General features: G+C 43.1%; 2 protein-coding genes across 3 annotated transcripts in view; both read right to left on the bottom strand.

Annotated features, from left to right (window-relative positions):
* Nucleotides 1–47,842, bottom strand: part of LOC142139650 (uncharacterized) — a 58,900-nt gene extending 11,058 nt beyond the window's left edge. The window contains exons 1-4 of the mRNA XM_075197447.1: nucleotides 47,655–47,842; nucleotides 8,147–8,482; nucleotides 6,075–6,201; nucleotides 4,707–4,761 (exon numbers count right to left, since the gene is read on the bottom strand). Coding sequence (XP_075053548.1) covers nucleotides 4,707–4,761; nucleotides 6,075–6,201; nucleotides 8,147–8,482; nucleotides 47,655–47,709 — 573 coding nt within the window. The 5' untranslated portion in view covers nucleotides 47,710–47,842. The remainder of the gene's footprint in view (nucleotides 1–4,706; nucleotides 4,762–6,074; nucleotides 6,202–8,146; nucleotides 8,483–47,654) is intronic.
* Nucleotides 47,843–76,812: 28,970 nt separating this feature from the next.
* Nucleotides 76,813–134,694, bottom strand: BOC (BOC cell adhesion associated, oncogene regulated). Of its 2 annotated transcripts, none has more exons than XM_075197433.1 (19): nucleotides 134,476–134,694; nucleotides 110,276–110,414; nucleotides 105,522–105,791; nucleotides 91,871–92,017; nucleotides 87,068–87,211; nucleotides 86,500–86,793; nucleotides 85,815–86,087; nucleotides 85,396–85,679; nucleotides 84,994–85,156; nucleotides 84,789–84,899; nucleotides 84,401–84,607; nucleotides 83,358–83,539; nucleotides 83,018–83,123; nucleotides 82,023–82,145; nucleotides 81,565–81,777; nucleotides 81,003–81,205; nucleotides 80,327–80,400; nucleotides 78,703–78,878; nucleotides 76,813–77,848 (listed from the first exon to the last, which is right to left on the bottom strand). In XM_075197433.1, the coding sequence occupies exons 2-19, from the start codon at nucleotides 110,379–110,381 to the stop codon at nucleotides 77,697–77,699; spliced, it is 3,228 nt and encodes a 1,075-aa protein (XP_075053534.1). In that variant the 5' UTR covers nucleotides 110,382–110,414; nucleotides 134,476–134,694; the 3' UTR covers nucleotides 76,813–77,696. The 2 variants fall into 2 exon arrangements, with proteins under 2 accessions (XP_075053534.1, XP_075053536.1); XM_075197435.1 differs by having other exon boundaries at nucleotides 84,994–85,153.
* Nucleotides 134,695–144,179: the final 9,485 nt, after the last annotated feature.

The raw sequence follows: 144,179 nt of genomic DNA, 5'->3' as shown, positions 1-144,179 counted from the left end.
TGAGTACTGTCAGTGCAGTCCTCCGTCCCGGCGCGCTGTAGTCTGCTTACTGAGGATATCGCGCGAGAGTTCATGAACTCTCGCGAGATCTCCTCAGTAAGGAGCTTACAGCGCGCCGGGACGGAGGACTGCACTGACAGGTAAGTGCTTGGGGGGGTCCTCGCGGGGGGTGGGGGGCGGCGGACGGCTCACATTGGGGGCCTCGCGGGGAATGGAGGGCCCCTTAGCCCAGGGGCCTCCATTCCCTTAATCCGGCCCTGCTCAAGGGCAGCATAACATAGGACTAGTGCCATTCCCTCTAAACATATCCGAAGTACTCGAATTTAGGGGTGGGAGGCCCATAGAAGGGAGGTACAATAACACTAGGTCCCCTAGTCTGACGCTTTGACAATACTCCATAGGCAGATCTTTGCTGTGCCTAAACATATTTCACGCAAAGCGCCTGGAGAATTGGGAGGCTGACCTATCAGATCAGACAATGGCTCGCCACACTCATTTTAGAGAGAGACTCACAAGGTCACTACTAGGCAGGAATATTGATGGAAGTCACAAGTTAGGGCGTATAACCAAACATAAGAAGGTATCCATTGGAAAAGTCTCTACAGATAAATGTGAAAATGTCATTAATGCCGACACATGTCTAGAGCAGATGGAGACACTAGGCATGGGTAGTTTTATCAAAACTCTGTGTGACATAATTCATGGGCATACCGTCCCTTATGTTCTCCCTGAGGATGTGTACTTTGTTTGTGGAAGAAAAGCTTATTCCTGGGTGACTCCGAGTTCCAAGGGCTTGTGTTTCTTAGCTAAACTGGTTCCTGAAATCATGACTATTATTCATGAAGAAATGGTTGATATTCACAAGACTACATCACCACCATACATACACACACAGTATGAACACCGTGGCAAGAGAAATATGATTCCTGGTGAGGAACCCATAGCTACAAAATTGATTAGTGAAACTGCTGGTTTCCAAGTTATGGTTGCTCTAGATCTCACCAGGACCACTCGGGGAACATTAAACTTTAAATATATCCAAGACCTAGCTAAATTAATAGATAATATCACCGAGATGTATGATGACACTTTCAGGTATACTGGAAGGGAGCTACAAGCGTACAAAAAGGAGTTGGTGCAACATAGACTGGTACTAAATTATCTCACCTCTATTACTGGTGGGTACTGTGTGACACTGGCCACCCAGTTCGGTGTCAAATGTTGCACGTACATTACTAATAATACTGATGACCCTAAAGAGGTTATAGACCGGAAGATGGATGAAATTTTGCAGCTGAAATGGGAATTTCGAAAGAGCCATAATTCTTCGTTATATGAGGTCGGGGAAAAGGTGGCGGGTTGGTTCTCATGGTTGAACCCAGCAAAATGGTTCTCCGGTCTGGGTGAGTGGGTACAGGAAATGATTGCGAGTGTAGGTAAGCTCCTTCTCCTTATACTGGGTGTCATCTTAGCAATTGGTTTAGTTGTCAAATGTGTTCCTACTGTGTGGAAGTGTGGAAAATGGTCTCATGGGAGTAACACTGAGAAAGAGACTGAAAGGGTGGTACCAGATACTGAGATCATGGTCTGTGAAGAAGTATTGTATAATCCTGAACTTGAAACGGTGATTGGGTGATAGTTTATTACACTATCAAAGGGTGGAACTGTCGAAGTCAGCAAATCGGATAAAGTCATTTCAATTAAAGTCTAGCAAACTTGGTTGTCTTTGTCTGAAAAGATGCGTACGGTACGCTATGACGTACAAGAGCACGCTACGGCGTGAAAGGGCGTGCGCATCCACTGCACGTGGCAGCAACAGTAATTGGTCTTTTACCATACATTCGCACAAACACGCATACTTATAAAATAGTACACATTAATGGTAGTTGCAACACATAGTCAGTTATGTCGAAATATAGTAGTATTTATATGTTATATCAGAGTTACATGCATATTAGTGAAATACATGGAACGGGTTAAAGGAATAACCTCATGAGTGGTATCATAATGAACCTTGTTACATATCCTACTGTTTGGTTCACTCTGCGAGGGAATCGCAGAGTGCATACGCAAGTTATGAATGATAGGGAATTATGAACTACTTAAGACTAAGGAATCCTGGCGGGAAGAGCAGAGCATACCCCCTGCAGAGATGACCCCCTCCTTTGGATTCCTTAGGATGAACCAGCCAATGATTGACGACCCCTTGGACATTCCTGAGACCCGGACCAATAGATGCAAGCTATACCATCTTCATTGTATTACTGTATTTGATTGTGTATATAAGCAGCAGCTTGTGATCCAGAGTGCAGACATCTTGTCCCCAGACTTCAGGATTGAATGACTGCACTGGATCCAGAGCGCCTGCGATAAGTAACGGCTGTATTTACTATTACTTCGCTTGAGCATATTATTCCACTTATTGCGAATAAATCTTTGTGCTTTGGAAACACAAATCGAGGTTCGACAATCGTTATTGGTTAGCGACAATACGCACATAACAATACGCAGACTGGATATAGAGAACAACTCAATTTAAATGTTTCAAACTTTTACAAATGAATATGCCTCTCTGCTATCATCATCACCAGTTATTTATATAGCGCCACTGATTCCGCAGCGCTGTACAGAGAACTCACATCAGTCCCTGCCCCATAGGAGCTTACAGTCTAAATTCCCTAACATAGACACATACACAAACTGAGTGAGACTAAGGTCAATTTAATAGCGGCCAATTAAACTACCAGTATGTTTCTGGAGTGTGGGAGGAAACCAGAGCACCCGGAGGAAACCCACGCAGACACGGGGAGAACATACAAACTGCACACAGATAAGGCCATGGTTGGGAATTAAACTTGTGACCCTGGGGCTGTGAGGCTGAGGTGCTAACAACTGAGCCACCGTGCCACCCGCTGACTTTATAAAATAGAGAGCAGGAGCACACTGTACACACTACAGAGAGAGAAAACACAATAAGACACATTTGTGACTCTGTAATATAATTTTTTAGTAAATATCTGCAGTAAAACAAGGTTCTCAGTGGCCCTTGTGAAACAACTGAGGCTGTGCATCTACAGTGATAAGGTGACACATATAGAAAGATACCTACAAGAATATTTCCTGGAAATTGAATTGTTAATGTTGGTGAACATCTATATGCGGCGTGGTAGATGCGCAGTATAATACACACTGAGAACCTCCTGCCTAGAATGAGTCACGTTGTGGTTAGTATCATTATTGTGTATCTGTGCTTCCCCATTCTATTCCCATATATAGGGTGTAATAATCTTTAAAAAGCTAAAACCATTATATAAAGTTATTTAGAGTTGGTAAAAAACATTTTAAATTATATTTCTTTTATTGTTAAAATAAAGTTGCATTATTATTTAAATCTGTTATATTGCAGCTATATTATATAACTTCAACATAATGAACTAAATTAATAACCAGAGGTATACAGTGTGGTTACAGCGTTATATAACAATGGCGCAGTACACAACGCATGCTCAGTAATGTATTAATACACAAGGGGGAGAAATGTGTTTAAAAAGTGTTAGTTGTGAATGGTGAAGTCCCAGACGCTGCTAATGTATCATTACCTTATCTGTACATAATATAATGCCAGGGACAGTTATATACATGAGAATAGTGTATTTACTGTGAGCTGTCTGTATTGTGAAATGCGTCATACCTTCCACTTTATATTGGGTGTATTTCACACTAACCGCATATGTGCGTTATACGGTTAGGCGTAGGTATGACTGGCGTATGCTTGGCACAAATGCTACTGTTTTGCGTTGGATGCATCTTGAGACGACTGAACATATACATGTAAATATGATTTTTTTTCTCCACAGAGAAGACATTCGGCGCATGTGCTTTACTGTCTATTCAAATGGACTCTCTAGTGATGTGAACATTCCCCCTTAAGATGTCACATTGAATGAAACGCGTAGGGTCGGAGATACACGCTGCATTCACTGCTTCTGATACAAGGCCCAGCAGCCTGCTTCCAGGGATCCTACAGGTCTGTGTATCCAGCGGTAACTTCAGCTTTATTTATTCTGCTTCATTTTCACAGCCCTCGTCTACATAAGCTGCTTCGTTATTTTATTTATGTACTTTTATATATGTCGTATGAAAATTAAAATGCGCTTGCAGTGTTGCACTTCGTTGTTCTCTGTTTACATTTGAATGTTGCTGAGGTTTATCCTGTAATGGGGTCCAGGTACCTGGGACACAATGACCAAGGGAAGGAGATTGTAGGATTCTCAGATAAGCCTTAAGCTTTTTGATACTCGGTGCGCGGCCAATAACTGAGTATGTGTCGTGCACCTCGTCACACGCCGCCGTCTGCTGTACTTGGTTATACAGGTACAACACCTGAGACACAACAGGTGGTTATAGGAGGCAGCCGCCCTGATGAGAGGGGATTGGAATCATTTCCACCTTACTGTCTGTTTTACCTCTAACATAGTATTATACTATTAATTATTACTTATTAATAGTATATAACATATAACCCTTGTTATTATACTGTATGTTTATTGTTCTGGTCATATGCTTTACTTATAGTGTTTTTATGTGTATACAACATAGTATAAAATAATGACGATGATCTATTGTTACGTGCAAACCAATGTCCCTCGTTCATTCCCTATGTAGATAAATAATCTCTTGCAGGTTATAATATAATTACGTCTCACCTCTTCCGGCTGATTAGTTTCCGGTCTGGTTTGATGAATGTGAGTCGGGATTTTGCTGTAAAAACACAATAAATATACAAAGGTAAAAATCTGGCAGGTAGAAGAGAATCCTGTGTCCATCCATTTATCTCATCATTCCTGCAATGTAAAGCAGCACAGGACATTGTCTTGGTTTAGTAGAGTGCTATCGGGCCAGTCGTAATCACACTATGACTTGTGCCATTTACTTGATTTGGAATAAATGGAAATAGTGAGATCCAGGTATTGGGATTAACACTGAGAGGTAATAAGTTCACCTGAACTGGATAAGAAACTTTAGAGGACTCATGTTTGCTGAAGGTTAATCAGTTCCATAGACAACAGAGGGCTACGGGCTCCCAGTCCCTATATTGGGGGTACGTCATTGCACTTTTGATTACACTTTTTGTCAGTGGAGTATATTTATCTGATTCAGAGGAAACAGTGATTGTAGTAACACGTCTCATAGCCTAGTACGTCCCTGGGGCAATTGTCAGGGATTTATTTTATTCAGGAACAAGAACAAGGTAACAACTTGAGCTTAGTCAATCATGCAATTAAGGACAGAATTTGAGATGTGTGACATTGTGTCTCACGCTCCAGCCTTTTAAGTGGTCCTTCAACTGATTTCAACTTGTTGTTTATAAGGCGCCGTATTTATCAGTCTGTGGCCTTAAGGATGATTTTTACCGGCGCAGTACTTAAAAAAATAGGCGTCTCCAAGCCAAGGCTCTTCCCGTCAGTAGGTGTTATAGTCAGTGATAGCAGTGTTATTGTGGCAGTAACCTCTTCATGTATAGGGCGAGGAGAGACACAGCCCTATTGCTGGAGAAAACACCTGTGTTTGTCTGTAACAAGGCTTATTACCCTCTAATAAACAGCCCCTGTGTATCATAATCTTTCCATTTCTTCAGCGATTGCTTATTCTAGACTGAGGTCTCTCCTCCCATATGATTTATTTCTGGCTAGTTAAAAAAAGTTAAAATTCTGCCAAACACTGTGATTATCCAGAGGCCTGTTGTACCTCTATTAGTAATGACACCCCTGTGTGTTCCCCTGCGCCAGTCACTAAGGGGAGGGCTGGCAAATATTAGCCTGGGGAGGGGCATACTAGGTTCAGCAGCCTATGAGGAACATTTTATAGGGAAAAAACGCAGGTGACCCAGTGATCCAGCCTGAGGTAGCCCACTATGGGACCAGCCCAACCAGCCCCTGAAGACCCCTAAGTATTAGACACTGATTATTCCATAATATGTCAGTTCCACATACAGCATTATATCTAATAAATATCTGTACAAATTCCTATTACCGGGTTCTATGCTGAGAAAATTTACATGAGAAGTTACTTACTTGGACTTGGACCGTGTGTTGTAATAAATAATCCAAACTACAATTAGTACAAAAGCTGCACCAGCCAACGAACTGGAAATAGCAATCACTGTAGAACGAGGTACCGAACTAACACTCATCCCATTCTCTGAAAAGAAAGATAAATTCAATGTAAGAGCAGAGTAATGTTATCCAGCTACTGCTCCTATCCCAGGACACCAAGACATGGATGGAAGAGAACCAGCTTGGTGTGCCTCCTGCCATGAAGTGCCTCCTGCCTCAATTTTGTCACAGATTTCTAGTGAATTTATGGTCTGCGTTCTCATAAATACAGGTTGAACCCATGAACTAACTTCTTCTGCTTTGTGTACAACTGGTACACGTACAACTATGATTATACCCATGAGATAGGACTGACGTACAAATCAGGAAAATGGACACTCTGATTCCTGAGAGAGATTAGTAAAAATGATCCCTTAAACTCCACTGAACAATGATTGTGCCTTATTACAGTCATTATTCTGAGTATTACAGCTTACTGCATTTACTGCTGATGCTTGAGATGGAACTTCTGCCTGAAATTGGCTGTTATAAAGGTGGAAACACACTTTTGCTACCATTTGTTTTGTGGAATCTTTATTTTTACTTTTTTTAATGTGTGTGTTTTATTTACATTGTTTTTATATTACTATGGTGGAGGAGGGTTCTTATTGAACCTGTTTCTGTTATACTGGGACCACTACAGGAGTAAAGTTTTCACCCCAGGGTATTTATACAGTTAATCCAGACACTGCGTCCCAGGGAAAGCCCCAGCGCTGGTCTGGGCTAATACTCTAGTCTTAGGGAGCAGGGTGCCCGTTTTGTTGTGTTCCTCCTCCCACATAGATCTGCAGAGCCCCCTGCACTGACCCGTCTGGTGCCCATGATGACAGGCTGATCCCACACTGCAGGATTCACTTCAGAACGATGACCCAATGGTCAATGTGTTAGTGGGGCCCATCCCAGGCTGTCCAGCTCTGTGCAGGTTATGGACTATAGTGGGGAAAACACAGGGTTTTTTTTTAAAACAATTTTTTTCACCATAAAACATTTAGGACTCGTCATTACCAACTTCTTCCCGGATCACTCAAACGTCATTATTGGTCCGAACACATCGTTAAGTTAGACATACGGTGATAATGATGACTGGTGTATATTTGCTTTGTGCCCATCTAGATATAACCTGATATATGAAGGTCCAATGAGCTGCTTATGAATTCTATTGCTGCTATTTGACACATAGCAATACGCACACAGCAACACACACAGAGCAACACACATAGCAACACACTTACAACAACACACACAGAGCAACACACACACACAGCAACACACACAGAGCAACACACACACAGTAACACACACATAGCAACACACAGAGCAACACACACACAGCAACACACACAGTAACACACAGAGCAACACACACACAGCAACACACACAGTAAGACACACACAGCAACACACACAGCAACACACTTACAACAACACACACAGAGCAACACACACACACAGCAACACACACAGAGCAACACACACACAGTAACACACACAGTAACACACACACAGCAACACACAGAGCAACACACACAGTAACACACAGAGCAACACACACACAGCAACACACACACAGTAAGACACACACAGCAACACACACACAGCAACACACAGAGCAACACACAGAGCAACACACACAGCAGCACACACACAGCAACACACACAGAGCAACACACACACAGCAACACACACACAGTAACACACACACAGCAACACACACACAGCAACACACACACAGAGCAACACACACAGCAACACACACACAGCAACACACACAGAGCAACACACACACAGAGGAACACACACACAGCAACACACACAGCAACACACACACAGTAACACACAAACAGTAACACTCAGAACAACACACACACAGCAACACACGCACCTCTTCACTTTACTATTATAAACAATGTTATACTAGACTATGACTGGGTCCCTACACAGATCTCTACATCTGCATCTAGATCATGTAATAAAGTGAAGGTGAATTATACCTGATACATGAAGCGTCCACGAGTTGGTAAAGAATACATCTGTTGTTGTTATGTCACAAGTGTATTTCCCAGAGTCACTCGGCTGAGTGTCTGCTATCCGGAGTGTGAGTGGCTGCTCTGGGCTCAGGAAGGAGATTCTGGTGTCTGTGAAGTTTGATAATGTTATATTCTTCCATAAACCAAATACCAGATTGTGTGAATTATTTCGTTTTCTCCATGTAATTTGTGTTGTGTTTTCTCTATGTATTGTTGTGTTGATTCCCTCCAGGCAGCGCAGAGTCACCGTGTCCCCGGCAGAATGTGACGCATCACGGACAGGTGACGTCGGGACCAGATCTGAAATCAAATATAAAATCATCATCATTTCTATCTCCAGTAAATAAGGTGTTTTCGGATGTATTGGTGACGTAATAATAAAGTAATAATAAAGTAAGTTCCTTCCAATACTGATGTTCCAGAAATGAATGTAACTTCCTCTACCCCCAACTAGCAGCGGGTCTGTAATATACAAAGGTGGGCAACCCTAATATAAGGTGATTAAGTTGTTACCCCTGGGGGGATATTTCAGCACTGTCATGTAACTCCCGCCCTGCGCTGACATATTTGCAGGTTCTCTATCCTGGACAGACAAAAATAACTATATGTGCTGTGTATAATCAGTCATCATTAATGTATACAGGGAGTGAGGATTACATCCAGCAAATAGGACAAGAGAAGTGGTGCTGTGTACTGATCTATACGTACAGAACATACTGTATACTGCACACATAACGAGAAGTGGTACTGTGCAGTTGTGTATATATATATATATATATATATATATATATATATATATATATATATATATATTCTGCATATATACACATACATACAGAAAACATACTTAGAATCACTTCCAGCATCAATAAGAACAGAAGTGATACTGCGCAGTTGTCCAGAGTTGACAAGACACTTCCACACACTGTACAGGAGAAGTGGCACTGTGCATCGGTCCTACTGCCAGCAATAACGGCGCCAGCAGTAAGTTTTGCATGACGTAGTCTATCTCACAAGTACCGTGGTGATACCTGTTCTGTTGTCCACAGCACAGGATGGTGATAACAGACCAAAAACATAAAAAAAATACTTTAATTTTAGGATAAAGCATTTATTTATTTTATGTTTTAAAATATTTATATTAATGTTTAAAATAAGTTAAATATATTTTAAACATATTTATTTCTTTTAGATTTGGGAACTGAAATCCCAAGTTCTGTTCCACTTCGCCCAAACGAGCCAGCATGTATTACGGCGACAAAGACAGTGAAGCAGTAAGATAAGTGCTAGTGCTCCAGACCAGTATCGGCGAGGGGGGGGGGGGGGGGGGGGGGAATCAGACTTGCACACAGTACAAGGGATGTGACACTGTTAGGAACAGCAGGAAACTGCGATTTTCATTCCGTCTGTGAGACCATCTCCCAGCCGCAGGATCGTGGTGCCCGTTATCCGCTCCATCTGACTCACCTGTGTCAGCTGTTTCTCCTTTCAATTTCCAGCTCGATCTTCCTCTGACACCTTCCCTTTCACTGTGATGCTCTCCAGCTCCATCTCCACACAGGCCACTACTGGTACTACACCCATCCTCAACTCAACACTGCCAAGCTGTCATACAGTTGGCGATTGGTACTACAGTCATGGCCAAAAGTTTTGAGGATGACACAAATATTATTTTTCACAAAGTCTGCTGCCTCCGTTTTTATTATGGCAATTTGTATATACTGCAGAATGTCATGAAGAGTGATCAGATGAATTGCAATTAATTTCAAAGTCTCTCTTTGCCATGACAATGAACTTTATCCCCAAAACAACATTTTCACTGCATTTCAGCCCTACCTCGAAAGGACCAGCTGACATCAGGTCCGTGATTCTCTCATTAACACAGGTGAGAGTGTTGATGGGGACAAGGCTGGAGATCACTCTGTCACGCTGATTGAGTTAGAATAACAGACTGGAAGCTTTAAAAGGAGGGTGGTGCTTGAAATCATTGTTCTTCCTCTGTTAACCATGGTTACATGCAAGGAAACACATGCAGTCATCATTGCTTTGCACAAAACAGGCAAGGATATTGCTGCTAGTAAGATTGCACCTAAATCAACTATTTATCGGATCCTCAAGAACTTCAAGAAGAGAGGTTCAATAGTTGTGAAGAAGGCTTTAGGACACCCAAGAAGGTCCAGCAAGCGCCAGGACCGTCTCCTAAAGTTGATTAAGCTGCGGAATTGGGAAGCCACCAGTGAAGAGCTTGCTCAGGAATGGCATCAGGCAGGTGTGAGTACATCTGCACGCATTGTGAGGCGAAGACTTTTGGAGGATTGCCTGGTGTCAAGGAGGCCATCAAAGAAGCCACTTCTCTCCAGGAAAAACATCAGGGACAAACTGATATTCTGCAGAAGGTACAGGGATTGGGCTGCTGAGGACTGGGGTAAAATCATTTTCTCTGATGAATCCCCTTTCAGATTGTTTGGGGCATCTGGAAAAAACTCTTGTCTGGAGAAGGAAAGGTGAGCGCTACCATCATTCCTGTGTCATGCCAACAGTAAAGCACCCTGAGACCGTTCATGTGTGGGGTGCTTCTCAGCCAAGGGAGTGGGCTCACTCACAATTTTGCCCAAGAACACAGCTATGAATAAAGAATGGTACCAAAATATCCTGCAAGAGCAACTTCTCCCAACCATCCAAGACCAATTTGCTGATGAACAATGTCTTTTCCAGCATGATGGAGCACCTTGTCATTAAGCAAAAGTGATAACTGAGAGGTGGTGAACTGCAGAGAATTGATGCACTGAGATCGGGACCGGTGATGAGGCATGAGGTTCTTGCAATAATACCATAGGTCTTGATCGTGGAACAGGTAACACAGGATACCGATGTCAGGGGCAAACACAGGATTTTTAGGGGGGGTTCCCCCCCCCCAAAAAAAAACGCTTCTGTTACAGCGCCGTGGCTGCTGTACAATACAGGGCAATATTTAATGCCCATTCATGAGGGGAGGGGTTTCTGGAGAACCAGAGACCCCTCTGCGTACGCCCCTGGATATGCAGACAGTAGCCAGAGAGAACAGCGTCCTAACAGGTAAGGAGACCTGAAGATCTGGAAACTTGGTAGAGAAGCAGGTGCTTTAAATAGACAAAGCTGACAGGCAATTAGCCAATCAAGAGAATGCAGAAAGTATTGATTAGGGATGTGCACCGGCCACTTTTCGCGTTTTGGGTTTTGGGTTCTGATTACCTTCAGGTTTTGGGTTCGAATGGGTTTTGCCAAAACACCCCCCTCAACGTTTTGGGTTTTGGGTTCTGATTTTTTTTTTTAAAAAAAAGCATAAAAACTGCTAAAATCCCGATTTTTGGTTTTTTTTCACTCCTACGCTATTATTAACCTCAATAAGATTAATTTCCACTCATTTCCAGTCTATTCTGAACACCTCACACCTCACAATATTTTTTTTAGGCCAAAAGGTTGCACCGAGGTAGCTGGATGACTAAGCCAAGCGACACAAGTGGGCGGCACAAACACGTGGCCCATTTAGGAGTGGCACTGCAGTGGCAGACAGGATGGCAGTTTGAAAAACTAGGCCCCAAAGAGCACATAATGGCAAAAAAAGAGGTGCAAGATGGAATTGTCCTTGGGCCCTCCCACCCACCCTTATGTTGGGGAAATAGGACATGCGCACTTTAACAAACCAATCATTTCAGCGACAGGGCCTACAAAACTGTGGCTGAAATGATTGGTTCGTTTGGACCCCCACAAAACGAGCTGGCAAAGAAAAAAAAGAGGTGCAAGATGGAATTGTCCTTGGGGCCTCCCACCCACCCTTATGTTGCGGAAAAAGGACATGCACACTTTAACAAACCAATCATTTCAGCGACAGGGCCTACCAAACTACTGTGGCTGAAATGATTGGTTTGTTTGGGCCCCCACACAAAAAAACCTATTCATCTCTCCCTGTACAAAGTAAACTGGCTCTACTGAGGCAAGATGTCGTCCTCATCCTCATCCTCTGATTCCTCGCCCCCTTCAGTGTGTACTTCCTCATCCTCACACATTATCAATTCGTCCCCACTGGACTCCACAATCACAGGTCCCTCTGTACTCTCTGGAGGCCATTGCTGGTCTTCATTGAAGAATTGATAATTCATTTTGATGAACATCATCTTCTCAACATTTTGCGGAAGCAACCTCCTTCGCCGCTCACTGACCAGGTTCCCCGCTGCACTAAAAACTCTTTCGGAGTACACACTGGAGGGGGGACAACTCAGGTAAAATAGAGCCAGTTTGTACAGGGGCTTCCAAACTGCCTTTTTTTCCCTGCCAGTACAAGTAAGGACTGTCTGACATTTGTACTTGGATGCTGTCACCAAAGTAATCCTCCACCATTTTTTCAATGGTGACAGCAGCCAATGCAGTGACAGTAGACATGTCAGCAATGGTTGGCAGGTCCTTCAGTCCGGACCAGATGTTCTCTGCATCCCCACCAGCGGGTCATTCAGGAAATCTCAGCTGTTTCCTCGCAGCCACAGGTGTGGAAGAAAATGAGGGTGGAGCTGTTGCCATGTCACGGTCCTCTTCAGATGACAATCTCCTGATCAGCAGGTCTTTGCACCGCCCGTAGACTTGTGTCCACCGGAAACAGAGACACAACATACGCTTTAAACCGAGGATCCAGCACGGTGGCCAGAATGTATTCCTCTGACTTTAAAAGACTGACCGCCCTCGGATCCTGGCAAAGCGTACGAAGGGCTTCATCCACAAGAGCTACATGCTTTGTGGAATCGCAATGGCTTACCAGCTCCTCCCTCACTTTCTCCAGCTGCTTCTGCAACAGCCTGATCAGGGGAATCACCTGACTCAAGCTGGCAGTGTTGGAACTGACTTCTCGTGTGGCAAGTTCAAACGGCTGGAGAACCTTGCACAGCACGGAAATCAGTCTCCACTGCGCCTGACTCAGGCGCATCCCCACTCCTTTGCCTATGTCGTAGGTGGCTGTGTAGGCTTGAATGGCCTTTTGCTGCTCCTCCATCCTTTGCAGCATATAGAGGGTGGAGTTCCAGCGCGTCACAATCTCTTGTTTAAGGTGATGGCAGGGCAGGTTCAGGAGTTTTTGATGGTGCTCCAGTCTTCGGTAGGCAGTGGCAGAATGGCGAAAGTGTCCCGCAATTTTGCGGGCCACCGCAAGCATCTCCTGCACACCCCTGTCACTTTTAAGATAATGCTGCACCACCAAATTTATTGTGTGGGCAAAACATGGCACGTGCTGGAAATTGCCCATATGTAATGCCCGCACAATGTTACTGGCGTTGTCCGACACCACAAATCCCCAGGAGAGTCTAAGTGGGGTAAGCCACTGCGAGATGATTTCCCTCAGTTTCTCTAAGAGGTTGTCGGTGTTGTGCCTCTTACTGAAACCGGTGATACACAACGTTCCCTGCCTTGGAACGAGCAGGCGTTTCGGAGATGCTGCTACTGATGCTGCTGCTGCTGTTGCGGCGGAAGGCGATGCATCTACCCAGTGGGCTGTCACAGTCATATAGTCCTTAGTTTGCCCTGAACCACTTGTCCACATGTCCGTGGTTAAGTGGACAGTGGGTACAACCGCATTTTTCAGAGCACTGAGGACACTTTTTCGTACTTCTCTGTACATCCCGGGTATCGCCTGCCTAGTGAAGTGGAATCTAGACAGGATTTGGTACCAGGGACACAATACCTCCATCAACCGTCTAAATCCCACTCCACTAATGGCGGACACCGGACGCACGTCTAACACCAACATAGCTGTCAAGGCCGCAGTTATAAGCTTTGCAATAGGATGACTGCTGTCGTACTTCGTGCTCATGGCAAACGACTGTTGTACGGTCAATTGCTTAGTGAAAGACGTAGCGGTCTTACGACTTCCCCTCTGGGAAGATGACCGACTCCGAGCAGCAACAGCAGCAGCGGCAGTAGTAGGCGTAGTGCTACAGGATCCTCCGGAAGAATCCCGGATTGAAGAGGACTCAGTCATGCCGGTGACATGGCCTGCAGGACTATCTCCGATCCAGATCGAGCAGGAAATTGACGAGGAGGGTGTTGCTGATGTGGATACAACGGCACCAAGGGATTTAGGTGTCCCTGGACTGCTGACGGTCCTAGCCACAGTTCCTGAACTAAACACAGAATTATGAAGGGTCTTCAGTTGACGTATAAGGGAGGATGTCCCTAGGTGGCCAAGATCCTTACCCCCTGCTTATTGCAGCTTTACATAAGCTACATATGGCAATACAATTGTTGTCCGGATTGGGATAGAAATAATTCCAGACCGAAGAAGTGGATTTTTTGGTCTTCTGCCCAGGCATGACGATGGGATTTTTCATCCCATGGACAACAACTGTTTCCCCCCCTGGTGCCTCATTTAAGAAAACCACATCAGCATCCTCCTCGTCAAGTTCCTCCTCAGCGCCAGCTACATCAATATCCTCCTCCTGGTGTACAACATTGACACCTTCATTATCCAAATCTGTAACTGCACTGTGGGTGATCCTTCCAGCATATGCAGAGGGTGTGCTGCAAATGGTGGAAGGAGCCACCTCCTCCCGTACAGTGATGGGAAGGTCAGGCTTCGCAACCACCAACACCCTTGGACTCATCTTGGGGATTTGTGCTGCCATGTCTTTAGAAGGCAGAGTTGTTTGCTGTGTTGTTGATGACAGCTTTACTCTCTTAAATTTTTTAGAGGGGGGGGAGGGCTTAGATCGTTGTGTGAAGCTGAACCACTAGTCATGAACACGGGCCAGGGCCTAAGCCGTTCCTTGCCACTCCGTGTCGTAAATGGCATATTGGCAAGTTTACGTTTTTCCTCAGATGATTATTTTTTATTTTTTTTTGATCATTTTATTGACCTTTGGCTTTTTGGATTTCACATGCCCTCTACTATGACATTGGGCATCGGCCTTGGCAGACGACGTTGATGGCATTTCATCGTCTATGTCATGACTAGTGTCAGCAGCTTCAGCATTAGGAGGAAGTGGTTCTTGATCTTTCCCTACTTTATCCTCCAAATTTTTGTTCTCCATTATATGCAGCACAAGAGAGTGTACCCCTAAACCACACAAACTCGGCAAAGGCTTTAAAAATTATATGCAGCACAGGAGAGTACCACTGGACTGGAGTTATACAGCAGTACCACTGGACTTATACGGCAGGATCAGTGGAGTTATACAGCAGTACCACTGGACTTATACGGCAGGATCAGTGGAGTTATACAGCACTACCACTGGACTTATACGGCAGGATCAGTGGAGTTATACAGCAGTACCACTGGACTTATACGGCAGGATCAGTGGAGTTATACAGCAGTACCACTGGACTTATAAGGCAGGATCAGTGGAGTTATACAGCAGTACCACTGGACTTATACGGCAGGATCAGTGGAGTTATACAGCAGTACCACTGGACTTATACTCCAGGATCAGTGGAGTTATACAGCAGTACCACTGGACTAATATGGCAGGATCAGTGGAGTTATACAGCAGTACCACTGGACTAATATGGCAGGATCAGTGGAGTTATACAGCAGTACCACTGGACTAATACGGCAGGATCAGTGGAGTTATACAGCAGTACCACTGGACTAATATGGCAGGATCAGTGGAGTTATACAGCAGTACCACTGGACTAATACGGCAGGATCAGTGGAGTTATACAGCAGTACCACTGGACTAATACGGCAGGATCAGTGGAGTTATACAGCAGTACCACTGGACTTATACGGCAGGATCAGTGGAGTTATACAGCAGTACCACTGGACTTATACGGCAGGATCAGTGGAGTTATACAGCAGTACCACTGGACTTATACGGCAGGATCAGTGGAGTTATACAGCAGTACCACTGGACTTATACGGCAGGATCAGTGGAGTTATACAGCAGTACCACTGGACTTATACGGCAGGATCAGTGGAGTTATACAGCAGTACCACTGGACTTATACGGCAGGATCAGTGGAGTTATACAGCAGTACCACTGGACTTATACGGCAGGATCAGTGGAGTTATACAGCACTACCACTGGACTTATACGGCAGGATCAGTGGAGTTATACAGCAGTACCACTGGACTTATACGGCAGGATCAGTGGAGTTATACAGCAGTACCACTGGACTTATACGGCAGGATCAGTGGAGTTATACAGCAGTACCACTGGACTTATACGGCAGGATCAGTGGAGTTATACAGCAGTACTACTGGACTAATATGGCAGGATCAGTGGAGTTATACAGCAGTACCACTGGACTTATACGGCAGGATCAGTGGAGTTATACAGCAGTACCACTGGACTTATATGGCAGGATCAGTGGAGTTATACAGCAGTACCACTGGACTTATACGGCAGGATCAGTGGAGTTATACAGCAGTACCACTGGACTTATACGGCAGGATCAGTGGAGTTATACAGCAGTACTACTGGACTTATACGGCAGGATCAGTGGAGTTATACAGCAGTACCACTGGACTTATACGGCAGGATCAGTGGAGTTATACAGCAGTACCACTGGACTTATACGGCAGGATCAGTGGAGTTATACAGCAGTACTACTGGACTAATATGGCAGGATCAGTGGAGTTATACAGCAGTACCACTGGACTTATACGGCAGGATCAGTGGAGTTATACAGCAGTACTACTGGACTAATATGGCAGGATCAGTGGAGTTATACAGCAGTACCACTGGACTTATATGGCAGGATCAGTGGAGTTATACAGCAGTACCACTGGACTAATATGGCAGGATCAGTGGAGTTATACAGCAGTACCACTGGACTTATACGGCAGGATCAGTGGAGTTATACAGCAGTACCACTGGACTTATACGGCAGGATCAGTGGAGTTATACAGCAGTACCACTGGACTTATACGGCAGGATCAGTGGAGTTATACAGCAGTACCACTGGACTTATACGGCAGGATCAGTGGAGTTATACAGCAGCACAGCACAGGACAGCACCACTGGATTTAAATGGCTGTACCACTGAACTGGACACAGGACAGCACCACTGGAATTATGGCAGCACCACCACTGGACTGAGCAGGACAGGGCACAGGACAGCACCACTGGACTGAGCAGGACACCACCACTGGACTCAGCAGGACAGAGCACAGGACAGCACCACTGGAATGAGCAGGACAGAGGACACCACTAACACACCCTCCCTCTTCCCTGATCAATGCCAGAGTGAAGATGGCGGCGGCAAGCGGGGACTAATATGAATCTGGATCTCGTGAGATCTGACGGCGGGATGATGACATTTTGCCTCGTTTTGAGTTTTGCGTCGGACGGGAATACCCGAACAGTGCTCGGATCAGGCTCGGATGGGCACTGTTCGGGGGTGTTCGGATTTCGAGAATCCGAGCCCGCTCATCCCTAGTATTGATAAGACCAGGTGCTAATTTAACTATAAGGTTCTCTAATTGGTGAAGTAAGGGCTTTACATGTGATAGTATAGATTTGAATTGGGAGGTTTAGAGTAAAGTATATAATAATATTTTCTATGGTTGACCTTCTTGCACTGTGTATTGTCACTTTGAATAGGGACTGCATCTTGACCGAATTATTTATAGTTTAATTTTGTGTTCCCTTTTCTTGTCTGTATTTGTTACCTGCTCCCTCTCCCTAACAGATTATATGCGAGAAAGTAGTATACAGTGGTACCCACTCATGTGTGTTTAGGTAATTTTTCTTGATCTTTCTGGTGAGGTGGTCTCTGATGTGGTGTCTTTGCTTCTTCACTATGGCTGAGTATTGTTTTTGCTTTTTTTTCTCACTAATTACTGACTGTACTTGCCAAACACAAAACAGAAGAATAATTGTGCATTAATTGTGTCACGGTCGTCTGAATTTCTTGATCCGATTCGGGACCCTTGGGACTAGCTGGAGCAGGAGTGAAACAGAACTTAGCAGCCTGGATGAACTTCTTGCTCATATTTCTTGCTGATTGTAGAATATAGCAGGGGAATTAGCAGTCTGGAAATGTAGACAGGAACAGTGCACTAGTAATGGAGACAGGAACACTGCACTTGTAATGCAGTCAGGATTACTGCACTTGTAATGCAGTCAGGAACACTGCACTTAGGAATGCAGACAGGAACACTGGAGCCAAGAACTATCCTCTGGAGAGAAGTGTGTTGTTCTGGCAATGAACAGATCACAGCAGCAGGTTTAAATAGGGTGTCCCAAACAACTATTGGCTGATCAGTTCATGTGATCACAGCTGCAGAATCTGGTTGGTCTGGAATGATCACCTGACTGCATCCAAGATGGCCGCGCCCATGCAGCAGAACAAACAGTATGTGTTTGTTTACAAATGGAGGTGTGGAGGATGGGAATGCTGCAGACGGCCAGAAGGGACCCAGGTAGCCGTGATATGACAGCGGCGGATGAGGTAAGTGCGGCTAAGATCCCGATTTGTGACAGTACCCCCTCCCTTACGAGTGGCCACTGGACACTTAGATTGGGGTTTAGTTGGAAACTTGCGGTGAAATTTTCTGATGAGAGATGGAGCATGGACATCAGAAGCTTTGATCCAGGCTCTCTCTTCTGGACCATAGCCCTTCCAGTCGACTAGATATTGTAAGGTCTTATGTCGAAACCGAGAGTCCAAGATCTCTTTAATTTCATATTCATCACCATGTTCAGTCTGCACTTCAGGAGAAACCAGTTTGGGTGTATAAAACCGATTTAGCACCAATGGTTTTAAGAGAGAAATATGGAAGGAGTTGGGTACCTTGAGGTAAGATGGTAAATGTAATTTGTAGGACACTGGATTGATGACCCAGGAGATGTTAAACGGTCCAATAAAGCGGGGAGCGAATTTCATAGATGGAACTCTGAGGCGTAGATTGCGAGTTGACAGCCATACTCTGTCTCCCGGTTTCAAGCTTGGAATGGCTCGTCGCTTTTTGTCAGCCTGAATTTTGTAGCGTTGGGACGCTTTAAGTAGAGATTCCCGTACTTGGCGCCAGTGGCCTGCAAAATTCTTTAGGAAAACTTCAGAGGCAGGTACTGAGGCTGTAGGAAGTGGAGTAAACAAGGGTACCCTGGGGTGTAGGCCATAGACCGTATGAAATGGAGTGGAAGCAGAAGATTCGTGATAATGATTATTATGAGCAAATTCTGCCCAAGGAAGCAGATCTACCCAGTCGTCTTGTGAAGAAGATATGTACAAACGGAGAAATGTTTCTAGGTCCTGATTGACTCTTTCCGTTTGCCCGTTGGACTGTGGATGATAGGCCGAAGAGAAGTTTAGTTTGATCTGTAGCGCTTGGCATAAGGATCTCCAGAATTTCGCCACAAACTGAACTCCTCTATCTGAGACGATTTTTTCAGGACACCCATGCAAACGGAAGATCTCCTTTATAAATTGCTGAGCCAGTATAGGTGCTGATGGGAGGCCACGGAGAGGAACAAAATGCGCCATTTTAGAGAATCGGTCAACGATGACCCAGATGGTATTGAAATTATTAGAATTTGGCAAATCAGAAACAAAGTCCATAGAAATATGGGTCCAGGGTTTGGTGGGAATAGGCAGAGGCAAAAGTTGACCAGCTGAAGATTGTCTTGAACTTTTATGTTGGGCACAGCTGCCACATGCGGAAACAAATTGCTGAACATCCTGATGAAGAGTAGGCCACCAGTAGCTTCTCGATATGAAAGATTGAGTTTTGCAGATGCCCGCATGACCGGCAAATCTAGAACAATGTGCCCATTGGAGCAATTTTTTACGCAGATTCTCAGAAACAAAAGTTTTTCCCTGGGGAGGTGTATTGTCGGGTCTACTGACTGCGATGCTGAGTGGGCTGATAATAGGCCGTGGATCCACAGTGATGGAATCATCCTCTTTCACCATAGAACGTGACAGAGCATCGGCCTTGCGATTTTTGGAACCGGGACGGAAGGTGACATGGATATCAAATCGAGAAAAGAATAGTGCCCATCGGGCCTGTCGTGGATTCATGCACTGTGCAGTTTTAAGGTAGAGCAGGTTCTTGTGATCCGTGTATATTGTGACAGGATAACGAGCTCCCTCAAGTAAATGCCTCCACTCTTCAAGCGCCAATTTGATGGCAAGCAGTTCTTTGTCCCCTATGGCATAATTTCGTTCAGCTGGTAAAAATTTCCTGGAGAAGAACCCGCAGGGATGCCATTGCTCATCAGCTGGTTTTTGGGAAAGAACTGCCCCTACTCCGACAGATGAGGCATCAACTTCCAAGTAGAATGGACAGGTTAAATCTGGTTGCCTGAGTATGGGAGCAGAAATAAATGCTTGTTTCAGAAGTTGAAAAGCTGTTTGGGCTTCTTCAGACCACTTGGCAGGATTAGCTCCTTTTCTGGTGAGAGCGGTGAGTGGTGCTACTACAGTAGAGTAGCCACGAATAAATTTTCGATAATAGTTCGCGAATCCCAGAAATCGCTGTATTGCCTTTAGTGTAGATGGTTGAGGCCAGTTAAGAATAGCTTGCACCTTCTCTGGGTCCATACGGAGATCAGTACCTGAGATGATATACCCCAAGAATGGGATGGATTCAACTTCGAAGGTGCATTTTTCAAGCTTGCAATACAGTTTATTCCTTCTGAGACGGCTGAGGACCTCTTTAACATGTCTGCGATGGGACTGGAGATCAGAGGAGAAAACGAGGATATCGTCCAAATATACCACAATAGTATTGTACAGTAAGTCCCGAAAGATTTCATTTATGAAATTCTGAAAAACTGCTGGGGCATTGCTCAGACCGAATGGCATGACTAGATATTCGTAGTGCCCATCCCTGGTGTTAAAGGCGGTTTTCCATTCGTCGCCACGCCTAATGCGAATCAAATTGTAGGCCCCGCGGAGATCCAACTTTGTGAATATTTGGGCACCTTTCACTCTGTCAAATAACTCTGTGATTAGGGGCAGAGGATACCGGTTCTTGATGGTAATGTAATTGAGACCTCTGTAATCGATGCAGGGACGTAATCCACCATCCTTTTTCTTTACAAAAAAGAACCCGGCTCCTGCTGGCGAAGAGGATGGTCGAATGAAACCCCTTTTCAAGTTCTCTTTTATATATTCAGACATAGAGTTTGTCTCAGGGATAGAAAGAGGGTAGACTCTGCCACATGGTGCGGTTTTACCTGGAACTAGATCAATGGGACAGTCCCAATCCCGATGAGGTGGTAGAGTTTCAGCAGCCTGCTTACTGAAAACGTCTGTGAACTCTTGGTAGGCAGAAGGAACTGTCAAAACTTCTTTATCAGAGGTGGAGCAATGTGGAAGAACATGTTGTAAACAGGACTCGAAACAAGTTGGAGCCCACGCCAAGATTTGTGGAGTCGACCAGTCGATATGGGGGTTATGCAATTGAAGCCATGGAAACCCGAGAACCACAGGACTAGTGGCTTCTGGGATGACCAAAAAGGTAAGGGATTCAGAATGCAGAACTCCTATTTGGAGAGTCACTGGAGAAGTCTGATGCGTAATGGTACCCCCTGGAATACGGCTACCATCAACCGCAGAGAGAAAGATGGTCACTGGAATTTTCACTAGTGGAATGGCTAGTTCAGCAGCTAATTTGGCAGACATGAAATTCCCAGCTGCTCCTGAATCCACCAGGGCTGAAATGTATTGGGAGTCTTGAGCGTGTTTCAGGGTGACTGGGATAATACAGTCCTTGCCTTGTGGGGAGCGAAGGGCCACTCCTAGGCTCACCTCCTCATAGTCAGCTAGGAGGGTATGTTTACCCGGTTTGCGAGGACAATAATGTAGCAGATGTCCGGAACTGGCACAGTATAAGCAAAGTTTCTCTCTAACTCGCCGTTGTCGCTCGGTGGGTGAAAGACGTGCTTTGCCTAGTTGCATGGGTCCTTCAGGGAAAGGAGACAATGCGCAGAACTGTTGAATGGGGAGGAACTTGGGGTGTTTCAGCCTCCTCTTTTCTAGAGCTCTCTCTCTGAACCGAATATCAACCCGATTGCAGATGGTAATCAATTGGTCTAGCGTTGTAGGTAAATCCCGAGATGCTAATACATCTTTAATGTGGTCAGACAGGCCCTGCCAGAAGACCGCAACAAGAGCATCGTTATTCCACGACAGCTCAGAGGAAAGTGTTTGAAATTGAACGCCATACTGGCCCACAGTCTGCTGTCCTTGCCGAAGCCGCAGAATATCTAAAGCGGCTGACGCTGTTCTTCCAGGCTCGTCGAATATTCTGCGGAAGGTAGACAGGAAGCTATCAATATCAGATAAAATTGGGTCAGATTTTTCCCAGAGCGGTGATGCCCATGCCAGAGCTTGCCCTGATAGTAGCGAAACAATATAAGCAGTTTTGGTACGTGCAGTAGGGAAATTCCCGGGTTGTAATTCAAAGTGTATACTACACTGGTTGAGAAACCCGCGGCAATTCTTCGGATCGCCATTGTATTTAGCTGGTGTGGGAAGATGGAGTCCGGATGAAGTGGGTAGTGAAGCAGGTATTACTGGCTCAGGCGGAGTATGGGATGGTTGACTGCGGAATAACTGCAAGGTATCCATACGTGTAGAAACATCCTGCAGCAATCTCAAAATTTGCCCCTGGTTAGTTTCTTGTCTCTCAATGCGTCCAGCTAATATTTGGACAGAGTCCTCCCTCGGGGTATGTTCCCCTGGCGGATCCATTGGGCCAGAACAAACTGTCACGGTCGTCTGAATTTCTTGATCCGATTCGGGACCCTTGGGACTAGCTGGAGCAGGAGTGAAACAGAACTTAGCAGCCTGGATGAACTTCTTGCTCATATTTCTTGCTGATTGTAGAATATAGCAGGGGAATTAGCAGTCTGGAAATGTAGACAGGAACAGTGCACTAGTAATGGAGACAGGAACACTGCACTTGTAATGCAGTCAGGATTACTGCACTTGTAATGCAGTCAGGAACACTGCACTTAGGAATGCAGACAGGAACACTGGAGCCAAGACCTATCCTCTGGAGAGAAGTGTGTTGTTCTGGCAATGAACAGATCACAGCAGCAGGTTTAAATAGGGTGTCCCAAACAACTATTGGCTGATCAGTTCATGTGATCACAGCTGCAGAATCTGGTTGGTCTGGAATGATCACCTGACTGCATCCAAGATGGCCGTGCCCATGCAGCAGAACAAACAGTATGTGTTTGTTTACAAATGGAGGTGTGGAGGATGGGAATGCTGCAGACGGCCAGAAGGGACCCAGGTAGCCGTGATATGACAGCGGCGGATGAGGTAAGTGCGGCTAAGATCCCGATTTGTGACAAATTGTAAGTATAAGTTTCAAGTTTGGAGTCTACAGTGAAAATGGAAAGCTCTAAAGGCGTCTTTTGTTGGTTTGTAAACTCAGGCTTTTGTCACACATACAGGCGATCCTGGAGTTGGAGGAATTGAAAGGGCCTTTGGCCTCCTAAAGCACGATTTAGATGTCTGGACCAGTGTGGTGGAGCACTGATGTATGGGCCCAGTAAAGTATGTGACATCATAGCTCTGTGTGTGGTGTTTCACAATATTGCCATCCGGAGTGGGGCTCCAGGAGTGGTGGACGAGGTTGCTGGGATGGATGAGGTGGGGGAGCCTGAAGCCAAACCACTGGAATCAGACCAGGGAGCCAACTTCAGGCAGTATGTCCTTGATAATTATTGATGTAAATCACATTTATTATCACATCCTCCCATTCTCGGCTACAGGATTTGTTCCGGGCTGCACCCACTTTGTGGAATTCCCTCCCACGCACAGTAAGACTTTCCTCTAGTCTTCAAACCTTCAAGCATTCGCTGAAAACCCACCTCTTCAGACAAGGTTATGATATTCCTCAACCACGATCTTAATTTCGGTAGATTACCCTATTACCATCCTCTACACTGCTAACGCAAGACAACAACCTTCTGACCAACATTGCAACACACATAGCGCACTCAGTACTTTTACCTTTGCAGTCTGGCTGGTCCATTGTGCAATATGATGTAGCACATGCCCTTGTGTTTCTAACTCCCATTGTCCTATAGATTGTAAGCTTGCGAGCAGGGTTCTCTTACCTCTATGTCTGTATGTATTACCCAGTATTGTCTTATCAGTGTTTGTTCCCAATTGTAAAGCGCTACGGAATTTGCTGGCGCTATATAAATAAATGTTGATGATGATGATGATGATTTATTAGTACTGTTTTTCTTTAAAGGTCAAATACACCAATGCTATATGATTGAATAATGATCCAACGCAAAATTTCAGTAAACTTACATTAGAATCAAAGAAATGACTTGTCAAACATACATGTTTTGTTGTCCTAATAAAATTAGTTCCATGAGCCATGCTTCTAAAATCTATGGTAACCTCTAAGTGTACCTGAAACTGCTTTATCAATTTGCCTTCAATTCGTTTAATTCTTTGGCCGATCATTTGTCCTGAAACCCCCAAAATGTTTTGCTGTCACAAACTACAAGATAATGTGCAAACATCAACCTCCTGAAGTATTGAATTTCTGACTTAGCTTTCAACTGTCCTAACATGACCCATACGCTGTTTGAATAATATCATTGATGAAAAGGCCTAATGGTTTGGTAAGGCAATGGCAATTACCTTTCAAATGTTACTGCCTAACATTGTTAGTAAAAACTGAGGTTAACAGTGTTCATCAAGGAATCTAAAGTATATCATCTAATTTGTTGCCATTATACTGAAGAAAATGCCACATTTGTACAACAATTCATCATCATCATCATCATCATGTCGGAGGTGCCTATTGTGTCATAGCCAGTTGAATAATGTAAGTATCTATAGTGTTTTGATAAATACAATTTTATATTATTCTAAAGTGTATGTGCTGCATACAATATTGCTGAAATAAACCTATTTAATTGTAATGGAGATCTGTGTGTCTGCCTAGGCCACTAGGCAATCCACATGTTTATTAGCTGTTGCTTGTTTGGGTACTTTCCAGACCAAACCACCACAAACCAATTCCAAGATACAGCTTAAACCCACAAGCCACTATTACTGCAGAGAAGACTGTGTTGAGCCTTACAAGACACTTTGCATGTTAGGTTACAGTGGTCACCCTAATGTGCACCAAGGCAGAAACTAAGTACACGCAGTAAAGTTAGATGTGAGCTAATATTGGAGTAATCATTTTTTCATTAACCTTCAAGAGGCAAAGCTGACCTGTATTTAATAGTTCAGAACTGCGTGGCTTCTTACACGTTAAAGTATTTATCCAATGCTACAAGCCGGCCTATATGTTTCTTCAAATGGCCCTGATTGTTTACTGAACATCCGAGGTCCTTTCTCACCAAGACCGCTGTCTTACTTACTATGTATTGTGCTGCAAATATGTAATAATGTCTGTTAATAATAAATCTGACTCTCATTAGTGTCAGCAATCTGTGACCACAAAGTATCTGCTGCTTACTACACTGCTACTCTTCCTCTTGTCATACACAGCAATCACTCTATAGTCCTTTGTGACCAGTTTAGGTACATAATACATATATACATGTACCATCAGTTGTAACGATCCTTGGTTATTTTGACATTAGCCACATACAGTCCTTCCCCTTAAATGACAGTCTCTATTTAGTGCTTCTGATGTGTATAAGATTAGATATATTGTGTGTGCTCTCTTTTCATGGTCCACGTGTTAGGATTTTGTATTACTGTAGTTCAATCTGTTATGTGACCTTAATTCTATTTTTTAATTTAGTAACCGCTGTAAATGTTGTCAAAGTAGGGTCCATAAATGTTAGAATCGTTGCCAACAACACTTCCTACATGGTAAAACCACAAAGCCAAAAATACAATCCGGACAGTGTCACGGATACGCTCCCAGCTGCCGTGACTTTGGGGTGTTCGCTGTATGAGGTCACACACGATTTCAGCCCGCAGTCTCTCTCACCTATCACACAGGTTATAGACCTACGGAATCGCCCCAAACACAGCGCTCTCACACCCCCAGACACTTCAGGTTTTGCCACTACCTATTGAAAATGGGCAATAGGACCCCAATATACTGTCCCACACTGGCACGCAGGCTTCTAGTTATTCACAGACTTAGCTGGACCCACACCAGCACACAAAGGGTTACCTTTTCACACCTCCAGACTGTTACACAAATGTAAATGCAAACCCACACAGCTTGTTAATCAAATGTATCAACAAATCACACACTGGCATTCCAAGGGTTAAGTTGGTCGAGCTCTCTTCTAACAGGCTAATGGATTCGTTAGAGTATCAAGGACGCAACTTATTAAATTATAGATTTAATATACAAAAATACAGATAAAAAAAATAATGAATAACAATTAATAGATTTGACATAACACGCAAAACAGTTTAAAATAAAAAGGATTACATTCAGAATAGCACTTACGTGAGTTGCATAATCTGTACCATGGGGAATTGGCTAGGAAGATGGACAGCTTATCAATGTAACTTGATTTCCCCATAAAGTCTGACCGTTTGTCCTTTCAACACACAGGTTTTTAAGCAAAATGAAATGGGATGGTCTTCACAGGGGCAGCGTTTAATGCTAATTTGGGGTAGGGATGTCCCCTGGGTGTCCCTATACTTTGCTCACAAATAATTCCAAAGTCTTGACCTGTTGGTAATTCTTCACAGATATTTCCCAGAGAAATAACTCCCCCTTCAATAAACCAGTCATAATCTCCGGCACATTTAAATACCAAACATGATGAAATTATGACAATGTGACATACCTTTTCCAAAGCTGTTCACGGATACCACCCGAACTTGTCATTCACAACCCTGGTGTGATTTCTGCTCCTCAGTATGGAATACCTCCCAGATTTCCAAAATTATGACCTATGACGACATTTTACTTTGAAGGTCATATTTCTATATACCTGTATAGGCTTTCACATGCTGCCTACCAGGATCTCCAGCTGTGATTGGCCCCACACAGTCTATTCAAGTGTCCAAAACTCCCTCCCAAGCCAGGCTGTCTCACAGAAGGAGCCATTTGAAGATGTCACAGGTGACCCACTTATCTTCTCACACTGGGATGTGCAAAGCCATCAAACACACTTACATCAGACTCTCTGGGGCTGAGTCATTAAGGAGAGTAAAGCATAAAAAAGGAGTAACTTTGTATCTGGGCAAAACCATGTTACATTAGAGGGGGAGGTAAATGTAAAATGTGGGGACAGATTTATAGTTGGGGTAGGACATGTCCTAGATCAACTTTAAATTTCAGTGTACAAATAAAGCTATTAAGTATTTGTGTGCTAGATGAAAAAACAGCCAGTATTTAACTGATGTGGAAATTATTAACAAATTTGTACCCCTTGTATTGATTAACATGGTTTGTCCCAGAGAACATTTACTCCTTTTTTGCCTTACCTTCCTTAATGACTCAGGCCCTCTGTCGTTAAATTTTACACTTTAAACTTATCAATGGATTTATTTGATATAACCTATTTACACTGCAATTATGATTTTATCTCTTAAAAATAACTGCAAGCTCTCTATGTTCACGACAGACAGAATCACCACTTTGCTTGGATTCGTGTCCACAGACAAATGCAAAACACAAAGTCCACACAATCCAGTCCAATGCTTGGTGTCAGACGCAAGTTCAGCATCTGTTGTATTCCCTATCAACATTACCTTAAAATCCGGTTTGGCCCTGCAGTTAAACAATGACACTATCCACCCTTTTCAGATTGGTCTGTCTCCCTAAACTAGTTTTGACATACTACAAAGCTATTTCTAATTGGCCCGGGCATGAAATATTCCATTCCAGCCACACACATTTACACACTTCGAAATATAATAGACACAGATTGATATCTTGCACATGCCTGGCATATATGGTTTTGTTTTGGGGGTTTTTTTTTGAGGAGGGGGAGGGGGGGGGGTTGTCAAATCTGCCAGACAAGCAGTATTGCTCTAAACTCACATGTTCATATGGAATATTGGTGTCTGATGTTTACATTAGTTTCCAATACCAAGCAGTTTGCAGTTCCGGAACAAGACAAACATTAGCCTTAAGCCAGAATCAGGATGGGAATATCTGCAAGTAAGGGGTGTGTGTGTGTGTGTGTGTGTGTGTGTGTGTGTGTGTGTGTGTGTGTGTGTGTGTGTGTGTGTGTGTGTGTGCGTGTGTTTAATATGTAGGGATACTTTGTGCCATAGTAAGACCAATGGTCTAACCTAACCTTAATACCAAACTTCAAACCATTCCCTAAGGATTTGGCTCATATATTTTTACAAACGTTTACTCAAGGGTCAAACTGACCCTATACCATTTAATATGTACTTTGTATCCCCATGTCCCCCTAGAGTGTCTGCCCTAGCACACATTAGCCCTGGAAAATCGTAATGTCTGGTTTCAATTCAATCGCATGTCTGTGCTCAGCACTATACTGTGTTTGGCTTTGAGCCTTAAGAATGGTCAGATATGAGACGGTGTAACACTAATACACTGTAGGTGATGGTTTAATGTTAGTATGAGGATTCCTATTGTTCACTTCTGGCAAATGAGTAAGTGTAAGTGTCTTATCGATCTGTAAAAACACATCCATAAACATTTGTTAGTGTTTGGAACATTTTCCCTTCACAATACCGAGCTTGGTTTAAAAAAACAACTGTAGATCCAGCTATGGCTAATGACCTGGCCTCTGTAAAAATCTAGACATGCAAGTGTTCTGTTACAACCACAATGGACTAAATAGGCCAAAAACCATAATGCTTGACCCATTTTTAGAGATTATGTATATTTAGGGCTGCTAATTGCATTGCTAATTATTGACACATTACAGGCTAGGCAAGTTCTTTTGAGCTTGGAGATACATCACTAGGCTAACTCCATAATGTGTTGTTGTGTATTTACAAGCACAACAGGCTGTTGTTCTGTGCCTGATGTACTAATTTGATTTATAAACTGTGTCTTGTATTCCTAGGCCTTAATATCCAGACACACAGCAGGGAGTCCACACACCTCTTCTCACACATATCTGGAGGTTGGAAGAAGGACTGTGATGACCCTTAATCTTATTTATTTGGCTAAAGTTAGCTCATGTCTGCTGATTGAGTGGGCTTGCCAACAACATGGTGACTGTGAATGCAGACAAGTGGCCGGGTTGCAGACACTGGGCTTCGCACTACCAGGAAAGGGTAAGCCTTTAGTTGTCTTTTCAAAGATGCCCATAATAGGACCAGTACTGTATTGGACTCATGTCCATTGTGCGTACCTTGAATTGATTTTACTAAACCATTAGTTGATTTGGAGCATGTTGTTGGTGTTACATTAATTAAAGATAACATTTGAACAGTAGGATATCTGCCTGGGTGGAAGTATTTTCAGACGTACCGAGGAACACTGTAGGTTGTTCATCCTTTGGTAGACACCGTTCCCTCACACAAACCACAAGACACTGCAACTGCTGCAAAATGTCTGTATTTAGAAGCTAAGTTCCAGTATGACACTTATTCCACAATCCACTAAATGTCTCTGGCATTCCCAAGACACATTTTAAAAAACCACTAACGCCCTGATTCGCTAATGAACTTAGTGAAGAAGACACATTTCTAACTTAAGTCTCCTGGACCAAATCATGTTAAAAAGAAAGGGGTGCTAATTTTTATTCTATGTGGTGCAAAAGATAAAGCTGGGCTGCTTTCTCATGTAGGGCAGAAATAACTGATTTGTACACTCAATTTTATAGCTGAGATTTGTGTGCTACCTGAAGAACAGACAGTATTTAACGTAGGGGCAAAATAGGAAACTCATTTTACACCTTTGCATTTTAACATGGTTTGGACCAGGGGCCTGATTCATTAAGGATCTTAAATGAAGAGGATTCCTTTTTCAGTCTCCTGGACAAAACCATGTTACAATGCAAGGGGTGCAAATGAGTGTTCTGTTTTGAACATAAGTTAAATACTGACTGTTTATTCATGTAGCACACAAATACTTGATAGCTTATTTGTACACTGAAATTTAAAGTTGATCTGTGTGTGCTACATGAAAAATGTAGTGTGTATATAAAAATAATGCCACACAAAAGCCTTTAGACATTGCTGTCAGTTTAAAGTACTGTAACAGTACACATCTCTACTAACTCCTGTCTGTTTTCAAAATTAGGCTGCCATGGATTTATTTGTATCCTGTTTCTCTTTACAGACAGCACACGTGGAGGAAACTCTGATATGCCGCCCCCCCCCCCCCCATCCATGCCCCAAATAAGTGCCAAAATCTTCAAATACACAGAAAAAAATCAAAAACATTAGAAAAAAAATGTTACAAAAAATCCCCCAAAAATTTTCCAAAACAATTATGGGGTAGTCTGTATGACTGATGTATTTTATTTATTTTTGTTTTATGTAAATAGTTTTCAGTTTTGCCCCTGTACATAGTTTACAGCAATAATATAAGGTAATCAAACAGAATGGTGTGTCTGTGGTGTGTGTGTCTTGATTAATATATTACAATTGCACAACATGTGGGTATAAGGACAATAAAGAATGGATATTAGAATCCAACAATAATAACATTACAGCTAGAGAGTTTCTTACTACTCCATCATCACTGCAACATTTATATAGCCCCACTAATTGTGCCTAACAGCAAATGAAGATACAAAGTATTGTTTGGGGTTCTGGCAGGACATCCACACTAACATGGGAAGAACAATAACTCCATACACATAAGGCAATGGTCAGGAATCAAACTCATGACACCAGCACAGGGAGGCAGAGGTGCATTTTCTATTTGCATTTCACAAAAAGGAACCTGCGCCCTCCACCAACAATCCACCCCTCCGAGAGGTAGCCCATCCGTAGTAATAGCAGACACATAATGTGTGCTGGGGACGAGATTCATTAAGGAAGGTATATGGCAAATGCTATACAAAATTAACTAGTTCTCAAAATCATGTCGCATTGGAGTGGTAGTCGAAGGTTAACTTAAACCGTCAGAGTAAAGCCATGCAAACATTGAAGAGAACATCCAAACTCCACCCAGATCAGTCCATGGTTGGGAAATGAACTCATGACCTCAGTGCTGTAAGGCAGAAGTGCAAGTGACGTAAACCACCATGGTACTCAACTGTGGTTCGTGTTCTGTTTGGGTAAAGCTGAATACATCACATGACCTGCAAGCCCTAGATCCAGATAAAACAAGGTTTCCAGACAATGTGGCATTTAACTTCAAGGAGACTGTCCCCTCCACATCCACCCCCCTCCTCCCCTCTTAGGCCATTCCTAGTTATAAATGTCAGCATGCAGATAATAATGTGTACGTGACCTGTGGGCCATGAAAGTGAAAACATTACAAAAAAAGCAACTTGCCATAAGAAAGTTGCATTTGAGTGTTAGATACATGTAATATATGAGGGCAGATTTGTCATTGTGGTCGAGCGTGTAGCAGATAACTTTTGTATTGGAAAGTATAAAACAAGTTTGTTTGTGCCAAGTTCCTGCGGTGTTTCTTTGATTAATGAATAAAGTCCACAATCTGCACAAAGATGCTAAGGGCATGTTTGGTATTTGAACTCATGACGCCAGTTTTATGAGACCAAAGTGCTAACTACTAAGCTACCTGTGAGATTCATAATTTGCATGTATTTTGGATTAATAATGAAGAGTACTATTAACTAGCACGTTCCTCTGTAGCACGCATGCTGTATTGTAGATCTTCTCCCCGGTTTTTTAAAAAGAAGTTTGCGTTAGTGGTTAGCTACTCCACCTTCCAAAAATGGAGTCATGAGTTCTGATCTGGACTCACACCCTTTATCTGTGTGGAGGTTGTATGCACTCTACTATGTATGTATTACTTAGAGAAGAGTATGCTATGCATATTTATAACGTTCAGATGCAATTTTTAAAAAAACTTACATTTTTACGATTAATTATGCATATTTTTTTAAGTGAGCGAATTACATGCATTTGCCATGATATACGCCCAGTTCAACTCAAATGAATGCAAACAATCTTTCTTTCTTGTAGCAAAGTGTGGATTTCGCTCATTAAAAACAATCCAAAGTCTTTGGTGCAAATTTACCAAATATGTAAAACTTGATAAGGAATAATTAGGTTACACTTACAACTTTCCTGCATAAATACCCACATGATTGTGTTTCAACATTTCCAAACAAACTAGTCGGACCTCCCACATTGGCCGTATACATTGCTTATCTTAACGTAGCAGAAGTGAACGTAGAGGAACCTGTCAAGTGAGTAAATTGCTTAGGATCCGTGGCATATTGTTTTCCGTTGCCTAAAGGACCGCAGGTGGGTGTGTTTTTCGGCTTTGCGTTGCATATATGGATTGCGTTTCTCTCATTTTTACTTAAAGTACTCTACGCTACTTACGATACGGAAAAAACAAGATGCGTTCCTTGATGAATCAGGCCCAATATGCTTAACATGGATAAAAAAAACACAACGAGATGGATGAAATGTTCTGTTCTGCATAGTCACTCCTCACTCATTTGGCTGCAAAATGTTGCAAGTTTCATAATTATCATCATGACATATTTACAGAGCGACACAGATTCCGTAGCGCCTGACAATCATCCTAAATATATGTCATACATGAATATAATAAACATATTAAGCATAATAACACGTATATATGGATAGTCATGAACTATCACAGATACCAGTATGAATTCCAGGCGTGTGAGTGAACAAACAGCAGAAGATTCCGCATAACACGGGGTATCAGGGGTGTACGAGGGGGACGGACATGAGACATTGGGTGAGATTTATTAAAGAGCAGTTTGCTTAATCCACAAGTTTTAGGCGGTTTTTTCTAAATGCCAAACTGCTAGTAAAACGTCCGAAAACCACAGTTGAACAAAGCCTCACTTTATAAATTGCCATCCCGATTTTTAACATGACCAAAATACAAAGAGTCAGATCTACTAAGTTTCTGTTTAACAAACTGCTGGGAAAATAGCCAAAACAATATAGGCGGCGGTGAGAGGGGGGATTGCAGCATAGTGTGTGAGCTAACTTACCATTCAGAACATTAGGCACCATTAACGTATGAATTACGGAGGTGATCATTGTTTTATTTTGCATTATATTAAGGGGATAATATTATTGTATTACATTATGGGGGCAATATGTAGTGACACATGTGTACATCATAAATAATTATTTCCTCTCTAGCAACCACATAGTATTGCCCCTTTATTATAATTATATATTCATATTGCCCCCATAATGTAATGCAATAATATTGTCCCCTTAAAATAGTGAAAAATACAATTTGTCCCCATAAGTTAATTATGAATTTATTTTGCCCTTTAATCAATAAATAATAGTTGCCCCCACAATTCATAATTTAATGATGCCTCCTCTTATATTCTGAAAGACACATCAAGCAGCACCTTTGATCTCTCTAGCCAATCAGAATCAGGTATAAAGGAAAAAAAAATTCTCTGGCGGTTTTGACTAAAGCGCACACATGACTGGAGATTTAGCTGTTTGCAACCCGCCACACATCACCAGCTACTTAATATCCCAGCTTTAAACCCCTCTATAGTAAATGCGGCTTTATTGAGCACCAAACCACCAGCGATTTAAAAACACCGCCAAACGGGATTTTTAGTAAATCTACCCCCTGCCCGTGACAGCTTACATTCTAGAGGAAATTTGCCTTAAATGCTAAAGCAGACCACACAGCACGATGAAATGACCGTCATCATCTCAACTTCATTTGCAATTTCAGCAAAATGCAAATTTCCAGATACACTGCGACGTTCCATTCTGCGCAATGGCGAAGCGAAAGTGGAACTCGAAAATTGTATCTCCTGAGCTTTGCACAATTGTGAACCGGCCGGTACTGCCATGAAATTCGATTCACGCAACATTTATATGTGAAAATGTGAGACAATATATATGGTACATTTTATTGAATATTTAGTCCTATGTACTAGTATATTATCCAACCATCAGCAGGAGATTGTCTATCAAGAAAAAATATTAGGAATTGAATAAACTTAGGGCTGTAGAGGTTGCTCTGTCTAAAACAAGTCTCCTGTGCTACCAAAAGACACAGGATTGATCCCTAAAAGTCGTAGAAAATCCATTAGGATAGACTCAGAAAATAAAATAATTGCAGCTGTAACCTATGGAGATTGCGTGGAATTTGGGCCGACCACAGGAGCTACAGAATCATCAGAGAAATCTGGCAGTGAAAGGGTTAAGATGTGTACTTTACTGTGTGGCTTCTAAAACAGAATAGAGCAGGATCTATACCTACAGTTTTACTGTGTAGGTTTGATTGTGTATTACTTTTATGCTACCCTCCATTAGAAACGTAATCCCCCCGCATGGCTGAGATCGGTGGCTGTTTGGTTAGTACGCCTTTGTTGTGAAACGTCCGGACACCGTATGAGCTGACACTTTATTAGATCCCTGTGATCTCTCTAATCGTGCCGGGGTGCACATCAGTCTGTGTATAACCTCTCTCTGTACAGTGACGTAAATGTACAGTACATCGCTGCTGGTGACAAGATTGTGGCTTCCTAACCACAAGATATCTGCATGTGTGGTAACGGATCACTTTCCTCTTATCTTTCTTACTAACTCGGATTCATGACAGAATATAGCAGCTTGAGGAAGTACACTCACACCTTAGCCCACACATGCCAGCCTTATATACAGATGACAGCGATGGCTGTCCGGTGCCCGACTGCCCACATACTTCTCTTTCCACAAAAATATAAAACCAACTCTGCCCCCCCCCCGCCCCCCCCGTTGGTGGTCATCTATGGTGGCCGCAACTTCTGCAAATATGGAGAACAAGCACCCTGGCTCTGTGCCCAGCAGTGAGAATGATGCTCACAGACACACAGCTACCCTGAGCTGGCAGATAACACTGTGCCCGAGCAGCACAAAGCCACAGCCCTCACCAGAACCAGCGGAAGGACGTTTATTAATAGAGAGTGAAGTACAGGTGCCAGCAGCTGATTGGTTTAACATTTCTGCAATAAGTAGTTTATCTTTTATGTCTCCACCTCGCACTGTTACTCTTCATTCTAACCGTACCACCCCCGCTAGCGGCACAGAGACGTTTTATTATTGGTGGCTGATAATGCCGCTGCCTTACCGTAACCACACCCTCTCCCCCAACCACCGGTTACATTGCAATTCTGCTACCTTATGGATCAGGTGTTTCCTACGCCTCTTAAATTGCAAGCTGTTTGGCCAACTTTGCCTTTTGTGTCATTTGTATGTAATTTGTCTGTGTTATGATCTCCTCAATGTATAGCGCTGCATAATATGTTGACACTTTATAAATAAAATGCTATCTACTAATAAACAATAATAGAGGCTGGTCTATGAACCACTGAAGCTGGCATAGGTCAGTTTTGCACTATGCGAGTTATCTTATGATTATTAAAATACAACAGGAGTTGGCTATAGGCAAATCTACAGCTATGGGTCTGGCCGCACTATGTCTTGTCGCGGAGTCATAGTCCGGGGACTACTGAAGCGTCTATCCCCTGCTCTTACAAAGAGGTTCTCCCCCCAGACGCCTGGTCCACAGCTTATTGCTGTCTACAAGCACCATCCCCGATGTTACTGCTCCTGTTACAGGGACAGTATTCAGCCCTTTGAGATTATCGGAAGATTCACTTCCCTGATCCTAAACCATTCTCCCGACATGTTACTACAGTGAAACCTATTGGAGACCATTTCTTTCCACAATCCACTATCTGCTGTTGGATTCCATCTAATGTAGCGCTCTGAGAATTATATCACAGTCACCTTCTGCTCCGATAGAGAGGTGTCACTATATCTGTATTATGCTGTGATTTTTACATGACCACGAGACATTGTCATTGTCCACATGTATAACAATCCCAACACCCTGACAATCATTCATTACAAACTGCTATCCTGATAAAATGACAGAGCAAAGTACAATATCTATCCGTATTGCCTGCAGAAACAGACCGGTATCGCAGATGATATATTTTTGTTTGTAAATTGTTGCATTAAGTATTGTTTATCACCTTGATAAGCGACAATTGAATATGACGATGGGTGTGCCCCAAAGGCAAAAATGTATAGATTGTGTGACTATAACGCTGCTTCCGTCAACAAATCAGATTATAAAGTGAGAAATTGTGTTGACACAAACAGGAAATCAATGAAAAAATAAAACATCATCTATAAGCAGAATGTAAATTATTGGAAATGTAAATTCTATAAATACTAATGTAAGAAAAAAATATTTAAATTACATTCGAATAAGTTTTTCTTTAGTATTTTTTCATTCAATTTCTATTTTTGCATAAAAAAACAAAACAAAAGCAAAGCCAGGATTTACCAAATCCAAAACCAACTTCAAAAGACAAGGATGATTTTGGAAGCAAAACCAAAACACAGGGCCTCGTTCATTCCTCTGCCTAAAAATACAATAGAGGGATGGAAGGAGTCATTTCTTATTTAGTTCGGAGCCGTGTTTTCCTAGATGAAGGCCGGCAGTGACCGCAGCTCGGGCCCTCCTGCTAGCACTGCTGGCCTGCTAGGAGAAATCCTGGACTGGAGTTACAAGGATCAGAAGCTGCCACAGCCAATCCCAGACCGACATGACAGGACATCAGGCACCGTACAGGGAGAGCTCTGATGTGATCCTAACTCCTGGGCGGTTTAATATAGAGGACAAACGGAAGCTGCATCGTCTGTCTGATGCTATGTGTGACAGGATGGACCGCCTATGCCACCCTGTCTGTTGTTGCTGGGAACCGGCTGGGCTTACTTTGCCACCATTCCCTTTCGTTATCCCAAATGCGCCCTCTTGCCGCAGTAGGAGGGGCTTACACGAGCTGCCACCACTGGACTCCTTACCGGTATCCAGTACCAGGTTTCTTCTGGGTAACACGCTGCTAGCGTACCTCGTTGCTGGTGTACCTGGGCTGGTAACTCCGGACCTCTTACTATGGATCCGTGTTGCTGTGGATGGATCCCCCCCTGGCCTATCACACTGACCAGGGCTGCAGGGTAGCTGGCAGAGCGGTGGTACTGAAAAAGCTGGGTCCAAACCTCAGAAACAGCTATTTTCAAACAGGTCTTTGAAGCAAGTGAAGTTTATTTGCTCTTCAGTGGTTAAAGGTATCAGTGATCTGGTCAGATGAAATCAGAAGAACAATTTTTCAATACCAGCCAGTGCTTTTTATACAGATTTGAACACAGCCTCACAGAGTAAGTCAGCCCCCTTGAAGTCTGAGCTATTTTTAGAATCAGGATGTCATGTGTTTACACAAAAATGGATTTACATGCATTGCAAAGCCAACAATATTTACACTTATCTTTGAAATTCTAGAAATGCTGTGATGTCCTGCATCTGGTTTTTAGACGCAGAAAATCTAGGAGCCAGTCTTAATTAAATCTTCCTGCCTTCAATGTTGGACCTTCACGCATCAAAAAATCTAATTAACATATGGGTCCTTTCTTCAGACAGTTCAGAATACACATTCCCACAGAACGTCACAAACCCCAAACAAGCCATTTCTCCAAATCACAATAGACAAAATACTTCCATCCACAAAGTCTTATTGTATCAGATATATACCTTAAGCAATAATATATTTCCTCTAGAAAGGATAAAACAGAAAAAACAAATTTTCTCCCCCTAGTGTCAGAAATTAAAGATTTCCCTTACAAAAATATACACAATATCAAAAATAAGTGCATGTGCAATTATATAAATAAGTGCCCTGCTCTATTTCCTTTAAATAAATTTATACCATAAGTTATTTATAAGTGATCCAGTCACACTATGTTATGGACAATTGGTGGAATGCATTATCTGTTGCTCAGTGGGGTAACATAATTTTCTGGCCGATATTGTAAACGTGATGCAAAAATGGAGACAGACATACAGAACAAGCCCTCATTGGCTAAGATCCCTAGTATGTGCATAGGCACACCCACTATTTTGTAAAGCCACACCCCTGGGTTATAAATACTCTAGAGGTGTGTCATAGGGAGGGGACCTGCCTGATTCTGTGGAACAGTGGGCTACAACATGTCCCCAGCAAAGGTTCTCGCCATGGGGGGACAGAAGGCAGCTTATGATGGGGCAGGGTGAAATTCATTAATATTTTAATATTTAATGGTCCTATGTGATTAATCTTGCATTGAACTAAAGGTCTCATTAGTTCCATTGTTAATGACTGTGTTGCGATGTTATGGACTATTAATAACACAATCTCTGACATACTGTGAATGGCACACCTGCAGTCTGTCCCCATTTTTCAAGACAGTCCTGATTATTGGGAATACATTGGCAGCACTGTGGCTAAATGGTTAGCACTTCTGCCTCACAGCACTGGGGTCATGAGTTCGATTGCCAACCATGGCCTTATCTGTGAGGAGTTTGTATGTTCTCCCCGTGTTTGCGTGGGGGTGCTCCGGTTTCCTCCCAACACTCCAAAAACATACTGGTAGGCTAATTGGATGCTATCAAACTGACCCTAGTCTCTCTCTCTGTCTGTGCGTGTATGCTAGGGAATTTAGACTGTAAGCTCCAATGGGACAGGGACTGATGTGAGTGAGTTCTCTGTACAGCGCTACAGAATTAGTGGTGCTATATAAATAAATGGTGATGTTGATGATTGGCAGCCAAAATGTGTGTAGCTCACTGGAAAAAAGGTGTGTATTAGGTAGTTGTGCTCTAAGACTTTATAGATAAAGCCAGTCCCCCACTTGTTATGGCTGCAGGAACACAGGGCCATCTTAACAGCATTATAGGGCTCCGGGCAAAGTAGTGCACTGGGGCCCTACCTACAGAACCACCCACAGGAATAAAAATGTTAATTATCCATAAAATTAAGCTTATATTTATTGGTACTTCCAACATAATCAGTGTTTAAACATTAAAAAACATGCTGTACAACAGAGATTGATCCACATAAACGTTTGGACAATACAACATGAGCCTTGAAGTTGAGAAACAAGAAATTCAACATAAAAATTGTGCTCAGTTGGTAAATCATACAGACGGAGATGGCACAGTGTGAAATTACTATAAATTATTTATTATTAATCAAGTGTTCAACACAAACATTTGAGAAATTTCTTTGCAGAGAATTGTTTGTGTAGATTTTGTCTTATGTACAATTAGTACGTGTACATTGTTGTCGTCAAAATCAAGATATGTATTTGCAACAGCAAGATGGCATGTGCATATAACAGCTGATACTGAGGTGATTAGTCCACATAAACGTTTTAATAAAGAGGGTTTGAATAAATCTCCCGGAATAATATACTGAAAAGATGGTAAGCCTGTGGGGCCCCTATGCTCGTGGGGCCCCTGGGCAACTGCACAGCGTGCCCACGCATTAAGACAGCTCTGCAGGAACATGGTGAAAGAGATATGTCTGTCTCACGTTAGTTGTAAACAGGCTGTTATCTAGTTTGTGGAAACTGTCTCTGGTGCAGACGCCCACACACAGTAAGGATTAGCCCATCACTAACCTTATACGTTGTCACAGATGCACAAAACAACGGCCCCCAGAGTTTCAGTTACTTCTTATAACATTACCTACGAGATGCTCTTTAGATTATATCAATATGTGGACAATTTATATTAAAACTCGCAATTTTTTGTTTTGCCTCAAATGTCTAAATAGCGATTTCTGCTTTTTCATAGATCTAAAAATGATACAACTGACAGTTTTTGTGTTTTACAGTATACATTGCTCACACACAGAAGAAATTAACATTGCTTTAATTGACAAGGTAACAATCATAAAATATATACATTGTTTTTAACATATTTGGGCTACATTCAGCAAAAGCTGCACTTATAAAAATAATGGAGGAAAAAAAAATATACTTAAATCCACAAATGATTGAATACTTTGCAATCAGTACGTTGTGTTATAAAGTTAGACAGAATAATTGTCATTTTTTGGTGAATATCACATCTCAAAGTCCGGACTTGAGAAATTAAGCACTGAAAAAATGTTGCTTTTTAACAGAGGATTTAAAAACAGATACATATTACTGCCCACGGTAAAGGGTTACTAAACCGTCTAAAATGGAACAGTGGAAGTGTTGCCCATAGAAACCAATTGGAATGTAGCTATTATTTATCTAGAACATTGTATGTAATGATAACTAGGATCTGATTGGTTGCTATAGGCAACATCTCCACTTTTTCTTTTTAGAAGATTTTAGTAAATTTACCCCCAAATGATCTTACAACAAATTAATCACTATTTAAAAACATAAAATCACTTTTATTTGTCACTGTTTAAAAACAGAAAAGTTTTAGTCTGTGAATTTTTTTACACTTAAACAATTTTTAAGAATTCTTTTTGCAGTAAAAACGTGTCTTCCTGACTCCGCAGATTATCCCGTTCAATCATTATGTTTATCAGGCATAAAAGTTCTGGGTATACCTAAGACAAGTATATACATTGCTGGATAATAAACAAATATTTGAGTGGATCTTATGCCAACAAGACACTTCCCAACTTGCTTAATAGGCCCCCAAATAACAAACTTCCTTATCTATTCCAAAACTAAATCCAACACGCTTATTACATGTTCACCAGTCTGATGCCGGGTAAGCAGTGTGTATGCGTTCCCGACACAGACACCTCAGCTACATATAAATTCCTTCTATCCTTGTGTTCCTGACACACAGGCCCGGCGCTCCCATTAGGCAAGGTTAGGCACTTGCCTAGGGCGCCGGGCTCTGGAGGGCGCCTGGAGGGCGCCACAGAACTGGAAATTAATTTTAAAACTGTGCGGCGACCGCTGACCATACCTGTCACGGCCGCCGCTCAGCATTCAGATGCATGGGGAGGGGGGGAAGAGGCTATTGCTCACCACCGCCGCCTCTCTGCTCCGTCTCCTCCCCTCCACTCACTAGTGTCAGTGAGTGGAGGGGAGGAGACGGAGCAGAGAGGCGGCGGTGGTGAGACAAGGTAAGAAAAGACTGGGTGAGGGGGGAGGAGGGAGGAGGGAGGAGGGCGCCAATTTTTGCGGGGGGGGGGGGGGAGAGGGCGCCGATTTTGCCTAGGGCGCCATGGACCCTAGCACCGGCCCTACTGACACAGACACTTGAGCTATATTTAAGTGCAAAATAATAAACTGATTTCCACCCCTTGCAGGGAAATATTTAGATGGCAATCTGCAGAGAAAGGATGCAAACAGATTTACACATTGTTGCAGCAGTGCACCTAGTTTAAAGGTAAACTGGTGGAAGACATACACTATATGGACAAAAGTATTTGCCCACACCTGTTAATTATTGAATTGAGGTGTTTCAATTAGACCCGTTGCCATAGGTGTATAACATCCAGCACCAGCCATGCAGTCTCCATTAGCGAAGATTTGTGATACAAAATGGGTCGTTCTGAAGTGCTCAGTGACTACAAGCGTGGTACTGTGATAGGATGTGTGGTACTGTGATAGGATGTGTGGTACTGTGATAGGATGTGTGGTACTGTGATAGGATGTGTGGTACTGTGATAGGATGTGTGGTACTCTAATAGGATGTGTGGTACTGTGATAGGATGTGTGGTACTGTGATAGGATGTGTGGTACTGTGATAGGATGTGTGGTACTGTGATAGGATGTGTGGTACTGTGATAGGATGTGTGGTACTGTGATAGGATGTGTGATACTGTGGTACTGTGATAGGATGTGTGATACTGTGATAGGATGTGTGGTACTGTGATAGGATGTGTGGTACTGTGATAGGATGTGTGGTACTGTGATAGGATGTGTGGTACTGTGATAGGATGTGTGGTACTGTGATAGAATGTGTGGTACTGTGATAGGATGTGTGGTACTGTGATAGGATGTGTGGTACTGTGATAGGATGTGTGGTACTGTGATAGGATGTGTGGTACTGTGATAGGATGTGTGGTACTGTGATAGGATGTGTGGTCCTGTGATAGGATGTGTGGTCCTGTGATAGGATGTGTGGTACTGTGATAGGATGTGTGATACTGTGATAGGATGTGTGGTACTGTGATAGGATGTGTGGTACTGTGATAGGATGTGTGGTACTGTGATAGGATGTGTGGTACTGTGACAGGATGTGTGGTACTGTGACAGGATGTGTGGTACTGTGATAGGATGTGTGGTACTGTGATAGGATGTGTGGTACTGTGATAGGATGTGTGGTACTGTGACAGGATGTGTGGTACTGTGATAGGATGTGTGGTACTGTGATAGGATGTGTGGTACTGTGATAGGATGTGTGGTACTGTGATAGAATGTGTGGTACTGTGATAGGATGTGTGGTACTGTGATAGGATGTGTGGTACTGTGATAGGATGTGTGGTACTGTGATAGGATGTGTGGTACTGTGATAGGATGTGTGGTACTGTGATAGGATGTGTGGTACTGTGATAGGATGTGTGGTCCTGTGATAGGATGTGTGGTACTGTGATAGGATGTGTGGTACTGTGATAGGATGTGTGGTACTGTGATAGGATGTGTGGTACTGTGATAGGATGTGTGGTACTGTGATAGGATGCCACCTTCGTAATAAGACTCTTTGGGAGATTTCATCCCTGCTGGATATTCCATGGTCAACTGTAAGTGATAATATTAGAAAGTGGAAGCGTTTAGGAACAACAACAACTCAGCCACGAAGCAAAAGACCACGTAAAAACACAGAGCAGGTTAACGACTGCTAAGACGCATGGTGAGTAAAAGTCGCCAACACTCTGCTGATTCCATAGCTGAAAAGTTCCGAACTTCTACTGACATTAATGTAAGCACAAAAACTGTGTGGCGGGAGCTTAATGGAATGGGGTTTCTATGGCTGAGCAGCTGCATGCAGCCTCACATCACCAAGACCAATGCCAAGCTTTGGATGGAGTGGTGTAAAGCACACTGACACTGAACTGTGGAGCAGTGGAAATGTGTACTGTGGAGTAATGAATCACACTTCCCTGTTTGGCAGCCAGATGGGCAAGTCTGGGTTTGGCAGATGCCAGGAGAACGTTACCTGCCTGACTGCATTATGCCAACTGTGAAGTTTGGTGGAGGAGGGATAATGGTATGGGGCTGTTTTTCAGGTTTGGGCTAGGCCCCTTATCTCCAGTGAAGGACAATCTTAATGCTTCAGCATACCAAGTCATTTTGGACACAGCTATGCTTCCAACTTTGTGGCAACAGTTTGGGGAAGGCCCTTTTCTATTCCAAGATGACTGTGCCGCAGTGCACAAAGCAAGGACTACAAACACATGGTTTGATGAGTTCGGTGTGGAAGAACTTGACTGGCCCGCACAGAGCCCTGACCTCAATGCCATCGAACACCTTTGGGATGAACTGGAAAGGAGACTGCGAGCCAGACATTCTCATCCAACATCAGTGTCTGACCTCATAAATGCTCTACAGAATTAATGGGCACAAATTCCCACAGAAACACTACAACATCTTGTGGAAAGTCTTCCAAGAAGAGTGGAAGCTGTTATCACTGCAAAAGGGGGACCAACTCCATATTACAGTATATGTATTTGAATACAATGTCATTACAGTCCCTGTTGGAGTAATGCTCAAGCGTCTGAATACTTATGTCTCTATAGTGTAGTTTGTGCAGGAACAAATTTACCCATTTTTTTTTGCTTTGCTTTCCTTAAGGAATCAGACCTTATATGTTTTTTTTTCCTTTTTTCATATTTTTATGTTGTATTCCACACATTAGAAGAAAATGAAGGACTATTTATATGAACTTGTTTATTTTACATTAAACACGTTTTTCTAAACAGCACCATGCTTTTCCTTTGTGTTGTGTTTATTTGAGGTGTTTTGGCACCTGTATGGAAGGCAGGTTGCAGTTTTTTCACTGGTTTATATTATTTTCTTTATGTGTCTTAGACACCTGAACTATATATACATTCCTTTTATCCAGGGGCGCACCCAGGGAGGGTTTCCTAGTCCCCCGAAATCCCTGTCCTCTCTGGGGTGCCGACGCTTGCAGTAACTGGTCCCTGCATCCCTTCCCCTGCTGTGTGTATACAGCACATACTATGTGACAGTTTGTTACTGTCTGTGTGTGAGTCTGTGCTTGTCTGTGTATGTGACAGATTACACGTCTGTGTGTATGTGTGACTCTGTGCTTGTCTGTGTATGTGACAGTTTACTTGTCTGTGTGTTTGACCCTGAATGTGTTTGTGTATGTGTGAGTCTGTGTATGTGACAGTTTACATGTCTGTTTGTATGACCCTGTGTGTGTTTGCCAGTGTGACCATATCCTGCCTAAATTGGGACAGATAGGAGATATGCATTTGTGATATAGTCTGACTATTCTAGTTAGATAATTATCAGTTGAAACAAGCCACAAAACTCTGTAAATTGCTAATCAGCTTGTGCCAAACCCCATTTCATCATTATTTTCCATGAGGCAGCAAACACTGAATATCATTACATTAGCATACAGAACAGTGTATCACCTAAAAGTACAATACATACAGACCACATATTCTGAGTAGTAATACAGTAATTTTAATGTCTGTATACTATAACATTTGACCATGTCTGAAGAATTCAGCATGTGTGATACAACAATGATAAACAAGTATCTTATATAAGATTTTACATAAGAATACTCAGTAACAGGGTTTGTTACTATAGGAACATATACAGCACATGACGTTTATGTTAATGAGCAATGTTGTAAAGGGCACAGGAGCGCGGTGGGATGTGGTTAGTTTCAAGAATGAAGCTCTGTATGCAGCATTTATGCTTAACAACATAGAAGCATTTTGTTGTATGTATAACTAGAATAATCTACAATAAACTTTCAGGACGTACAATGTTTGGCCGCAGTCACTATGACTGCAGTGTGTCACTTTGCTCATCATTTATTGTAATTATAACTGTTTTTTTTATTCAGTTCTTAGTTTCACACTAGACATAGCAATGCATACGCATTTTGATGGACCAATGGAATATTGTAAATGTAATAAAATTATAGCCACGCCCCCACACATGCTGGTCACGCCCACTGGTGGTGTTGCGTGAAAACCCTCCTCCTCAAATCCTGAGTTTGCCCCTGTTATCCTTGTGTTCTTGATACCTGATACAGACACTTGAGCTATATATACATTCCTTCTATCCTCGTGTTCCTGATACCTGAACTATTTATACATTCCTTCTATCCTCAAGTTCCTGTCACCTGATACAGACACCTGAGCTATATATACATTCCTTCTATACTTGTGTTCCTGATACCTGAACTATATATACATTCCTTCTATCCTCAAGTTCCTGACACCTGATACAGACACCTGAGCTATATATACATTCCTTCTATACTTGTGTTCCTGATACCTGAACTATATATAGATTCATTATATCCTTGTGTTCCTGACACCTAAACTATTTATGCATTCCTTCTATCCTTGTGTTCCTGACACCTGATACAGACACCTGAGCTACATATATACATTCCTTCTATCCTCATGTTCCTGTCACCTGATACAGACATCCGAGCTATATATACATTCCTTCTATCCTTAAAAGCTGTCATTGTGATTGCTGCAGCCACACTGAGGAGCCCTTTACTTCATTTGGGAGGATGTTATTCCTATTTTACACAATGTTACACACTGCAATAATTAAACACAGAAAAGCATTACAAAATGTATTTTTTAAACAAAAAATTCCCTAACTGATCACATTTTCACACTTAAACCTCTCCATTTCCACATGCCGTTTGTATGACACCAAGGATTATATATCTGTTCATTTTATGGGTCAGATCCATTCTTATTATTAGGTGTGTAAAACAGCTGCTTATATATTCACTGCTTTAAAATGAAAGTCACACACATCATGTAAAAACCATAATGAGACAGTTACATTTACCACAATACAGAGATCTGAGAAGAAACAAGTTATATCGAAGACATTTCATAACTCTCACATCATAGATCAAAGGTTTATCTTTCTTTAAGTAAGAATAAAACATTTGAGTTTAGTCATTCTATTGAGAATGATTTCGTGTGGGGTTCCACTGAGCACTGTTGCTCTGTAAGATGCAGTTGATGAAGAATTACATTGTTACATGTATATACTGTGGTAGGTCGGACCTTTGTATCAAGATCTAGCTAATCGTAGAACAAAGCATACATATCTGAATAGACAGCAAAAGCAACAGTGCTCCTAACAAGAGAAAGCCATACTCATCGTTGGGTGCATCGGGTCAGTACATAGATCTGTTTCCACGCATCTTTGCAATTGTAACAAAGTAATATTTTATCTGTAAAGTTTGTCATTTAACTATCACATCCTATAATCATATACCATATAGGTGCACTGACCTGAAATAGTTATATATTATTTTTATATTTAAAGACCTAACGTATCAGTCCGGCATTAATCTGTAGGTTGGACATTTGTGCATAGGTTTGACATAGGACAGTTTTTGGGTTGTCCTATGCAGCTTACAGAATATTGTTCAAGTTTAAATAATGTTTAAACCGAAGTACTTCAAAGTGATGCAGTCATGAATTAAAGACACAGAAAAGGAAGAGAGAATCAAATATACAGAATTCCGTTATCTCGCATGAGATCAGCGCAACACAAACTAATTTAATGAAATGACTATCTAGACGTACGGCTTAGTTAAACATGTTAATCAGCTGGGATTTACTGAGTAAATCAGTTTGGGATAACTGCAGCTCCATAATTGAATAGGAGCTTAATAGGGCTTGGAAGTACAGATATATTGGGGTCTATTTAGAGGTAGACACATTTGCGCTCCGAACATATCATCATCATCATCACCATTTATTTATATAGCGCCACTAATTCCGCAGAGCTGTACAGAGAACTCATTCACATCAGTCCCTGCCCCACTGGAGCTTACAGTCTAAATCCCTAACACACACACACACACAGGCACAGACACACAGACTAGGGTCAATTTGCTAACACCCAATTAACCTACCAGTATGTTTTTGGAGTGTGGGAGGAAACCGGAGCACCCGGAGGAAACCCACGCAAACACGGGGAGAACATACAAACTCCTCACAGATAAGGCCATGATGTAGGCAGCACGCAAAAAATGCGTATTTACCTGTATATGTTGAGTTGGGCATATTACAAGAACACAGTAGTGTTTGCCACAGGTGTACAAGTGTGCGTACTTACGCCTAACAATAGCGCAGAGATGCGGCGTGAGTGTTAGTAATAGAAACTAATGTTGCATTATCCTATTTGTACACAATATAGTAATGTAATAAAATATCACATACACAAGAGAGTATAGTGTCGCATTTTCAAAATAAAAAGTAATTAAATATAAACACCAATCCATCTGTTGTTTATCCATTTAAAAATCCAATACAAATTTTCTTTTATTAATAAATAATAACTTTGTAGATATCTGAGTATATCTTGGTAGTGATAACTGATAGTGAGTGTTGCGCTCACTAGTGTTACACACAGCTGCCCCAGTGATCACTATCACTCCGCGAGTGGCTATAAGGAGTAAGTGTGAGTGTCTGCCTACCTGTGAGCAGTAGTAGATACAGGGCGGTGGCGATTGTTGGTGGTCCTCGCAGCATGCTGCCTCATTGCTGTGTGACAGCAGCCGCTCAGCTCCACATCTAGATCTAGCTGGGTGCAGAGAGCAGAGGAAGTGGGTTTATGTCTTCAACCTGTTCATTGATGTTATCAAGACAAACATCAAGTGCTCTGACGAGTCTGCGCGACGACTCCCACAGGGAGAAGTGAAACTGTCAATTTCTTCCTAAAAAACAACTTACTGCAGAATACAAAACCCAGTTCCGGGGTGGAGGGGCTGGGGGTGAGGTCATGGGGTGAGTTCTCTATTTCTGGTGTATCCTCGAAGTAAACAGATAAAGGTCTAATAGTCCTCAGTGTCTCCGACCTCATTGTCAGTGAAGTTTTAAGATCACAAAAATGTTCATTTGTTTGGAAAACTAATGACAAAAAAATAAATGTATACAGTTCTTTATAATTAAAAAAATAATTGTAAACATCAGGGAGCTGAACCAATCATGGACAATTCATCTCCCAGTAGGTATGCTCACCACAGTATGGATTAGGTGCACAGGAATCTTAACCACACCTCCCAACGTGTCTCCGCCCCCAGCAGCGGGATGGGGGCGTGGTCACACCACAAAAACAAGTCGGGCAGCACAGTGGCGTAGTGGGTAGCACTTCTGCCTCCCAGCACTGGGGTCATGAGTTCAATTCCCGACCCTTATCTGTGTGGAGTTTGTATGTTGTATGTGTTTGCGTGGGTTTCCTCCGGGTGCTCCGGTTTCCTCCCACACTCCAAAAAAACATACTGGTAGGTTAATTGGCTGCTATCAAAATTGACGCTAGTCTCTCCCTCTTTGTCTGTCTATGTGTGTGTGTGTCTGTGTGTATATTAGGGAATTTAGACTGTAAGCTCCAATGGGGCAGGGACTGATGTGAATGAGTTCTCTGTACAGCGCTGCGTAATTAGTGGCGCTATATAAATAGATGATGAAGTCTGCCCATTAGATATCTCCCTTCCCCCAACGTTCCAACCCACAGGACAAACATGAAATCAGGACAGTTGGGGGTTATGCTTATTTAACTCATTCTTGCCTGACGCCATCGCAGAGGGTGCGGGCTTCTGTAGCTGCGACATGCAACAGAGATTGTTTCTGCCACTATCATTTAAGCGCAAGCGCAGTGAGCCCACGCAGGGTTACACTGTGTATATGGAGGCGCAGGGGCTGCGGGAGGATAGACCGCTTTACTGTGTCCCCTATCCAGATTTTGCTGTTGGGTACAACATTGTAGTGTCCACCCACTGATTTCATATCACGCTTACGGGAGGGGGGGGCTATAAAAAGCAGAGGTGGGTGTGGCTTGATGATACCATTCGCTCGTCAAGTGGGCAGAGCTGGGCCTATTATACTGCAGGGTTCATTATCACACCCACTGAGTGTTCCCCGAGGTGTGCAGAATCCTTCTGATAGAATTACCTGCTGTCCCGTCAGTCCAGGGGTCTCAACCTAATCCGAGAATCTCCCAGTCTCCGAGGACTTTAGACGTATATGAATAAACTAATGTGTTCAATGTTACAAATTCAACAATTATGACCATTGTAATAATGACATCCCCATTGCCCCTTTAGTTGATTCGCACATTAATGGTAGATATTCGGACCCTAGTGTCAGCGATATGCAGCCTGTGGTTTAGCGCTTTCCACTAAATCAGGGAGAACAGCGGCCGTAGGGGCCGTCTGCTAGACAGCTCCCACCAAACGGGGAAATGGGGTCCCCCAATTCCGCCCCCTCTATGGGGTAGAGAGCTGCAAAATAACTTTGCTCCCTCCCCCCTGAGACCCCATGCTGAAACGCGTTGGCACTCTTCCCCCCCCCCACCCCCTGGTATCGTGGGGGCGCTTTAATGAAAAAGTTTTGGACCCCTGGTGTCTCAGCTTTTCCCATATACTGGTGTGTGGTCCTAGACCCTGCCCAGTATACTAATATAATAATAGGTGAATAATACACAAACACATCTTAAATATAAGTTTTAACTGAAATAAAAACACCTTAAATCACTTGGACATCACTCTTCTCTCGGTCACAGTCCATAAAAATATTATTCTTTCTTTAATCCAATGAGCAAAAGAAAAACAACATAACAGAAGCCACAAGACTGCTAGAGCCCAGGCGCTGAATGACCACGTTGTCCACGAACGTCATTATTCACTGAACTAATCCCAAATGTTCCCCAAGCACAGACCAATCCCATCTAATGACTCTCCAGAGGCGCTCAGTGTCTGCCTCTTAGTGAGCAGGATGGTATCGCCCGTTATGGATAAAGAAGTAGTATATTCTTTATAATGAATTGGTGAATGACGGGTTTCGGTAAGTGCTTTATTTCAATCAAACATTATTTTACGAGATGTGTTTCGTGGGAAGGGGGGTCTCTTATGGACCTCTGTCCTTTCTACTGGAACTATCAGCTATTGTGAAACTACTTTACATGGTCAACTAGCACCAGCATGATGCCCCAGTCTATGGCCTCCAGCATGCTGAAACTTGTAGTTCCACAACAGCGGGGGCAGAAGCTTCGAGTCTCCCGCTGCTCAAATTTACACTAAAAAAAAATTCATTTCTCATTCAACTTTCCTGCTCGCTAAACCCTGCGGTTGCCACACGAGCGCCAGCAATAGGGCACTTCCACTGAATTAGAGGAACGTTTGGTTGGGTTAAATAGAACTCATTGCACAATAGGGTGCACTAATATCACCGCCACAAAAAGCTGAACTTATGTTACCAAACTGAATGGGCCTCTACGTCTCTACTTCCCACTTTAACAGGACAACGCACAAAGGAAGAACTTGATGACATATTCAGTATTTTCAGCAATCTATTCCCAAGAACTCACATGGTGGGGTGAAGTATATTTTAAGAGATCAGAACTAAAATTAGGAAACAGGAAACAACAGTCAGATATAGCCAGAGATAATGTTGTGTTATCAGCAACATGTGATTCTGTATCACCACTGAATCCTATCAGTCAGCATCTTAAAGAAATAGGGATAAAGGGAAATAGGAAGAGTCGCATTAATTGTTAAGGAGTGGTAGTACCCTAATTTTATAAAGATTATAAATGATATCGTATAGTTATTATTCTTAAACAAGGGGTGCATCAAAAATCCTAAATAGTCAAGTTGAAAAAAAGAGAGAAAGGAAAAGTGGTTTTAATATGATGCACTAATCACTCCACATAAATATGTCCATAAAAATGGGGATTTCCAGATAATATAAAACTTAACCTTTATTGATGTTAATTATAAAAATAACAGCAAAATATATCAACAGAATAAAAAATGAGATAATGAAAAATTATGTATAAAAACTGCTTAAATCTTCTCTAATGTATACACCCCTCTATGATGTGAAGTTGCAGCATAAGTGATGTAATATAGGTCCGCTATAGAGCTATAGAGCTATATTACACTGTTGAATTAGATGAAAATCCCACATGTGGGTCGGTATCTAATATGTTGCTTCCTGCTACCATTCAATCATCATTTGTTGCAATAATTGCAACTAATGTAACGGACAACATGTAGTTTAACCATCTAGGAGTCAGAGAAACCGGGATTTAGCGAATCCTCTATAAAATATAAATCCCCAATCCAATGTTCTGATAATGCATCTGATACTTATATCCTTATAGCTGTACTGAGCATACTGCAAAATTCATATGTATACTATAGGATTCAATGCACATAATGTAATGTAGCAGATCCGAGTTTTATATGTGATGTGTTATCACTATTAAACTCTCTGATTTTACCATTATTGTAACAAACGTAGCATATAGCATATAATTTAGGCCACCCTTGGAACAAAAATAATTAGCGAATCTTCCATAATACATAAGTTCTGAACTTATATCGGATTATAGATTTAATTATTGTGTTCATTATAACTGAGTTAGATATAGCCTAGAATCATGTTCCATATTCCGTACATGTGCTGAGAAGATCTAATTAAATAACATTTATTAATTATATGCCGATAGTGTGATGGAAAGTGAATTGTTAACAGGCATTAGATCGAGCAATAGTTAGATTAGGAGCTCTATAGCCAGTAAATCTAACCTAAAAGTCTGAACTAAAGCTGCAACTAAATATCTTTTGGACATCTATACTGAGGTGTTATCAGTGAACATCTTACTCAGATGAGGCAGATTCGGGTATTGTTGCTGCTTATCATGGCAACCAAAAATTATTTTCCGCATGCTCAGTACAACTGAAAAACAAGATTTTAGTTCTACTAGTTAAAAAAAGATTTTAAACAGATATAAAACATTAAAAATAATAAAGACAATATTTAGAAATCTTAAAGCATTAAAAAAAATCCTTAATTGCAAAAGCTTTTGCTAATGATTCTCATCTGTTAGCATCATCGTGAGATTGCAGGTATGGTGGCGATAGAAGTAACAGCACAATACTTACTATATAGCCTTCAAATGGGGAAGCAATCGGCAGGGGTAACTGCTGGCGATAGCATTATTATCACACATTCATTAACAGCTCTCAGCATGTTATGTGATGGCAGAGACGAGAGAAGGAGGACTTCACAATGCAGACAGAGCTCTGAGGAGCGTTTCTAAGCCTCTCTGCTCACCACATTATGTGCTGTGTGACTGTGGTTGCCATGGCAATCCAGAATCATAAATCATTAATAGCAGCCTGAAGAAAAAAGACACAAAGAAAAATGATAAATATCAACATTCTTACTATAACGCGTCACAGTCATTTATATTCTTAAAAAAAAAACACATCTGGGGGTAAATGTATCAAGCTGAGAGTTTCCCGGCCGGTTTGAAAAGTGGAGATGATGCCTATAGCAACCAATCTGATTCTAGCTGTCATTTTGTAGAATATACTAAATAAATGATAGCTAGACTCTGATTGGTTTTTCAAACCCGCCGGAAAACTCTCAGCTTGATACATTTACTTCCTGGGGGTAAATGTATTAATGTCCGGATTCTTCAACTCCGGCGTGTTCAGCGTCTTCGGCGATTAAATTTAAAGCGGCGCTGCATTGTAAAGGGAAGTTTCCTTTACAATGCAGCGCCGTTTTAAATTTAATCGCCGAAGACGCTGAACACGCCAGAATTGAAGAATCCGGACATTAATACATTTACCCCCTGATCTTTTTCATTGGACCGCTGCTTTAGACAATTAATAGAATTTATACTGGAACAGGCAGGTAAATGATACACACAATTTTCCACTAGATGGAGATAAACGCTTGGAGTCTGTAGTCACACATAAAAATAGTAAGATCATTGTGGGCTTTATTCTGAGCTAGACGTAAAGGACCATCAACTACTCATTCTGTCCATGGTTTCCTTAGTGTCCACCAGCACCTGTATTATCATCAGCGGAGGGCAGTAATAAATACACTATTAACAGATATTCTACATCAGGCCTGGCCAACCTCTCCAGGTGTAGTGGAACTACAACCCCCAGCATGCTTTGCCAGTAGATAGCTGTCAAGGTATGCTGGATATCCACAGGCTGATCAGGCTTGTTCTACAACATCTAAAGATGGCATTACCAGAGTAGAAGCATTAAAATGCTAAAAATGAAAAAAAACCCAATTGCTTTATTCTTCAATATCATAAGATATATTAGAGGATTTTTTATCAAGTACAGAGTAGGTTGTTTGTATTTATAAAAAGAAAAATACTTTAGTCATTTAAATAAATAAATATATATATATATATATATATTAGAGATGCTCAGGATCGGTTTCCCGAGAGCCGAACACACCTGAACTTAGCAGATCTGAGTACTGAGTCGAGACGGCTCGGTACTTTTGTGCGCCCTCAGAATTGAAAACGAGGCAGAATGTCCTTGTTACGTCGTCAGATCTCAGATCTCGCGAGCTTTGGATTCTATAAGTACCGCCCTCCACGGCAATCCAGCGCCATTTCACAGAGGGACACAGAAGGGGTAGCACAGTTCTTGGCAGTCTCTAGAGCAGTTGGGCAGCGTTAGGTAGAATAGAAAGAGGAGGGGTAGCAGTGTTCTTCAAAGTCTACAGTGACATTCAGCAGAGCTCCATTGCTAATTGTCAGTGCTGAAATAGAATTAATAGGTCTGGTAGGCTTGGTCTTCTAAATCTGCAGTCACATTGTACAGTGTTATATAGGTAACATACAAAGAGGAGAACTCCACTGCTCCATTGCTAATTGTCATTGCTGAAATACAAATAATAGGTCTGGCAGACTTGGGGGTAAATGTATTATGGTCCGTTTTTTTCAACTCCTCGGAAAGTTTCCAGCGAGTTGAAAAAAACGGACCATAATACATTTACCCCTTGGTCTTCTAAATCTGCAGTCTTTGTTTCAAAGTGTATGAAAATATTATTGTGACCTGTGAGGTGGTCTAAATTGACTGCAAATGACTTGAAATTAGTGTTATTGAGGTTAATGATAATGTTGGGTAACAAAAAGCAAAAATATGTGATTTTAGCCCAAAAAAATAGGGATTTTAGAAAAAAAAATCGGGATCCAAAATCAAACCCAAAACACACAAGGGTGGTTTTGCCAGAACCAAAACCAAAACACAAAGTTAATCCAGATCCAAAATCAAAACCAAAACCAGAACACAGGGGTCAGTGAGCATCTCTAATATATATATATATATATACTGCTATTCATTTGTGTATTTTGTTTTTTATAAAAGCCACCACTTTATTTGAAGCAGTAAATTACCCATACTGCACCAGGACATTATCCCTTGGTCAGTTGACTAATCATCATCATCAGCTATTTATATAGCGTCACTAATTCCACAGCGCTGTACAGAGAACTCACTCACATCAGTCCCTGCCCCATTGGAGCTTACAGTCTAGATTCCCTAACACACACACACACACACAGACAGACAGAAAGAGGGACTAGGGTCAATTTTGATAGCAGACAATTAACCAACTAGTTTGTTGGAGGAAACCAGAGCACCCAGCGAAAACCCACGAAAACACAGAGATAGCACACAAACTCCACACAGATAAGGCCGTGGTCGTGAATCGAACAGAAGTGCTAACCACTAAGTCACCGTGCTGCCCATACTAATGCTCACTTGCCATGGCAAAGTCTTTTAATAAATGCAGGTGAAAGGTAATCTTATAACACCACAGTAAGTGCAATTTTAAGAAACAATTACTGTTGTTCAGGTCAGGGAGTGTTGAGGAGGACAGGACCTCTCCATCTGTGCTTTGCAGAGGAATATTCACCGATGTTCTCCTAAGTGCTTCTGTACTCATTGAACCAAGTCACTGATTTGGGATGTGAGAGGGACTGTTACAGAATTATGGCAGCCAGCAGAGAGTAACTTAAGAATGTCTTTTATGAGTAAAGAGAGTTGACATTCAGATAAAGAAAAAATAATAAGAATTATTCTCCTCTGCAGAATGTTCAGTTTATTTAAGAGGAACTACACAAGAAAACCATTTTCACTGTCTATGGACAGATGACAGCTCTTGAACACTCAGCTACTGTCTGCGTTTCCTGTGTCACTGCAGTGGTGACCACTGTAAGATATTTATTACACACCCTGTGCCTGGAACATTCACCCACGTTCTCACCTACTGTAATGTGTCTGTCCAATTGTAATGTAAAATACACAGAGACACAGGTTTCCTGTGCTAGACATCAGACCAAACTGGGGCACAGAAACCTTCCAGATGCAAAGTAGAATCAGCTTTGGTCTCGTCAAAGAACCTCGGTTTGCAGAGCAACATGGTGATACTAGTGGAGGCGAATCAGTTGCGCCTAGTTTTGCTGAGCTCTGCAAGAATGAGGTATCAGGTTACCAAAAGCTCAGAGCCATTTACACTCATCCTCCCCTTTGAATGGGACACGTTTTGCATCTTTGTGAATTACTAGACAGACTTTGGCCAATGTAAAACACACATAAGTGACACATGTAATAAGGACCCGGAGCCTTATGCCGATACGTGCCGTATTTTGCGTAAATTCGCTCTGTGCATGCCCAGACTGTACACCAGTGGACACAAGAACGTCTAATTCATCTTCCAGCACAATGGGCTCTTACGACAACTTACGATTTCAGGAGCAGAAGAGGGTGATAATGGGCGTATGCGCGTAGTCAGTGTACAGTAAGGGCGTGCCAAGCTCCAGCGCACTCAGCAGCGCCCGATTCAAGCTTTGGACATCTCTAAGGTTCATGTTTTTCTGTCGTATCTCCTGCTCCAGCTACAGGTCAGGTGTAAGAGCTGATTACTAGCGATGACGGCTGTGTATGCAGCTAGAACATGTGTCTGCAATCTCTACAAATACATTTTATGTACAATAGCCATCTATAAAATCCTGATAAATGTATTTTATTGGGGAAAGGGAAGGAAAAAAAACAGAGTTCTTTTGGGACTTTATATTCCACATATGTCTTGTATGTATCCTGCTGGATATTGTGTCTGTCAGATCAGATTGTACCTAGACCTGTATTAATTAGAGATGCTCAGGCTCGGTTCCTCGAGAACTGAACACACCTGAACTTAGGGGATCCGAGTACCAAGCCGAGTTGTAATTGAAAATGAGGCAAAACATCATTGTGATGTCGTCAGATCTCGCAAGTTTTGGATTCCATTTTAAGATCCAAAATAATGGTGGGTGGGAGATAGGGCGGACCCAAGGGCAATTCCAACTTGCCCCTTTTATCTTTTCTGCCACTGCTGTGTGACAATGTGTCCTAGATGTGGTAGGAACTGCTGTGTGTTTGTGTCATTGCTCTGTCGCTTACCATCCAGCCAGGTCACTGCAGTATTTGTCCGAAAGTGTATGAAAATAATATTGTGACCTGTGAGGTGACCTATATTGACTGCAAATGACTTGAAATTAGTGTTTTTGAGGTTAAAAATAATGTAGGAACACAAAAAGTGCAAAATTAAGTGATTTTAGCATATTTTGGCAATTTTTCTAAAAAATACAAAACCAAAACACATGAGGGGCGGTTTTGCCAAAACCAAAACACGAAACTAATCCAGAACCAAAACCAAAACCAATTCACGGGGGTCAGTGAGCATCTCTAGTATTTATCAAGACACGTTTCTTCAGATCCACGTATAGTTGAATACAGATATGTGTATTCCTGCATTACATGCGATTTGAAAAAAAACAGAATTTAAGTTAATTTTGCATGACGTAATGAATCAGGCCCTGTCACACTCAAGGATCACTTATTGCTTTCAGCCTTTACCATAGGAATACGTCAAAATAAAAGGTTTTCTTTAATGTTTTCTTTTTATTTTGGAGAACAACTATTCTCTTATATTTTAAAATTAATTTCAGTTTATACCTCTCCCTGTCACAATTTTGCACCCCCAAAATTTGTGCCCCTCCTCCCAAAAAGCCATGCGCCCTAAGCTGCAGGCTAGTCAGCATATTGGATAATCAGGCCCTGATTCCTGCTTTTTACACCCCGCTAGCAACTTCCTACTGGATCCACGTAATAATGCCCCCCACTCCCTCATCCGCCATCCATGGACCCCAGCTCCTGTATGACCTTACCACAACAATTACCCACAAGCGCTCCACATTCACGGAAACGCCAACGGCCCCTGTGTACATACCCGAGACACAGCAGACCTTGGAGCACTAAAATCACCATCAGGTGATGTTTATTGAATTTGAGACGTGCATTCGGAACTAAAGATGTATAGAACCTGGGATTTTGCTCCATTTTCAGACAAATCCATTTCCAACGCTAAACATATCCAGGTGCATTGCCAGCACTACCATTAAGAGACGTACGGCGGTCTTTTAGTGTGTGAATGTTTAGGGGGCACCTCAAAGCTGAATGAGTGATATAAAGTAGCTATATTCCCATTGATGCCCCCACATTCGGCACTGGCCACTGACATGTGGGAGCAGCTGCCGGCAGCTTCTTACCTTCTTCCCAGCTACTGCTGTCAGAACTCTATGACCTCAGCTGTGATGCACTGGACCACCCAGAGTGCTTTACACCATCCTGATTCATTTGTATCATCTATTTCATGGGTTCTTAACCTGTGAGTTGTGCCTCCCATTGTGTTTGGTTGTGTTCAGTAATATGAAGATTAATTGTCTGTTTAGTTTAATCTTGTACCAAACCCCCATGCCGGAAATGACTGACACAACCCTTGCTTAGAACAATCGCAAGGACAGTAGAAAAGCAGTCACACAATAACACCGCACTCCGCGACCGTTAGTTAACAGTTTGTCTTTCCTCTTCAATGCTGGAAGTTGCTATAAGAGTATATATTACAATTTTGTGTTCTAAGAGAAAATGTCAACAAAAAAAGGAAGTACGGTGACGAATATGTTAAATTTGGGTTCACATGCTATCTTGGCCGCGATGGCATTGAAAAACCGCAGTGTTTTTATGCGCAAAAATTCTTTGCAATAATAATATGAGGCCTCCCAAACTCCATTAAAATGTCACTAAAGTACATCTAGGAAACTCTGGAAGAGAGATCGATTCAAATCATCACATACATTACCCAAGTTAAGTTTTTGTATCTAAATACACAAAAAAGACTACTTGAAGCCTCCTACAGAGTGGCATATTTTATTTCTAAGAACAAAAAGCCGCACACTATTGGTGAGACTCTAGTAACGCCGTGTGCACTTCAAATGTTTGAAACTGTTCTTGGAGAGCAACAGAGGACCAGATTGCTCTAAAACTTTTTTCAAATTACATAATCAGATATAGAATTTTAGATATGACATCTGATGTTTTGGCTCAACTTGTGGAAGAACTCAAGAAAGTAACTCTACTTTTTGCGCTTCAATTAGAAGAAAGTACGGTTGAGGCTCAATGCAGTCAACTCCTGGCCTTTGTGAGATTAGCCACCACCACCTGCATCTAGGAGGACTGTTTGTTCTGTGAATCTCTTTTGGGTACCACAAAATCTTTTGATGTTTACCGGCTAATTGATGAGTTCTTTTCAAAAAATGAGTTGGACTGGAAAGTAAAATTGGGTTTCATAGCTACTGATGGTGCCCCTTCAATGTTGGGGAAGAAATCTGGTTTTGGAGTCTTGGTGCAGCGGGAGGTGCCCATCGTGAAGATAATCCATTGTTTCCTACATTGTCATTCCTTAGCATCAAAAACACTCATTCCAAAACTTAAATCCAGATGACCTAAGAATACCACCTAACTTTCAATAAATTCTCTTAATGGAGATTCAAAGCCCTTCGCCTGTGAGGTGTTCCCCATCTTTACGTAAAAAGTGCATTTGGCCTATCGTTAACAAAGGATGATCAATTACGAATTCCCCCATGGCTGTCATTACATGTCCTATCAAGCGGTTAATATTTTTGACTAGCGTCTGCATGGTCCTAAGAGGAATTTCCATTACCCAAGGGAGGCAGGGCACTAGTGTGGACCAAACTAGGGTGATGGTAGCCATTTGAATCTAATGGTCTGCAAATCATTACAAACTCTGATTACTATGTCAAGCGATTTGACTTTCCCCAAGTCGTTACTCCTCCATATGAATTATAAGAACTTCCGGGGTCCCAATCTTGCAATTTCACTTTGAGCCAGGGCAGGAGGTCGGGCCAACAAAGGCCCCATCTACCAAGCCTATGAATATCTCCCAGGGCCTGGAAGGAATCCTGATTGGAGGCTATCTCGTGTCTGGAGGCCCAGAACACATAGTGGTGGCCTACCACCCAGAGGCGTCTCAGCTTCTGACTGGTACCTGCAGACGAAAATTACTTGACATCAGCTTCAGAATGTAATTGTTGTCTGTAGCATGACCACCTGTCAGTCCAAGCCCTTTGGGGGAAAATAGGGGGGTGGAGGGTAACCCAAAAAGTGAAGGTAAAAACCTGAAAATAGCCCTGGAGGCACACTACTGATCAGGCCTTGATCCAGGGAAAAAACATGAAAAGTCCCTTCACACCCTTCAATGTGTATCTGCTTAAATAAACATACTTTGATTCACGTTTTCCCTGGAATTCATTCTAGGAATCATAATACTCTCAAAGAACGCACATGATATTCAACAACCCATGGGTAGGTAGCGGTCAATGTAAAAACCATCCTGCAATTTAAATTATATAAACTTGAACGAGATGGGGTGAAGGGGCAGCAACCGAAAAGTCGATTCAATGTCTAAGTTAACTAACAAGGAGCCAATCCCGATTTCTTGAACTAATGTCAGCGCCAACTAAAATGACTGATAGTTCAGTGAACTATGCTGCACATCGGTTGTGTCATTGACCGAGTGAGCGGTCGGGTAGAAGAGATGTTGAATTAACCGAAATTTGCCAACTGCCTTCTTGGATACCACCCCTATGGGGGAGATCACTGAATTGGGTATGGGAGGGAGAGGAAAAGAGCCTAACGTGTCCTAGGCGGATTTCTTTGAAGAGTTTTTTGGCTAATATATCAGTGAAATTAAGAGTGGATTTTACATTCTTGGGGATGGGCAAACTCAGAATTCTTTGAATTGGTGAAGCCATCTACTAAAGCTGGAACCTTAATTGGTGAAGGGGTTTTGAGGAGGAGCCACACCTCATCCCCTACCGGCACCTGTGGCAGGTCTAGTACATTCTGTGGCTGGGTGGGAGCCTCTTTACAGGATCCCGCATTGTAAGCGTATCATGGATTTTGCTGGGGAGGGGTGTGATGACCCTCCTCGAAGAAGGAAATCACTTGGGTCCAGCTGTTATTGTTGCCTGACTACTAGGGCGCATGAGTTCCATTCAGGTTTCAACATCCTTGAAACCTAGAAGGAGACTTATGTCGGACGCTCATTTTTTGTCAAATTTGCTCGTCCTGGGCTCTCCAGATCTTTCCTCAATTATTAACAAACATGTAATTTATAAGATGGAGATAGCTCCAAACATCCTTGCATTCTGTAGGCCTGGTCTCAATATATGCGGCAGCGAAGACTCAGCATCCGCTAAGTCAGTTGGGAAAAGATCTATCTGCTCCTCATCAATGCCATTTTTTTGCACACTGCTGCCAAGTTCTTTTTCACAAGGACCATGATAGTGAACATGACAATAAATGCTACTTTCCTGATTTTGTCTCTGGCGCTATTCCTAATGCCCCACGTCAACGCTGGATTTTCGCACTGAATCCCTTCGCTGTCATGCGCCCTAGTCTGGATAACTCAGGCCTGTGGTGTCCAGGAAGCTCGCTTGCCTAAAAGTTCTTCTGAAGTTTATGGTTTGCATTCGAGGATCACTGTTCATGTTCGTGGGTTTGTCGTTCTTATTAAAATTTGTATTTTTGAATATTTTGATTTTTGAAAATAATAGCAAAGTAATAGCAAAGTTTTTAAGCATGTTTCTAATTCGAATAGCGAACATTTGGTAGTTGGAATTTTCATTGTTCACATTTGAAAACCGTTAAAATGTATCAATTTTTAAATTCGTACACGTTTGAGCCAGTATGAAAAGGCTCAAACACGGTTGAACCGCCTTAAATTGCTCAAATTTATCTAGATATTTTTAATCAACCTAAATCTGGAGAAATTCCGGCTAATTTTTGTGGCAATTCAAAAAACAGTTTGCGGCAGTTTTAGTTTCTAAAAATGAACCATTTGAACCTCAATACTTTGTAGATTTGATGAATTTGAAAGGTAAATGCTATTAATGTTACCTCTTTATCAAACATTAGAGATTTCAAACATCTGGTGATAGTTTCTTTTTATAATTTAAGTGTTTCACGGGCTCCTTCATGACCACAGACATTGTCCTAAACCTGTTATACGCAGATGGAGAATATTAGGTCACTTTCCTGTGTGTTAATTTAGTGCTGAAATGATTCTTCAACAATTAATCCACAGTACAGGATTAATCACAGCGAATGGAGAAAACTGTGCTCTCGCTGCCAAGGAAAACAGCAAGAGGGAGCAGACTTTCAATGAGCTTTTCTATGTGAGTGAGATGTATTTAAAGGGGTTTTACACCTAATACTCTTTATTTTCCCTACCACTCTAGAGCACCTTATTCAAATATTACACAGCAGACATACTTACCTTATAACTTCAATGTAGCATTCATTGCTGTTGCTCTTGGTTCCCGTTCTGCCTGAATCCTGGCTGAAATTATTACACTAACAGCCTTTGACAAAATTTCTGGGTACTGTGACATCAGAACCATTCACGGTGCCCCCCAACTTCCAGATGCTTGGAACTGTCCCCATAAAATCACTTCACTGTTTATGGGGACACCCCCTTCATTTATTTAAACTTTTTCATGTTTCTCTCCTAAATTTCTGCTCAGTTTAGCTGCCATATCTGTCCTACATTAACCAGTGAAGGAAGAACTTTGGAACGGTCTATATGGCGTGTGTCACGTTTCTATGTTTGAATGTTTTTATTACATTGTTTGAAGTGCGTCACACAGCAGGGTGGCTTAGTGTTTACCACTTCTGCCTCACAGCACTGGGGTCATGAGTTTGATTCACGACCATGGTCTTATCTGTGTGGAGTTTGTATGTTCTCCCCGTGTTTGCGTGGGTTTCCTCAGGGTGCTCCGGTTTCCTCCCACACTCCAAAAACATATTGGTAGGATAATTGGCTGCTATCAAAATTGACCCTAGTGTGTGTGTGTGTCTGTGTATGTTAGGGAATTTAGACTGTAAGCTCCAATGGGGCAGAGGCTGATGTGAATGATTTCTCTGTACAGTGCTGCGGAATTAGTGGTACTATATAAATAAATGATGATGATGTACGTCTAGAAATGCGATTTCCCACAAAAAAATCCATATGGATAAAAGAATAGGGACAAGACCCGGTGTCTGGTACTTCTGAAGACAGGCTGTATTCCCTCCCGCTAAACAGAGATCTTCCCCCACATTTGATTACATATATTTTCATCTTATGGTTATTAGATATGAAAAACGGAAAAACAGTCGCAAAAAATACTGAATTCCTCCCATGGTTGTTTTTACGTCATTATCTCAAAAAAGTAGAAGAAAAGTATCCTGTGATCTACGTCACTCTTTTGCCCCTTTTTTTTAACCACACGACCTTGAGCCAATATTTATACATGCTAAATAGGGTCAAAATAAGCCCCGTCCCTGATCCAACCAAAACCCATCCCAATCCGCCCATGCTTTGGTGAAAATGGCATTAAAACTCCACCCCTTTTGCGGTCCACGAATCAGGACTGTCCCTCTGAAATCGGGACAGTTGGGAGGAATGCCTCGAGGAGACACAGTAGGCCTGAGTCATTAAGGAGAGCAGAGCATAAGGAGTAACTTTGGGAGTAAAAAAAAAAGGAGTAACTTTGCGCCTGGGCAAAACCATGTTGCATTGGAGGGGGAGGTGAATTTAAAATGTGGGGACAGATTTATAGTTGGGGTAGGACATGTCCTAGATCATCTTTGAATTTCATTGTAAAAATAAAGCTATCAAGTATTTGTGTGCTACATGACAAAATAGCCAGTATTTAACTTATGTGCAAAATAATAAACCAATTTGCACCCCTTGCATTGTACCATGGTTTGACCCGGAGAACATTACTCCTATTTTTGCTTTACGTTCCTTAATGACTCAGGCCCAGTAAGTCTACCCTATTTTTATGTAATAGTAACTAATACAGGACTTACTTTGTATAGATCTATAAGTAACACTCTGGGGTATATGTACTATGCAGTGCTTCCGTAGAACCGCAGATTCCCGGCGCTTTGAAGGCATTTTTTAAAACTCCACTTTTATTAAAGACAAAGCCCATCAGGTTTTACCAGTTACTGTACCTTCTGTTGGCAAGGTGTAATGCAGGAGTCTGGGCAGCAGGTGGCGATAGAGCCCTTCCTTTCTTTATATTACCTATTCATTGGCCTATAGATCAGATCAGTGATAGTCAACGCTTTCTTTTTAACCTCATTTTATCCTCCATTCTCTCAGAGTTGATGAGACCAGGAGACGGGGTAAATTTCCCCCCAACCATCACTGCTTTGTCTTCATAATCACATAGTCTGTTCCCAGCACTCTGATTGCCAGATAGTGCCAGTTATTTCTCAATCAAATTGCTTGGGGCTCCCAGCAATCTGATTGATCATTGCCCTATAGCTGTTCACCAATGTTCTGGGGTCTGTAATGTGACCCTACCAGAGATCTGAGCTGGCACAGTACCTGTCTGCCACCAGCAGGTGTCTCCTCTCCTACCAGAACAGTGCCTCCGTGGCAGCTGCATGTTGCATGCTCCTGGCTAGGTGTAAGTGTGCCCTCTCAACACAATAACCCCAGGGGAAGGCTGGAAAATTTTATTTACCATTTCTGGGATAGGCAGGATACTTGATGTCATGATATATGAATTAAATAGTTATAAAGTTGGCAAGAAGTATGTATTGAGCTGCACTAAAAAATAATACTTTTTATATATTGCTATTTTTTTTTTATCTATAAAAAAGATGATGATAACAGTACAAAAACTGAATCAATATTGAAAAATGAATTTATCCAAACATAAAGTTAAATGATACATAACATTGAAAGCATAGGGTTTATGTGACTGTAGTTTGAAAATTCCTAATATTTTCCAATAAAAATAATTTAGATCACCTCCTGTGTCCAATGTAACCTGTTCTGTAACTAAAAGGGAAGAATTATCTGCATCGGGAATTTAACAAAATGTCACAATAGTGGAGGGGTAAATTGTGTATCGCTCAGTGGTGGATTAGGATGATCAGGGGGTCTGTTCTGTAGTGAGCCGTGAGCCCCCATCCGACACAGGAGGCTGGACGACATGTCAAACGTACATTATTTATCATGTTCTACAGGTACCTAACGTATGACATGTAGTAGAGACTCCAGTGCCCCTGTGCCTTTGTCCTGGTCATGGGTCACACTATGCCTCCGACACCCCCCCCCCTGTCACATATACCCCCACCCTCGTTCCGCTAATCCCATATGTGATTATTCTGACCATCAGTCATTAGTTCTGGAGCATTAGTAAGAATTTGTTATTAATGTTGTGTTGGACGTTACACAATCCTTTCCTCCCTTCAGCTATTACCATTATCTCATTGTGTCAGCTTCTGTAACTTCCCCATAACCTTTTGTTCTAACTAATTTCAACATTATGTCCTTTCTCAATCTAACCTTCCCATCATAGAATTGCACTATATTTCCAATAAACATGTCTGATCATTTTAGTTTAACCCTCAAAATAGACATATACAGGAATGTTAATGGTAAATATGTATTGATTTAAGTATTTAAAACCTCAGTGATTTTAAAAAATGAACCAGTACAAACTTAGAATCCTGCAGAATTCGCAAACAAGTGAAATATAAATGAGGGTTCTGTGAAGCCCACGGCTTTGGTGACCATCAGAACCACATTCGAGATCTGTGATTTATTGTCCCGAGCAGACAGCTGACCTGTGTGTTTGGTCCTAGCTGTGATGGCTACAGCACGTACATTGCCCAGACTGAGATTGGGGTCTCCAGAGAGAGTAGCCAGCATAAGTCATCCGAGGTCTGCAATTGCCTATAATGTTAGTAGGCCCCGTTCTACGGCCTCCATGACATGAGCGCTCCATGACAAAGTCGTTAATGAGAGGACCTAAATTTTCAAAATGTGCAATCAGAGCCATGACTTAAAATTTTAGTGCCTGGGGCGAGAAAGAAAATTGCCGCCCCCCTAGCCCTCCATGTTAACCAAATGAACCTAAAATATTCATAAACTGCGCCCCCCATGAGCTTTGCGCCCTTTAGGGTTGCCTCTATCGCACACCAGTAGTTATGGCCCTGTGTGCTGTGATAATGGTCTAAGTGGTTTGTCCAGAGAGAACCATAATTCCCAGCCAGCTTTGCCTTCAGATCTGCCTCTCGTCCTCTGGGCTTCGGTTCATAGACCCACTTTGGTTCCCAAGGCGAGTGTTTTGTGCACAGGGGAGGGGAACTAGTCTCCAGTTAGTTTGGATTGGTGGCCCTTATCTTGAAGGGCTGGTTCGGGACAGAGTCTCTACCCACTTCTTGCTCGGACTCCCTGCTGACCTTGGCTCCGCTAGGCCAGGAGATAATGAGCTCATATCATACAATGGCGCATTACCAATGGAAAACCAAGACTAGTAATTAGTTTAAGATAGGAAAAGCTTGGTCCCATCCTTGAATTAACCCCTTATCTTATTTTAAAAGAGACACAGCATCTTCCAGAAGACAGGGGGTCCTAGTCAGGCTTAACCTTTATTGCATGATTTTGTCACAGTACCTTTTTCCTAACCTGATGTGTATATAAAATGTTCTGCGTGGAGATGTTAGCCTTGGGGATAATGACTGGGGAAGAAATTGCAAACTAACTGATCCATTATCATCCTCACCACCCACACGTACAATATCTGTATTTTTATTGTTGTCAAAAAGTTTGTAAAGTCTATCTGCCTCTTTATGTTCTGCCTCCACATCAACATCCTCATTATTATCTTCAGAATCAAAACTTTGCTTTAGGTCTTCAGAATTGGGTAATTGAATACATCTGGCTGCCAATGCTGTTTATTTTATTTTATGTTTTACAAACATTGACATTTATGGCTTGTCTATTCTAGTGACACCAGTAAATAATAGACTTGGTTTTTCACGAAATGCTGCTGTTATTGGTACGTCTCAGTTTGTGTCAACAGGAGCGCTACATGAAGATATGCTGCTAACAGAGGATGGGAGGTTGCTCTTCAATCTTTTAATGTCTGCATTTTTGCCACATTGTTTTTTGTCTGTTCCAGAACGATTAATGAACATTATCATTAATAGAAAAAAACTAAAGGGTATTTTGGAAGAGGGTGATGAAACACTGAATAATGACTGACGAAATGTCATACAACTAATAATTCTAACAGTATAACTCAGAAATGTCAGAGTCATTTTAACAGGGAATGACCTGGTGTGTTAGCTACAAGATCACATTGTGTGAATTTTAGCTGCTGTACAGCGGTGCTGACCTGATCCAGCAATATTAAATTGCAGTAAGCTGTGATAGACAGACTGACCACAAACTTACAAGTGTGGGAGACCACAGACAACTATTTACAAGTTTATAAAAGATAATTACTAAATGCAACAAGGCAAAAAAAATAATGTGCGCAGTAGCAGTAATATTGGTTCTTATGCAACAAATCAAAATCAATGAATTTCAGTTGCTGTATTTAATATTATTACAATGCTTTTGATGTACTAATACTATCACTATCAGTACCACAATCCCACCACAGAGGAGAAAGAATTGACCACTCTAAGTATACACTATGGAACTGAAGCGGACTGAGTCCTATGTCCATTTGTGTAGTGTGTCTTTGTGCTTTTGTGTGCACTCTCTATGCTCCAAGAGTAAACTTACACAACTGCGGCTTTAGATCTGCATCCTTTTGGCAGATATGACTCTTTACGCTGACGAGGCGTGACGGGGGAGAGAAGGGGCTGATACCGCCAGAACGTGTTCGAGCAGCTGCGTCGGATTCAGACAGGGACGTAGTCACAGATACGGCTGAAAAAGAGTTATTTGCGGCTGGTCAGAGGGGAGTGTGAGGAGCAACCTGAACACCTGAGCTAGCGAACCGCTAATTAGACGTATTTGATTGATTTTCAGACCATTATTGAGACTTTAATAGTCGCTCAGCCATAGATTAGGATGTGCTGAGTTTGTTGTAGCAAAGATGAAAAAAAGATGAAAATAATTATTATTTTGCACACATGACGGGAAGTTGTTCCTGCTGTACTAGTTGGTTATTCAAATTTAAATGATACTTTATAGCAATTGATCGCAACATATAAGATGTTTGTGTAAGCTGGACGTAAGCGCCTGAGAGGTGCGTCTGTTTCGGACGCGTCTCCACCTCTGAATATGGCGCTCATACACATACACTTACTGCAACTTTTTAAATCGCAAGTTACCCTTACACTCCGGTTTCACCTTAAGCCGGGCCCTATTTATTCTGCTAAAAGTACATTACATATATGTTGCTCAATGTCAAATCAATTTTCCTTCATGATGATTGTATAGCTGTAACTTAACTCGTTAGAGAAACGGACTGTTCCGCCGCCATATTTAATGCTGTGCTGTCGGCATTGGCCGTGTCCAGCTCTGGGATCTACGGGTCAAACTGGGGTTTGCTGGACTTAAGAGGGAAACATTATTTTGCATTTTTATTGCTATTAATATTGTATTCCATGCACCATACTCACATGCATGAGTGTTCCTCAGTCAAACACAGCGCTAATATAGAGGGAACATTTAATACTAAACACCCCGCTTAGTGAGCCGGTCTCTTCAGCCGTCTTCCCTCATTTCTCTCTGTTCACCGAATGGTTAATATCCACACAAAGTGGTTTTCATATTTTTGACAAGTGGCTCCTTTTTTAGGCCAAAAATGAGCAAAAAAAGCCTCACTCTGCCAAAGTAAGTATCGCACCTCTCCTGCCCCCATCACAGGGGTCACTTTCTGCCAGGCTCGTAGGCTAGGACCCGGTAACAGGAATTTAATGCAAGAAACAGAGCATTGAGGAACAGCCCTCGCTCCCCAGCCCCTTCTCTCCCCAGATGCCGGCGCTGGGACGGGGCCCAATTTAAACAGCAGTAAAATAAAATGATATAGGGCAGGACGCTTCTGACAGCGAAAAGTGAAAGCGGAAAATATGACACATATATTTATACGTATAGATTTATAGTAATGTGTGTAGCTGAGATCTTGGAGCAGGCGCCCAACAGATGTTTAACTGCCCTAATAACACAGAATCCTTCTCCTAAACAATCGCTATTTTTAGTGAACGGTGTTAACTCTCTCAGCACCACAGAAAAAAAAGCATAAAAATCAAGTTGTTTACATTTAATACAGTGAGGAACATATAGAATAATAATGGACGGACATTTGAACGCTAATTAAAAGCAAAATATTCAGCATGGGAACAGCAGCAGGTTTATACTCCGTATTGAATACCCTGAAGTCTCTAAACCTTGGGACAACATGAGGCGTCATGACAGAGGATCCTGCACAGTCCACTAGGAAAAGGGAAGGATGTAAGCTGGAGAACTGTCTGCTCTCCCGGAGTCGGGAAACCTACCCGGAATTCGGGAGTCTCCCGGACATTCTTTGAGAGTGGGCGATTATACTATAGAGCATATATGCAGTAGTGTGTAAGGATATGGAGCTGATCATTGTCCCTGTGGCTGGGAGATGAGGGCTGTAAGCACCTCTGGGTATCGGAACAGGTCGTCGGATGAGGTCGGGAAGCAACGTCACTTTTCATCATTATCATCACCATTTATTTATATAGCACCACTGATTCCGTAGCGCTGTACAGAGAACTCATTCACATCAGTCCCTGCCCCATTGGAGCTTACAGTCTAAATTCCCTAACACACACACAGAGAGACAGAGAGAGAGAGAGAGACTAGGGTCAATTTGATAGCAGCCAATTAACCTACCAGTATGTTTTTGGAGTGTGGGAGGAAACCGGAGCACCCGGAGGAAACCCACACAAACACGGGGAGAACATACAAACTCCACACAGATAAGGCCATGGTGTGGAATTGAACACATGACCCTAGTGCTGTAAGGCAGAAGTGCTAACCACTGAGCCACTGTGCTGCCCTATTTTCCCCATGTATTGGGTGCAGGGGCTGACTGTCAAATTGTAGAAAACAGCTGATTAGTAACAATTTAAATGTGAAAAAAATGCAGGGGGGGGGGTGCTGATGCACACCTGCCCTTGACTAAGTGCCCCATCCAGGCAGCTAAGTCAGGTTACAATCAGTCACTATTGAAGAAAACTTCCAACCTTGAACTAAACAAACCCCTCGGACGAACATTGCGGTGTTACTCTCTCTATATTGGGACAGTATTCTGGAAGGCAGCATCGGCACTTCAAGGCTTACAGGGTCGCACAGTACAATGTATTTGGCCGTGATAAATCTAGTTTATGGTGATGTTTACTGTATTTAGGCAGAACGAGAGAGCAACACCTGGGTTATTTTTGATATTGTGTGTATTTTGGTATAGGAGATATCTTGTTTGGGGTTTACTAGAGGAAATCTCCAATTAGGCATATGTTGGAGGGAGTTTGTTTTGCTGATAGCAAGAAATGCTAAATAAGCCTTTTGATGTGAAGTGTCAAATGCCTGCTCCGGCCTAAAGGCGGCTGGGAGCCATCAACTCTATCCTGGTTAAAGTGAAAGGAAATCTCAGATCAATGTGATTTAGGATATCACAGATGACTGCAAATTTTGCATCTAAATCCATGTTTGGGGAAACACATTGCATCCTGATACTAAAAATAACTCAAGACTTCAGGGGGCTGGCTTACCCCCTGCGAGGCTGTGTCCAAAACTGTTTAAAACACCACTGGTTTGTACTGAAATGTATCATTCTTGTTCCATCTGACCTGATGATGGTACCTTAAACCAGTGTGAACCGTCCTTGTTAGTACTACTGGAGCTAAATAAACATCACTTGCTTCAAAGACCCGCTTGACAATTTCTTCCATCCGGAAATCCTGAGACCTACAGATTAGACCCAACTCTAATCCATATGATAGGCCAGGGGGGGATCCATCCACAGCAACCCTGATCCATAGGAAGAGGTCAGGAGTACCAGCCCGGGTGCCCAGCGAGGGGGTACCCCAGCAGTGAGAGTTACTCAGAAGGATACGGTTCTGGATGCCGTGAAGGAGTCCAGTGGTGGCAGCAGCTAAAGACCCTCCTACTGCGGCAAAAGGGCGCATATGGGATAAAGAACAGGGGACAGTGGCAAAGTAAGCCCAGCTGGTTCCCATCAGCAACGGACAGGGTGGTATAGGAGGTCCATCCTGTCACAGACACCATTTATGCACTTAAGTTATGTTTTGTAAGTGTGTGAGGGATGAGTGACCGGTTTTGAGGTCCAGACATTTTTCGGCTATCACCTTATGAGCGCTAAGAAGGGGTATGCCTATGTGGGGGTATGTTCAGCAAAACCTTCCCTGATGTAGTCTCCGTATCCTATCCCAGATCCAGTGCTTGTGACACTATTTTGTGTAAGTCCTACGGTGGCCTTTGGGACTGAGGGACACACTCTCCACTAGGTCCCTAGCAAATCGTAAAATTTCCTCCAAAATCCAATGTGTCACTCAATGCTTCTCCGATCCCACCCAGTGACTGATACGAGTCAGTTGTGAATTAATACAGGAGAAAGTCAGGGATGGAGACCCCCTCCCCAAACCCAGGGTCTCCGAATTATGAGCCATGTGACCCTCGGCCTTTGGTTAGTCCAAGTAAAAGACAACAGAGAGTTATGAAAGAAACTGGGTCAGGTGCACAATAGACCGCTGAACAATATATATAGAATTTATCAGACTGATTGTATCCATATTGGAAGTTTGGAACTTGCCACATTGCGTTGGGTTATAAATTCCCCAAAATCCCATGAAATGTGGACACTGAGGTAAGTAAAATAGGACACCCACTGGAGCGGATCTCCTGAACCCCTTCTATCAGATGTGTTAATATCAGTTCTAGGACACGTCGCTAAGAGGCTCCCAGGACCCAGACTCATTGATAACTTGAAGAGTCCTATAGATTGTAAGCTTGCGAGCAGGGTTCTCTTACCTCTCTGTCTGTATGTATTACCCAGTATTGTTTTATCAATGTGTGTTCCCAATTGTAAAGCGCTACGGAATTTGCTGGCGCTATATAAATAAATGGTGATGATGATGAAGAGTCAGTAAAGGAGCCGATCTGAGGGGTATAAACCGCAGGTCATCTCTTACTGGCTGATCTCTACCACCAGCCCTGACTCATGGCCCTGGCTCATATACTAGGAGTTTTAAGGCGATTGTATACAGTAACAGTGGCTGTAAGGACTCGTCTGGTTCCTCTGGAGGGAGTTGGGTGATACCCAACACACTCTGAGGTCATGGGATAAGAATACAACAGTTTGATACACTTGGTAAAGTTATGAGCAATAGTAGAGACCACTGTCCACAGACAGAATATAATATATATTCAATATATGCTTTGGCCGTATATAAGGACACAATTGCTCCTGATCGGTTCGGCTCCCGTCTTTCTGTGAGGCCAGGTGGTGGTCTATAGGTAGGGATGGAAACACCACTGCTGTTGTAGGCACTATGCAGTGATGGTCTTGTATATTCAAACCATAAGAGGCACTTTAAAAAACTTCATTAGATTGTAAGCTCTTCTGAGCAAGACTCATTCTCCTCCTGTCTTCTGATCTGCTCCAACCTCATCCACCTGTTCATCACTGTATCCTGGTACCTGCATGTTCTGTACAACACTTGTTTGCTATATACATTACTTATTATGTCGTATGCACACTTCTGCTGGATGTCCTGCTAACCTGGCATTAATGCTCTTTGAATGTCCTGTATTTTAGGCCTTTACTTATTTACTATATCCCCAACGTAGGGGCTGCAGAATGTTTTTGGCGCCAGAATTAATAAAAATAATATGACTCAATTTTGACCCTAAAATTTGGAAAGCAACGACCTTCTTAAATTATCAGGACTGTTACACTTAGTAAAGGTCAAATTACCCGCTTTATAACAGCATCGCACGGGAATCCATTTTATAGAAACATAAATGATGATGATGATGATCCATTTTATAGAAACATAAATGTAAGGCACAGAGCAGGCATTTAGGGGAAATTCAACACTAACCAAAATAAGAACATAAAATAAAGAAACGGGCAGACGTGTTTCCAAATATAACAGGGACACATTACGTTATAATAAATGTGAAATAGGATTAGTTCAAAAATATCTTTAGTAAAAACAACTAATTATTGTACAATTGTTCTTTTTTTCGGGCACTAGGGGGCGCAGTATTCCATGAATGAAGCTAAACCCAAAAATAAAGATGCAATTTGCTGATATCCGTAACTGACTGCAGCACGTACCATTAATGCTGGTCTGCCTGTGAGAGGGTTTTAGATTTATTTTGGTTTGGATTACAACGCTGTACTATCAGTTTATCATCTGGTCCACGAGTATATAAATGGTGATGATGATGATGAGTATAGTCGGTGACTATGTGTCAAAGTGTCAGAGCTTCGTGCCTTTGACCAATGACATTGAATCATCTATGTTACTGCAGAATATCCTTTGTGGCAGCTGTGATTATCATGCCGGATAATAACCTCTGCTAGCCCAAAACAACGTTACATCCAAATATAACTCGCTAGAAAAACGTAGTCCCAGGGAACAGGTAATAACAGGGAAATAACATGTGATAAGTGTACATGGAGATTCCTCTGCAGCGACACAGAGGATTACAGGTATTCCTGTATTACAGGGAAACAGGCTGTGAATGTAATACAATCACACAGTACTAGGATGAAATACACGGCTGCTCCGCAATCAGTTCAAATGTGTGGGGGGTTTTATCATACAGGAAGCATGTAAACTAGTAAACTTGTAAACTTGTTTCAGTGCAGTAATGTGACACATGTAATTCATGTGTTGAGATTAATGTCTCATCTGGTGCCTCCAAATATTCAGTTTTTTTTGCATGAACAAACACAGTTCTGTATATAATATGACTGTATAGGGTCATTCCACATCAAATCAACACAATTTAAAAAAAAAAATCCACCTCACATTCTCTAATTTCAATTAAATTTGGTATAATAAATGCTGCCATGGGTGTAAAGAAAACCCCCAAATCTTAGGGTGATATGTGCCCTGGTTTTGAAGTTATGCGCCTTTAAAATTTTATTTTTTTAATGAAAAACTTGCTTTTAACATTTTTTTAAATTGCATTTGTAGCTCACCTGATTGGGCAAGGTCTCATTTTAAACCTCTTTTTATGGGCGTTCATATAACACAGCATCATGTTTTAATAAAAAAAATTAAAAATCTAAATTTTGCTTTTCTAAGAAAAGTGATATTTTTAATTTTTTGCAAACCATTTAAAATATTGTTCATACTGTTGTTAATAAATCCCCAAAGTTTTATTTTGAGATCATGATGGGATTGTCTGCTACAAGAGCTTCCAGTTTTCAGTGATTCATGAACAATTGTATTTATTAAGACATCTAAGAAAATCATCATCCTCACCATTTATTTATATAGCGCCACTAATTCCGCAGCTCTGTACAGAGAACTCATTCACATCAGTCCCTGCCCCATTGGAGCTTACAGTCTAAATTCTCTACCAAACACACACACACACACACAGAGACTAGAGTCAATTTGTTAGCAGCCAATTAACCTACCAGTATGTTTTTGGAGTGTGGGAGGAAACCGGAGCACCCGGAGGAAACCCACGCAAACACGGGGAGATCAGACAAACTTCACACAGACAAGGACATGGTCGGGGATTGAACTCATGACCCCAGTACTGTGAGACAGAAGTGCTAACCACTGAGCCACCGTGCTGACAACAAAACAATATTTTTCCAGTTTACTGCATTAGAGGAATGCACGAAGCCGGATGTTTTATGGATCACTATGGTAGATGTTCTGTGTAAGGTGAATCCATTAACTCCAACAGGTCTGTACACCCTGTCTGACATGGAAATACTAAAAACAAATGGAGCCTTCAGCCAGTTCCAACCCATCAAGTAGCCCCATCCACCCAGAGCAGCACCAAATGATAGTGATCTGTAATAAGCTGTCTTATAATATGTGAGAGACATAACATTGTCACAAATGTTTTAAATATTTCAGTATTATCATACTGTGTCATTGTACATAATATACATCAAAGGGATTGTACAGGAGATAAATTAAAAGTAAGAATTAAATTAAAAAGAACAGGCCTAGGTAGCTCTCATTTGCGTTATTTTAACAAGTCCAAAGTGAAAGCTCCAGTAACAGACGATCTCATCATGATCCCAAAATAAAACTTTGGGGATTTATTAACAACAATATGAACAATTTTTGAGATGTTTTTCAAAAAATGTAAAAATATGTCTTTTTGCGAAAATCAACATTTAGATTTTGAAAATGTTACCTTTTTAATTTTTATTGAAACTTGTTGCTGTGTTATATGTCATATGAAAGCCCATAAAAAGAGGTTTAAAATAAGACCTTGCCCAACTCTCTATTCAATCAGATGAGCTACAAATGCAATTTAAAAAAACATTAAAAGCAAGTTTAAAGGCGGTTAACTTCCAAACCAGGGCACATATCAGCCTAGAATTTGGGGGTTTTCTTTACACCCATGGCAGCATTTAGTATACCATCATAATCATCATCATTTATTTCTATAGCGCCAGCAAATTCCGTAGCGCTTTACAATTGGGAACAAACATTAATAAGACAATACTGGGTAATACATACAGACAGAGAGGTAAGAGAACCCTGCTCGAAAGCTTACACTCTATAGGACAATGGGAGTTTGAAACACAAGGGCATGTGCTACATCATATTGCACATTGTACCAGCTGGAATGCAAAGGTAAAAGTATTGAGTGGGCTGTGTGATCAGTCACACAGCAATGTTTGTCAGAGGGTTGTTGTCTTGTGTTAGCTGTGTATACAGTGGTAATAGGGTAATCTAGGGAAATTAAGATGATGGTTGAGGAATATCATAACCTTGTCTGAAGAGGTGGGTTTTCAGTGAACGCTTGAAGGTTTGAAGACTAGAGGAAGTCTTACTGTGCGAGGGAGGGAATTCCACAAAGTGGGTGCAGCCCGGAAAAAATCCTGTAACCGAGAATGGGAGGATGTGATGAGAGTGGGGGAGAGACGTAGATCTTGTGCAGAACGGAGGTGTCGAGTTGGGAGATATTTTGAGACAAGTGAGGAAATGTATGTCGGTGCAATTTTGTTGATGGCCTTGTATGTTAGTAGAAGAATTTTATATTGGATTCGTTGAAATACAGGCAACCAATGTAGAGATTGACAGAGTGGCTCAATAGAGGAAGAACAGTTTGCAAGGAAAATCAATCTAGCCGCTGCGTGCAAAATAGATTGCAGGGGTTCAAGTCTGACTTTGGGAAGACCAGTAAGGAGGGAATTGCAGTAGTCGATGCGGGAGATGATGAGTGTATGAATTAAGGTTTTTGCGGTGTCTTGTGTCAGATATGTGCGTATTCTGGAAATGTTCTTTAGGTGTATGTAACTTGATTTAGATATAGAGTCAATGTGCGGAATAAATGATAGTTGTGAATCAAGGATTACACCTAGGCAACGAGCTTGCGGGGTGGGATTTATGGTCATGTTATCAACAGAAATAGAAATGTCAGGCAGGAAGCTTCTGTTTTTGGGTGGGAATATTATTAATTCAGTTTTTGAAAGATTGAGTTTGAGTTGGCGAGAAGACATCCAAGATGAAATGGCAGAAAGACAGTCAGTAACGCGAGACAACACAGATGGTGAGAGATCAGGAGAGGATAGATAGATTTGTGTATCTTCCGCATAGAGATGATACTGAAATCCAAAGGAGCTTATTAGTTTTCCAAGAGAAGTGGTGTAGATAGAGAATAGCAGAGGACCTAGGACTGAGCCTTGTGGAACTCCAACTGATAAAGGAAGCGGAGCAGAGGTGGATCCAGAGAAATTAACACTAAAGAGCGATTAGAAATGTAGGATGAGAACCAGGACAGGGACTGATGTGAATGCATTCTCTGTACAGCGCCACAGAATTAGTGGTGCTATATAAATAAATGATGATGATGACAGTGTCTTGAAGACTTATTGTAGCGTTTGTATGAGGAGAGTGTGGTCAACAGTGTCAAATGCAGCAGAGAGATCCAGGAGAATTAGAAGAGTAATGGGTTTTTTTTTTTTGCTGTGATCAAATCATTGACAACCTTGATTGTCATCTGAAATGGTCAGTTTGAAACCCTGTGTTGAATTGACCCTACAGTGCAAACTAGATGGGGCCGTTCTCAGCAGCTGTTTAATAGAAGATTGCCCACCACATCGACAGTGAAATCAGAAGGGCGACTCCAACATCGAGAACATTTCCATGTTTATTCCCTGAGAATACCATAAGTAATATCTTCATTCAATTCCAGAATACACATACACTACATTCATCCTGTTCATTTAGGATAATTACAGAAAACGACTTCAGGTCCACTTGTATCTATAAAGTGCTTTAACTGCAATAACTTTTTTTAATGTTTTACTGAGCATATTAAAGTGATAGTAAAAGCTACTTATAAATAATATAACATACTTTTAAGAGTAAATTACGCAGGAATTAATGACAAGACACCGGCTAAATCTTTATTTAATTTATTAATTTTCTTTTTCTGTTCTGTTACAAATATACTGAAAGCAGCCAATGTCTCATATTGTATTAAGGCGAATACATAGTGCTTATGTACATTTATCAGCCATGTGTGCACGTGTGAACCTTCTGGTATCGGTCGGTCCCTTGAACCATTGTTCCGGGAGACGGAATGTTCAGAACCGCGCATGCGGTGAGTCTCTGTCCGGCATCATTAGTTTACCAACACTGCAGCTCACGTCTGTCCGGACGGCACATATGGTAGGTTTACCGTACGTTAATAGGTCGCAGGGGGAGTAGGCTCTGTCCGGCAGCGTCTCAATATCTGTCTATTGTAGTTTGGGGTTTGCTGTGGAATATATTGGTATATATATCGGTCCCTCTGTTTATGACCATATGAATCTTTCTTCATAAAGAAAATAAACTATGTACAAGTGCATAAATATATAAATATATCTATAGTATAAAAATAAACTCCATTTATTTCTTATAAAACAGGGTTTGGGTATGCTGCAAGACATAATACTACCGAGCGGGACTCTTCAGCTTTGCATCAACAGACTGATTAGCGGAGGAAAGGTCACCGTATTGTGCTTATCCACTCCAGAAACAGGCCCCGCCCACTTGCGTCACTCAGCGCTGTCTCTTCATTCACCGTATGGCACAACCGCATGGCTAAACGTATATAAGAGCTCATAAAACAGCTCTCGCTCAAGAGGTATCAGCTCAAACCATAACGCTTTGTGTCACGTCCAGGAAATCCGTGATCTACTCTGGAGAAATGCGGGTTTGTTTGGTCGCTGTACGGCGAGACGCAGGAGTATTATGCAGTGAAGCACTGACATCCCATATATTGTCCTCTCATTCAGTCCTTTAGGTAGCAGGTCTCTGGGAGGTGTGCGGACATAGACACGTGTCTTTATCTCTGCTCTGTACTGAGTTGTGGTGGAACGGAGGGTCCCCGAGAGGATTCAAGTCGGCCAATCCCTCCGTCGTCTCTACAGGAGGGAGGGGGCAGGAGGAACCTGCGGGGAAAAGATCCAGTTATAGAAAGGCTGAAACATCAAAGAAACAAGCTTAGACCTTAATGCCCCAAATGTTAAGAAAAGATAAGATGGTGATGGAATTGGAGAAGAATCGGACTATGGAATAAATAAAAACATTGACAGAGCTACCAATAACTTTCAATTTTAATCAATTTTGTAGTTGATCTGTTAAAATCAGCTGGATCATTTAATAAGAAAAAAAATCTTCTTTGCTTGCATATTAATGTACAAAGACCGGAGACATAGATGTAACATGAACCAGATACATAGATGTAACATGAACCAGATACATAGATGTAACATGAACCAGATACATAGATGTAGCATGAACTAGATACATAGATGTAACATGAACCAGATACATAGATGTAACATGAACCAGATACATAGATACAACATGAACCAGATACATAGATGTAACATGAACCAGATACATAGATGTAGCATGAACTAGATACATAGATGTAACATGAACCAGATACATAGATGTAACATGAACCAGATACATAGATGTAACATGAACCAGATACATAGATGTAGCATGAACCAGATACATAGATGTAACATGAACCAGATACATAGATGTAACATGAACCAGATACATAGATGTAACATGAACCAGATACATAGATGTAACATGAAACAGATACATAGATGTAACATGAACCAGATACATAGATGTAACATAAACCAGATACATAGATGTAACATGAACCAGATACATAGATGTAACATGAACCAGATACATAGATGTAACATGAACCAGATACATAGATGTAACATGATACGACATAAACAAAATGACAATATTTCAGAGTGATTTCATGCGGTACCTTGGCATAGAGCATGATGGATGGGTATAGCTAGGACAGGGCTCCCGTCTGATACATGGACAGAAGTGGGGTCTTCAGAATGAGAGATGTCTATGTAGGGATGAGATCTCTCATGGGTTTCATGGTCATACATGTCGCACAGAATGGTCATTTCACTGCTCTGCGGCTCGTAAAACCTGGATTAAAAACAAATTAACAATTACTAAAACTGATATTGGTGAACTAAATAGTCCATTTTATTCATCATTTAACTGAATAGACCCCATTTGTATCTTACAGATCCCCATAGATCACATTGTATCTCACAGATCTCCGTAGATCACATTGTATCTCACAGATCTCCGTAGATCACATTGTATCTCACAGATCTCCGTAGATCACATTGTATCTCACAGATCTCCGTAGATCACATTGTATCTCACAGATCTCCGTAGATCACATTGTATCTCACAGATCTCCGTAGATCACATTGTATCTCACAGATCTCCGTAGATCACATTGTATCTCACAGATCTCCGTAGATCACATTGTATCTCACAGATCTCCGTAGATCACATTGTATCTCACAGATCTCCGTAGATCACATTGTATCTCACAGATCTCCGTAGATCACATTGTATCTCACAGATCTCCGTAGCTCACATTGTATCTCACAGATCTCCGTAGCTCACATTGTATCTCACAGATCTCCGTAGATCACATTGTATCTCACAGATCTCCGTAGATCACATTGTATCTCACAGATCTCCGTAGATCACATTGTATCTCACAGATCTCCGTAGATCACATTGTATCTCACAGATCTCCGTAGATCACATTGTATCTCACAGATCTCCGTAGATCACATTGTATCTCACAGATCTCCGTAGATCACATTGTATCTCACAGATCTCCGTAGATCACATTGTATCTCACAGCTCTCCATAGATCACATTGTATCTCACAGCTCTCCATAGATCACATTGTATCTCACAGCTCTCCATAGATCACATTGTATCTCACAGATCTACGTAGATCACATTGTATCTCACAGATATCCGTAGATCACATTGTATCTCACAGATCTCCGTAGATCACATTGTATCTCACAGATCTCCGTAGATCACATTGTATCTCACAGATCTCCATAGATCACATTGTATCTCACAGATCTCCGTAGATCACATTGTATCTTACAGATCTCCGTAGATCACATTGTATCTTACAGATCTCCGTAGATCACATTGTATCTTACAGATCTCCGCAGATCACGATGTATCTTACAGATCTCCGCAGATCACATTGTATCTCACAGATCTCCGCAGATCACATTGTATCTCACAGATCTCCTTGGATCACATTGTATCTCACAGATCTCCTTGGATCACATTGTATCTCACAGATCTCCGCAGATCACATTGTATCTCACAGATCTCCATAGATCACATTGTATCTCACAGATCTCCATAGATCACATTGTATCTCACAGATCTCCATAGATCACATTGTATCTCACAGATCTCCATAGATCACACTGTATTTTACAGATCTCCATAGATCACATTGTATCTCACAGATCTCCATAGACCTTATTGTACATCACTGACTTCCACTTGGGATCTGGACTGAGATGCAGGAAACTTACTCTGTGGGCTCTTGATGGTCTGTTTGCTCTGGAGACGCCGGATCAGTTCCCGCCAGCAAAGTACTCGCCTCATCCTGTTTTCAAAACACAAGAAGAATTCAGAACAATATTTCTATAAACTACAGAACACTGTAATATAATCCTGCTCACTGCACTTGTGGTAAATCCAGAGCCAGATCTATCTCTGCACAGAGTCTAATAACGTCCTCGTAGGTCCGTCTCTGGTATAGTAGCTGAATGTAACACTGTATATGATGTATTAATCCTGTGCGCTCAAATATTACACATGGGCTGGACATAATGACGGCACCCTGTGCAAATTCCGTAACAAATTGTCCCTTGGCTATAATATTAATATAAATATAAACTCCGGTAAATAATCTTTGTAAAACAATGAGCTCTGATGTCACTGCTTATAATCGGTGAGCTCTGATGTCACTGCTTATAATCGGTGAGCTCTGATGTCATCACCTCAGCATTTATTAGGACAACTTGTGCATTATAAGAGATAATGCACCAACTACTGTCATTTTTTGCGGATATTAGAAGTCATTCAGACTTTTGTAACTGTATTTGCTCAGGGGATTCCTTGGTGGCTTTTAAGATCCAAATAATTTAGAGTGGGGCGTACACTATCCCACATATAGACTAGAGAGGACAGGGCCCCGTCCTTTACCTTGTGCAGGGTCTCCGAGCAGTAATCTCTCGGCTTCTCTCCAGAATACACCAACTTGGCAGACGGGCAGGAGCCGTTCATGACCGAGCCATTAGCACAGGGGATGGTGCTGACAGCGGGAGCTCCTCGCAGAGACACCATCGTGTACTGGCAGGAAGAGTTCAGGATCCCCGAACTGGGGAATGTGATATCTGTCGTTTGTTCTGCAAAAATAATAACAGTGTTAATAGCTGCACAGCCAAAATACCATACAGAGCTCTAAACCGTTCTAGAACATGTGAGTCCTACATAACATTCTAAAACTGGTGCTCTAACAACAACTAGAAAACATTCTAATGCGCTGTAACAACTGACAACATTCTAAAAATGCTGCTCTAACAACTTCACAACATTCTAAAAATGCTGCTCTAACAACTTCACAACATTCTAAAAATGCTGCTCTAACAACTTCACAACATTCTAAAAATGCTGCTCTAACAACCAGACAACATTCTAAATATGGCGCTATAACAACTAGATGGGGAGCACAGACTCCTTGTGGAAGTTAGACATAAACACTCACTCTGCTTGGACAGCGCCCTCCACAGACAGATCGGCGTGAAGGCCACGATGAGAAGGACGATGGAGCCGAGAACCACTCCGACTATCAGGTACGGCAGGTCACTGGATCGGGCCACGGTCGCTGTTCCCAGTGCCCCGCTCCTGCTGGGGGGAGGCGGAGGTGACGGGATGACAGACTGGGGGGGGCGGCCCGGCTGACCAATAAACTTTCGAGCTGCAAGTGAAGCGACGTGACAGAGCATGAGAACCGATATCCATTAAAACACCAGGTCGATTTATTTCATCAAAACAAACTTCAACACTTATAGTTTAAAAGTCAATCTAGTGACATCACTGAGGCATGAGGCACCTCATGCCTCAGTGACATCTCTAGCTCCCAGTGATTGTACTGTATCCCGGGTCAGGATCACCAGAGTACGGTTATTACAGCGAGCCTATGGCGCGTGCGGGTGATCTCACCTTTAGTCTCACAGATCATCACGTTGCTGAACTCGCTCTCTCCACCCTCATTAAAACACTGCATCTTAATATCATAGGAGGTCTCCGGCTGCAGGTGGCTGATTGAATGCCAGTAACAATCTCCTGGAAGACACAACGACATCTCAGATATCCAGAACCTCTAAGACACAACATTCTGCTAATGACATCATCTGACTTTTGTGTTTAAAGTAAAATTATCAACTAAAGTGCGTGAAAACACAGACATAAGTAACTCCTCTTCATACATGTACTTATTAATATATTATTTATTAACGGACGTAAGGGGAGATTCAGTTTGCAGGCAATGAGGCGCACGGACATCAACGCGATGTCCGACTGCGCACATTGCCTCTCAGACATAACATCGGCGTGAGGTGTCTCCGCAGACCGTCCGGAGGCGCCTCGCACCAAACTGAACCTCCCCCATATTGTTCTTCAGCTGAGAGAAAATTAAATATTATCCATAGGCTCTAATGGAGTAGTGCCCCCTAGTGGGCATTATTATTATTACTATTATTAAAAAATATTTTTTCTAGGTTAAACAAGACTGGTGCAGAAGAAAAAGATTCTGTATCCCATAGCAACCTATTTCTAACTCTTCTTTCTAGTACATATTAAAGAATATTAAAGCGCGTACTTATACCCAGATTCAAATGGAAACGTATCTTGAGAACCGTAGATATTAATACATTTGAATGAACGCTGCCTCGGGGGTGTAACTAGTTACTAGTAAATTGACAGGTGGAATTTTCGTGAATATTGGTTTCACTACCACAATGGCTGTCTCCGTATCAATGCACATTGATAATAATATTCCCCATGCCCTATCCAGCAGAACGTGACCATTTGTTTATGATTTTTTTTTTGCATGAATATATATTGACACTTTATATACTTTATAAGTACAACAGGCTCCGGTATAATCATTGTAAGGTGAGGAGCACACTGAGGACAGCAGAGAGGTCATCGCTCACCTTCCACCACGTCCCTCTTGTAGTCGCTGTCATTGTCACTGTCTGTGGGCCGGTAGTAAATGTTGAAGCCGTGGATGGGAGTGTTGTTGTTGCTGGCGGGGACGTACTATGGAGGAGAGATATTCAGTATGAGAACAACGTTCACCATCACGTCCTGGGACCAGTAACCGCTGGATGACATCCCCCCACCCTCCAGCATACACAGGCCCACTGACCCTCACCATCACGTCCTGGGACCAGTAACCGCTGGATGACATCCCCCCACCCTCCAGCATACACAGGCCCACTGACCCTCACCATATATCCAGCCCTTCCCAACGACTACTGAGCAGGATCTTACCATCCACTTCAGCATTATGGTGGTCTCGTTGACGGCCTCAGTGAAGGTTATGTAGGGTCCTGTAACTGGACGCTCATAATTGCGATTACTGTATCCAGACACCATGTACGGCCGGGAGGCTGCGCTGGGCTGACTCTCCCCGAGGATGTTCAGGGCTCTCACACGGAACTTGTAGGAGGTTCCTAGAGAGGACACGTTAGCTGTATGTTAGTATAACAATGTATTCTACAGTCTTTGTTAGATAATGGATCTCTTAATAAGACGTAGTGCATGGAAATTATTTATCTGCTAAAATTGTTGTTAAACAGAAAACTAGTAAAACAAAAAATCTCAGGAACAAAATTATTATTGTAAAAAGAAAAAAAAACTTTACTGACAGTCAGATAAAATGTTCTTACAAAACAAGATACTAATAAAAACAAGTAATATACATATAAGGGACTGTTAAAACAATTTGTGATGGGTATTTGGAAGGTGCCGATGTTGGCAGATGACCCAGCGGTGGGGACAGATCTGTGCGCAAACTAAATGGATTTTCCAGGCCAACAGGAGATTTTTAAACAACCAATTAAATGTTAGATACCCCCTAATAAAGAGTATATCTAACATCGTAAGGCAGACAGGCAGAGACTTGGATCTAATGGCGATAATAAAAACATCAACAAAAGCAGACGCACACTTTAAGGGATCCCTATAGAGAAAACAAACACGTTCTGGTAACTCTTCTGGCTTTGGAAAGTGTGAGACAGAGGAAGCAGACAGGACGGTAACTCGCACCCCCTCGTTACATCTGGAGCTGCCTGGAATCCTACATCTGGGAAACACTGGCGGCCGTCAGGCAGGATCAACACTCTGCGTTATACTGTGAACTTACACAGCTCATATCGGTGCCATAAGAGGGCGACAGGGAGGTCACAAGAAAGTACGATATCTGTTGTCTACATCACAGAAGAAACGACTATGAGTCACTTAGAGCATTGACGATGAAGCCCCTCGTACCAGCGGTTACTTTTACCCATGTCTGTCCGCTAACGTGTCCTTACCTTTCTCAAGCTCCGATATCTCCACGGACAGGCGGGAGGGTGGGATGTCTCTGGTGGCCAGGATCCAGTCTCCCGGCTGCTTCAGCTTCTTGTACTCCACGTAGAAAGACTGGATAGGGAATCCACCGTTGCCCCTAGGGATCCACGTCACGTACACCGATGTCTCGGATGCCATCGAGATCGTGGGACGGTCAGGAGCCTCCGGAGCTGTAAACAGACATTTTTATTTTACCTATAGCTCTTTTACTTGTTGTCATTTTTGGATTTATTTCATTAGGGGTAAGGCTGCAAATTTTAGGGGAATTGTATGTCGCTCCAAAGTGTAACTTCACACAGTTATGTCTGAGTCCCTATATCTCCAACACACGGAAAACACAGCGACACTTACGAGAGAGACGGTTGTTGTCGGACTGGTTGCTGCTCTGGGTGCTGGTCCCTGGATCGTCCTTCTGAATCTGGATCTCCTTGCTGGCTCGGATCTCTGGTTTTGGACGACGTCCTACAAGGTGAAACAAGCAGATGAGTTAACCTAAGTCTACAGCCAACCTGGAGGCACAGCAATGTGAGAGGACAAATAGGTTAGTGGTCTTCACCTGTCCGGAAGGTCATCATGGCTGTCTGCCCTTCCCCAGCACAGTTGTAAGCTGCCATCTCCACTTCGTATAAGCTCCCGGGGTCCAACTTGGTGAGAGTCAGCCGCTGCTGTGATCCCAAAACACGCGACACCATCCAATCATCCGAGGCGTTTACAACCTGCTGCACGATGGAAGAGAAAGTCAATGGATGTGTTGGAGGAGGAAGCAGTATTCCCAGATGTGAGAGTACCGCTGTTAGGAAGATCTACTGTATATTGGTAGATGTTCCAGAAACCTCTATAACACAGATTCCATTCCCCTATACTATCAACAAGGAACCTTCATCAGAAGGATAAACCGTTCAGCAGATAAATGGGGACCAGTCATTGTGTCAAGCGATCAGTGTGAGATCTGTATTACCTTGCGGTGTTTTACTGTATAATACAGTATAGCGGCACCACCATTATGTTTGGGCCTCCACACCAGTTCATAGTAATCGGTCTTGGATGTTCGAGGAAAGCTGAGGATGGTGGGAGCCTCCGGCTGAAGGACATTGGTCTTGTCGGATGGGCACGGGGTCGGTAACCCTGGGGTCGGAGGTCTTGGTTTCAACTGAGCCTTTAGGAGCAACTGTTTGTCATCAGGGATGGGAGCCGCTGTCGGAGCGAGAACATCTCCATCCATTGCTGGGTCTAGGAAGGTTCCTGGAACAGTTAATGGCAAAACATTGAATATACGAGAGGTGACAGTGAGTAATGTGATATGAATAATACACAGAGGATTGATTGAGGTTCTAATTTTAATAACTCAGGGCGCAGTGTTGTCCACACGTTCCTCACCTGTACTAGTGGTCATTAGGAAAGTCAACGCTTGGGCACTTCCCACTTCGTTCTCAGCCATGCACTGGTAAATGCCGTTATCCTCGGGCCCCACACTGCTCACTCGTAGAACCTTTCTGGAGATCCGATGTCTCGTGCTGGGGAGAAGAGGAACTGCATTCCTCAGCCAAACCACTGAGGGTTGGGGGTTACCCTTCACTTCACAGGTAAACTTTGCCGTTTGACCCCAGGAGACGATCTGTTGGGATGAGTCTATGCTGACTTCCGGTGGTTCTGAGATACAAAATAAAATGATCCATCACATCTTGTAGAGTAACCGGTTATGTGTAATAGTGTTAGTTGTCCAAAACGTGGTTGGAGGTAAAAGAAAGAGACGTCACTTAATAACTTCAGATGTTCAGGGAAAAACTAGAGTTCTGAGTAAGATATTGGGGGGAAAAAATGTTCAGCAGATCCCTGCTGAGCCTAACAAAGTAATAATCTGCCAATTATATGGTCAAAGACTAAAAGGAACATTCTGCAAATGGGAACGTTTAGATCTTATACTAGGGGGTGTTGGAGAAATGGTGATATTACACTGTAGAGTATTGAAGTTAGTTTGTAGGAAAGGTATTGAGGACAACAAGTTATGAAGCCACCAAGACACATAGTTCCCCTGGAAGCTACAGTATATGGAGTAACTCACCAAAAACCTGTACGTTGTAGAAGATAAAAGCCAAGCCCCCGTCTCCCATTCCGTTGCTAGCCGTGCAGGTGTACGTCCCAGAATCCTCCTCGCTCGTGGCCTCTATCAGGAGGTTACTGAGCAAGAAGCGCGTCTTATTGTGTCCACTGACATCGGAGCCATCCTTGGCCCAAGTGATCTTTGGTGGCGGCATGCCACTGGCCACACACTCCAGGATGAGGCTCTGGCCTTTGGTGACGATGATGGTCTGAGCCACGGGTGGATAGATGATGCGAGCGGCCTCCGCTGTGGAACCTGCCGGGTTCAAACAGAGCATTGATAGGAGGCAACAATGAGAAAGAAACACCAAAGGTTCATAGATCAATTACAAATATAAACACAAACAGACATTGGGTAATACGACGAGCATTGCAATGTTCACGTTGTCACTTCGTGAGAATATGATATAATGATGCTAATTATTTCATCCCTGTAGAGAAGAAGTCGAGACCAGAATATCCCTCATCTCATAAAGAAGACAGGTCCTCCAGTCGACCACTGCGTTTTTCAGGAAATGGGAGCTACTTACGTCGCACACGAAGACGGTCACTAGAAGACGATGTCTTCACTTCCTGGGTCACGGGGTTATACGCTGCACACTTGTATGTCCCCTCATCTTCCTGCGTAGCGTTGACGATCTGCAGGTTTCCGGAGGGCATGATCAGGTAATTATCTGTGTGGACACAAGGGAAGAACACGCCAATAACACGCCATTAATATAGTAGAAGAGTCTTTTACATCTCTAGACGGCATTACGACCATCCCCATCCAACTCTGACACCATACCCATCATTCTGATGTCACGTACACCCGGAAGCAAGGACTGGCATTGGCAGGGAATGCTCTGTTGACCAGCCTAGTCTAGTGTCTGGCTCTTTAGAGTATAAACGTGCACGATCACTTAGGAGACGGGGGAATATCTGGGATTTGAAATTAAGTGTGTGTGTGTGTGTGTGTGTGTGTGTGTGTACGATTGTGTAACAGGGGTGTGTCTATAACATTTGCTATTCTTACATGCATTGCCAATAAAAATATGAGAGAGGCTCTGCATTCTGGAGATTTATGACTCAGACTTAAGAGGAGTATTAGTAACATTGGGGTGTGCTGCAGTGGATGAGGGTGAGGTGATATCTGGCATCAAACTTGAGGAAGCAATGAATTTATTGCCCAGCACCTAACACTTGTACATGGATATACCATCTGTATACAGAAATTAAAACACATATATATCTCTTCCTTGATAATAAGCTGAATCTTTCAATACATGTACGACTACCTCTGAAATCACTAAGCTCTGGACACAGATTGGGCAGTTATATTGGAGAGCGGATAAGGGATCTAGTGTAATTGCTGGAGCTCTGTGTATAATACATTTAGCACACAGTGGGTGAATACAGCATATAGGAATTATTCTCCTGTGCAATATATGAACAAAAGAATCAGCCCTAATATTAAGCAGCTAGACTACTGAAGGGTTTAGTTTATGTTGTTACTCTTTTAATACACATTGGGCATGAGTCATTAAGGAGAGCAAAGCATAGAAAAGGAGTAACTTTGGGCAAAACCATGTTGCATTGTGCATTGGAGGGGGAGGTAAATTTAAAATGTGGGGACAGATTTATAGTTGGGGTAGAACATGTCCTAGATCAACGTTAAATTTCAGTGTAAAAATAAAGCTAGCAAGTATTTGTATGTTAGATGAAAAAACAGCCAGTATTTAACTTATCTGCAAAATAATAAATTAATTTGCACCCCTTGTATTGTAACATGGTTTGTCCCAGAGAACATTTACTCCTTTTTTTGCCTTACTTTCCTTAATGACTCAGGCCCATTAGGTTTACATTTACATACACTGTTTTTAACCAATATTTCACCTTTGTGTCTGAAAATAAATTAATTTTAATAAAGTAATGACTAAAATGAAGTTTTCACAAAAGTAATATGTGCTGGTGGGGACTGGATGCCTCTCTTGTTTCTCTTTTCTTTCCTTTTGATGATTTAGATACTAAGGCGAGAGTGCACCCTGTCTGTATGAATTAATAGAATTATCTCATGATTAGCAGATACTAGTCCTCTCCTGTGTGCGACCACACGTTTGATGCTTTGGTCCGTACCGATAGATTCAGCGCAGTGATACATAACCACTATTACTTACAGTCTATGGCGCTAGCAGATACTAAATATAGTTAGTTTTAGTCATGTCCTAGTTAGTGTTCTGTATTCTTCTGTGACCTGGAGAAGATCCCTGGACGAGGCTTACTAGAGAGTGTCAAGACAGCCTGGATCACTGACACCCGGCAATACATGATCGGTGGAATCTAATATTTATTCTATATGGTGATTTAGATCTCCAGGCTGTCTAAAGGTGACTTTTAATTGAATGATTTGCACACACACAAGACCATGTAAACTTGATTAATTTATTTTTTTTGAGCATACGTGGAAAGGAGATCACTTCATTAGGATCGTGAATCATGTGATCTGCACGATAATCAGTGTGTACTCAGTTTTAGGCTCAGTCCTACCCCGCTCCCTTCTCGCCTTGTACAATCTTTCTCTTCCGCTGGCGTCAGTACAAACTGACAGCAGATAAACCAGGATTATCATCACATTTTTATTTGACACCAGTTTTTTAACAAGACCTGACAACTAGAGACAGCGCTAATGACTGAGTGCCAAACGCTTCTTCCCTAATCCCGTCACAGACTCTCTGACACCTTAACCACTTCCTCCCTCTTTACATCTCTGCCGGGGTGACGGATTCTGTGCCGGCCGTGGGCACCCCGGGACTACTTGTTTATTTCACCCAAACCACAGACCACAGTGCAAACTGCATGACGGGAAGCTTATAAATGAAAGAAATATCAGTTTTAGGGGCAGACCTCACTTTCTGCAACAACCTTTATTATCCCATATCTAGGAAAACATTTATATAGTGCCAGCATATTCCGCAGCGTTGTACAAACTAATAAAAGAAGACAGGGCATTACCAAACAGATAGAGAGACAAGACGGCTCTGCTCGCAAGCGTACAATCTGTGTATCTATCAGTAACCTTCCTCTTACACAGAGCCCTCGGCTAAGGGTACAGGGAATATACTATACACTTGTAACAATAGGGGAGCGGTACTTTAATAGTATTTAGCAGTGTAAAATGTATTTTACATAATGTCCCAGCTATGTGATAATTGGTTGTTACCTCGCCCCTGGCAGTGGAGGGGTTAAGGGGTGAGTGAGGGCAGATCTGGAGGTTTAGATTCTGTCAGGTGCAGAACAAGCTGTGAGAAATGGGCTGAACGCCCCCCAGGCATCTCTCTGCTCATACACCCGGGAGACAAACCACCCGCTCTCCAGTCTCCGATCAGTGTCAGCCTCGCAGGCCCTGGGCAGCTCCGGGCATGTCCCTGGTGGATGAGGTGTGTTTGTGCTCACAGCCTGGGATGAGCCAAACTGTCAGGAGGCAGAGAGCCAGGATGGCAGAAGCGCTGAGTAATCCTCATTACCCCACGAGATTTACACGCTTCACGGGATGTGACGGATGGATGAAGAGAAAGGTGTGATATCAATGGAAATATAACGGTCACCTGCACTCAGTGGAGGCAGCCATTTTGTGAGCCGAACCAATATTCAGGAAAATGCAGCCTATCCATTCACTAGGAACCAGTGACATCACTGAGAGTGCAGCCTATCCAGTCACTAGGAACCAGTGACATCACTGAGAGTGCAGCCTATCCAGTCACTAGGAACCAGTGACATCACTGAGAGTGCAGCCTATCCAGTCACTAGGAACCAGTGACATCACTGAGAGTGCAGCCTATCCAGTCACTAGGAACCAGTGACATCACTGAGAATGCAGCCTATCCATTCACTAGAAGCCAGTGACATCACTGAGAGTGCAGCCTATCCAGTCACTAGGAGCCAGTGACATCACTGAGAGTGCAGCCTATCCATTCACTAGGAACCAGTGACATCACTGAGAGTGCAGCCTATCCAGTCACTAGGAACCAGTGACATCACTGAGAGTGCAGCCTATCCAGTCACTAGGAACCAGTGACATCACTGAGAATGCAGCCTATCCATTCACTAGAAGCCAGTGACATCACTGAGAGTGCAGCCTATCCAGTCACTAGGAGCCAGTGACATCACTGAGAGTGCAGCCTATCCATTCACTAGGAACCAGTGACATCACTGAGAGTGCAGCCTATCCATTCACTAGGAACCAGTGACATCACTGAGAGTGCAGCCTATCCATTCACTAGGAACCAGTGACATCACTAAGAGTGCAGCCTATCTCTTCACTAGGAACCAGTGACATCACTGAGAGTGCAGCCTATCCAGTCACTAGGAACCAGTGACATCACTGAGAGTGCAGCCTATCCAGTCACTAGGAACCAGTGACATCACTGAGAATGCAGCCTATCCATTCACTAGGAACCAGTGACATCACTGAGAATGCAGCCTATCCAGTCACTAGGAACCAGTGACATCACTGAGAATGCAGTCTATCCATTCACTAGGAACCAGTGACATCACTGAGAATGCAGCCTATCCATTAACTAGGAACCAGTGACATCACAGAATGCAGCCTATTCGGTCACTAGGAACCAGTGACATCACTGAGAATGCAGCCTATCCAGTCACTGGAAACTAGTGACATTACTGAGGCATATGCAGTGCCGGATTAAGGGAATGGAGGCCCCTGGGCTAAGGGGGCCTCCATTCCTGCGTGAGGGCCCCCCCCCCGTGATCCGAGTTGCCCCTCCCCCCCGTTATCTGAGCTGCGATCTCCTCAGTAAGGAGACTACAGCGCGCCGGGGAAGGACCGCAGTGAAAGTGCTCAGCAGCACTGATCGGGCTGGGGGCGCCCCCGACCGATCAATACTGCTGCTGAGCACTTTCAAGGGCCCCCTGGATGCCATAGGCCCCTGGGCTGTAGCCCAGTTAGCCCTATGGTTAATCCGGCCCTGGGCATATGGTATAGTGTACATACTATACTATTAATTATACAAAGTCACTTTCCAAGAAATTGCTACATAAATTGCAAAATAAATACTTCCTTAGATGAAGCCCATTGGTAGGGAAAGGTCCCACCAGCTAACCCATTAAGGTATTTTGCCTGATTCAGCAATTTTGTTGGATGTATTTTTATATAGCTTTGCTTCTTAGCAGGCATTAAAGTGAGTAGTCAATGAACTGCCCCGTTAGCTCATTACACCCCCATACTCCTGATCTCAGAGTGCTGCCCCCTTGTGGAGAATATAATAATACATCTCCTCATCTCTATCTCATATAATGATAATACCACAGAACGAGCGGCCCAGTGTCCTCCTCACCTCTGGACGTCTCCAGCCATTCCTGTTTGACGCTGTAACGCACTTGAGCTTTGGGGTGACTCTCGGGCAGGTTGCACGCGATGACGGCTGTGTTTCCCTCGTCCACTTCAATCACGTGCTGGGTGTCAAACTTAAAGTCCTGCAAATCTGTGGGAAAAACAAAGAGTATAACTACTTATCACACTGGCAGCGTATATAACGACTTGTTCTACAAAGCAGCGGTTCAGTGTTAGTCGCCTGCGTTCTTTAACGCATCAATCGCCTCCACGCAGGGAGGCCGACATTTTGTGGGCTGAAAATGAAGCTAGGGACTAGTGTCATCACCGAATGATGAGGTCTTGTGTGCCTCACGTCTCAGTGATGACACTAATGAACCGATAGGCCGAAGATTCGTCCAACGCACAAAATGGCTGCCTCCGCTGAGAGTAGGTGTAAGCGATGGATACACTTTAAAATACCCAGATGACAGAAATAACATTGAAACTTTAAAGTGATAACATGTCAGAGGACGAACAAGTAACTAATACATTTATTCAGAGTCTTCGGCAATACGTTTGGCCGAGAAGTGGTTAATTTTTGCAGGGAGGGGTGAGGAAGGCCGCCCCCCTTCTCCCTGTACTCTAGAATGGAAAAATCAGGCTAAGAGGGATCTGGTTTCTTGACGTGACACCTGGCCCGGCCTGCATGCTGGTACATTTGAGAAACCCATTAGGAACTGTTTTTTTAAGCAAGCTCCCAGTACACATTCCACCTATCAGCCAGCTCCCATCAATCAAAGGCTTGTTCTCCGCCACCCTTGTGCAGGCCCCGATCCCTGCCATCTCAGACACTCATTCTTTCTGTCATTACTGGCTGGAGACCCCGTTTTCACAGTCTCCCCTTCCAGTCATAGCCCTCCCTGAATTGGCAATTGCTTTTTTCTTTTTTTTTTCTCCTGGATGGAAAGCCGGCAGAACCCCAGGGCCAGGAGAGAGATCAGCCAGTAAGTAATTCCTGGCAGTCGTACGGGGCTCACATCCCCGCTGGAATCTCAATTCTAGACACACATTGCTCCATGACCTGGGAGAAGTAAAACGCGTTTCTGCTTTTAATTAAATACAAAAAAAAAAAATCAAAAGCTCTCTCTGTTAAGGGGAGAAGTTGAACAGATGGTTTAGATGTGGACCCCGTCGTAAATCACTTTACATTATTTATGACTTTCACGTTAGCTGTAAGCACTTTTACATGGACTCCTATCTTACCGACGTGCCATCGTTAGGACAATGTGTCCAGGGCGAAGTCGTAGAAGGGCGATCCCGAGGGATCCCTCCCAAGGAAGCCGCAAATAAAAACATACCGATCATACTGCGAACGGAATGTGAAAGGCCGCTGTGTATACTACATCACAACAGTGTAAAATGTAACAAACATAAAACATCTTCCAATAAACAGAAAACAGCAATAAACAGAACATCGCACATACTAAAATATTTATACGAACGTTACATAAGGACGGAACTTTATCTGACTCCAGGAACAACCGCCAGGTGATTGCACAGCATCCTATGACACCCCAAGACACACCATGCGGGTTCAACGGACCTATCTCAGGCACCCCAACATCTGACTCTCTCCAGCTACGGCTTGATACTTTTATTAGTGTGAAAGGGCAAGAAATGCAAACATGTGAATGGACCCTAAACGGCCCGAATCCGGACTTCTGAGCACCCACCCAAACTGCGACACCTCAGGAGATGGATCAAGGAACAGGGGGGGGGGGTGGTACCTTCAATTCTTAAAGTAAACTGGCTGCAATATTCAAGGTCACACCACCAAACAAAAAGGAGCTAGACTCTGGTTCTTCATTTTGTCAATCAACATTGTGAACAGGTCAACGGGCTATATTTGCTAGGCCTTATGTCACTAAGAACCAAGGACGAAGATGAGTCTTCTTTCTGCGATCCGACCCAAGAGCAGAAGATTTTCTTAAGAAGATAAGCGCATTTCTGTCTCCGGTGGAGGTTCGCGGCCATGTTGGGCCGTGGCAGAGCGCCAATGAACATCTTGAACTAGAAGAGGACTCCGAGCTGAGGACTAACCCAAGGAATAAACCACTCCTGAAACGTCGACAATATGAGAAACATGAGCTCTGTGAGGATTACAGAACCTTCTCATCGCCGCGGACTGAACAACGCGTCAGGCGGTTTTCTTTCCGAAAAGCCTCCTCTCCCCCAATGGTTAGAACTTAGAAAATGGCTGGGAAGTTTTTGCTGCTTGAAGCCTCTTTTCTGTGGTCATTAAACAAAGTTCTGCTGTGGACTTGTCTACTTCACGCGCTGTGATGTGGTGTTATTCCTGGAGAGAGGAAAAGCCACGGATCACCCGAAACTCATCAGGTCACAACACAAGAAGAGGACTAGAAGCAGGAATTAAGGGGTAGATGTACTAAAGCTTCTGAAAAGGAAAACTAGAGGTGTTGCCCATAGCAACCAGATTCTAGCTATCGTTTTCTAGAATGCACTAGATAAATGATTGCTAGAATCTAATTGGTTGCTATGGGCAACACCCCCAGTTTTTCATTTCAGAAGATTTAGTAAATCTACTAACGCCAAGTTTATTAACAGTTGCAAGAAAAGGCTGCGCACTCGCTGCAGTAACGCAGAGTAATAGGAAGAGTCCTCCCTCTTGGTAACTGTGACCCCGAGATTAGAGTGCAAGCTCTGCAGAACAGAGATTCACTTAGGATTAATATGACAATCAGATGACAGTAAAATATGATTTATTTATTTTTTAAAAAAAGTGGAAAAATTACTTTTACAAACATCTTTTTAAAATCTCTAGGCTTGGAAATGACAAAAAAAGACAATTTAAACCAGGTTTATGTGGGAAAGTGAAAGGCAATTGTCCACCTCTATATAACTGCACCTTTAATCATCACACAGGGGTTTAAGAGCTTTCTCCTGCTGACTTTTCAATCAGGCAAATAAAAAACAAAAAAATTATAGTTCCAAGTTCTCATTTTTCTCTCCCAACAGCGGGAGGAAAACAAACCCAGATGAATCTCTTAACAGATGAAAAGGAATTTAGGGGAAAGAAAAAACTGCAAAGAAAAAGTTTATTCCAGGCTATTTGGCTCTTCTCTGTGTCTCTTCCCAGCGCGGCAGCGTCTGCTGCTAATGAAACCTCAATCACACGTTTCAGACACAGAACTGAGCACCTCTTTGTGCAGCCAGGAGCCCGGGAAACGCCGATTTATTGCAGGTGACAAGTTTTCAACAACTCTTTTCTTAAACCCTTGAGTAACTTCGCCAACCTGCAGCTCTCCTGTTGTGGAACTACAAGTTCCAGCACACCCCTACAGCCTCTGACTGTCAGATAATGCTGGGACTTGTAGTCACACAGCGGTTGGAGAGCCACGGGTTGCCTTAAGCTTTGTTTAGCCCAATTCGTGACTAGTAATAATTATTTGCAACTTTCCCTGCTCATAATTACTGTTTTCTATTAAAACAAAAGGTCATGCATTATTTACCAGGTTACAGTCTAGTGATTTCCAGATGTGGTGAGGAACCGAGGTAAAGGCCACTAAACCGTATACAGCGGCGACTTCCTACTAAAATAATGCTGATAGAGGGGGCGAGAGACAGTACAGTGCATTAGATGCCTAAATATGCATCATCCTTGTCGCTAAATCATAAGATATGCGCAACCTTGAATCTAGCGCATAGGGGCATCTAGGGCAAATCATCATCAACAACTGGAAAGCTTCACTAGTGTAGAAGCAGAATTTATACTTGGTAAAGAACATATTTCAAATATACTTGTAACGTTCCTGATCCGCGTGCCCAAGCACAGGGGGCAGAAAGTGTCAGGTATACGCGGCTCCAAATACCCGCATAAGTTGCGCGCATACACAACGCGCTACATGTCACTTAGAGCACATACACTTGAATCGACTCTAGATCACCCCGATCTATAAATCCGTCAGTGGGTGTGAGATAACAGTGTACTCCGTATCGGAGCGTGTCAGCGTTATACCGATAAATGAAAACAACACAGCTCATTAACGAATAGCAAATCTGCATAAACCCGTGACAAGCAAGTCAGGCAGCGTTTGGCTTTATCGCTTATGTTGCACTAGATCGGTGAAAACTCACGTCTGGTGGCTATAGATTAAAGCACATTTATACCCCCTCTGTGCTCGGTAATATGAGAGGGATGAAAGAGGAATAGGGCTCTTCAGAAGAATGAATTATTCTCTGACCATTTTTGGGCAAATACCATTTCTAACTAGAGTATACCCTCCACAATTTTGTTTTTCGGGGGTGAAATGCAACCTTTCCGCTAGTTGATGATCAGCGTTCACGAAGCGTCTGTGGCGTTACTGTGACTGTCCATCTTTCATACAGCTCTATAGATGCTAAAACGGTTCAAATTCAAGATTTTACCATTAATATTAATTTATTCCACAAAGAACACAGGACTGACAGCTGCACCAAGGAATTGTGCGTAGAGACAACGTAAATTAACGCCAATAAACGGACGCTGGTTCTACACGGAGTGATTAAACTTTGCACCACTTGCAGTCTGCCACTCTCTCTTTTTCAAAAGATTCCAAAGCAGTGATCTGCTGACCCCCCCTATATATTAAACCCCCCCCCCCCCAGTCTTATTATACGGGGTTTCCCCAGCCAGGAAGAACAAAATAGCGCGATTTATAAACGGGCAAGACAAATCGCTGCAAACGGACAGAGCCGAGACCCTTTGGAGAATAACAGGGTGGTGACGGGAAATGATTTTAATGAGGATAATTAAAATTAACCCGTTTTGCTCATTACGCAGATCCGTCTCAGTCTACAAAAATGTTTGGTTTTTAGCTGCAATAAAAGCCCAGTGTTCCTAATGACAATCCATCTTTACCACATACCTCCTGATTAAAGCAATTAACCCCCCCCCCCCCAACGGCCTGGATAATCCCCCTATCTCTGAGGGCCCAGAACACACTCTGCTGCTTTGTAGCGAGGAGATATTTTGAATGAACATAGATGTGAGGGTCATTCAAAGGAAAATACGAAGGGGGAAGCGGGAAAGATATGAAATGTTAGCAAGAACAGGCTAAATGCAGACAACATCTACAAATTAGTTGGAATTATGTTTAATATCAAAGAAATTTCTGCACCTGCGCCAAAATACGGGAACAGAGAGAGAGAAAAAAAAATCTTGTTTAAAAATGTTGATTAATCCTTTAAGGCAGGGCGTATCCGACAGTACAGCCAGGGAGAACCTAACCCTTTGTGTTTCAATTCAATAAACAATATATCATTAAGTGCATTCTATAAAAAAAAGGTTTTGGGTTAGAAAAGCCCAAGGGAAGTTTCACAGCAGAATAATGATTTCAAATGGACTCCAAAAGGCCTTGTAATTTTTGGGGGGGGGACATACAAGTTCAGTCACTCAATCATATGTGAATTATAAAGTCGTTTGGAAATAGAAAAGAGAAAATGAGGATATTTTTGTTACATCTGCATTGTTTTGTTTCCCTAGGTTGGAAAGAACATTTGCATTAATTTATGGGGATTATTGGGTGGAGTATTTGGGTTTTTACAACAGTGCACAGGAAATGAAAAGATTTCTGTCTCTAGGAAGAGTTTTTAAGTTAATCTGCAGATTTTGGCTTCGTCCACTCATCCCAATCCTCTCTGTCTACTGATAGCACAGAGATAAATCTGAAATATGAGGCAAAACTATCTCAGTGTTCCTGAATTACATACATTTATTGCATTAAACCGCTGAGAGACTTGCTGGAGGCCAGGATCCGAAGCCTGGTGTCTGATCTTTCCCACCGGGGGACAAAACCTCCCATCCCATTTTCTCTACCTTCATCAGGCGCCAAAATAATAGCAGTTAGAAACACCCGGACAGAATAAATATGTCAGCACTGGGTCACGTATGTGTAGATGGACCCAATGCTGGCTGGCAAAGAGGCAAGACTCCTCTTACCGCAGCCAGCTAGTATAACCAGGAAGCAGCCTAGGTGGCTAAAGAGAGTGGTTCAGGAATTTAATAAGCTTGCCCAAAGCGGTGAGATTTTTAAATGGCTTTGTGTGTTAGCAAAAGTATATTATATTGGATTCAGCAAAGTACAGACATCAATGTAGGTGTAGGGACTCACGAAGCCAGACATGGAGCAGCCACAGAAGAACGTTTGACAAGGAATATTAGTCTAGACGCTGGGTTGAAAATGGATTGTAGGGGTGAAAATCTGGTTAGGAGAAGACCAGTAAGAAGGTAATTGCAATAGTCATGCTGGAGATTAATAGCGCCTCAATTAAAGTTTTTACAGTGTTTTGTGTCAGATATATGTGTATTCTGGAGATACTTCTTAGAGACATGTAACAGAATTTAGAGGCAGATTAGCTGTGGGAAACAATGGACAGTTCTCAGTGAAGGATGACATCTAGGCAGCCAGCAGCAGGAGTAGGGTTCAATAGATGGCGAGAGGTCCGGAATGATATATTTGGGTGTCATCCATGTAGAGGTGATACTGAAACCGAAAGGAACTTATTTGTCTTCTAAAAGACATGGTACAGAGAAGACAGATGGCCTTAGGACTGAGGTTTGCAGTTGGACGACTGATAGAGGAAGAGGAGAGAACGATGTCCAGAGAAATAAACACTGAAGAAGCAGTCTGATAAGTAGGAAGAGAACCAGGACAGGACTGTGTCTGGAAGACATACCAAACACTGGATTTGTTGAAACACAGCAGAGACATCGAGGAGAATTATAAGAGATGTTATTCAGATGTAGCAGTGATCAGATCATTGATCACCTAAGTCAGTGCAGACTCTGTCAGGAACGAAAGCCGGACTGAAGAGGGTTGTGTGAAGAAAGGAAACGTCTGAGGCGAGTGTAGACAAGCCTTCCAGGAGTTTGCAGAGGTATTGTTGTTGATTGATGAGATGGTAATCAGAGAGAATTTGGGTCAATTTATTTTTCTCAGAATATGAGTAATTACTACACGCTCAAATGATATTGAAAAGATACCAGAGGAGACATTAGAAATGTAAGTTGAAGCTGAGATGAGCACAGGAGACAGCCAATGACTGATCTGTGAGGGAACGGGCTTGGGTGGACTCTTGGGTTATGATGGCGGTCAAGGGGGTTGGTGGGGGGTGGCTGACAAGTGACTTAAATGCATTAAAGAGAAGTTAGCGGATATGAGAGATTGGAAGCATATTTGTTTGGCAACGTCCCTCAGTAGAAGTGGCAAATAATATATTTGAAGAATTCATCGAAAGTACAAGACTTTCACCAATGACGTTGTACTGTGCGGATAAGTATTTGAAGGCAGCGGCCTTTCTTTTTGTGCCACGGCCCAGTTTATGGCCAACACTGAAGTGGAGCTGGAACCACGTGATCGGGGGCTGTTGCTGTGATTAATATGTGGTACTGCCAAATAAGGACAAGAAAATTTAGACATTGTATATAAAGTTGTTGAGTAAGAGGCAGCTTGGGAGTGAGAGGGAAGGGAGTGCTGGCGTTGCCTTGAACGCTCTATAATTCTATTCAGTACAACAATTTTACTAATAAAAAAATATACTAATATATCATAGTGCATTTCCCTGGACTTCAGTGTCAATCACCCGTGAGACAGACGATAACATTTCTTACAGAATCATTTGTATTCTGTGTATAGTCATTTGTGCCCTTTCCATATTATGATGTTCATTAGGAGAACTGATCAAAGGTCGGCAACCTGTGACTGGCAGGATATGCTGGGATTTGTAGTGCCACAAGAAGTGGAGAGGTCGCCTACGTCAAGCAGGTACAGTAGTATGACCGTTCTTCCACATCAACATAATCATTTACGTCCATATGTTTTGTTGAGTACTTATAATATAATCATACTTCATAATTCACTAACATTTCAAGAGATCTCAAGGACGATGCTCTGTTTCAAACAACCCATCAACCCACTGACCATCACTACTCCTTAACCCCACCCCAGCTGTCTGATGTCAGTGTTAGGACCAGGGGCTGAGAGCGGGCGCATACAAGGTCATAGCTACGTTGAGAAGATAACGCAGAGCCGCTACCTTGTGTTTTATTTTGCCCAACGCTCCGGCGGTTCTTCAGTACATTGAGAGAAGGTAACACCATCAATGGTCAAGCTTGCACAAGTATCCAGGGCCCCAAAGATACATTTATTCTACTGATACCAGCGACAACTACTTTTTCATATTGTTTGTAAAGCGTAGACTACTTCGAAAGCTGAAATAGCGCCCAACTGCTTTTATATTCACCCCCTGCTTCCTAGAGTCAGTACCTTATTATGGTTAACTTTAAGCTCCCAGATATTTGCTATTCATTTCAGTTTAAGCTTTTTAACAGACCGAGGCAAATAACTCAGCCGCTTACAGTTTTAAGAGAGCAGAAGTCTCTTTTTCAGAGCACACATATTTTTCCAATATAAGTCCTGAGCTCCTCAGAGACTGGTCCAAGCCTCCAGCCCAGTTCTGCATGAAAACAGGCCACATTCCAGCCATCACAGAGCAGCCCAGCAGGAGGACAGCCAACATAACTGCTAAATATCCTATTTACATTGGACCCTACCTTAAGCAAATTCATCTCAATTAAGGGCTCCTGGGACCGGCCCCCGAAAACCTGATAGGTGTACAGGCTGATAGGCCCAACTCTGAGAAAGAATAGCTCTTTGTCTAACCTCCAGACTATGGTTCTTCTGCGTCGGCCTTTCTGCCATACACACAGCAAAGAAAAACAGAGCGAGTAACTAATTACCAGTGACCTCCGTGGGGACGCAGACAATGCAGGACAAGACGCCGCAGTTAGGGCCATTTGTTCTCCATTACAAGGGACCCTTGTCTCATTATAGGAGAACCCCAATGCAGAGGACCCATAACAATCTCAAACTAAGTTATATTAATTCCAGGTGGAAGTAGAAGTTCTGTTTCTGCACCGTAGACAATCTGTAACCTCTTTATTTAGCTTTATCTTATCAGAAGGGGTGAATACTTCTATAAATCAATTGTTGTCTTTATAGTTTTGTATTTTATTTATTACAAACAACAAAGTTTTTGTTTCTTAATTGCACATTACAGAGTTCTGTGTTGATTACAGGTAAGAATCCTTAAATAAATGCCTTTTATTTGCCTGATGTAAGAAAAATGCCAACCAGGTAAATATACTTATATCTACTGTAAGTATATTATTATATACTTATTACCTGATTCATTTACATAGAAGGGACTTATTCTACAACGATTGCAGTCTGCTTTTGAAGTCTCTGTAGGTCGGACATGTAACCTGGCCACACACAGGCCAACTCGCCCCCGGAACGTGTGCTGGGTGTCTGCCATACACCTACCTGCCTGCTGCATACCTACCCACCTGCCATATAATATACCTACCCTACCTGCCATGCACCTACCTACCTACCATATACCCACTTGCTATACACCCACCTGCCTGTCATATACCAACCTGCTATACACCCACCTACCTGTCATACCTACCTGCCATGCACCTACCTACCTACCATATACCCACTTGCTATACACCCATCTGCATGTCATATACCAACCTGCTATACACCCACCTACCTGTCATACCTACCTGCCATGCACCTACCTACCTACCATATACCCACTTGCTATACACCCACCTGTCATATACCAGCCTGCTATACACCACCCTACCTGCCATACCTACCTGCTATATACCTACCTGCTATGAACCCACTTGCTATACACCCACCTACCTGCCATACCTCCTGCTATATACCTACCTGCTATGCACCCACTTGCTATACACCCACCTGCCTGTCATATACCAACCTGCTATACACCTACCTACCTGCCATACCCACCTGCCAAATACCTACCTACCATTTAACTACTTGCTATATACCCACCTACCTGATATACACCTAAATCTATGCGTGTCACCAAATTTGAAATATTAGCTGTTCGGTTCATGACCCAAATCCCATAAGGCACCATTAGCACGGTTAGATGATGACCCAATACACGATAAGATATAAGATTCATCACCCAACCAGACGTACTGTCCAACCCAATCAACATCTGGGGGTAAATTTATCAAACTGCGGGTTTGAAAAAGTGGAGATGTTGCCTATAGCAACCAACCAGATTCTAGTTATTACTTATTTAGTACAGTCTACAAAATGACAGCTAGAATCTGTTTGGTTGCTATAGGCAACATCTCCACTTATTCAAACACCAGAGTTTGTTATTAAACTGCTCCCAGTATACAGTCACTACTCCCAGTATGCAGCCGCTGCTCCCAGTACACAGCCACCGCTCCCAGTACACAGCCACTGCTCCCAGTATGCAGCCGCTGCTCCCAGTACACAGCCACCGCTCCCAGTATACAGCCGCTGCTCCAAGTATACAGCCACTGCTCCAAGTATACAGCCGCTGCTCCCAGTATACAGCCGCTGCTCCCAGTATACAGCCACCGCTCAGAGTATACAGCCGCTGCTCCCTGTACACAGCCACCGCTCCCAGTATACAGCCACTGCTCCAAGTATACAGCCGCTGCTCCCAGTATACAGCCGCTGCTCCCAGTACACAGCCACCGCTCAGAGTATACAGCCGCTGCTCCCTGTACACAGCCACCGCTCCCAGTATACAGCCGCTGCTCCCTGTACACAGCCACCGCTCCCAGTATACAGCCGCTGCTCCCAGTATACAGTCACCGCTCCCAGTATACAGTCGCCGCTCCCAGTATACAGTCGCCGCTCCCAGTACACAGCCACCGCTCCCAGTATACAGTCCCCGCTCCCAGTATGCAGCCACCGCTCCCAGTATGGAGCCGCTGCTCCCAGTATACAGCCGCTGCTCCCAGTATACAGTCACTGCCCCCAGTATACAGCCACCGCTCAGAGTATACAGTCCCCGCTCCCAGTATGCAGCCACCGCTCCCAGTATGGAGCCGCTGCTCCCAGTATACAGCCGCTGCTCCCAGTATACAGTCACCGCTCCCAGTATACAGTCGCCGCTCCCAGTATACAGTCGCCGCTCCCAGTATACAGTCCCCGCTCCCAGTATGCAGCCACCGCTCCCAGTATGGAGCCGCTGCTCCCAGTATACAGCCGCTGCTCCCAGTATACAGTCACCGCTCCCAGTATACAGTCGCCGCTCCCAGTATACAGTCGCCGCTCCCAGTATACAGTCGCCGCTCCCAGTATACAGCCGCCGCTCCCAGTATACAGCCGCCGCTCCCAGTATACAGTCGCCGCTCCCAGTATACAGCCACCGCTCCCAGTATACAGTCGCCGCTCCCAGTATACAGTCGCCGCTCCCAGTATACAGCCGCCGCTCCCAGTACACAGCCACCGCTCCCAGTACACAGCCACCTCTCCCAGTACACAGCCACCGCCCCCAGTACACAGCCACCGCTCCCAGTACACAGTCACCGCTCCCAGTACACAGTCACCGCCCCCAGTACACAGTCACCGCCCCCAGTATACAGCCACCGCCCCCAGTATACAGCCACCGCTCCCAGTACACAGCCACCGCCCCCAGTACACAGCCACCTCTCCCAGTATGCAGCCGCCGCTCCCAGTACACAGTCACTGCCCCCAGTATACAGCCACCGCTCCCAGTACACAGCCACCGCCCCCAGTACACAGCCACCTCTCCCAGTATGCAGCCGCCGCTCCCAGTACACAGTCACTGCCCCCAGTATACAGCCACCGCCCCCAGTATACAGCCGCTGCTCCCAGTATACAGCCACCGCTCCCAGTATACAGCCGCCGCTCCCAGTACACAGTCACTGCCCCCAGTACACAGCCACCGCTCCCAGTACACAGTCACTGCTCCCAGTATGCAGCCGCCGCCACCAGTACACAGCCACCGCCCCCAGTATACAGCCACCGCCCCCAGTATACAGCCGCTGCTCCCAGTATACAGCCACCGCCCCCAGTATACAGCCACCGCCCCCAGTATTCAGCCACCGCCCCCAGTATACAGCCACCGCCCCCAGTATACAGCTACCGCCCCCAGTATACAGCCACCGCCCCCAGTATACAGCCACCGCCCCCAGTATACAGTCCCCGCCCCCAGTATGCAGCCGCCGCTCCCAGTATGCAGCCGCCGCTCCCAGTATGCAGCCGCCGCTCCCAGTACACAGCCACCGCTCCCAGTATACAGTCACTGCCCCCAGTATACAGCCACCGCTCCCAGTACACAGTCCCTGCTCCCAATCAAGGTATAATTTACATGTGACATGAAATCCAGTCTGGTCTGAGGCTTTACTGCCATATCCAATTGTAAAGCGCTACGGAATATGTTGGCGCTATATAAATAAATGATGATGATGATGATGATGATGATAACCATATTCTGTGGGCCGACATTGAGCAGGAAATATCCTAAACTACTTTCTTATGGGTGGAATGAAGATTATTACAATGTACAGACGTTGCACAATAAGGTACTTCACCCCACATAAAGAATAAGGGAAACTTTTACTAACACTTTATACTAAGCAGGAGAACGTAGAAGCTGCTGCCCAGCACCGGAGGGGTTAACAGAAATATGAAGCTCTCCCAGTGTAATCATATCTCTCATTAGACCTCACCCCCCACTCTCTATCCCCTGCTCATTTATCAAGTCACAAGCAAAACACTACCCCTATTCTGCTCAGGAATGTGTTTTCAGAAACTCTATCCCACTCTCCTAGACTGGGCCCAGTCCCAAAACTCTCAGGGATTAATGACAGGGGGGCTCCTGAAACCCCCCACCCTTCTCCACTTCCATCTCAGGAAGGGGGGGGGCTCTTGGTATGTTCACCTGCATACAGCATTGTTATTGAACCCGAGCCCTGAGTGAGGGTCCCAGCTGCAGCCCGTGAAATTGTCAGATTTCAGGCACCTCTGTCTAACCCGTTCCCTGCCGGAGGGGAAACCACAGACGGATCTACATTCCAAGGAAAGTCTGACGTCAAAACAGGCTCCTGACCCCGGCTCGCTCAATACGTTTCCTGTATCAACATTACGGTTGGATGATATCTCCATATTAAAGGGACTTTATACTCCAAGAACAGAGATTTGTTGGTGTTTTCTTGCAGAGTAAAACATGGATACTCCCAGTTCTGAGAGATGCGAGAAAATCACCTTAGATTCAGGCGATACGCCATTTATATATTAATAAATGCAAATGTGTAACACTATGAAGTCCTCTGTAGCATAGGGGCATTGTACAGCTGTGTATTCCGCGTCTCTGGCTCACAAGCGCAGTCTATCTCTCTGGGGCAGATTCAATCAGCCGCGAGTGCGGCCATGTGTCTGCAGAACGGTCCGCGGAGGCACTAAAATCTCCGCTCAATATCCCTTGTGCCCCAAAGAGACGCCAGGGGTAACGAGTGGAGAATTCTGTATGAGCCGGCAATGTGCGCAGTGGAACCTCGCGGCTCATTGAATCTGCCCTATGAACGCTGTGGGAGGAGTTTATACAGTATAACAGGACCTCTGCTCTTACACTGCTTGCGATATGCAGGTGGATAAGACACATAAACACTGGATTGGAAGGGCTATAATACTCAGGTTCACAGACCCAACGCGTTTCGCTGTTATAACAGGGTATGAAAAGTTTCAGATACCAAACTGCAGTCGTCCACTGCCTGTACTCACTCGCTAGGGTCACAATGGCGGGAACGCTAGCCATGGCTCCAGCGGGGGTCTGAGCGATACACTGGTACCTCCCGGCGGTATCGTTATTCAGACCGGTAATCACCAGGGTTCCTCCAGACACCAAAACTCCTGGGAGATCTCCCAACTCCACTCCATTCTGTCTCCAAGATATCACCGCGCTGGACGGCTCCACCACGCAGCTGAGAGTGACCGATCCGCCATATTTCTGGAACGTAGACAGCGGCTGGATCAGGAACTGCGGGGCTTGAGCTGCAGAAAATGACAAAAATTAGGCCAGAAATTAGAGTTAGATGAAGATCGGTGACTTCAGTCAAACAAACAACGTCCAGACTTCAGTTACATGGGAGCAAATTCTCTTATACAGATGTCTAATGCTGTCATTGGGGGGAATTACACTGGTCACAAGGTATTTTATAATTATGTCTTTTCACTTTTACCTACGGCAACAAAAGAAATCCTTGTGCCTCAGTTATATCACTAGTTCTACTGAACTGAAGACCTTGGGGTAAATTTATCAAGCTGCTGGTTTGAAAAAGTGGAGATGTTGCCTATAGCAACCAATCAGATTCTAGCTGTCATTTTGTAGAATTGGTTGCTATAGGCAACATCTCCACTTTTTCAAACCAGCAGCTTGATAAAAGTATCCCCCGAACACTGGTTCAGAACACAAAATATACTTTAACTGAAACGGCAGCTAGGAGTAAAAGCCCAGCGTGTCTACATACGAAAATCGAGGGAATTAGCACCAAAGTTTCCATCCAGAACTGCAAATTGACAAGTACACAGCTGCAAGAGAGTGTATGTGAGGGACCATGGTTACGTCTGCACACAGCGAACACTCAATGTTTTTACAGCATTAGAGAGCAATTAAATCCACTATTACATGTTGATATATATTACAGTGCCTATGTATTACAGAGTTCAATAATACACCTAAAATAACTTGTGTTTATATTTATCTAATTATAAAGCTGGGCTGCCCAAATCCTGTGCTAACATTTGGTGAAATCTGCTTAGCGGGATGGAGCTACTTTATGTTGTAATTTCGCTGAGAAAGAGGTAGAGAGTTTGTATAGTGCATTACTGGAGTGACAGGCTTGCGGTCTTCTAGGTAACAACAATGTTGCAGCAAGCATTAAGGGAATACACAGCATGCTTTGCTATTTAAGCTTTTTGATTCATATTAACGGCCTTTAAGATTTCGGTCAGTTGTGGGAATCTCTTTCGTGTTTTGTGATGAAGGACTTCGCCACACCTCATAATTTTTAGCCCGTAAAGGATTATTTACAGCAACTTTGAAATGTGATTTATTAAAAGCAATCCTTAGTGTTGCCTCTTGAGTATTTAGGAAAGCCCTATGACTCTAGAGTCTAGAGTAGACCCTTCCACCTTACTGGAGTCTGTGGCCTTTGACCCTGTGATGTCATTAAAATGAACCTGCAGGACAGAGACACAACTGAACAAGCTTCGTCCAATCAGTCAGTCACAACTGGACTTAATTTCCCATCCTCTTAAACCCCCAATGAGTAAATCATGTTCTGTTCCTGGCAGCATAAAACGCTGATCTCCTTTATCCTCCCGGGGCCTCTAACCTCTTCGCTATGACATCATGTCTGTTTTGTCTCAATGACATCACGCTCGCAGAGGGAACACACCCTACAATTAGCATTAGAGAGAGATCTCAACTTGATTAGCAGCAATTTCTGAAGAGCTAAAGCTGTTTATCGTGGAGCAGCCTGCATATAATAGGAGCCATTTATACATCTACAGGGCACCCACGTCATGGTGTCTGCAGAGGGGGATTCTGGGTAAGACATGGCTTTGCTAGTGTCATGGTGGGCCCTGTGGCTATTTACAATCATGTTTTCACTGTTCATTCAGATAATCCTGCTGCACGAAACATGGAACAATCAAGTAAACATTTATCTTACTTGTCATGGAGAAATGACTGAATATTTTCCTCCCACTCCTCTCTTCTTATACATTAATACTTAGGTAGGATTTAAACATGAATCAGACTCCAACCTTTTCTAAACATGTAACAAGTAGACATTAAACTTTGCCTGTCCCCTGTGCACAACTGTGCGGTCTGAAACAGCGCTCACCTTAGTGCAGCCAATAGAATTCATAATTCAGTCTGTCAGCTCAGATGTACACACAGTACAAGCTCCGCCTACTCATGCGATATTAATGACATGGGTGGGGACAAAATAAACCAAGCCTTTCGTTTGCAGGTTTTTAAGAGCGGACAGATAGATAAAATAAATCCAGAACACAACTCTGATGAGGCTTTGGGACAAAATAAATGTTGGCAGACAAGTGATCTTAGCAGCTTTCTACATGTTCTGTGTAAACGGGGGTGTGGGAGCAATAAATATAGATATTATCCTAACAGTATATAAAGGGCTCTGCTTTCTGCATCAGTATTTATGAGCTATGCTCAAGCTGTTTGACCAGAAGAGCGGACGGACAGTGATAGATCATTAGCGCAGCCTGAATGGCGTTTTCTTATAAACTTGCACACACTGGCCATCCGCGTAGGCATCAATGATTCCTCTCTTGCGCTCGGCCAGCGCCGAGTTCACACATAGACAAACGTGGTGGTTAAAACAAACAAGTAAACAGAAGTCGTGTACAACACTCAAACCTCTCAAACATCGGCCAATTTGCTGCCTATGCTCAAAAGCGCATCAGCGATAACCTCTATATCGCCGATGGATCCTGTAACAACCACCGTGTCTCCCTCCACCCGCCACCCCACCCTCCGACCAAGAGACCGGGTACGTGACATGTAATGAATCAACGGCAAAGAAGAGATATTCACACCCATCCAACAACAACACTGGCAACAAGCTCCCGGGCACAGCTGGCACACGTCCACTCAGGGATTAACCAGTTATCTGCCCGGCACTCTGGCTTCTTTCAGTAATAAGTCTGCATGTTCATGTACATTGGGTATAACTACAGTGGCTATACAAAGGATTCACTCACTTTTATATTCTTATCACCGATCAACACAAAATACTCTAATGTCAAATAAACAAAACAACAGCTCTTTATCTTAATAAAAACAGACAGTATTTGGTTAGAGAGTGTAGTATCCATCCTCCTATTTAATTTTTGCTAGAAGAACCTTGAGCTGCAATTACAACTGTGAGTCTATCGGGGTCTTTGCTTGTCAGCTCTGGACGCTGCCATATTTTATCTACTCTAGCTCCACCAGCGGGATGGGGACTGTTGGTGAAACCATTCCACGGATTCTTGATAGGATTTAGATCTGGGCGTTGACTGACCCCCTCTAGAAGTTTGTTTTTTTAGTATTTAAGCCTCTCAATGTGGCTTTTGTTGTAAGCTTGGGATCATTGTCCTGCAGGGATATAAATCTTCTCCCCAGTCCTAGGTCTCTCGCAGACGGCAACAGCTTCTCCTACAAGATTTCTCTAAATCTTGTTCCATCCATTTGTCTTTCACGGTTCTGATGCAGAAAAGTCTCTCTACGGCATTATAATCCCGGCCATGTATCATGGTAGGAATAAAGTTCTTTGGATGCTGTGCAGTGCTAGGGTTGCACCTAACATATTTCCTAGTGTAGAGGCTAAAATGTTCAGGCAAACGGATGCTCAGGTTTGGAGGCCGGACTGTTCTAGTCAAATTCCCAGTTTTGTCATTTTCTCTCCATTTTATAAGGACGGACTTGACAGTGCACCAGGAAATATTAACCATATTTGAAAATTTCTTGCATCCTTCCTCTGACTGGTGCTTTTCAATAACTGTTTTTGAAACTGGAATGTTCTTTGATCTTCATGATGAAGCTCTTATTTGGAAATGCACTAACCAACTATAGGACCTCACAAAGACAGGTATATTTAAAAAAAATCAACTGAAACTCTTTAATTGAACACAGGTGGGCTCTAATACATTAAATATGTATTTAAGTGTATCTTATCAAGGGGATTAAATACTTTAGTAATCAATTATGGTCTGGTTTTTTTTTTCTTTGTAATCAATTAAGAGAGAGTTTTTTTGTAGTTGATATGACAGTGCAGTTTGTGTTGATCAGTGGTAAAAGTTCCCAGACAAATTCATTTTGATTCCATGATATAAGAAATCAAATGATAAAAATACTAAAGGGGTGTGAATATCTTTTTATAGCCTCTGTAAGGCATATACTGAGATAAATGCTGCACAAACAGCGAAACGGGCACAAATAAGATATTGTAGTAACTTTTCAGCTGTACAATCGATCGTCAATACAATATTTCTGTATGTACCACTACAAGCAATGTGGGCTAGTCTCTACCAGGAATCCTCAGTCTACAATAGGTGACAAATGTTTAGATGCTTTAAACTCTTACACACAACACGGTCGGCCCAACGTCCATCTGTGTCTACTGTGAACAATGTAATAGACCACAGCACTGTGGCGCAGTGGCTAGCATTGCTGCCTCACACCAATAGGGTCATGAGTTCGATGCCTGATCTGTGTGTGATTTGTACGTTCTCCACTTGTTTCAGTGGATTTCCTCCAGTAATATGATGGCACAATATAAATAACTGGTGATAAATGATAGTGAACAAATTCACCTCTCAGTCGTTACATCTATTCTGTGCATTGACAATAGGATGGATGAGCAGACAGTATATTGTTATTTAGGATGGGAGTACCGGACTCATAGGAAAAATTCTGCATTAAGCAAATACAAATATACATTGATAGAAATAGAGACACTCACTGAACTGGTCAAGACAGCAGACGGCACTAAGGAGACAGCAGCAGATTGCGATTATCCTCAGAATCATTGTCATTCCATATACCGGCGCCAGCGACCGTGGGCACATCCACCGCGCTCTCCGGCCCTCTCCGCCTCACACCTGCGGGGGAAAAAAACAAAGAATATACCATCAAAACCGAGGGCCATGGTGCATCCGGGACACCCGTACATCACACTCTTCATTGTTTATATAATTATTGATCTAAACGCTCCTCCATTACTGAACTTAAGACAATGTGGATACAGCTTGTCAACCACTTTCCAATCTAAAATATCCACCAATGGTCACACTAGGCTTGTGAATGGCACTGCATTCACAACAAGAGCTGGAATGAAAGCCTGAAGTTAGATAATATCTATGTTTTCCTACATATAAATAATAATGTAAATACAATAAGGATTCGTGCAATATCTTCACCACAGACGTATTCATTTATATACTAACTGCTATTTATATAGCGCCTACATATTACGTAGCACTTTACGGAGAATATTTCATTGGTCCCTGCTCCAGTGGAGCTTACACTATATATTCCCTACCTTAACACTGTTTAGTTTCATCAGGAGCCAATTAAAAACTTTCAAACAATTTCTCATTATGACTCTGAACAAATCAAATGACGTTCTCCATAGCACTGACCTGTGATACAGGGACATCTAGATCTACAGTTCTTATAGCTACTGAAAGCAGAGTGTGCTACTCTCCTCTCTCCATGTAAATCACATCCCTGGCCCCCAAACCCAACACCAGGGCCCACTTCACTTACTCGATGCGGAGAAGAGTCCTCTCTATGCCCTGATCAGAATGAAGGCAATCCCAGCTGTTTAGAAATCATAATACTCTTCCCACCAGGTTAAAATAACAATTTCCTGTGAGTGGGGGTCTAGATGGCCCCTGACCCCAAGCCCCCTTCTCCTAACACCCCCTCCCCAACCGTCCTCCTCCTTCTCCGGCCTCAGACAGGCCTGTAAATCAAACCCCAGGAGGGAGTCATTAGCAGAGTGAAATTAACAAGGGCTGGAACAGTATAAAAGACGGCAGCTCCAGTCCACTCTGGTCTGGGGGCTGCAGAGGGGGTCTTGGATCAGTCCAGCATGCACAGCCAGGGAGATGGATACCGCTGTGATCCTGTTACAAACTTAACCACTTCCAAACACCACTTCACTAGCTGGAAAATACCCTAAAACGCTAAAACAATCCCGTACAGACAGATACAGCCACAGTAGTCTATACAAAGGACCAGGCATCCTTATACATTTATAGTTTATTTGATACATACAAGTAAACATGTCATAGATCAACGACTATTAAAGGGCTGAGTGAATTCTACAAGTGGAAAAGTATCTCCAATCTACGTTATAGATAGGAGGTACCCCAAGAGGTTCCACGAATGGACACAAATATTCACGGTAACTTCACAATTTTTGATTGATCCAAAAGTTAAAACTGGATCAACCACGATCAAGCCAGTTTGCACAAATTCATGCATTTTACATGGGGGCGCTTTTTTTTGGCGAGTCCAAAACGCGAACAACGAACAAAGTTCTGCTCCTGAAACAATAATATTACAAAAACACTAATGAGAACATTGAGCAAGTCCGAATCGGGGTCTATAAGCAATTGCACCCGAGAAGATGTTCTGGGCCTTCAAGCTACAAACAACTTTCAAACCAGTTCGAAATTTTTGAGCATCGTTAATTATATGTAATTAAAAACTGATTTATAATATACTTTTACATAAAGACTTACAGGTCTAATTTGTAGCATAAAAGAAGCACAGCCAGGTGACGTTGTCAGTGGATAATCAGGGTGGAGGGATGTTTTGCCCACCGATTTTGAGAGAGGTGGAAACGATTACCCCAGGATATTGGGGGTGTCCAGAGGAATATTGTCACTGAATCTTCGGGAGTCAGGAAAAGATTTGCCCTCAGATACTGGGGGAAACTTCTACCCTGGATAATACGGCTGTTGAGAAACTTTGAACGCATATAATGGGGTGGGGTGGGGGATATGGGGAGTTTCACCTGGATTTTGGGGGCTTTGTGGAAAATGTTTTGCCTGCATACAGAGGAGTTTGGCGTATAGCAGTGAAACGTTTGCCCCTGGGCTGGAGGGTGGGGAAAGTTCCCCCAGGTGCAGAGGGGTAGATGGAAGGATAATGAGCTGGGAAAGTTCTATTTCGGAATACTGGGAACGTTTCCAGAGACGTTTCAGGGAGTTTTTAGATTTACAATAACCAGGTCAAATAGCTGTTTAAATGCAGGATCAAGTGATACCGAGAAACCGCTGGTAGTTGTTTATGACCAAACATTACATGTGGTTTCCCGGCAAGACCTGGGCCTACCACACAAACCACCCATTTACCAGCTTACGTTACAGAGGAAACAAGTGACGGAGCGACCAGGCTCGTCGGTAAGAACATGGCCACAACAACACAAGACTCTTGGAGAAATCAAAGTATCACAACTTTTACTTGAAGGGGAACTTCCTGACATTCTGAGATCTGTTCAGACTCCCAGGTTCTGTAGAGAGGGAGACGTCGGTTTAGCGTCTAAATTATTCAGCACACTGGCAGTGACGGATTGATACAAATGGAGTAGATATAGCTCAATGATTAGTTTATGCTCAGACATATGTCATGTACTCGCAGGTACGTACACAGGAAGTAATAGAACCATATATAAGAATGCAGATCAGGTCACCCCATATCAAGTTACTATGTAGAGATAACGGGTGTTTTCGCCAGAGGTAGGGTTTCTCGCTACCTGCCAAGGGCCATCGCTATTCAGAACGCCTGCTAAGTAATTTATTTTTATTAACTTTTCACATTTTTTTTTTCCAAGTGTAACTAGAAGCTTAAGTCAGACTTCCCGTTCCACCGCCCATGTGTGAACCAGGAATACCAGCGAAGTGATAACATTACGTTTACCGGTGCCTTCTCTAGGAAAATTGCAGCAATAACCGGTTTTCTAGTGGTAAGCGTGATACAAGTTGTTTGCTATCTCCACATCTTATTAAGCAGCCCGGATAGCGTTTGAACGGCACACTGCTGAATGTGTGGAAGTTGATCATACTTGCCAACTCCCAAAATTCGAGTAGGTCTCCCGGACTCCCGGGAGAGCAGGCAAGTATCCCGCATACTGCTACTTGATGGCCAAAATGATGCGATTCGCTGTGAATCGTGTCATTTTGGCGCCCTCAATCCGCGGCAAAATGTTGTTTTTTTGTCGCCGGGGCGGGGCCCCGCCCCCTCCCGCCCTCCAACCACGCCCCCTGACCGGGATCTCCCGGAATTCAATGTTAAAAGGTTGTCAAGTATGAAGTTGATGTATTACGATATGGTGCTAGGACGCGCAGGGAACGAAGTGGGAATGGGCCATAGAAATATCACGCACTAATTATAAGACCTACATTCCAATACATAAAATTACTTTTATTAAATATTATGGCTACTCCTTGGCCTCTTACAGCGACATAGGAATAGCCGTAGTATATAGATGATGCCAGGGCTTGCTGGGAGTTATTGTTCTCTGGGGGCTGGAGAGCCACCAGTTGCCCATTGGCTGATTTATATGCTACTGTGCAATTGTCTGGCTTTGCACAGTGCTACAGCCTATGTTGCACTATCCTGTGACAATAATGACAACGAGATCACCGTACTTGTCTAGTGCACGAATAGGAAATGGGGTCAACGTCAAATTCTGCCGCGGGTACCCAGTAATCTATACAGCCACCCAATACAAATATAAACTTTATTTCAGAACTCACACCAACGTTTAGAAGACTCAGATTTCGCCACCTACACCCCCCTTCCCCCCTTATACCCACCAGAGAGCGTGCTGGCACAGTCACCCACACTACAGGCCCAGCTCCTCCCACTTCTGGGCTCTGTTTTATCTCAGCCCGGCTATTTCTGGCACACGTAGGAGTATGGATCTTGCTGGTGGGAGGTTGGACGCTTATGACTGCGTGGAAACTTGGCCGCACAAGTCTGCGTCTTGTAAGGGCTCTTTTATTATTTCATTTTTCTTGATTTTCCCCCTTCTTATACTTGGCAGTTCAGCCTAAACAAGTGATACAGAAATATTACGCCACCCACACTCCCAGTAACTCCTTCCTTGCCAAGAGGCTTCAAAAAGGAAAATATTTCATGGAGAGGAAGATTAAACCCGCTGAAACTGAAAAGCTAAATTCTACAATTATCACCAAAACCTCAGTTAGCCTTCTAGTAATGGAAGGTTAATATAGTTATTATGTTACTAATAAATAGACTCTATAGAACACCGCAAAGTATTAAACACACATATACAAAGGGCCTTTCCTCTCTATCGCTCTCCAGTCGATAATTTTTACCTCAATTTCCTATGAAAGAGCAAATCCGGCTTCTCGCGAACATTAGCTTAGCTCACAAAATGGCTGCCTCTACTATGTGGCGGCGGAAAGGTCATTTTACCTGCAAAGGCCTTTTAAGCAGACCTGTGTATCTACAAGGGTAAAGAGCTCAGACTCCAAGATTGTCATAGGTTAGGGTAGCCTGGACTTAAACTGCGTCTATCTTGTCATGTTGGCCCTTAGTCCTGCCCACAACACTATGAAGCATTGAGCTGCGATGACATCACGGCATTTACCGGAAAATGCCACAACCGATGTTGACAGTGCGAGCTGGTATTTCAATGTCCTTACAGCCTGCAGTGGTGGTTGTGCATCTAGTTACACACTGATGTATAGGTCCACTAACCTGAAACACTAATCACTAACCCTATATCAGATACTGTGAGGTAGATCTGTGCTGTATCAGTGGACGCTACTGATCACTGAGACACAATAGGTGCAGACTCTATCCTGGTGCCCGGAACCCATTCTGGACCATAATCCTTCACCAGCCTGCCACTCACACCCGACAAACACCCAGAGAGAGGCACAAACAGGGTGACTGGGCGACTAAGGGGCAATGGAGAAAGAAGATAGAGGGAGAGTTCGTGCAGAAGAGATTAGGCATTGGAAGATCATGGACAGAGCGAAGTACGGAAGGAGAGAGGATGCAGTCGTAGCCAACAGAGAGGATGCAGAGGAGCAAAGAGGTGTAATGGAATGAGTACCATCAGCACCCTGCCAGCTATATCTTGGCACAAAAAGTGCCAGACGCTGGAAATTAATGGACATTCTCTGGCGTGCCAACCCCGCACCACAACAATCAAGCACAGAGAGACCACCTTGCATCAGGCGGATTCAGGAAACTGCGCCGCCTCAGGAAGTGTAACCATCTTCCAGCCCAAAATAAACGGCGATCTGGAAGAAAATCACACGAAGACGGAAATAACTTCCTAGCACAAACCGACTGGCTGTCCAAACCTCGCACAGCGCCCTCCCAGAGAACCTCGCACCCTCCGAGTTTCTCATACCCTCCATTTCTAAAACTCTACAATTATTTTAGCTAAATCTCATAGAATGCCGAATAAAGACCAAAACTACAAAAGAACTTTAAGAAGGAAGGGGGGGCCTTGATTTTTTACTTTTGCTTTTTTTACCAATTCCCTTTAATTTATGTCCCTTCGCTTGCTATCAACTCAACTTGACAAGCTTGCTAATTGGATAACTGCAGCTCCCACACATGGCCGTGGAAGCCTCAGGGTGGGAGAGGGTAGGGGGATCACTGGTTTAATAGTAGGGTGGGGGTACGTTTCTCAACATGAATTCCATCTGCTTTTTTTTTCCTTTCCACCATTGAGGATGGTCTTTGAATATTCATGAACTCTTCTCTCTTGCACCTCTGCCCCCCTCCCTCTATCCCTCTCATAGCCCAGGACAATAGGCTAACTAACAGCCCCCCCTCTATGAATTAGATAAACACAGGCAGTGTCAAGTGTGAGGAGGGGCTTCAACTGCCAGTCATGGATCGGGCCTACAATGAGGCCTAGGGGCCTGCAATAATACACTGCATGCTTTCCATATGGGCACTGCGTTGCCCGTGGAAACACTAACAGGCAGAACGAGGCTTAATAGAGTCCGTATTCATTGTAATGCAGCAAGCTGGCTCAAGAGACTATTGCCCTTGGGTCGTTTCTCTTTATAACTATACCCCCCCCCTCCCCTCCCTTCAATTTTTTTTTTCCTTTTCATTGAAAAGGGACAAAAGATGGAGGTTGCTTAAGGATCCCAATCTGGAGAGGATCGAGGCCTAAGAGAAAAGATGTCGCTCGAGTTTCGGAAGGCCGAGGGGGGGGGCGGGTTGGAAAATAGAGGATAAAATTGAAGGGGGAAAGAAAAAAAAAAAACCTGAAAGTTAAAAAGCATCGCAGAGGTGCCAGCTGTCTATAGAAAGCCTGAAATAGCTGGAGGGAAACAGGCTTTTTAAGATACAATGGTCTGGCATGGAAGAAGGTTAACGTGTAATAGAAAAAAACAGCTGCTTAAAACGAGAAGGATGACTGACCACCCTCCTCGAATCCGTCAGCAAACCGAAAAAATGCTGCCAACCATGCGATGGCGACACCTCCCGTCACCCACACACGGGCTCGGGGACGGTTAATAGAGTGTCCTGTGCACTTCATCTATTGTGGATGTCAAGAAATCAACATTTCTGCCCCTCCTCCCTCTGTCCCTATCTGCCCCCCCGGTGTGAGGGCTACATGGTAAGAAGGTGACTGTGTGACCCAACTCTCTTGTCTTGATGAAAGTTATATTGACGTATTCCAATAAAATAGGGGATTAAAAGGTACCTGTCGTCCAGCAGTTTAATGCACACGGGGAGTAAAGTATTGTACAGCTGGATCACATTTACTGCAATGAGCTAATTAGGTTTATAAATGGGGTTTATATCCCTCCTGCGCCAAATGCAGGAAGCTGTGCATGGTCCTCACACCACCAATGCAATGGTGCAAATGGGTTGTTACAAATATATGAGGTCATTTAGGAGGTGTAAAACGGTGGTACCGTGCCGAAGACACAGCTTTGATCGCTGAGCACCTTTATTTGCGAAGAGCTGAGAAAAGTCCCAATTTTGTCGGGTCCAGGGAAATAAAATTGGGACTCCTGGGGGTGAATGTATCATACATGCAACTCGCAAGAAATCGGCGGCGGCGCAGCTTAAATTTAAAGTGGCGCTGCCTTGTAAATGGAAGTTTCCCTTTACAAGTCAGCGCCGCTTTAAATTTAAGCTGCGAAGACGCCGATCACCCGCGAGTTGCAAAAACCGGGGTATGATACATTTACCCCCTGGCGTGGAAACTGCCAGCCCGGTACAAAAGCCCCTGTGGTCAGCAGCCAATCCCATCATCACATGGGGCGAGGACTGACCTCAGCGCCCTAATAAATGACATTGGGTAATAGGATCTCTGCAGTCACGGAGACCTGACAGCACCAACATCGCTGTAACGACTGTGATCGGATTTGAGGATGTTTTACTAAATTAACAAATTCCTTTAGAGCAACTATAATTATATGTGTGTTAGTTTTACTTCTGCTCTCCGTGCGTCACATTAATTAGTATCCCCTCAGCTCCCCATGTGTCACATTCATTAGTGTCCCCTCAGCTCCCCATGTGTCACATTCATTAGCGTCCCCTCAGCTCCCCATGTGTCACATTCATTAGTGTCCCCTCAGCTCCCCGTGTGTCACATTCATTAGCGTCCCCTCAGCTCCCCATGTGTCACATTCATTAGCGTCCCCTCAGCTCCCCATGTGTCACATTCATTAGCGTCCCCTCAGCTCCCCGTGTGTCACATTCATTAGTGTCCCCTCAGCTCCCCATGTGTCACATTCATTAGCGTGCCCTCAGCTCCCGATGTGTCACATTCATTAGTGTCCCCTCAGCTCCCCGTGTGTCACATTCATTAGTGTCCCCTCAGCTCCCCGTGTGTCACATTCATTAGTGTCCCCTCAGCTCCCCGTGTGTCACATTCTTTAGTGTCCCCTCAGCTCCCCGTGTGTCACATTCATTAGCGTGCCCTCAGCTCCCGATGTGTCACATTCATTAGTGTCCCCTCAGCTCCCCGTGTGTCACATTCATTAGTGTCCCCTCAGCTCCCCGTGTGTCACATTCATTAGTGTCCCCTCAGCTCCCCATGTGTCACATTCATTAGCGTCCCCTCAGCTCCCCGTGTGTCATATTTATTAGTGTCCCCTCAGCTCCCCGTGTGTCACATTCATTAGTGTCCCCTCAGCTCCCCATGTGTCACATTCATTAGTGTCCCCTCAGCTCCCCGTGTGTCACATTCATTAGTGTCCCCTCAGCTCCCCGTGTGTCACATTCATTAGTGTCCCCTCAGCTCCCCATGTGTCACATTCATTAGTGTCCCCTCAGCTCCCCGTGTGTCACATTCATTAGTGTCCCCTCAGCTCCCTGTGTGTCACATTCATTAGCGTGCCCTCAGCTCCCGATGTGTCACATTCATTAGTGTCCCCTCAGCTCCCCGTGTGTCACATTTATTAGTGTCCCCTCAGCTCCCCGTGTGTCACATTCATTAGTGTACCCTCAGCTCCCCGTGTGTCACATTCATTAGTGTCCCCTCAGCTCCCCATGTGTCACATTCATTAGTGTCCCCTCAGCTCCCCATGTGTCACATTCATTAGTGTCCCCTCAGCTCCCTATGTATCACATTCATTAGCGTCCCCTCAGCTCCCGATGTGTCACATTCATTAGCGTCCCCTCAGCTCCCGATGTGTCACATTCATTAGTGTCCCCTCAGCTCCCCGTGTGTCACATTCATTAGTGTCCCCTCAGCTCCCCGTGTGTCACATTCATTAGTGTACCCTCAGCTCCCTGTGTGTCACATTCATTAGTGTCCCCTCAGCTCCCCATGTGTCACATTCATTAGTGTCCCCTCAGCTCCCTATGTCACATTCATTAGTGTCCCCTCAGCTCCCCGTGTGTCACATTTATTAGTGTCCCCTCAGCTCCGCGTGTGTCACATTCATTAGTGTCCCCTCAGCTCCCCGTGTGTCACATTCATTAGTGTCCCCTCAGCTCCCCATGTGTCACATTCATTAGTGTCCCCTCAGCTCCCCGTGCGTCACATTCATTAGTGTCCCCTCAGCTCCCCGTGTGTCACATTCATTAGTGTCCCCTCAGCTCCCCGTGTGTCACATTCATTAGTGTCCCCTCAGCTCCCCATGTGTCACATTCATTAGTGTCCCCTCAGCTCCCCATGTGTCACATTTATTAGTGTCCCCTCAGCTCCCCGTGTGTCACATTCATTAGTGTCCTCTCAGCTCCCCGTGTGTCAAATTCATTAGTGTCCCCTCAGCTCCCCATGTGTCACATTCATTAGTGTCCCCTCAGCTCCCCATGTGTCACATTTATTAGTGTCCCCTCAGCTCCCCGTGTGTCACATTCATTAGTGTCCTCTCAGCTCCCCGTGTGTCAAATTCATTAGTGTCCCCTCAGCTCCCCGTGTGTCACATTCATTAGTGTCCCCTCAGCTCCCCATGTGTCATATTTATTAGTGTCCCCTCAGCTCCCTGTGTCTCACATTCATTAGTGTCCCCTCAGCTCCCCGTGTGTCATATTCATTAGTGTCCCCTCAGCTCCCCGTGTGTCACATTCATTAGTGTCCCCTCAGCTCCCCATGTGTCACATTCATTAGTGTCCCCTCAGCTCCCCGTGTGTCACATTCATTAGTGTCCCCAAAGCTCCCCGTGTGCCACATTCCACACCCTCCCCTGCAGACCTGGTATTTGGTTGTGGGAGGACCCTCAATATATTCAGTAAAAAGAGTCCTATTTAAGGTCCCACTAAACATATACTATATACTATTATTAAATATAAAGACTTATTATTGCTGACTGGTAGGGCCATGATGATTGATTGATTGAAGTCAGTGATTAGGCACCTTGACAGATATCTGGCAGTGTGTAATAGACAACTTCTCAATAATTCTCATTGTGAGCAGAGCTGTGCGGACATCACAGGGAAGGTGAATGTAATAACCATGCATTTCTACAAAACATCACATTTTCTGAGGTTCTATTTATTTTTCTAAATATTTCTCCATTGTCACCTCTACAGACACATTGTAACACATCAGTGTGAGGAAGATTCACACCTACTGCTGTGTTACATGTAAACACAAAGAACATAACAACACATAACAGAGAAAGGGTTTATGTGGATTTAACTAATCTCTCGCTCTGTGTGATATGTCTGTAGGAAGTGGCTTTTTAGACCAATAAATTGTTGACTTTTTCCTTTTGTGCCTGAATAAACAAATGAACCAAAGAGCTTGAGGCAGAGTCAATAATTAGCACAATAAATAAATCTCCACATAGTGACAGGGAGCCAAGGTGTACTGCATGTTTCTGCGGGCAGCACAGTGGTTAGCATTGCTTCCTCACAGGGCTAGGGTCATGGGTTCAATTCCCAACCAGGGCATTATCTGTGTGCAGTTTGCATGTTCTCCTTGTGCTTGCGTAGGTTTCCTCCCACAGGAGGTAACTTGGCTCCTGACTAAAATGGACGTCTGTGTGTGTGAGTGTGAGTGTGTGTGTGTGTGTGTCTTTAAGCTGCAATGGATTTACGAAAAATGCAGCCTATTCATTCACTAGGAACCAGTGACATCACTGAGTGCAGCCTATCCAGTCACTAGGAGCCAGTGACCTCACTGAGAGTGCAGCCTATCCAGTCACTAGGAACCAGTGACATCACTGAGAATGCAGCCTATCCAGTCACTAGGAACCAGTGACATCACTGAGAATGCAGCCTATCCAGTCACTAGGAACCAGTGACATCACTGAGAATGCAGCCTATCCAGTCACTAGGAACCAGTGACATCACTATGAGTGCAGCCTATCCAGTCACTAGGAACTAGTGACATCACTGAGAGTGCAGCCTATCCAGTCACTAGGAACCAGTGACATCACTGAGAATGCAGCCTATCCAGTCACTAGGAACCAGTGACATCACTGAGAATGCAGCCTATCCAGTCACTAGGAACCAGTGACATCACTATGAGTGCAGCCTATCCAGTCACTAGGAACTAGTGACATCACTGAGAATGCAACCTATCCAGTCACTAGGAACCAGTGACATCACTGAGAGTGCAGCCTATCCAGTCACTAGGAGCCAGTGACATCACTGAGAATGCAGCCTATTCAGTCACTAGGAACCAGTGACATCACTGAGAGTGCAGCCTATCCAGTCACTAGGAACCAGTGACATCACTGAGAGTGCAGCCTATCCAGTCACTAGGAACCAGTGACATCACTGAGAGTGCAGCCTATCCATTCACTAGGAGCCAGTGACATCACTGAGAGTGCAGCCTATCCAGTCACTAGGAACCAGTGACATCACTGAGAATGCAGCCTATCCATTCACTAGGAACCAGTGACATCACTGAGAATGCAGCCTATCCATTCACTAGGAACCAGTGACATCACTGAGAATGCAGCCTATCCATTCACTAGAAGCCAGTGACATCACTGAGAATGCAGCCTATCCAGTCACTAGGAACCAGTGACATCACTATGAGTGCAGCCTATCCAGTCACTAGGAACTAGTGACATCACTGAGAATGCAACCTATCCAGTCACTAGGAACCAGTGACATCACTGAGAATGCAGCCTATCCAGTCACTAGGAACCAGTGACATCACTGAGAGTGCAGCCTATCCAGTCACTAGGAACCAGTGACATCACTGAGAGTGCAGCCTATCCAATCACTAGGAACCAGTGACATCACTGAGAGTGCAGCCTATCCATTCACTAGGAGCCAGTGACATCACTGGAAGTACAGCCTATCCAGTCACTAGAAGCCAGTGACATCACTGAGAGTGCAGCCTATCCAATCACTAGGAACCAGTGACATCACTGAGAATGCAGCCTATCCATTCACTAGGAACCAGTGACATCACTGAGAGTGCAGCCTATCCAGTCACTAGGAACCAGTGACATCACTGAGAGTGCAGCCTATCCAATCACTAGGAACCAGTGACATCACTGAGAGTGCAGCCTATCCAATCACTAGGAACCAGTGACATCACTGAGAGTGCAGCCTATCCAATCACTAGGAACCAGTGACATCACTGAGAGTGCAGTCTATCCAATCACTAGGAGCCAGTGACATCACTGAGAGTGCAGCCTATCCAATCACTAGGAACCAGTAACATCACTGAGAGTGCAGTCTATCCAATCACTAGGAGCCAGTGACATCACTCTTTTTACATCAAATTTTGTTTTCAGAAAATATCTTTTCACTATTTTAGAAATAGTCCATGAAAAGTTAGGCACTTTGCAAGGTAAATTCAATGGAAAGATATGTGCCAATTGTTTCATATAAATATGCCCCTAAATGTGATCTGATAGACAGATCAGTAACATATAAAGTGTCACACGCAACTGCAGAAGGGTTAACTATTGCCGGGTTTTCTAATAATCTTTGTGTTTTGTGGCTGCGATCATAGACAGACCGCACCTTAGAAAGTGGCTTTGAGACCACAATGGGCTTCTTGATAGTGCCCCAGAAAGCTCCTATATTATGTAGATGTGCTCACTTATTGCTCTTTATATAAGCTCTCTAAATCCCTCGTAAACACACAGCAAAGAAAGACGGCTAATAATCTGGAAGTTTGCACTGTTCAATAGAATGATCACTGAGACAACGTTAACCCTTAAACAAACAGGTATTAAGGAAAATCCCCCCCCACTACCCCTGACTGGGCTGACACACAAGGAAAGTGAGAGCCTTGCTTGGCTATTGATAAACAGAGCTACCTTAAAACAGAGATACCCAACATCCAACATGTGGCTGTTCAGCGTTTGTAGAACTACAAGTGCCAGGAGGCTACAAAGTTGTGCTGGAACTTGCACTTCCACAACAACCGGACAGCCATAGACTGACTGTATTAAAGTTAAAAAGAGTAACTCTGCTAATAAGGGTAACTCCATTTAAAAAAATAAAAAATGATGTTTCCTAAATAAAAACATGTTTACTGCAATTTACTGGAATGACTGCTGATACTTGAAATAGGAATCCTGCCTGAAATCACCAGTTGATCACTCAAAAACATACCGACGCTGCCATTTGACAGATATGTTATGAATAACTGACCACCCTTAGCAATATCTGTTACCATTATTATTATTATTATTATTAATTTTTATTTATAGGGCGCCACAAAGTATCCGTAGCGTCGTACAAGGACAAACAATGGCACAGTACAAGGTGAAACAGCACAGTACAAGTAACAGTGAGCACTATAACTCTGGGGGCTCAGGCACAGCATGAAAGAAAGGGAGGGAGGGGAAAAGTGAGTACAGGCAGTACCAAGTGAGTACCATGAAAACAACAAATGCTGGTCACACTTTCTTTTCAGTATGTTGGAAAACTGGGTAAAGGAAATGATTGCACAATGTGTGAAGTATCTATTAGGGCTTGTTCACACATATCCGCTTTTGTTTTCAGAAACGAACAGGGTTCTCGTATTGCACCCCTAAATTAGCAAATGTGCTCCCACCTCTCACTTGCCACGACACTAAAAATGTTTGTTAAACAGTAAAGTTTTACTCCCTCCTTCAATTACAGATAGCTGAAGCTGCTCCCACATCATTAGGACAGTGTGCTAATGGGATACAGGTCAATAAGCTAAGACTGCCAGGCTGTCAGTCACTCTGTGTCTGTCGTTAGCGAAGCTCCTCCCTCCTGAAGCTTAAACCTTTGTTCATTTCATGTATATTATTCAGCCCTGTAATACATGGCCCAGAAATGTCTTCATACATCATCAGCTATTTATATTCATTTCATATAGTGACTTTCCTGGCTCTTCCATTATCCGGACAACTCCCATTGTAGCCAAAAACAATGGTCAGTAGTCATCAATATGACAAATAGATATCGCAACTGGTTGTAATACCAGGATAACCATTGTGTGACATTTGTTGCTGCAACAAACTTGTATCCTTGCTGGGTGTATATTATATAATATATTACTACACATTGCTTTTATATTATACTGTACTATGGATGTTATATTCTATTTCATGTCATTATTGGGCGTTCTGTAGCAGTACCGGTACAATGCCATCCATTTCCCCCACAGAACGGACAGCTGGATCTATGTACGTATGGATCCATTCCGCATGTCAGTGGTTTGCTCTACGCGGGTGACCAACACTTCCCTCATACTGAGGAAGCTTAAGAAAAATCTCTTCTGACTCATACCCAGTGTAAGAGCCAAGTGGGGGAATGTGGGCAGGAGATTAATTTAACTCCCAGAGAATCTCCAATTACCAAACCACTCAGGGATTCTAGGATTACTGCGGCAGTGCCAACGCTGTACGCTCCAACTGCCAAAACAATGCTGAGAGGGACACCGGGTAACAGGGCCAAGGGTCTACCGGGAGTATTACAGCACAGAGACCCAGACATTCAGATGTGATCTGTACACACATGTAGTATTGTCACCGTACATTACAATGCAGGATACAGGGCTCCTGTTCTAATCGTGTATTAAGAAGCACCATCGTAAAGGACCTAGTCCCTGGGTCACCCAGGTCCTGCCATGATTCTGTAGCGAGGAACAGTGCTCAAAATGAGAGTCAAATATTGAATGGAGACATAGGCAGTGTCACTCTATTGGCTGTCCACCTGTCAATCACTCCCAGGAAACATTGGCTGAAGGTCTGTAGGCATAGTACACCCTCAGATGCCACTGGACGTGGTGTAAGAAGGTCATTGGCTAAAATGCAGATTGCCCCTCACCCCCCACAACAACAAAAGTAGGCAACTTGTGATTCCCAACTCCTGTGGAACTACAAGTCCCTGCCAGCCACAGACATTGCAGTGGACTTTTTATTAAAGTTTGATTACCAACATATCCTCTAAGACTGTATCTAGCAGACAATTATACATAGGAAGATATAAGGGGGTATATTTGCAAAACAAATCTCCTGAAATTTTTCGTATTTAACCAAAATAAAGGTCCCCCGGCTTGGATCTAACCTTTACAATCTTATCATCTGCATTTTAGTTACAGCCATCTTTGTATATAGCATCTTCTATTCTATGTCTGCTTGCCCTTGAATGTATCTTTTATCTTCCCAAGTTATTTATGCACAAAGAGCAATAACAGGTTACATCACTCTAAGCCGTTTCCTTTGCTCAATATACCAGAGTCATTAAAGGTTCCAGCAGATCTCTATTAACGGGGAATAACTACAAACCTGAGCTTTACATCAGGAAGAGAGTGAAGAACAGATCAATGTCCCGGACTCATCTGGAGAGATCAATAGGACGACACTTTAATAACAGCCAATAGTAAAAGGACAAAGAAAATTAGTAAGAATTTATTGTTTGCAGATCATATTTGTCTTATTTCTACACCGAAGAAGAGGCCCAGGAGGCACTTGTGGGGGGAGGGATCACTCGTTTCATGTCATCAGCAGCGGGGTGGAGCCAGTGGGCAGGATGCGGGAGGGTGGTCTACTCTTTCGGGAGTCTCCTGGACAGTCCGGGAGTGTAGGCAAGTATGATTTAGATACAATATACAGGGTTAAATAATGGGACAGGACTTGGGTACCACAGATTTTATGGAATACATTTTCATGGAACATTCTTTCTTTCCACCAAGATGGCTTAGTGATGTCACTGGTTCCTAGTGACTGGATAGGCTGCACTCTCAGTGATGTCACTGGCTCCTAGTGACTGGATAGGCTGCACTCTCAGTGATGTCACTGGTTCCTAGTGAATGGATAGGCTGCATTCTCAGTGATTTCACTGGTTCCTAGTGACTGGATAGGCTGCATTCTCAGTGATGTCACTGGTTCCTAGTGACTGGATAGGCTGCATTCTCAGTGATGTCACTGGTTTCTAGTGAATGAATAGGCTGCATTCTCAGTGATGTCACTGGTTCCTAGTGACTGGATAGGCTGCATTCTCAGTGATGTCACTGGTTTCTAGTGACTGGATAGGCTGCATTCTCATTGATGTCTCTGGTTCCTAGTGACTGGATAGGCTGCATTCTCAGTGATGTCACTGGTTCCTAATGAATGGATAGGCTGCATTCTCAGTGATGTCACTGGTTCCTAGTGACTGGATAGGCTGCACTCTCAGTGATGTCACTGGTTCCTCGTGACTGGATAGGCTGCATTCTCAGTGATGTCACTGGTTCCTAGTGAACGGATAGGCTGCACTCTCAGTGATGTCACTGGTTCCTAGTGAATGGATAGGCTGCATTCTCAGTGATGTCACTGGCTCCTAGTGAATGGATAGGCTGCATTCTCAGTGATGTCACTGGTTCCTAGTGACTGGATAGGCTGCATTCTCAGTGATGTCACTGGTTCCTAGTGACTGGACAGGCTGCACTCACAAAATGGTTACCTCCACTGTAAGTTGTTACTCAAAATCTCATTCTTGTATCTAGACACAAAAAACTCTATAAATCTTCACATGAACCGAAACATTTTTAAAACTTCTGTGCAAGATAATTTTTTTCTTTCTACCCCTCACTTACCAAACCTATAGGTGGCGCTGATGTTATTGTTATTTTTGGGGGAAAATTTCTTCTGCTGCCTCTCATGAGCCAGGTTGGATCCATACATGGCAGCGCCCACAGCTCGCACGTGCTTGTGATACATTATAAATATGCTCTTCGCATACTTGCCTACTTTCAAATAGTGAAGTCCGGGAGATCCCAGACAGGGGGCGTGACTAGAGAGCAGGAGGGGTCGGGCGCGGTCAATTGCATTATTTTGGCCCCGCCCCTGCAACAGGAACAACGTTTTGTCGTGGGGAGCGGGGCCAAAATCACACAATTTACTGCAAATCGCATTATTTTGGCAAGCAAATTGCGGGATGCAGGAGACTTGCCTGCTCTCCCGGGAGTCCAGGAGACCTACCCGGATTTCGTGAGCCTCCTGGAGTTGGCAAGTATGGCTCTTTAATTCTTTTGCACATTTAAAATGAAAAAGATGATGTGTTATATATTTGTTTTAATCTTATTATGCATGGTCATATGCACTATATTGCAATGGATTTTCTTTTGCACTCTAGGACATCAGCGGAAACTGGAGAGAGTCAGCAAATGTGCACGGACCCATCACTAGGTAATTTAATGTATTTTTATTTATCATAGGTATTATATATAGAGGAACCTTGCATTTTAGGTTTATTTTTAAACTTGTCTCTGAGATCAGGGGATGGGTCTGCAGACTCGACGCTCCGGCCAGTGCTTCCTCCTGCAGTATGGAGAGGGTTAAGCAGCGCTGGTCTCTGGAGTGTGTGAGATTTCCTCCTGCCTGGGTTGATGGAGGATCCCAGCTATGGTTTGAGGTTTCAGGTGACCAGGGTATGATTTTAATGACCCCAGGTCTTGTTTTCTTAAGGTTTGTGGCATCTTAGCCCTTCAGGCAAATTACCCTCTAAAACCCCAAAGCTGTCACCGTAACAACCAGACTGGAGAGGGGAGGGGGTGAGGGGGGGAACGGAGGATTATGGGATGTCCCATTCTGGACCCTACGTTTATAGAGCCACACCATTGTGGACATGAAACAGCAACATAAAAACCACCTCTCTGCCTGCAAACAATCGCATCCTTTATACCGCGCTGGGATCAGCGAACACTTCAAATTAACCACAGCTGGAGGCCGCAGTAAATTACCCCGTTGCATTATTAACATTGAGCACAATGAAACTCTACACTGTTACATCAGGAAGCCGTCTCCCTTTATTGGCACTTATACCATCCACTGCCAGCGCACCAGGCATCATAAAACGTGGCTCGCATTCATCCTTATATTGGCGGAAAAAAAATCCGGGCGATGGAAAAGGGCAACAAATAATAAAATCTCCACCGGAGTCCACCAGGAACGGTCTACATAAAACACCAAGGGTTAAAGCAGAACATTTTAAATAAACCTACAAGTAAAATAGACGTTGCCAGTGTAAAACATCATGTGAGAATTTCACAACACGACTGCACTTTAAACCGAAAAGAAATGTTACAATTACATTATTCATTGGCCCTGACAAAGCTACAAACTCTGTCTTTCTTTTTAAACTTCTAGAATGGAGAGGAGTCTGTCTCCTTCTCATCTGCATGTAAGCAAAATGTGAGCGGACAGAATTGGAAAATAACTAATAAGAATATTTTCTAGGACAGGATATTATTTATAGGTAATTCTGTTACGCTATTGAAGCAGAATATTGATGCGTTAATAGACACCTGTGGCTCATGGCAGACAGTGATATTGGCCACCGTATTGTACATGCTCAGACTTGTTAGAAGTTTCACTAGAGCTTGCGAGCCAAAAGATTACCCAAACTTGCCGCAACATCCCCGATATCATATTTCTCACCTTGATTTACTTTACACTAGAGCAAAACGTACCCTCAGCCTCTGTCACTCTGGGTAGTAATCACAGGAAAATTAAATAAACATACAAATGCAAACTTCCAACCTGGAATAAAGTTCTGCCCAGTTATATCTCCTGTCCTTATCTGACTTTCCGCACATAGGAAGGAGTTCTGCACCCTAATAACACAAACTCCCAGCAACGCAACAATGGAAACTTCTGCCCTACAGAAAGGAGAATTCTTATAAACTCCTCACTATGTTTATATAGTTGTGCAAATAGATTTTGTCTTCTACAAATTGAAAGTATCCAACTAGGACCCTGTATCAAACTAACCTCATTATTCCGCTTCTGCAGAACACCTTTCATTTTACTAAATGCTCTGCAGAACATTGCACTTATGCAACTATTCTGCAGACCATGTAATACTTCAAACTGACTTTCGTTTAACCCCTCTCTTAGGAGAGCGCCTTCCCTGCAAATAATTTCTTACATGAACGGAGCTTCAGTCATAGCTGATGATGATGATCCCTCCACTGTTTTCAATAATCCTCTCTCACTAGAAAACAGTAAGTGACAGTTACCAATTTTCACCTGTAACCTTTTCCTGTGAGCACTGGTGAATTCTTGTAGCGGATACATAAAATATGCCACAAGAATGAGAGGTCTGCTCCACCGCAAGGGACTCTGGGTAACGATATGCAAATAAGAATTCATGCTCCTGCTGAGATAACCACAGTTATTCGTCCTTAAGACTCTGCCCAGTTATTTATGTGGCACCACACATCCTACCCTGCCAAGTCGCTGGAGGGCGCAGTATATTTGGCTCAATACCAGTTAGGGTCTTAATATTAACTTTATCTTGAAATAACTTTTTCTCAAAATATATAGTAATGTTCTGCATTGGCCATGTGCCCTAGTGAGGTCATGAGTATAGCAAAGAGTTAACATAATACATTGATTTATTTTTACAGTCATCAATGATTAGAACAGGCCTGTCCAACCTGCGGCCCTCCAGATGTTGTGAAACTACAAGTCCCAGCATGCCCTTCCAGCTATCAACAGGTTGTCTACTGGCAAAGCATGCTGGGGCTTGTAGTTTCACAACATCTGGAGGGCCGCAGGTTGGACAGGCCTGGATTAGAACGTAGTTACTCCCATGTCTGAGAGTGGCTTGAATTAAATGTTATGGCCAATGCCAAGCATGAAGACTACTATTCTAATCCTAATCTTCCTGCTGTTACATTGGACAATATTTGCAGAATAAGTAATTTGGTATTTAGATGGTAAGATCTCAGTAACAGGCAGGGCTTGTCTGCTAATAACCGTCTACTCATATCATCATCAGCAGTTATTTATATACTGTCACTGATTCCGCAGCGCTGTACAAGAGAGCTCACTCACATCAGTCCCTGCTCCATTGGAGCCTACAGTCTAAATTCCCAAATACACACATACAGACAGACATAGAGTAAGATCAGCCTGCTATTATGTTTTTGGAATCATATATATTCATCTGTCCTTGTGTTATGTTTGATGTATTGTCTGTTGTTCTTACTGACCAGCACTGTCGCGCTCTACAAATAAAGATTTAACACAAATAATAGTATATACAATTGATAAATAAATGTATACAAATAAGGTGCTAAATTAAGATTAGCCCAGATTATAGTTGATCCATCAATTAAGGTGGAAGCAGCCGCTTTGTGGGCCCATTCAGCCAATGTATCCCCTGTCAACTGATGACATCACTAGTTCCTTGAGCGCTGATTGGCTGCATTCATGCAAATAGTAGCTCCACCCACACAATGGCTGCCTACACATTTTATGGGTGAAAGGGCGACATTCTTCGACCTAGAGGAAACTGGTAAGGATTACCCACCAAAGCACTCCAGCAATAGGGCATTTTATCGTTTGGCCCTATAGATCGAGGAGACACCTCTAGCGATCGCTTCCTAAGTATCAAGGATCGGCACAATACAAAATACTGAGATGGCGATGACAGCAGAAAACGATGGGGGGGAAAACGCTTTATTCTTTCAATGGTTTTTTAAAATAATAATAATTTTTACAACTTTATTAAATGTAGTTAATTTTATTAGTAGGACTGAAAGCCCACGTCTAGTCAGCTCATGTATGTGCACATTCCCAGAGACCATTACCGCTCTGGGCCAGTATCACTGCAGCGATATTTAATTGATGAACGATGACGATAAGTGATTTTCTACCCCGACGATTAATAAATAAATCCGTGCATTGTGATAAACCTGCTCAGAGTTTGGGAAAATTTATATAAATTCAACTATGAGAATGTAAGTAATGTGACCTGAGAAAGAGTCCCCCCTAAGGCATGCTGGGAAATGATTATTCTATGGGAAGAGCGTAATTGCCTGGTGCCTTACTGGCTAGAAAACCTGCAGGCGCCCTTAACCAGCGGCAGAAGCTAGCCTGCGCTTTACAACTCATTACAGCTTCCCCATATAAAACCCCTGGCCGATGGCCTGTGGTCACACAATTACACCTTGCCGGCTTTGTAGTAGGTTCTCACACCTCTGCCTCCCGTCATAAACCAGCTGAGCCGCACCTGACACAAAGCAGATCTCCACAGGGCTGCGAAGGTCCCAGGTCTGCACCGCCAACACCATGTGATATTATATTAGTGAGGGATCAATAGGTGACATGGTGTGAGATTAACCCCATCGTGGAACCTTGACCTTCGCCACTCAACCCCTGCATCTATTATTATTTATCATTATTATCACCATTTATTTATATAGCGCCACTAATTCCGTAGCGCTGTACAGAGAACTCACTCACATCAGTCCCTGCCCCATTGGAGCTTGCAGTCTAAATTCCCTAACATACACACACAGACAGACTAGGGTCAATTTGTTAACAGCCAATTAACCTACTAGTATGTTATTGGAGTGTGGGAGGAAACCAGAGCACCTGGAGGAAACCCACGCAAGTACAGAGACTCCTCAATCGCTGTTCCAGTCCCCCCCACGGCTGATCTTTATAAGTAAAATAAAGACCAGTTATCCTCACCAGATCACTCATGTGTGTGAAATGCACGGATTGCATTGCAATGCATGCGTGCTGCAATGTTCAGGTATGTTGATTGCTTGTGAACTAATAGCATCCTGTGTAAATTACAGGTGTCCGGATTTACGTGGCTGATCCGAAAGCTCGTACCACATTGAATTTAATAATGTATGTATAAAAAACATCAATTAGAGCATTAGGGTATTAAACACATGTGCTTACTATGTTTACCTCATGAAAGTTTGATATTACGATTATTATGTATCCACTGACGTATTTCAGTATAGGTGTAAAAAACAAACTATACACAAAAAAATATTAAATTATCTTGCAGGTAACTGTGCAAATACCCTTCCTGGTCATTAAATAGTTTTCACAAACTTGTCTATTATGCAGAGGTCACACGTCAATTACCCAGAGTCCCACATCTCACATGTCAAGTTAATTATATGCAAACAAAAGGCTTTATAACCAGAGTTCTCTGTCAGAGCTGACACTCACTCTTGCGTTTTTATTCGACGGATATCTCTCAAACAACAAGCGTGCTGGGTCTTATGGTTCCACAGGAGTGAGAGAGCAACAGGTCGCCAAAATCTCCATTTTCGGCTGTAATCTAACACAAAGTTTGTTTGAGGTTTTCATGACACACAATATATTGTGAGCAGGGTTCTCTTACCTCTCTGTCTGTATGTATTACCCAGTATTGTCTTATTAATGTTTGTTCCCAATTGTAAAGCGCTACGGAATTTGCTGGCGCTATATAAATAAATGTTGATGATGATGATGATTGTAACCCCACAGAACTTGCACAATTACTGAGAATGAAAAAAGGAGCTAAGCACATTTATGAGATAAATCATAGGACCCACAGAATCCACACAGTCTCAATTCAAGGGGTCAAGTCCATCAAAGTTGGACCACAGCAATCCCTGTCCCTACCACGTTCTACACAATCATAACTCTATCGGGAAGAGCGATCAAGATTTTTAAGATCAAACTGAAATGTTGAATAAACCACTTGAATACAAAACAGTTTATATTCCCAATAATGATGAGCAACAATTTTACAAACATACGTTCTTGTATCCCGACGAAACAATCTCATCATCATCACCATTTATTTATATAATCTCAGCCGAACATTGTACATCAAAGTGATAAATGCTTTATTATAAACAGGCCAAAACGCAAGACTTAATCTAAAATATGTTAGTAAGGAACATAAACAACAAAACTGTAAAAAAGAAGAAAGAAAAAAAACACATTATAAAATAAATTGGCCAAAAAAGAAAACTACTTAGATCCCAGACCATTTAATTCCCTTAAATTCCCCGTCTTGAATCTTAGTTACCTCCAAATTCAGTACTTGTGTATAAAGTGTGGGGTACACATTAGTCCGAAACAATCACCCCGGACACCCCAAGTGTGTTCTGATACCAAGTGGCCAAAAACAAAACAATAATCACAACAGCACTTATAGAACACACAAGATAAGATAAAATACATATAGTAAGTTATCCAGTGTGTTAAACACCTCAATATATAGCATCCTCCGTCTGCAATGCATAATCCCTAATCACAACAACATCAGCCGTATAAATATATTATTATGTGGTTTGTTTATCCCATCAGTGCGTCTGATGTGTTGATTTTCTCCTTCAGCCGTTACCCCCAAGAATGCAGAATTTTCCAGTATAGCTCAGACTGCAGATGCTGATAATATTTACAGCTCATATAATGTTAACTAACATATATCACACACATATAACATACAGATAGTCCAGCTCTCTTCCCCAGTAATTATTATAACTCAGAACAATTGAGTTCCATGTACGGATGGACTTTAATAGTTACAAAATGCTTTGTTTATTGCACTTATAGAACATTCTCAATATTAATACGCAAAACTTTAGCAACTGGAAAGAGAACCAGATTTCCTGTGCAATCTTATACACTTTGGTGATGAAATGTCAGAATATGCCGGCCAGGTATGAACAATGGTCTGACTTTTGGAAATGTGATTTATTTTATTACGGAATGATAGAAATATTGATATCAGATCTGCATTAAGGACGACATACAACAGTAATTGTCACAATTTCCTTTACTGTTTATTTGGTAAAATTGAAACAAAGATTCAAGTTTAAAAAATACACACAGGGTGCAATTAGTTTTGTTTTCATATGCTTCAACTTTTGCAAAGTCACAATATTTACATGTGTAAAAAGACGCTTTGGACTGCATGTAAACACAAATATACCTGTTTATAGCAATAGATTTCATGCCCTGAATCACCAGACTACGCGCAGATTTCAAGATTTCATTATATGACTTTTGGCATCTGATGACTTTGAGTAATAAATCCATTATACTCAGTATTGTTCTCTATACAATATAAACATGCATTAAATAGCACCAGGCTAAGCAATATTTCTACAACTACACATAATGCATTATACAGATAACTGGAACTAGATGAACATTTTGCAAAGTTTAACTTTGTCGCTCACAGCCGACTTCCAAAGACATTATCAAGAGTTCTGCAATCAGGGAAGAGTTTGGAACATCCAGAAACCACAGGGAATGCACAGGACAGTCTGATCAGCAACAACGGACTAGGCCTAGCCTGGGAGACTACATGGAAAACACTCTTCCCAGGATCAGAAATCTCAGATAAACTGCAGGAATGAGTTCCCTAGTCAGCTGTGATTGTCACTCTGTGACATCTCCCCAGGTAGTCACTCAGGACAGGTAAACACACAGGACAGAGACCAAGGGGCACGTTCTGCAGCAGGAAAAGTTGTGAAGAGTTTATAAAAGAGATCAGACTTACCAGGGACAGATCAGCAGCTGTGGCCCTCAAACTGCAGAGTATCCTGGACCCCAGAGATGTGTAGAAAGATGTAGAGTTTGGGGGGACAGAGGTTGGAGCGGTTCAGCTGCAGAGAAGTTGTAGGAAGTTAGTGAGCATGTTCTGCCCCTCAGATTTGTGCATTGGGTATGCGCCTCTTTTTGGATGACTGCTTTCTAAAACAATCCCTTCTTTGGCTGGATTAGGAGCCTCCCTCTTGAGCAGAGAGGGGGAAGGGACTTGCTAGGCAGGAGGTACTGTGGGATGGAAGGCTTGTACCAAAACACACACAAGGCTCCTGCATCAAGTCAGAGTTTAGTGAGAGGACAATAAAAAAAACTAATAAGTGGTGAATTTGCCCCAAGATTGGAGGATTATGGTTTCTGGTAATTGCAAAACAACCCACATGAAGAATTAGAGGTGGAAAAGTTGTTTTTCTGAGCTGGTGCAGTTGTAAGGAGAATGGAGGAGCGAACCCTCCCCCAGTGTTTTGTGGGGTAGTTGAAAGACCCTCTCTCCCTCCCCCTATTCATGAGGGGTCTGTGCAGCTGCTCAGGAAAAGAGACCAGGATGACATTTTACTCACTGGTCACAGCAAGTTTCCGTAGCCTCCTCCCAGACGTGGTATATAGGGAATGCCGCCTGTTAGGTGGCATGCTGTGGTATGCCAGCGTTCGCCAAGTCTCAAGTGCCCAGTAGCCGGGTCTGCCAGTCTGCCACAGTGTTATGTAACAGGGCAACTGAGTATTATCAACACCTGAACACTTAGCGGTCACGCTGAGTTGGCCGCAAACTGTGTTTTCTGCGTATAACACGTTTTATTTTATTCTACTTTCGAGTACTAGTTCCGGAACTAGTCCTTTGTGCGTTTGCTCAGAAGTCAAAAAGTGGACTCTACGCGAAAACGCACTTTGCGTCAAGGTCCACATGACCCCACAGTCTGCGCCTATGAATAAGGCCTACGATTATTATTTTACATATTTTTTAGGGTTTGTTTTTTTTTGTTTGTTTTTTTAGAAAAACGTCGAAGTGTAACATGAGAAAAAAGTCCATCTTGATGTACTCTAATACCAACATTATAAAGTATTAAAGTTTCTGCATAGGCTGACAGCACATTTACTGTAGCAATCAATGACGGACATATTTGCGGGGTCCACGGGAGGCTTCTTGTGCTCCTCTAAACCGTGCTACCTAAAATTTCTCCCCTATTGCCGGACGTCCATGCGATAGAAGGAAAAGATGATTATGATGATGTGTTTTCACACAAGGTGATTTCATCAAATTAAAATAATAACAGGATTTCTTTAAATAAAATGCTTGCGAGCAGGGCATTCTCACCTCTTTGTCTGTTTTACCCAGTTTGTTTATTAGTTTACTATGTTTGTTCCCAATTATAAAGCGCTACGGAATATGTTGGCGCTATATAAATAAATGATGATGATAAGAGTATTTCGTGTTACTAAGCCCCATGTTTAGAGGCGTACAGACGGTATCTCGTGATGTGACGCAGTATACAGGTCAGGCTACATGTAGGATAATGTAATGTTATAAGAGGAATAAATTGGTACTTAAGAGAAATAGTTATGTTGTTATTTTTAGGTTTTAATTGTTTGCTAACTTTTATCATAGATTATATTTCAAACAACAACAAAAAGAGTGGAAGAATAAATCTATCAGGAACTACTGATGGGGAGTATTCATGAACTTAGAGTAACCTGGACATTTGTCACTTAAGGATGCAAAACCAAATGTTATCAGTAACTGGGCAATTTGCTGGTTTAATCTCTGCTATCAGTTTGCAAGTGACATCATAATTACCCCGGGAAAACCAACAAAGACTGGTGGTAATTAGCAATCTGCCTCCAGGCACAGCACATACCAGTTGTCACCGAGCAGAGAGAGGACAACTTGCTGGTTGTAGATGGTTTCTCATTTATTTATTTTTAATTTGTTGCATGTTTTATTTTATGAGCAAATACTAATTGTTTCTCGCACACAGCAGAGGCAGCGTTCTGTTATCCTCGTGAGAAGGCAGCCCAATAAACTGCGTAATGTGTGTGCATCGTCCCCTAACTTATCTAAGAATAAAGACACAGAGACATTTTTAAAGTGGCTAAAATAAGGTCAGTTTATTAGTTACATTTGGATGGTGGAGAAAAAGCACTACATCCGCCGTGCACCCACTTAACACGGGAACTAATCCCTAACTGGGATTGGCCGGCGCTAAACCTGGCGTCAGAGTGACTGCGTCCCCTCTAAACTCACAATGCCCTCGCTCACTGAGCCGGACAAGGGACCCTCCTCATTGAAGGACCAAGAGTTAGCGTGGCCTCGAAGGGGACAGCGACCTGTGGCCAATAAGCGATGACACCGTATGTATCAGCCACTGATCGTAGAGCCTTCCTACCAACTGCGCCTGCTCTGTGGTGATGAAACCGCCACAAAGGTGCGGGTGGGCGGGATCTTGCAAACAAGAATGAGGCAACCAGCTAGTGAGAGAACCTATACAGGAACCTAGGACCCTCCCACAAGACAGTCATTGGTCGGCCTTGGAGCTGGATGTTAACCCATTCAGGTAAGTGTGAGACACAGATGCAAACACTGGCGCTATTTAAGTGCGTTCGTCTATAGGGACTCTCTTGTCATAGTTTCCACTAGGAACTAGTGACATCAGCGAGGCACACGGTGCCTCATGCCTCAGTGATGTCACTAATTTATATGGAACTGATAGGCTACATTCTCAATGGGTGCCGTCCAGGGGTAAACCATGGCAACGCCGAGTACCATGGCAAAATTTGGGGAAGGGCCCAGCAATGTCAGTCCACCTCCTCGAGGACCAGATTACGCCCAAAACCGGGCTTCACTGTGCATGTGCCGGCAGACAACACTTGTTCAGAACAGTAGATCGGGGGGCTCGGGGGTGGTCCGGCATTAAGGGCCCCTTTCACGTCCGTACTCCGTGCAGTGGCGGTAGATTCGCCAGAGCTGTCATCATTAAATGCCTCCAAACAGTCCTAAATGTCATGGGCAGCCATGAGGGGAGTGGTCTTGTTGGAACAAGACATTGTGCAGCCGTAACAGCCGCTGAAGTCTGACGCTGAATTCGCGTAGATGACAGCTACACTTTAATCTTGTAAATTACTAACATTCCTATCTCTGTTACATGGCTAATAATACAAGTCTATTAAGCACTATGGTGTATGTACTGGCTGACCCTAGAGGTGCCCGAAATATTCAATATTTTACCCTAAAAAATTTATATTACTCCACATTTTACAGCGAAATAACACATGGCTGGCAGCAATGAATTGAAAGATCGGAGCTCATCATAAATAAAGTATTATCCCAGTTATTTTCTTCATATCACCACCATATTACGCAGCGCTGTACAGAGAATATTTGTCATTCAAATCATTCCCTGTCCCAATGGAGCTTAAACCCCATAACAGCCACTAGGGTCCATTTCTGCTAGAAGTCGATGAACCTGCCAGTAAGACTTTGGATTGTGGGAGGAATCCAGAGCACGTTGACTGATGTCCCAGCTCTATTCATAGACTATCAATTCTGCAAAACACGGTGTGCAATGGCGAAGCAAACGCGAAACTCAAGGATCGGTCTCGTTGTGCCGCAGAACTCGATAAATCTTGTAAACCTGAGACATTCTTGCTGCAGAATAAAAGGCATCACAGCTTGTGTACAATTAAATACAGAGAAACAAATGAGGCAATTAAAAATAAAAACAGTAAAGCGAGACAATAAACAGCTATACATAAACATATGTTACACGTTACTGTTTTAATGATGTATAATTTCTTCCATATTCCCATTATTATATATCTGCATACGCACTCAGCTGCTCCCTTGGTATCACACTCTGTCCTCGTCTAACACTGAGATACTGGACATGTAGGTGAGTATCCGACAAATGGTGGGAGGTTAGAGATTGGGCCCTCTGTATTTTTCTAGCATGGTGTGTGTGTGCGGGGGTGGGGGGGGGGGGGGGTTATCCTATATTTTTAGGGTTGGGGTGAATTTCTAATAAAAAGAGTTATGTCTCAGGGGTTCTGCCAAGTTAGGAGTCAGAGGTTACCATGTTAGCTGGCATTTCATTGGTGTAGGTCAGAGAAGCCAATTCCTGACTGAGCATTTGGAGATGGTTTGATCAGTAGATATTAGTAAATGCTAGTAGCCCTTCTGTGTAATAGACACTGCTCTGATGTATGGCAGTGTGCAGAGCAGCTTTATTGCAGTGAAATTGCCGAACATGCTGGGATTGCCATATCCTTGGTTCCCCAGTGAACTTAATGAATAAAGGTTTAATATATATATATATAATTTTTTTCTTATCCTTTAACCTCTAGTAGCGGAACTGACAGTCCAGATCTGGGATTACACTTCCAGTGTGCATGCACGTGCCAGCAGAAGGACCCTGCAGTGTCCTCTGCCGGGCGGTGTCTCGGGCGCTGAGCTTAGCTGCTCTTGTGACTTTTTTTAAATAAATGGCACAATAGAAAATCTACAGTGGAGGGGTCTTGTTAAATAGACCCTATAACGTGAGAGTGTAGGGGGACGGATATTATAGAAAATCCTCCATCTGAATGAACTGGAACTTGTGCACCCACCCAACACTTTGTATTATGAGTCAGTTTTGCGTAATATTTAGCTGCTACATACCTCACAATTTCAGCAGGACAGTCCTGATTTTAGGGCTCCGTCCCACTGTCCTGCCTTGGAGACATGTTTGTTCCGTGGGTGTGAATGTTGGATTAATGGGGGGTATGTAATAGGCAGCCCCCATTTGCCGTGACCATGCCCCCTGCTCCACTGGTGGGGATAGACATGGTAGGAGGTATACTGCTATGTGCCAGGTGTAATCAGTCCAAATTTTGGCAATTTTGTTCTTCACCATGGCATTTGCGCTCCCTAAATTCCTACATGGCCTTGGTTGAAAGGGCGTGTGACATTCTCGTTTGACGTTTAAAGCCTCACAAACCTTCCTTGACAAGTCTTCGTGTTCAAGATTTGGAACAAACCCAAACCCCACCCACCTAGGCTCAGACTAGTCCCCTTACTGCTCCCCAAGGAGAATACCAGAAATATGGCGAAAGCTATCACCGCTCTGGGTGCAGGGTGGGAGTGTAGGGGCCCCTTTGCACCAGCGTTATTATTCCTCCCTTGCTGTCAGAATCTGTGGGACACACGGGCCAGGACAGGAAGAAGTAAGTGGGAGCAACGCGTTTCTCCACACACACTGAGCACAACAGGTTTGTAGTCTGTCCTTGTGAATCACAGGCTTGTGCAACCTTCGATAAATGGTGTAAATCAGTCGATGCATCACCTTCATACTGTACCTATGTATGGAGACATAGGGCTCAAATCATCTTTGGGGGTAACCTGAACGTAATTTGCATTTAAAAAAACCAGCAAGTAACTAGTGCGCACATACAGCCATGATCAAATACAAGCGGATCTCAAGACAAGTTTCCATTTGAATCTGGGTGTAAGTGCGCTGGGCCTAAACGTTACGGGCTGTATGTAGACTGAACACTGCATGGATAGGATAAGCACATCCATACATGCAACATAAAGTCCCTTAAGAGCAGATGCACAAAAATATATTTTATAAAACAAGTCCCATTCAGGCGCATGCACTGAGCTACTTCACGCAAGATACGGCACGTAAATTTACTGTCGTCTCAAGATGAATGGGGCCGATAATGTTTGTAAGATTAGCAGCCTCTGCAGTCCAAGAAGCTCTGTAGTTGTCTAAGGAAATTGGGTCATTTTCCTTTATGTGAACAATGTACTTAATTGGAGTCACTTTATCTGTGTGCTGAACAGCAGCCAGGAGCTGTGCCCCGAAGGTACTGTTCTTACTTGGAGTACCTTCGTCAGTTAGAAACTTATTCTCCTTCCAGATAGACGCTGCAATCCCTAGGTCTTCAAGACACTGTTCTATCCTGGTTCTCATCCTACCTATCTAATCGCTCTTTCACTGTTAATTTCTCTGGAGCCACCTCTGCTCCGCTTCCCCTATCAGTTGGAGTTCCACAAGGCTCAGTGCTAGGTCCTCTGCTATTCTCTATCTATACCGCTTCTCTTGGAAATCTAATAAGCTCCTTTGGCTTTCAGTATCATCTCTATGCGGATGATACCCAAATTTATCTATCCTCTCCTGATCTCTCGACATCTGTGTTGTCCCGTGTAACTGACTGTCTTTCTGCCATATCATATTGGATGTCCTCTCGCCAACTCAAACTTAATCTTTCTACAACAGAGTTAATAATATTCCCACCCGCCAACAAGAGCATACCTGACATTTCTATCTCTGTTGATAACATGACCATAAATCCCACCCCACAAGCTGGCTGCCTAGGTGTAATCCTTGATTCACACCTATCCTTCGTTCCCCACATTGACTCTATATCTAAATCATGTTACATACATATAAAGAACATTTCCAGAATCCGCACATATCTCACGCAAGACACTGCTAAAACCTTAATTCATGCACTTATCATCTCCCGCATTGACTATTGCAATTCCCTCCTTACTGGTCTTCCCGAAAACAGACTCAAACCCCTACAATCTATTTTGCATGCTGCGGCAAGACTGATTTTGCTTGCAAATCGCTATTCCTCTGTTGAATCACTCTGTATGTCTCTACACTGGCTGCCTGTCTTCTACCGAATCCAGTATAAAATACTTTTACTAACCTACAAGGCCATCAACAAAGCTGTACCAACATACATCTCCTCTCTTGTCTCAAAATATCTCCCAACTCGGCAACTCCGTTCTGCAAAAGATCTGCGTCTCTTATCCACCCTCATTACATCCTCCCATTCCCGGTTACAGAACTCTCTCCCGCGCACAATAAGACTCTCCTCTGGTCTACAAACTTCTCTGAACGTTCTCTGAAAACCTACATATTCAGACAAGCTTATAATATTCCTTAACCACCCTCTTTACCTCACTACCTTTAGCCTGTTACTGCCTGTTACATAATTTCACACAAGACAACTACCCCCTGACCAACATTGTTGTGTGACTGGATCATTTAGCTTATGAGTCACTTTTACCTTTGCAGTCTGGCTGGGCCAAGATGCAAAATGTATACTTACCCTCATGTGTCAATCTCCCATTGTCCCATAGATTGTAAGCTTGTGAGCAGGGCCTTCTCACCTCTCTGTCTGTTTTACCCAGTTTGTTTATTAGTTTATCCCCAATTGTAAAGCGCTACGGAATATGTTGGCGCTATATAAATAAATGATGATGATGTGCAACTCCAAAGGCATACCAGAGTGGGTGCAGATCTTTGCAGTTTAGCCCATGGCACAGCTACATGCTTTTATGAAGGCAACAAACTCTGCCACCTGCGCATACATTGGGTAAACATGCTGCTTGTATGATACACGTGTCAGTGACAATAGCATATCCGGATCTTAATCCCTGAGTGTACAGTGTGAGGTCAGCATTATAGGGATGTCTCAGTGACTACTGCACAGTTGTGGCATTGCACTGTGGGGGGTGGGGCCAAACGTATGCAAATTATGGTGCCACTCTCACCCCTCACTTGCCCACTAGAGGGGTAAAGGTGGCAGGTGCATGGGTCTATAACTTCAGCAGGTACTGGGTTACGTACATTACACCTTAGAATTGTAATGCTAACAAAGGTATATAATACTGTGTGAGTCGCTGACAGATATTTGCTTTGAGTTAAGCAACAGCTACACAAGACATCCAAGGAATCCTCTTAGTGGGATCCACTGTGATCAGCACTGGATCCAAGGAATCCTCTTAGTGGGATCCACTGTGATCAGCACTGGATCCAAGGAATCCTCTTAGTGGGATCCACTGTGATCAGCACTGGATCCAAGGAATCCTCTTAGTGGGATCCACTGTGATCAGCACTGGATCCAAGGAATCCTCTTAGTGGGATCCACTGTGATCAGCACTGGATCTGCAGTGAGCAGTTTCTTCTCACTTTGTTGACGCCGAAGGTTTTACGAAAGTCATGGTCCTGCAACTGAGCTGAGTACATTGAATTAGTGATTAGTGATTTATGTATTTACTGTAAAAAAAAAAAAAATGACCTTTTTTTAAAAGACAAACAAACTATAATTTGCGTTAATGATTATACTTTTAAGAGTTGTTCATTTATTTTATAATATACATTTGTTTTGTGTTCCGATGTGACCTTATATTGTAGATATGTTGCAGTCTGTTCTGTCTGTCTGCATACGGCAAGTTCTGTGTAGGTCCAGCGTACGTACACCCAGATTCACATGGAAACATATCTACAGATAATCTTGGATTTGAACACAGTGGGAACTAAGTGCTCGTTTTTAAAACGCAACTTGCGTGCAAATTGCATTTCAATCCTTACTTTATCTCCAAGATCTTTCTAATGTTACGTACATTTTTCACTTATTTTTATATTTGTCACACAAGTTTAGCACACACATTAATCACAGTAAATAATCAGTAATGCTTTTTACACTACATGTTTAAACATCCAAAAAAAGGAAAACATTTTCTCTTTTTTTCTGCTATGTATCCCCTGTTACAATATTTAAATTATTTTGACTGTTCTTCTTGTGAATCCTTTAATTGTTTTAACTGTCATTCTATTGCCCATGTAATATACCAACCCTTTTCTGCAGGTTTTGCCTTTTCTCGGTTAACTTACTTTTTAATCGTTCTCTAACTTATTTCTTTCAAATCAGCCTTCTGTAGGGAATCGTTTAAGCTGATTGTCATTGGTGTAATGGTACCAGACAGGTAGACTTTACAATTTTTTCTGCACTATATAACCAGCCTATATAACAATGATTTTCACCTGTATACACAGCTCATATACAAAACACAGAAATGAAAGACATAGGTATAAGATGTTAGCAGGCTAGAAGTGTGTCTTGAACAATTATATATAAATTGTATAACTTTCAAATTCTGACACTAAATAAAGCAAGGAGATATATATCGCTGTACAGCATATTCTATATCTCCAGTTACAATACAAAACCAAATGAAGTTGATGATAAACAGCATTATAATGACAACCATTGCCCCAATTAACATTATATAATATGATGACATCATCTAGACACTCATTGTTCCTTGGGAATCCACAATAGGTTCTAATCTGGTGAAAATATACACTAAGGGACCTAGATTATCTACATCTGGACAAGAGCTACCAATATACTAAGACATATTACCTTGGCTCCTTGGTGCTATGTGTCCAGATGAGGTGATTCCGCCCCTTATCGCTCTTATGCTCCCAGATCCCACTTCTAACACCAAACACTGTTGTGACATATTCTGATCCCATGAAATGAACTCCAAGGAAAATAATAATGTAAGTACAAATATGTAGAATACATATTTGTACCTTCATATTTGTGGTATATATTAAGCAGCAAGTGAACAGTCTATTTTTGAAGTTGAAGTGTTGGAAGCAGGAAAAATGGACAAGCGTAAGGATCTAAATGACTTTAACAAAGGCCAAATTGTGATGGCCGGACGACTGGGTCAGAGTATCTCCACAATGGCAGGACTTGTGGGGTGGTCCAGGTATGCAGGGGTTAGTACCTACAAAAAGTGGTTCAAGAAACGACAACCAGTGAATTGGCAACAGGGTCATGGGTGCCAAAGGCTCATTGATGAGCATGGGGAACGAAGGC

Source organism: Mixophyes fleayi, chromosome 2 (genome assembly GCF_038048845.1).
Source record: "Mixophyes fleayi isolate aMixFle1 chromosome 2, aMixFle1.hap1, whole genome shotgun sequence".
Lineage (NCBI taxonomy): Eukaryota > Metazoa > Chordata > Amphibia > Anura > Limnodynastidae > Mixophyes > Mixophyes fleayi.
This window is presented reverse-complemented; position numbering and strand designations above follow the sequence as displayed.

Coding starts and splice junctions, on each gene's coding strand:
- BOC (XM_075197433.1), bottom strand. CDS start 110,381: ATGTGCCCACGGTCGCTGGCGCCGGTATATGGAATGACAATGATTCTG. Junction 92,018..105,521: donor CGCCATTGTGACCCTAGCGA/GTGAGTACAGGC, acceptor TTTTTCCCACAG/ATTTGCAGGACTTTAAGTTT. Junction 85,157..85,395: donor ATACAGTAAAACACCGCAAG/GTAATACAGATC, acceptor TCCATCGTGCAG/CAGGTTGTAAACGCCTCGGA.